The following is a 144,179-nucleotide window of genomic DNA, read 5'->3' as shown; positions in this document are numbered from 1 at the left end:
AGCCGTAGTTCTAAGTTAGGAAAATTGTGAGAGTTTTTGTTGTTGTGCAGAAGCACGTTTGATTGTATTTTGTAATCCTTTTGTGTGAAGCCTATAAATACTTATCCTCCATATTTCATCTTTGTTGAGTGTTCCTACATTTTGTGTGTCAAATATCCAACAAATCTGGTATCTAGAGCCACTCGATCCTACCTATGGCGGCAACGTTGAACATGGTCCAGCCCCAAATTCCCAAATTAGAGAAACACAATTATGGAAATTGGAGTATTCAGATGCGAGTCTTGTTGCAATCACAAGAGTTGTGGGATATTGTTCAAGACGGCTACACCGAACCTGCTTCCCAAGAAGCCGAAGATGCACTTACGAACAACCAGAAGAATGCCCTCAGAGTTGCAAGGAAACGAGACAAGAAGGCATTATTCAATATCTATCAAGGTATTGATGAAACCACGTTTGAGAAAGTAAGTGCAGCCACCACGTCGAAACAAGCCTGGGAGATTCTGAAGAATGCTTTCACGGGCGTTGATAAGGCGATACGAGTTCGACTGCAGATCCTACGTGGCGAGTTCGAAAGTTTGGCCATGTCTGAAACGGAGAGCATTTTAGACTACTTCACAAGAACATTAGTTATTGTGAATCAAATAAAAAGGCAAGGGGAGAACATTGAAGATGTTCGTGTCATTGAGAAAGTTCTTCGATCCTTGACGTTGAAATTTGAGCACGTCGTTGCGGCTATCGAAGAATCAAAAGATCTCAACACCATGTCAATCGACCAACTGCAGAGCAGCTTGGAAGTCCACGAGCAACGCATGAAGAAAAAGATCATTCCGTCACTTGAGCATATGCTACAAGCGAAGATGTCAATTGAAGAAGATAAGAAGTCTGAGCCTGGGACATCGCATGGTGGATACAACCGAGACCGAGGCCGAGGTCGAGCTTATCGTGGTCGAGGAGGACGAGGCCGGAATTATCAAAATGAGGGAGGATGTCAAAACTTTACTTATCGAGGCAGAGGTCGAAATTCTTATGGACAATACAGAGGCGGTTATTCTCAAACCTACAATCAACAAGGGTTTGATAAAGCAAATGCCGAGTGTTATACTTGTCACGAATTCGAGCATTACAGCTATGAGTGTCCAACAGCCGGAAATACCAGGGCCAATCAACAAGTCAATTATGCCGAAGGTGGAGATAATGATGAGCAGGTAATTTCAATCTCCCTTTCTACATATAAAGAAATTGAGGGTGATCAGTATAGCACAATGTACTTGGATACTGGAGCAAGTAATCACATGTGCGGGAATAAACATGAAGATGCACGTGAAATTGAAGAACCAGAATCACCTGAATCATCTCAAGGTCTAGGTGGAAAGCCAAGAAGAATGCGCGACCTGGAATATATGAATGAAGCTACTGAAGAAGTTGATGGAGCTGTGAGAAGAAAATGTGAATCTTATTTGTTTTAATATGGATGCGGATCTTGCCTATGCAGATACTGCGCAAGACAAGAAGAATTGAGTTTAAGGGAGGATGTTGAGTTTATTAAACTCAATTACTTCAATATTAAGAAAAGGCTTGGTGGAAGTGATGAAGTAGGTGCATCACCTACTTATCATATGTGGATGAAATTTTGTTTCCTCATGGATACATGAAAGCCACGTACCATATTGATCACTAGGAGGTGGATTTAGTGGATAACATTTGTTATCTTCTACATTAAGAAAGTGGGTGACGTAGTGCATATGTATATCATAGCTAGCAAATATTTTCCTATAAATAGTCTAGTTGTGTTCATTGTAAGATCAATCATAAGAGAAAAAAAAGAAATGTAGTGAATGAGATTTAGAGAGAATGAGCCGTAGCTCATAGTAGAGAGAAAGGAAGAGTGAGTGTTTGTAAGAGCCGAAGCTGTTACAGAGAAAGGAAGAGTGAGTGTTTGTAAGAGCCGAAGCTCTTAGATAGAAAGAAAGAAAAGTAATTGTGTGAGTTGGAGTGGAAAAGAGCCGTAGTTCTAAGTTAGGAAAATTGTGAGAGTTTTTGTTGTTGTGCAGAAGCACGTTTGATTGTATTTTGTAATCCTTTTGTGTGAAGCCTATAAATACTTATCCTCCATATTTCATCTTTGTTGAGTGTTCCTACATTTTGTGTGTCAAATATCCAACAAATCTGGTATCTAGAGCCACTCGATCCTACCTATGGCGGCAACGTTGAACATGGTCCAGCCCCAAATTCCCAAATTAGAGAAACACAATTATGGAAATTGGAGTATTCAGATGCGAGTCTTGTTGCAATCACAAGAGTTGTGGGATATTGTTCAAGACGGCTACACCGAACCTGCTTCCCAAGAAGCCGAAGATGCACTTACGAACAACCAGAAGAATGCCCTCAGAGTTGCAAGGAAACGAGACAAGAAGGCATTATTCAATATCTATCAAGGTATTGATGAAACCACGTTTGAGAAAGTAAGTGCAGCCACCACGTCGAAACAAGCCTGGGAGATTCTGAAGAATGCTTTCACGGGCGTTGATAAGGCGATACGAGTTCGACTGCAGATCCTACGTGGCGAGTTTGAAAGTTTGGCCATGTCTGAAACGGAGAGCATTTTAGACTACTTCACAAGAACATTTGTATTGTGAATCAAATAAAAAGGCAAGGGGAGAACATTGAAGATGTTCGTGTCATTGAGAAAGTTCTTCGATCCTTGACGTCGAAATTTGAGCACGTCGTTGCGGCTATCGAAGAATCAAAAGATCTCAACACCATGTCAAACGACCAACTGTAGAGCAGCTTGGAAGTCCACGAGCAACGCATGAAGAAAAAGATCATTCCGTCACTTGAGCATATGCTACAAGCGAAGATGTCAATTGAAGAAGATAAGAAGTCTGAGCCTGGGACATCGCATGGTGGATACAACCGAGACCGAGGCCGAGGTCGAGCTTATCGTGGTCGAGGAGGACGAGGCCGGAATTATCAAAATGAGGGAGGATGTCAAAACTTTACTTATCGAGGCAGAGGTCGAAATTCTTATGGACAATACAGAGGCGGTTATTCTCAAACCTACAATCAACAAGGGTTTGATAAAGCAAATGTCGAGTGTTATACTTGTAACGAATTCGGGCATTACAGCTATGAGTGTCCAACAGCCGGAAATACCAGGGCCAATCAACAAGTCAATTATGCCGAAGGTGGAGATAATGATGAGCAGGTAATTTCAATCTCCCTTTTTACATATAAAGAAATTGAGGGTGATCAGTATAGCACAATGTACTTGGATACTGGAGCAAGTAATCACATGTGCGGGAATAAACATGAAGATGCACGTGAAATTGAAGAACCAGAATCACCTGAATCATCTCAAGGTCTAGGTGGAAAGCCAAGAAGAATGCGCGACCTGGATTATATGAATGAAGCTACTGAAGAAGTTGATGGAGCTGTGAGAAGAAAATGTGAATCTTATTTGTTTTAATATGGATGCGAATCTTGCCTATGCAGATACTGCGCAAGACAAGAAGAATTGAGTTTAAGGGAGGATGTTGAGTTTATTAAACTCAATTACTTCAATATTAAGAAAAGGCTTGGTGGAAGTGATGAAGTAGGTGCATCACCTACTTATCATATGTGGATGAAATTTTGTTTCCTCATGGATACATGAAAGCCACGTACCATATTGATCACTAGGAGGTGGATTTAGTGGATAACATTTGTTATCTTCTACATTAATAAAGTGGGTGACGTAGTGCATATGTATATCATAGCTAGCAAATATTTTCCTATAAATAGTCTAGTTGTGTTCATTGTAAGATCAATCATAAGAGAAAAAAAAGAAATGTAGTGAATGAGATTTAGAGAGAATGAGCCGTAGCTCATAGTAGAGAGAAAGGAAGAGTGAGTGTTTGTAAGAGCCGAAGCTCTTAGATAGAAAGAAAGAAAAGTAATTGTGTGAGTTGGAGTGGAAAAGAGCCGTAGTTCTAAGTTAGGAAAATTGTGAGAGTTTTTGTTGTTGTGCAGAAGCACGTTTGATTGTATTTTGTAATCCTTTTGTGTGAAGCCTATAAATACTTATCCTCCATATTTCATCTTTGTTGAGTGTTCCTACATTTTGTGTGTCAAATATCCAACAAATCTGGTATCTAGAGCCACTCGATCCTACCTATGGCGGCAACGTTGAACATGGTCCAGCCCCAAATTCCCAAATTAGAGAAACACAATTATGGAAATTGGAGTATTCAGATGCGAGTCTTGTTGCAATCACAAGAGTTGTGGGATATTGTTCAAGACGGCTACACCGAACCTGCTTCCCAAGAAGCCGAAGATGCACTTACGAACAACCAGAAGAATGCCCTCAGAGATGCAAGGAAACGAGACAAGAAGGCATTATTCAATATCTATCAAGGTATTGATGAAACCACGTTTCAGAAAGTAAGTGCAGCCACCACGTCGAAACAAGCCTGGGAGATTCTGAAGAATGCTTTCACGGGCGTTGATAAGGCGATACGAGTTCGACTGCAGATCCTACGTGGCGAGTTCGAAAGTTTGGCCATGTCTGAAACGGAGAGCATTTTAGACTACTTCACAAGAACATTAGTTATTGTGAATCAAATAAAAAGGCAAGGGGAGAACATTGAAGATGTTCGTGTCATTGAGAAAGTTCTTCGATCCTTGACGTTGAAATTTGAGCACGTCGTTGCGGCTATCGAAGAATCAAAAGATCTCAACACCATGTCAATCGACCAACTGCAGAGCCGCTTGGAAGTCCACGAGGAACGCATGAAGAAAAAGATCATTCCGTCACTTGAGCATATGCTACAAGCGAAGATGTCAATTGAAGAAGATAAGAAGTCTGAGCCTGGGACATCGCATGGTGGATACAACCGAGACCGAGGCCGAGGTCGAGCTTATCGTGGTCGAGGAGGACGAGGCTGGAATCATCCAAACGAGGGAGGATGTCAAAACTTTACTTATCAGAGGTCGAAATTCTTATGGACAATACAGAGGCGGTTATTCTCAAACCTACAATCAACAAGGGTTAGATAAAGCAAATGTCGAGTGTTATACTTGTCACGAATTCGGGCATTACAGCTATGAGTGTCCAACAGCCGGAAATACCAGGGCCAATCAACAAGTCAATTATGCCGAAGGTGGAGATAATGATGAGCAGGTAATTTCAATCTCCCTTTTTACATATAAAGAAATTGAGGGTGATCAGTATAGCACAATGTACTTGGATACTGGAGCAAGTAATCACATGTGCGGGAATAAACATGAAGATGCACGTTAAATTGAAGAACCAGAATCACCTGAATCATCTCAAGGTCTAGGTGGAAAGCCAAGAAGAATGCGCGACCTGGATTATATGAATGAAGCTACTGAAGAAGTTGATGGAGCTGTGAGAAGAAAATGTGAATCTTATTTGTTTTAATATTGATGCGAATCTTGCCTATGCAGATACTGCGCAAGACAAGAAGAATTGAGTTTAAGGGAGGATGTTGAGTTTATTAAACTCAATTACTTCAATATTAAGAAAAGGCTTGGTGGAAGTGATGAAGTAGGTGCATCACCTACTTATCATATGTGGATGAAATTTTGTTTCCTCATGGATACATGAAAGCCACGTACCATATTGATCACTAGGAGGTGGATTTAGTGGATAACATTTGTTATCTTCTACATTAATAAAGTGGGTGACGTAGTGCATATGTATATCATAGCTAGCAAATATTTTCCTATAAATAGTCTAGTTGTGTTCATTGTAAGATCAATCATAAGAGAAAAAAAAGAAATGTAGTGAATGAGATTTAGAGAGAATGAGCCGTAGCTCATAGTAGAGAGAAAGGAAGAGTGAGTGTTTGTAAGAGCCGAAGCTCTTAGATAGAAAGAAAGAAAAGTAATTGTGTGAGTTGGAGTGGAAAAGAGCCGTAGTTCTAAGTTAGGAAAATTGTGAGAGTTTTTGTTGTTGTGCAGAAGCACGTTTGATTGTATTTTGTAATCCTTTTGTGTGAAGCCTATAAATACTTATCCTCCATATTTCATCTTTGTTGAGTGTTCCTACATTTTGTGTGTCAAATATCCAACAAATCTGGTATCTAGAGCCACTCGATCCTACCTATGGCGGCAACGTTGAACATGGTCCAGCCCCAAATTCCCAAATTAGAGAAACACAATTATGGAAATTGGAGTATTCAGATGCGAGTCTTGTTGCAATCACAAGAGTTGTGGGATATTGTTCAAGACGGCTACACCGAACCTGCTTCCCAAGAAGCCGAAGATGCACTTACGAACAACCAGAAGAATGCCCTCAGAGATGCAAGGAAACGAGACAAGAAGGCATTATTCAATATCTATCAAGGTATTGATGAAACCACGTTTCAGAAAGTAAGTGCAGCCACCACGTCGAAACAAGCCTGGGAGATTCTGAAGAATGCTTTCACGGGCGTTGATAAGGCGATACGAGTTCGACTGCAGATCCTACGTGGCGAGTTCGAAAGTTTGGCCATGTCTGAAACGGAGAGCATTTTAGACTACTTCACAAGAACATTAGTTATTGTGAATCAAATAAAAAGGCAAGGGGAGAACATTGAAGATGTTCGTGTCATTGAGAAAGTTCTTCGATCCTTGACGTTGAAATTTGAGCACGTCGTTGCGGCTATCGAAGAATCAAAAGATCTCAACACCATGTCAATCGACCAACTGCAGAGCCGCTTGGAAGTCCACGAGGAACGCATGAAGAAAAAGATCATTCCGTCACTTGAGCATATGCTACAAGCGAAGATGTCAATTGAAGAAGATAAGAAGTCTGAGCCTGGGACATCGCATGGTGGATACAACCGAGACCGAGGCCGAGGTCGAGCTAATCGTGGTCGAGGAGGACGAGGCTGGAATCATCCAAACGAGGGAGGATGTCAAAACTTTACTTATCAGAGGTCGAAATTCTTATGGACAATACAGAGGCGGTTATTCTCAAACCTACAATCAACAAGGGTTAGATAAAGCAAATGTCGAGTGTTATACTTGTCACGAATTCGGGCATTACAGCTATGAGTGTCCAACAGCCGGAAATACCAGGGCCAATCAACAAGTCAATTATGCCGAAGGTGGAGATAATGATGAGCAGGTAATTTCAATCTCCCTTTTTACATATAAAGAAATTGAGGGTGATCAGTATAGCACAATGTACTTGGATACTGGAGCAAGTAATCACATGTGCGGGAATAAACATGAAGATGCACGTTAAATTGAAGAACCAGAATCACCTGAATCATCTCAAGGTCTAGGTGGAAAGCCAAGAAGAATGCGCGACCTGGATTATATGAATGAAGCTACTGAAGAAGTTGATGGAGCTGTGAGAAGAAAATGTGAATCTTATTTGTTTTAATATTGATGCGAATCTTGCCTATGCAGATACTGCGCAAGACAAGAAGAATTGAGTTTAAGGGAGGATGTTGAGTTTATTAAACTCAATTACTTCAATATTAAGAAAAGGCTTGGTGGAAGTGATGAAGTAGGTGCATCACCTACTTATCATATGTGGATGAAATTTTGTTTCCTCATGGATACATGAAAGCCACGTACCATATTGATCACTAGGAGGTGGATTTAGTGGATAACATTTGTTATCTTCTACATTAATAAAGTGGGTGACGTAGTGCATATGTATATCATAGCTAGCAAATATTTTCCTATAAATAGTCTAGTTGTGTTCATTGTAAGATCAATCATAAGAGAAAAAAAAGAAATGTAGTGAATGAGATTTAGAGAGAATGAGCCGTAGCTCATAGTAGAGAGAAAGGAAGAGTGAGTGTTTGTAAGAGCCGAAGCTCTTAGATAGAAAGAAAGAAAAGTAATTGTGTGAGTTGGAGTGGAAAAGAGCCGTAGTTCTAAGTTAGGAAAATTGTGAGAGTTTTTGTTGTTGTGCAGAAGCACGTTTGATTGTATTTTGTAATCCTTTTGTGTGAAGCCTATAAATACTTATCCTCCATATTTCATCTTTGTTGAGTGTTCCTACATTTTGTGTGTCAAATATCCAACAAATCTGGTATCTAGAGCCACTCGATCCTACCTATGGCGGCAACGTTGAACATGGTCCAGCCCCAAATTCCCAAATTAGAGAAACACAATTATGGAAATTGGAGTATTCAGATGCGAGTCTTGTTGCAATCACAAGAGTTGTGGGATATTGTTCAAGACAGCTACACCGAACCTGCTTCCCAAGAAGCCGAAGATGCACTTACGAACAACCAGAAGAATGCCCTCAGAGATGCAAGGAAACGAGACAAGAAGGCATTATTCAATATCTATCAAGGTATTGATGAAACCACGTTTGAGAAAGTAAGTGCAGCCACCACGTCGAAACAAGCCTGGGAGATTCTGAAGAATGCTTTCACGGGCGTTGATAAGGCGATACGAGTTCGACTGCAGATCCTACGTGGCGAGTTCGAAAGTTTGGCCATGTCTGAAACGGAGAGCATTTTAGACTACTTCACAAGAACATTAGTTATTGTGAATCAAATAAAAAGGCAAGGGGAGAACATTGAAGATGTTCGTGTCATTGAGAAAGTTCTTCGATCCTTGACGTTGAAATTTGAGCACGTCGTTGCGGCTATCGAAGAATCAAAAGATCTCAACACCATGTCAATCGACCAACTGCAGAGCCGCTTGGAAGTCCACGAGGAACGCATGAAGAAAAAGATCATTCCGTCACTTGAGCATATGCTACAAGCGAAGATGTCAATTGAAGAAGATAAGAAGTCTGAGCCTGGGACATCGCATGGTGGATACAACCGAGACCGAGGCCGAGGTCGAGCTTATCGTGGTCGAGGAGGACGAGGCTGGAATTATCCAAACGAGGGAGGATGTCAAAACTTTACTTATCAGAGGTCGAAATTCTTATGGACAATACAGAGGCGGTTATTCTCAAACCTACAATCAACAAGGGTTAGATAAAGCAAATGTCGAGTGTTATACTTGTCACGAATTCGGGCATTACAGCTATGAGTGTCCAACAGCCGGAAATACCAGGGCCAATCAACAAGTCAATTATGCCGAAGGTGGAGATAATGATGAGCAGGTAATTTCAATCTCCCTTTTTACATATAAAGAAATTGAGGGTGATCAGTATAGCACAATGTACTTGGATACTGGAGCAAGTAATCACATGTGCGGGAATAAACATGAAGATGCACGTGAAATTGAAGAACCAGAATCACCTGAATCATCTCAAGGTCTAGGTGGAAAGCCAAGAAGAATGCGCGACCTGGATTATATGAATGAAGCTACTGAAGAAGTTGATGGAGCTGTGAGAAGAAAATGTGAATCTTATTTGTTTTAATATGGATGCGAATCTTGCCTATGCAGATACTGCGCAAGACAAGAAGAATTGAGTTTAAGGGAGGATGTTGAGTTTATTAAACTCAATTACTTCAATATTAAGAAAAGGCTTGGTGGAAGTGATGAAGTAGGTGCATCACCTACTTATCATATGTGGATGAAATTTTGTTTCCTCATGGATACATGAAAGCCACGTACCATATTGATCACTAGGAGGTGGATTTAGTGGATAACATTTGTTATCTTCTACATTAATAAAGTGGGTGACGTAGTGCATATGTATATCATAGCTAGCAAATATTTTCCTATAAATAGTCTAGTTGTGTTCATTGTAAGATCAATCATAAGAGAAAAAAAAGAAATGTAGTGAATGAGATTTAGAGAGAATGAGCCGTAGCTCATAGTAGAGAGAAAGGAAGAGTGAGTGTTTGTAAGAGCCGAAGCTCTTAGATAGAAAGAAAGAAAAGTAATTGTGTGAGTTGGAGTGGAAAAGAGCCGTAGTTCTAAGTTAGGAAAATTGTGAGAGTTTTTGTTGTTGTGCAGAAGCACGTTTGATTGTATTTTGTAATCCTTTTGTGTGAAGCCTATAAATACTTATCCTCCATATTTCATCTTTGTTGAGTGTTCCTACATTTTGTGTGTCAAATATCCAACAAATCTGGTATCTAGAGCCACTCGATCCTACCTATGGCGGCAACGTTGAACATGGTCCAGCCCCAAATTCCCAAATTAGAGAAACACAATTATGGAAATTGGAGTATTCAGATGCGAGTCTTGTTGCAATCACAAGAGTTGTGGGATATTGTTCAAGACGGCTACACCGAACCTGCTTCCCAAGAAGCCGAAGATGCACTTACGAACAACCAGAAGAATGCCCTCAGAGATGCAAGGAAACGAGACAAGAAGGCATTATTCAATATCTATCAAGGTATTGATGAAACCACGTTTCAGAAAGTAAGTGCAGCCACCACGTCGAAACAAGCCTGGGAGATTCTGAAGAATGCTTTCACGGGCGTTGATAAGGCGATACGAGTTCGACTGCAGATCCTACGTGGCGAGTTCGAAAGTTTGGCCATGTCTGAAACGGAGAGCATTTTAGACTACTTCACAAGAACATTAGTTATTGTGAATCAAATAAAAAGGCAAGGGGAGAACATTGAAGATGTTCGTGTCATTGAGAAAGTTCTTCGATCCTTGACGTTGAAATTTGAGCACGTCGTTGCGGCTATCGAAGAATCAAAAGATCTCAACACCATGTCAATCGACCAACTGCAGAGCCGCTTGGAAGTCCACGAGGAACGCATGAAGAAAAAGATCATTCCGTCACTTGAGCATATGCTACAAGCGAAGATGTCAATTGAAGAAGATAAGAAGTCTGAGCCTGGGACATCGCATGGTGGATACAACCGAGACCGAGGCCGAGGTCGAGCTTATCGTGGTCGAGGAGGACGAGGCTGGAATTATCCAAACGAGGGAGGATGTCAAAACTTTACTTATCAGAGGTCGAAATTCTTATGGACAATACAGAGGCGGTTATTCTCAAACCTACAATCAACAAGGGTTAGATAAAGCAAATGTCGAGTGTTATACTTGTCACGAATTCGGGCATTACAGCTATGAGTGTCCAACAGCCGGAAATACCAGGGCCAATCAACAAGTCAATTATGCCGAAGGTGGAGATAATGATGAGCAGGTAATTTCAATCTCCCTTTTTACATATAAAGAAATTGAGGGTGATCAGTATAGCACAATGTACTTGGATACTGGAGCAAGTAATCACATGTGCGGGAATAAACATGAAGATGCACGTGAAATTGAAGAACCAGAATCACCTGAATCATCTCAAGGTCTAGGTGGAAAGCCAAGAAGAATGCGCGACCTGGATTATATGAATGAAGCTACTGAAGAAGTTGATGGAGCTGTGAGAAGAAAATGTGAATCTTATTTGTTTTAATATGGATGCGAATCTTGCCTATGCAGATACTGCGCAAGACAAGAAGAATTGAGTTTAAGGGAGGATGTTGAGTTTATTAAACTCAATTACTTCAATATTAAGAAAAGGCTTGGTGGAAGTGATGAAGTAGGTGCATCACCTACTTATCATATGTGGATGAAATTTTGTTTCCTCATGGATACATGAAAGCCACGTACCATATTGATCACTAGGAGGTGGATTTAGTGGATAACATTTGTTATCTTCTACATTAATAAAGTGGGTGACGTAGTGCATATGTATATCATAGCTAGCAAATATTTTCCTATAAATAGTCTAGTTGTGTTCATTGTAAGATCAATCATAAGAGAAAAAAAAGAAATGTAGTGAATGAGATTTAGAGAGAATGAGCCGTAGCTCATAGTAGAGAGAAAGGAAGAGTGAGTGTTTGTAAGAGCCGAAGCTCTTAGATAGAAAGAAAGAAAAGTAATTGTGTGAGTTGGAGTGGAAAAGAGCCGTAGTTCTAAGTTAGGAAAATTGTGAGAGTTTTTGTTGTTGTGCAGAAGCACGTTTGATTGTATTTTGTAATCCTTTTGTGTGAAGCCTATAAATACTTATCCTCCATATTTCATCTTTGTTGAGTGTTCCTACATTTTGTGTGTCAAATATCCAACAAATCTGGTATCTAGAGCCACTCGATCCTACCTATGGCGGCAACGTTGAACATGGTCCAGCCCCAAATTCCCAAATTAGAGAAACACAATTATGGAAATTGGAGTATTCAGATGCGAGTCTTGTTGCAATCACAAGAGTTGTGGGATATTGTTCAAGACGGCTACACCGAACCTGCTTCCCAAGAAGCCGAAGATGCACTTACGAACAACCAGAAGAATGCCCTCAGAGATGCAAGGAAACGAGACAAGAAGGCATTATTCAATATCTATCAAGGTATTGATGAAACCACGTTTCAGAAAGTAAGTGCAGCCACCACGTCGAAACAAGCCTGGGAGATTCTGAAGAATGCTTTCACGGGCGTTGATAAGGCGATACGAGTTCGACTGCAGATCCTACGTGGCGAGTTCGAAAGTTTGGCCATGTCTGAAACGGAGAGCATTTTAGACTACTTCACAAGAACATTAGTTATTGTGAATCAAATAAAAAGGCAAGGGAAGAACATTGAAGATGTTCGTGTCATTGAGAAAGTTCTTCGATCCTTGACGTTGAAATTTGAGCACGTCGTTGCGGCTATCGAAGAATCAAAAGATCTCAACACCATGTCAATCGACCAACTGCAGAGCCGCTTGGAAGTCCACGAGGAACGCATGAAGAAAAAGATCATTCCGTCACTTGAGCATATGCTACAAGCGAAGATGTCAATTGAAGAAGATAAGAAGTCTGAGCCTGGGACATCGCATGGTGGATACAACCGAGACCGAGGCCGAGGTCGAGCTTATCGTGGTCGAGGAGGACGAGGCTGGAATCATCCAAACGAGGGAGGATGTCAAAACTTTACTTATCAGAGGTCGAAATTCTTATGGACAATACAGAGGCGGTTATTCTCAAACCTACAATCAACAAGGGTTAGATAAAGCAAATGTCGAGTGTTATACTTGTCACGAATTCGGGCATTACAGCTATGAGTGTCCAACAGCCGGAAATACCAGGGCCAATCAACAAGTCAATTATGCCGAAGGTGGAGATAATGATGAGCAGGTAATTTCAATCTCCCTTTTTACATATAAAGAAATTGAGGTAATTTCAATCTCCCTTTTTACATATAAAGAAATTGAGGGTGATCAGTATAGCACAATGTACTTGGATACTGGAGCAAGTAATCACATGTGCGGGAATAAACATGAAGATGCACGTGAAATTGAAGAACCAGAATCACCTGAATCATCTCAAGGTCTAGGTGGAAAGCCAAGAAGAATGCGCGACCTGGATTATATGAATGAAGCTACTGAAGAAGTTGATGGAGCTGTGAGAAGAAAATGTGAATCTTATTTGTTTTAATATGGATGCGAATCTTGCCTATGCAGATACTGCGCAAGACAAGAAGAATTGAGTTTAAGGGAGGATGTTGAGTTTATTAAACTCAATTACTTCAATATTAAGAAAAGGCTTGGTGGAAGTGATGAAGTAGGTGCATCACCTACTTATCATATGTGGATGAAATTTTGTTTCCTCATGGATACATGAAAGCCACGTACCATATTGATCACTAGGAGGTGGATTTAGTGGATAACATTTGTTATCTTCTACATTAATAAAGTGGGTGACGTAGTGCATATGTATATCATAGCTAGCAAATATTTTCCTATAAATAGTCTAGTTGTGTTCATTGTAAGATCAATCATAAGAGAAAAAAAAGAAACGTAGTGAATGAGATTTAGAGAGAATGAGCCGTAGCTCATAGTAGAGAGAAAGGAAGAGTGAGTGTTTGTAAGAGCCGAAGCTGTTAGAGAGAAAGTAAGAGTGAGTGTTTGTAAGAGCCGAAGCTCTTAGATAGAAAGAAAGAAAAGGAATTGTGTGAGTTGGAGTGGAAAAGAGCCGTAGTTCTAAGTTAGGAAAATTGTGAGAGTTTTTGTTGTTGTGCAGAAGCACGTTTGATTGTATTTTGTAATCCTTTTGTGTGAAGCCTATAAATACTTATCCTCCATATTTCATCTTTGTTGAGTGTTCCTATATTTTGTGTGTCAAATATCCAACAACTATATATGTCACGCTCACACACTCCATATCTCTTATATCCTTCAACATTTCTTGCTTTGATATCTATTTAAGTGTCAAGCAAGTATCCTTACAACACACCACACACTCTCATTTCTTGAGCCTCTTGGCCAAAATCCACACCCCAATTTGGGTAAAAAATCTCCCAATAACCAATCCAAAATTCCTTTCTACATTTCATTTCTCCTCTGTGCAAGCCCTGAAAGCCATTCACAAATCTTGCTCTCTTTTCCATTTAAAAACCCTACTTTTTTTTTCCTGGTTTGTGCCTTTTAGTGCACATTTTTCATCCGGGCTTTTAAATAAAAGTTTGATACTCGTTATTTTCGAGGGAGAAGGGTGAGATATAGAATTGATACAAAGTACAAGGGGAAATACATAAATTTGAAACTTATGGAAACACTATATATATAACATTACCAATACAACACATACAACATATTGCAAAATCTACACACACACCATTTCTCTTCCATCCTTCAATTTTTCTTGCTCTTTTTTCCATTAAAAAACCCAACTTTTCTTTTCCTGTTTTGTGTGCATTTTTAGTGCATTTAAGTGTTAAAAGGGGTTTCTTGCCACCAATTTCGTGTGTGTTGTTTTTGGGTTTGGTGTAATTTTGTAAAAAAAGCATTCTTGGGGATGGAAACGGGGCAGGACAATGTGGCGGCGGCGATGGGGGCTCCTCCGCCGACTTCTTTGGCGCCCGGGTTCAGGTTTCATCCAACGGACGAGGAGTTGGTGAGGTATTATTTGAGGAGGAAAGTTTGTGGGATGCCTTTCAGGTTTGAAGCTATTAGTGAAATTGATGTCTACAAATCTGAACCATGGGAGCTTGATGGTATGAAGAGATTCAATCTTTTTATATTTTTTTAAATAATTGTTGCAGATTCATGCTTTGTTTGATGTAAAGTTGCAGTCTTTGAAGATTCCTGTTTTTTTTAGTTTTTTTTTTTTTTGTGTTTGCTTTTAGGTTGTTATGTTTTTCAAGTTTAGATGAAGAAATGATGATGTGAATGAATGTTGTTTATATGTATAATAAGTTTGAACTTGTGAATGAGTGTGTGTGTGCGTGTGCGTGCGCGTGCATGGTGTATTACACACATTCGTCGATTTCTAACTAGCGTCTGTATTGTAATGATAATCTTGTTGCCTAAATAGAGTATTCGTTGCTGAAGACGAGAGATCTGGAGTGGTACTTCTTTAGCCCTGTGGATAAGAAGTACGGGAGTGGATCCCGCCTAAATCGCACCACTGGGCAAGGGTACTGGAAGGCGACCGGGAAGGATCGCCCGGTGAAACATAAGAGCGAGTCCATTGGAATGAAGAAAACGCTCGTTTTCCACATCGGGCGCGTCCATGATGGAAAGCAGACTGATTGGGTGATGCACGAGTACCGGTTGTGCGACACAGAACTGGGAAACGCAGGCGTTCTATAGGTGTGCATCGATTCCCAGTGATTTTATGCTAACTTCAGAAAAAATAATGAAATTCTTGTCTTTGTTTTGTCAATTAGGATGCATTTGTGCTCTGTAAAATCTTCCACAAGAGTGGCGCCGGACCACCTAATGGGGACCGATATGCCCCGTTTATCGAAGAGGAATGGGATGAGGACTCCCCGCTTGTGGTCCCCGCGGAAGATGAGGTGCGCGAAGATTGCACAAACACCGAACAGGTCTTATGCATGTTTTGTTCATTTTGGTGCAAGACTTTCTTTTATGGTTTAGATTGTTCATTAATTGCATCGAAATTTATGTTTTCAAGTAACGAAAATAGATAGAAATGAAAATTAGACGCGGTTAAAAGCACGTTTGTCGTGTGAATTCGAGTTTTTTTAGCAGCATGAGATCTTGTAATTACTGTATTACCTACAATCTCTCTCAAAAATGTTTTGCAGGATGTGCAGCCTCTCGTAGCCCTGGCCGATACCCCCAGCGTCCCTCTCCAGCTGTCGAAGAGGGATCCTGCACCCGAACCGGAGCACCTCTCGCTGGACAACGTCAAGAGACCAAAGCGCGATGATCCAAACTTCAGCATCGCCAACGGATCCGAGGACTCACCGAAGCGCGATGATCCAAACTTCAGCATCGCCAACGGATCCGAGGACTCCAACTCGACAATGATGATGATGAAAACCAACTCCCCGCCTGTAGAGATCCCCCTTCTAGAGACCCTAGGCGCGAACGACAACCTCCCAGGAAGCATGACCAGGTTTAACTCGGCGGAACTGGAAAAATCCATCCCTCTCGGCTACCTCACGTTCATCGGCAACTTGGAGAACGAGATCATCGAGATCTCGATGGACAGGGAGAGGATGAAGATTGAATTGATGAGAGCGCAAGCGATGATCGATATTCTTCAATCTTGGGTCGAGGCCTTGACCAAAGAAAACGCGGAGCGTGAAAGACGTGAATAGGAGAAGGCGCCCCGTCATGATTTAGGGCTTGATGTCCCGAAGGGATCACCTTATACATTGCATACTGCATTTCTTAATACACCATTAAATAGTTGACAAATTGATCTTATTTTATGGTAAAAAAAAGTCATTTCTAAAAAATATATTATCGCTTTCCCAGTACTCCTATATATAATCAAAATAGTTTTATTATTTTATGTACTTTCTCTCTATTATATTTGATTGAAATAGTTACGTTAACTTTTATTAAAAAGTATTAGGTCAAATATTATTTGCCTTCAAAATATTTATATAAAAAATGTTAAATTTTTACGTATCCTATTCAGTAATCTCAATTGACGTTCCTATTCACGTCTTTTCAGCTAAAATATTTATATAAAAAATGATCTTTTCAGAAAAAACTTTTACTCCAAAAACTAAAATACCAACATTTCAGTTTTGAATTAAAAATATCTAGTGATATATTTTAGTCTGATGAGTGGGCTGATTTTTGGATCGGGCCGAGCCATGTCTTTGAGGTTTCACAAGATTTTTGGCACATGGTGTCATGGGCTTTTGGATAAGCCTTTATTTTGGATTGGACTTATATCCATATCTCTGAGTTGGGCCATGCCCACATTTGCTAAAAGGATTAATATGAAAGAAAAAATCCATCTTTTCTGCTAAAAGATAACGAACAATCATTTATCCCTTTGTTGATATTCAAATTTCTTTGTGCAAAATTGATCTCTTCTGCTCTAATTTGACAATCCTAATTTTGCTGAGCTAAATGTGTCATTAGAGAAGTAAGCCTTTCTCTTCTTATGCTTTTTTTCAATTTCAGTGATTGGCTGTAGAATAATTTTGAAGCACTAGGGTACTGAAATTTGATTTAAGTTAATTGCTATCATTTGTATGATTCATATATCATTATCTGTTTTGATATGGAGTAAATGCAATTCATCAAAAGAGCACTGTGAAGTCGGTGTGATTGATGATTACAAGAGGCGATCTTGGAATGGAGGATATTGTATTTATTTTATTGGGATAAAAGTAGAATAGACCTATTTATACTTATCTAATCCTTTGTTGTTCGATTCTCTTTATTATTCTGGGAAAGCTTTGTTAACCCAGAATGAAGCTTCTTAGTATTCTCGACTCGATACATGGTAATTATTGAAAATACCAAAATTAAAGGGTAAATAAGAAAAGCAACTACACAGAATCTTGGAGAAGATGTGGTCATTGAACGTGACAACGAGGTCTGGCAACGGCCCTTGAGAGCGATGGTTGGGGTGATGGAGTAGGCGAGCCCACGTTTCAGCCTCTATCTCTCGGCTCGTTAGGGTACTCATATATATCACTGCACTTATTTAGACCAAAACACACAGACACAACATTAACACACAATGTCAATAACTACATATGCATAAATAAACTTACCAAACAGAAACTGCTTGTGAAGAAAACACTATTGCCTTCTGGCTCGATTCCTGGCTTGCATTCTTGCACGCCGTCTACTTATGTCTCTGGCAATGAACATGTCTTCAACAACTTCTTCTATTTTGCCAAAGTATTTCTCTTTGAATCTTCTGCAAAATAGAAGTAGCCACACAATGATCCCTACACCCACAACGTATCCAAGTGCAGCAGATACGTATTCCCACTCAATCTCCTTCTTCTCTATATGTTCTCGTGGCGACAGGCCATTGTCGTTGTCATCGGTACGACTGCAGCTTATGTCAAGAGGGAAACCACACAGGCCAGGATTTCCTTCAAAGGATTCAACAGGAAATGTTTGGATTTGGCGGCGTTTTGGGATCATTCCAACCAGCTTATTGTATGACAGATTCAACACTCCAATGAATGTGAGCTCTCCAAGCTCCATTGGTATATGGCCTGTTAGTTGGTTTGCAGAGAGGTCGAGTGATTCGAGAACCTTCAACTGGCCAAATGACTTTGGGATGCTCCCATTGAGGGCATTGTGGGATAAGTTGAGATGGAAAAGTATGTTAAGATCACCAACTGCATCTGGTATCTTTCCCTGAAAATTATTTTGAGACAAATCAATTATAGCAATGTCTCCCCGCGCGTTGAGCAGCTCTAAATCTATCCCTTTCATGGTTACTGGCACTCGAGCTCAGTACGAATCCGACACATTCTCCATCATCATTCCACTCCAACTAGAGAAGTTCATTGATTCCAGACTTCCACCAAAATTATTTGAAGATATATCTAGAACTCGAAGCCTTGACCAGCTCTTGTGACATGACACATCTCCATAGAATCTGTTGGAGCACAAACCAAGAACACTTAACGTGGACGATAGCATGCATGGGAATGTGTCATCGATGTTGTTGTACCCAACATTCATGAACGCTAATGACTCGCACCTTTCGAGGGACTTTGGGATCTTTCCTTCTAAATTGTTGTTGCTAAGCTCCAAATAACGTAGTGTACACTCCATAGAAATAATATCTGGAATGTTACCAATGATGTTGTTTTGCTTCAAATCAATCACTCCAATGTTTTCAAGTAGGCCAACGGGGATGGCTGATAGACTAGTTTTCGTCACTCGGATTTGAGCACTTTTCGCACTTATTAGTTGAATATTTGCAAAATGACAAAGAATGGAAGAAAGTGAAGGAAGAAGGCAAAGAAGACCCAAACTGGCCAAGCTGTTGGACTGGCTAGTTTGAACCTGACGGGAAAATGACTAAAGCCACTTCCACACACTTGTCAAGGACAATTCTCACTTGCTACACACGACCATATCAGTCCTTGGAGAGTAAAAACGAAGGGAAATATCTTTTATTGGATATATGTATTAAAAAGACTTAGTCACCAACAACTAGTCAATTATCACTCTTTAGTTTAGTTTAGCTATTTCTCTCTCTAGGAAACTTTTCTCTCTTCCTTAAGAAGAGAGATTTCAACTTCAAGGCTGCGAGGATCATTGTTCATCATGGGTTGAAGTAGTAGTAGTTTAGTAATAGTGTTTATTTCTCTAGTTGCTTGTTCTAACTTTGGTGTACTTTTACACCTTTCTCACTCTTAATTATTGTTGGACTTGTTTTAAAAGCTTATTTCAAGTAGTAATTTCTCTAAGTGTTTGTGTATTTAATGTGCTTTAAAGTTTAGCTCTTGTTAATTTCCGGTTTTAGCTTGTTGTTTAGTTCTAGTGTTGCTTATGTTCTTGTTTTGTTAAAAATCCTTTCAAGCTTTTAAAATCAGTTTCTCAAGTTAGTTTGTTTGTAGTTAAAAACATGGAGAGAGAGTTGGAAAAGTTTCAAAAAAATCAGCCATGGTTATTGTGTGTTTTCGGTGCCTCGTCGGGTGTCATTTTCGTATGATTTGGCATGAGTTTGATGAGCTCGGTTCTTGGGTTCTTTTCCACCATGTTTAAGTGTTCTTAAGCTTTCTTTATCTTCTTCAATGAGTCTTTATGTTTCAGCTTTTAATTTGGTGTTTTCAGTGCATGTTTAGGTAGTTTAATTGTTGATCTTGTGTTTCTCTAGCATTTTTAATTATGTAGCAGCCATCTACTCTCTTTCTCCTCCTTAATTTATGTGCCTTATGATGTAGAATTAGGAGATAAATCAGCTTTTAGAAGTTAAGTGAAAGGACCATTAGTTGTAGGCTTTTATCCATTGGTTTTACACCTTGGGTAATAAGGTTTAAGAGACAACAAGTACATGCTTTCTTTTCACTTTTGGCAGCCCTTTTAGCTTAGTTAATTTCTGCACTCAACCTCCATTTACATCTTATTTAGTTTAGCTTTTAGGATTAAATTAGTTTAGCCACTTTTAAGTGTCACAATCCTAGTTTTCTAGCTTTCTTTTAGGAGCCAACACTTAGTTTATTTTCCTTAGTCTTTTAACTTAGTTCCTTTTGCTTTCTGAACTTAGTATGCTCATGCAAGTTGCTGCTAAATGTTCTTATTTTCGCCACTTCTAAGTTGTCCAATTTACCAACTTGCCCAGTCTGCTTTCCAGTTTAAATGCTTTCTTTTACTTGCATGTTATTTTCACTTTTAGTTCCCAATCTTAGTTAAGTGTTATTTATATTTCGTAGTTTAGTTCCCACCCCCAATTTAGAGCGTGACGGCATCGCCAAAATCCTTCTTAAGTGTGGAAATACATAACGGATGCTACCGTTCCTCGTGGGTTCGACACCCTAACTTACCATATACTAATTAATAGTATTTTGGAAAGTGGGAACTTATAAATCTTGTTGAATAGGAAGGGACACGTGCCTACGACACGCGTGCAAAATCCCGACCTTTCAATGGCACCACTTAATTTGTTGTCAGACAAGACAAGATGGTCGATATTTGTGACATTGGAGAGGAAGGTTGGAATTGATCCACTTAAACTGTTATTATTAAGAGACAAGGACAAGAGTGTAGATTCCGGAGGAATAGACAGCTCTAACTCACCCTTCAACTGATTAGAGCCTAAGTCTATGATCCGAATAGAAGCAGGGATATGATAAGGCTTCTGCAGACCCGTTACAAGATTAGATGAGAGGTATAAAGTATCAAGTCGTGTTCCCCAAATCCAACTAGGTATCTCACTTGCAATACGATTTTTTGAGAGAATCAATTCCTCTAGATCCATAAATTTGATTAAATATGGAAATTCAGACAAGTTGCACAAAGCTAGGTATAGCTGTTTTAACGTGAGACGTCCGTATGAACTTGAGTTCCCACTTCCAACATCTACAGACAAGTTGTTGTTAGATAGGTCAAGGTTTGTAAGATTATTGGCAAGGCTTTGCAAGCTATCGAGTTGAAAAGTGCCAGTAAACTGGTTGTCTCCAAGATAAAGTAGCAACAATGAAGGGAGAGCATAGAGAGATTGGGGAATGTCACCAGAGAATGAATTGGACCTCAAATTCAGATGAGTGAGATCGGAAAGACCTTCAAACGATGTAGAGGAAAGTGAGCCGGTCAAAGAGTTGGCAAACAAATCGATATAAATCAGCTTGGTGAGGTTGGCAAAGGTGGATGGAACAGAACCATTCAAATTGCAGCTCATAAGAATCAAGTAGGTCAGATTCGGAAAATTGAACTAGTCCAGAACTGCTACTGCTGAAAGATCGTTGAAGGATAGTTCAAGAAACGAGAGGGAATGGAGTTGCGCGAACGACTTCGCCAGAGGGCCAAGTAGATCACAAGAAGACAATCCTAAAGAGGTGAGGTTGGGTAGATGTGATGATATAATGTGGCTCCATTTTCTCCTTTCGTCAGAGGAAGTGATGTTGACACCGTCAAGATAGAGCTCTCTAAGCCCCGTTAGATTTTGGACAAGCATCTCTAAATTTGGCTTCTCAAGAACTAATGTTTTAGGGAAGCCGGAGGTGTCGAGATAAGCCAATCTCTTTAAGGATAAAATTTCAGAAGGAATCTGCCCACCAAAACTAGCATATGACAAATCCAAGTGTGTCATATAGGTCCGATTGACAATACCTTTTGGAATGCGATTAGTGTAGTAGCTCATGTCAATGTAGGCGAGGTTAAGCTCCCGCATATATTTAAATTTGAAGAGACTCGTCGATTCCCCAATTCCACCAGATATGGCCTCCTCATGGAGCTGCAAACTGATGACGTAGCCAGAAGCATCACATTCCACACCGGGCCACTTGCAGCACTCATCACTTTCATTCCATCACACGAGTTTTGTTGAAATAGAGGAATCGAAGATCAACTCAACCTTGAGTTGTAGCAACAACATCTCCTGATGGCGAAGACATTTGTTATTATAGGAATGAGTAGTGAAGATGAAGGATGAAATCAGTATAGTATACTGAACAACAAGAAGTTTGAAAGCATTGTGAAAGAGGATAATATTGATAATTCTGTTTTTGTGTACAAATGGGATAGGTGAATTAACGTGTGTTTAAATAGACAATCACAGTTTACTTGGATATCTTTTTAAGACCACCGCTTATCATTATTTTTGTATTTTACTTTATATATTTATTTCAATTCTGGTTCTTCAAAAACCATGTATAAAGTCACTACATTTAGCACTCGTGAAAATGGAATTAATTTTTTTTTTCGTCTCTTATTGAATTCGAGCCTTGTTGGGGTTTGGAAAAGTTTACCTAATAGTAATTCCACAAGTAGACGTGTATGATTTGGATGCGAAGAAAATGATAGAAGTGAGATTTGGTTTTCAAACCTCCACTGAGTTGACTTAAGGTCCTCAAAGTGCTAATCAAATAATGTACCTGTCTCACTTTACTTGGAACATTATTTATTCGACATTAGATTTTATATAGTGTTGTTTTGTGAGTAAGTAGATTATTTAAAGTAAGAGAAGAAAAAAGTAGCGATAGTAATGTTTCATTTTTAAGAAATGTATCATTTAAAGTAGGAAATTGCAAAAAGGAAAATGTGTTATTTAGAATGAAAGGAAATGGAGGAAAATGGAAATCATTTTAAAGATAAAAAACACCCGTAAGTTTAGGCTGATATTGTGACAAAATGATCTTTCATTTAATATAATTTCCCAAACACGGTTAGATACATGAAAAAGAGCTTCTCTAATATCACCATTCACCATTGCCAATCTAAAAGTTGATAGAAAATTGTAGGAGTATTTTTTATGAAAAGGGAGCAATTCAAAATTGTTTTTTTTTTTTTAATCATGAGAACTGTAAATATTTTTGCACTAAACCCAAATGAAAATATGATATTATACTTCATGGACGAAGTAAGTACTAACTACTAACTATCCTTTTATCTTAGTGATAATTTCAAAGATTTCGTCATTAATTTGCATTGATTTTAGAACATTGATTGTAGCTGCAAAGTGATGCACTATTTGTTTAAATTTTCATCATAGTGGGCCAATGCTATATATGGTGTCAAGTACTATCAACATAGATTTCAAGAGTGTAAGAGGCTTATTTTAATCAAATAATTTTCTAACTTGTAAAAATAATTTTCTATTAGGATGAGTTAAGGTAAAAAAATTTATCGGGAAAACTAAACATTATGCACATATAATGTATAAAGTCACTACATTTATCATAGCATTCAAAAAAATGAGTTAAACAAAATTTTCATCTCTTACGTTTATCAATCTACTACTACTAAATTGCAGACTTTGAAATTCCACAAGTAGCTAGGTCTACATGATTTGGATTTGAAGAAAATAATAGAAGTGATATGTGGCTATAATATCAAAGCTATATTGCGTCAACTTACCTATAATATTCTTAGCCAAGCAATCCTTTGGTGTAAAATTATGACATTAGAACTTTGAATTGGTCAAAAACAATTTACTCCCTCCGGCCCTCATAATTTGTCACCTTTTGACCCGACACAAGTTTTAAGAAATGTAATAGAAAGTGTGTTAAAAAAGTTAGTGGAATGTGGGTCCTAGATTTATAATAAAATGTGAGTGAGAATGAGTTAGTGGAATGTAGAGTCTACTACAAAAAAAGGTAAAAGTGAAAGGAGACAAATTTTTAGAGACGGACGGAAATGAAAATAAGTGACATATTTTCAGGTATGGAGGGAGTAGTTGCTAACGTGACAAAATGGATATTTCAGTATTGTAATTTCCAAAAGATGGCTTGATAAGTGGAAACGAAATAGGTTCATAAATATAAATTTATATAAAATATATTACTAGTAATATATAGGAGTAACATACTTGCATTTCTGTAATAATTTTAAAAATAACTAACTTTTCAAATTAAATATCCAGAGATTTAAGATATAATTAATTTTTATATTGAATATTATTTTTTTTAAAAATCAAACTAAAAATCATGTCATCTCTTTTTTATTGCTAAATAATAAAATTAATAATATTAATAATTTATTTAATATAATTCACTTTTATTTAAATTTTAGAGGCATTATTTACATATAATTATGCACTAGTATTTTTTTTCTTTATTCTTATTATATAACGACGATATGATACTGTCATTTTCTTTATGGAATCTTTTCTTGTTCTAATTGGGGAAATCTTTCAATGACATGTAAGAGGATTTTTTTGTGGTTTTCCACCAGAGAAACCAAATGAAATTTTAGATGACTAGTGATATAGTGGATTGACTTGACGACGTATTTTATACTTTAATGATATACTTACTTTCAGTTTTTTCTATTAATATCTATTTGCATATTAATTTGTGTAAAAGTTCAAATTATTTAGAAATTTGCCCTAGTCAAAAGAACAATCACATAAAGACGAATTTCACACTTTAGTTATATACAACAATGATTTCAGATATTTTATACATACATGAAAGGGATAAATTTATCCCTTGCAAAGATGACAACATGCATGGGAAAGTGTCGTTGATGTTGTTATTTCCAACATCCATGAACTCCAACCACCTGCAACTTTCTAAGGACCTTGGGATCCTTCCTTCTAAAGTATTATTGTTAAGATTGAAATGTATTAGCTTACAATCTACAGAAAAATTGTCTAGAATAATGCCGCTGAGGTTGTTCTGCCCCATCTGGAATATGGTAATGTTTTGAAGTACGCAAGGGGGTATGCCACCACTAAGTTTGTTTTTAGACAAGTCAAGAACTTCGAGGTGTATGGCATTGCAGAGGGAGGTTGGAATTGATCCACTTAAACTGTTATTAGCAATAGACAAGTACGAGAGTTTAGAAGGAAGTGGAATGGGCAAGTGCAATTCGCCCCTAAGCTGGTTAGAGTGCAAATATAACTCTATAAGAGAAGCAGACATACGGTAAGGCTTTTGCACATCTGTCAGACGATTAAATGAGAGGTTCAAATACTCAAGTTGTGTTCCCCAAATCCAACTAGGGATCTCCCCCGCCAATTGATTTTTTGAGAGATCCAACATTTCCATATTCAAATGTTTGATGAAATCAGGGAAATGGGACAAGTTATTGTGAGATACACCAAAATTTTATTGTGAGATACACCAAAATGTGTAAGATTGGCAAGGTTTCGAATGTTTTCCAATCGAAAAGTGCCATTAAATTGGTTGTAGCCAAGTTCAAGTCCCTGCAGTGAACGGAGACCAAGGAGAGAGTGGGGAATGTTACCAGAGAATGAATTATATTCCAAATCTAAATAAGAGAGATTGGAAAGATCTTCAAAAAGCGTCAGAGAAAGTGAGCCTGTCAAGGAGTTATATGACAAATCGACATGAATCAGTTTGGTTAGGTTAGCAAAGGTGGATGGAATAATCGAACCCTTCAAACTGCAGTTAGAAAGACCCAAGACGGTCAAACTTGGAAAACTGGCGAGCAAGTCCGGAGCTGCTACTGCTGAAAAATCATTATGAACTAGCCAAAGAATAGAAAGAGAATGGAGTTGTAGAAAGGAGCTAGACAAAGGTCCAGATAAAAAACATCCAACCATGCTCAAAGTGGTGAGATTGGGTAAATATGAAGATATAATGTGGCTCCATTTTGTCCTTTCATAAGAGGAACTGATATAGACATTATCAAGATAGAGCTCTCTAAGCCATGTTAGATTCTGGACAAGCATCTCCAAATTTGGGTGCTCAAGGCTGATAATGTAATAAAAGGTAGAGATAACGGGTCAAGGACAAAATTTCAATAGGAACCTGTCCTTCAAAGAATGTACATGTCAAATCCAAGTGTGTCAAATATGTCAGATTCTGAATACCTCTTGGAATATGGATGGGAATATAAGTATTGACATTGACGTAATTGCGGAGAGGCTAAGCTTCTCCAAATATTTAAATTTGAAGAGACTCGACGAATCCCCAATTCCACCAGAAATAGACTCTTTATTGAGCTGCAAACTAACGATATAGCAAGAAGCATCACATTCAATACCGGGCCACTTGCAGCACTCGTCACTTTCATTCCATCGCACTAGTTTTGTTGAAAGTGAAGAATTGAAGATCAACTCATCCTTGAGTTGAAGCAACAAGATTTCCTGATGACGGAGGCATTTGTTATTATATGAATGAGTAGTGAAAATGAAGGACGAAGTTAGTATACAAATGAGCAACAAGAAGTTTGAATGCATTGTCGAAGAAGATATTGATAATTCTTTTTTTTTTTTTTGTACAAATGATGATAGGTGAATGTGAGTTTAAATAGTTTACTTGAATATCTTTTTTTAAGACCACCACTTGAATAAATAAAGATATTTATAAATTCCACAATCATGGAAATGATATGTGGGTTACAATTCTTAGTGGACTTGAGGTCCTTAAGTCCTAACCAGGAATTTCCACAAACACGATTACAAGTTTCAATTGGCCAAGAGGTTAGTTGTTAATGACACAACGATAATTCAATGTTATAATTTCCGCAAACGAGGTTATATACATTGTAAATGACCTCTAACCTTTTATCTTAATGATAGACTAATAGTAACACATTGCATTATAATTTCAAAGTCTCTGTCGTTTCTGAGTCGAAGCATCAAAGTTTAGTTCAATATTCCACATGGTAGGCCACTGCTATTCCATGTTACACTATTCAACACAGACTTAAGAGATGACTAATTAAAGTGAGATTTCAACATCAAACTAATAAAATTAAGCCGTGTGGAACCCGATGGATTCATATCGATTTTTCTCCAACAAGTAATTGACGTGACGAGGGAATGTAGGGTTTGTGGTGGAACCACAAATGAGTAGTGGAAATGAAGGAAGAAATCAGTATACAAATGACAACAACTTTGGTAACATTATGAAAGAGGAAATTGATAATTCTTGTGTGTACATACTAACTTGCACTTGGGATACAATGTTGCTTTAAACACACAATCACAGTTTACTAGAAGTGAGTTAATTTAAACTTTTTTTTTGGGTGAAAACTAAACATACAACCAAACGGATAAAGTAACTGCTTGAAAATTTCACCCCTCATTGGACACGAACCTTGATAAAATTCTGCATATACAGATATACTACTTAATTGTCAATTCAGTTTATATTGTTGTGGTTATGATTTTATACAAACAATCTGTATTCTGTAAATTCCACAATTAAGTAGTCTTATATGATTTGGAATAGAAGAAATGAAAGAATGTATATGAGGGTTTACCAAAGCCACATGGAGTTGACTTGTGGTCCCTTTAAGTCCTACTCAATATTTGGAAATAATTATTCTCCACCTTTTGTTCTGGCTTTAGAACTTTGAATTGGTCGTATTAGATTACTTGTTAATGTGACAAAAACGTTTGTTTTAAAGTTATGTGAAGTTTATGAAAAAATTGTAATTTTTGGTGACATTTGGTACGTTATGGGTTTTCTTGAAGGGGCCGGGCAGGGCCAAGTAATTTTAAAGCAGGCCATTTGACAACTTTTGGCATCTCCGACTAAATTGCTACAAATATATGTTTTCTTTATAGGAGCATTGTGATGAGTTTGATGGTTGAAAGCTGTTGAGGTCTTAATTTATGTTTCCATTTTTTTGTTTATGTATATTGTATTGGAATGAGACATGCAATTGGAAGACTAACTCATAGGTTAGTAACTGTGGAGGAGTAGCCGAATTTTTTTTCATTTCTTAAGAGTTTATATGTGCAAAAATCAACATTTAATATTCCCAAAGGTTGAAGTTTTGCAAGGTTCTGTGAATAGGATAAAATAACATGAAATCCGTTGAATATTGGACTCTTCTATTGGGCCTCTATTAATTCTGCTTGGGCTGGTTTGTTTCTGGGCCCATAAGAATTATTGACAGCCCAATTTGTTGGTGGCCCAATGACTTACTAGACTCCCTGGATCGCAGCCACGTGGCAACTCCACTCGGATCACCTACCTGGACCGTTGATTGTGTTGAGTGTTTGTTAAGTGAGAGGTGCCTTCTCACTTACCACATTCATTCCAGAACTCTCTCTCTCTCTGAAAACTCTCCGTCGATCCTCCCCTTCTCTCTTCGTTTCCGGCGGTTTTAGCCGGCGTTTCCCTTCAGGCCTTTGGTTCCACCGATGATTCTCAGTTTCTAAGAGATATATCAGTTTAGTTTGAGTGTTAGGAAACTTCTTCGGTTTCCTTCTCAAACCCTAGGGTTCGGTCTTCTTCTGTGACCGATCCTCTGTGCCTGAACAGTTGTGCGAAGGTTCCTTTGGTGTTGATCTGTGTTTTCTGAGAAGCGGTGGTGAATCCTTGTGTTCAGATGGCCGTGGTGTGCGATGACCGGTGAGATCTAGGGTTTTACTGATCTGTGGTGTGTAGATCATTCGACAGAGCTCACCTTGTGACTTGTAGTGAGGATTGGGGAGGTCTGAGGCCTAGTGCAGTCACTGCTATGACCTGAGCCAATCGTGGCCTGATTTCTCTGACTTAGTCTTATTTCTTGTTTAGATCCGAAAGGATCAGTTTCTTGTGATACTAACTTCTGTACTTAGTCTTATTTCTTCTGTACTTAGTGTGCAGGGTTCTCAATCGGTGCAAACTTGGATTCCAGATTAGGGTTTAATCTTTGATAGAGCTTAGATTAAGAACAAACACTTGTAATAGTTAGTTAGTTTCTAAGATTACTTGTAATCTTGATTCTTGTCTTTATACTGGCTTGTTCTTGCTGAGATTAGCCATCTCAGTGTTGACCTAATACAAAGAGGTCCCGGTAATTAGTGAATTCCGGGTGATCTGATCCCTACATTGGTATCAGAGCCACGGGGAGATCACTTGGGCACGTCGGATCGCAAATTAAAAGGAAGTGGGCTCTTCAGAGTAAAGCTCAAGCCTCCGGTATAGGCTCTCAGGTATAGTCGGATTCTCCTTAACAAAGGGTTTCCGCTCTGGTAAATTGCCTAGATCCCTAAAACTTTTATAGCCTTTTAGTTTTAGGATTGGGCAGTTGTTGCTGGTAGTTGCCACTGGCCGTGGCTTAGGCTTCTGTGCTCTTGTTTGTTGTGCATGCTTCTTGGTGCTCTTTACAGCTTTTCTTACTTCCGTTGCCGCTTTTTGAGTGCTTCTTTAATCTCAAAGTGTGTATCTCAGAGCTTCACTCTGTGTTCTTGAGTGAATTACCTATCCACCATGTGCCTTAACCGCCTTGAGTGACCCCCTGCGCCCCCATACATTGGGTGATTGTGAACTGGGGAATCCTCTTGTCGGGGTACACGTGACAGATAGGGAGGAACTCCTTCTGGACTTGATTCTTGAGTCTGGGTTCACTTTGAGGTGTCTCCTGTGCGTGTGTGTCTTTGCTGTTTATGTGCATCTGTGTTTCTTGCATGAGAAACCCCCGCATATCTGTTCTAAATGGTCTCTTTGACTGTTGTGTGTTTAAGACCACTCTCTGTGAAAGCAGGGTTGCTTGCTGTGCTCTCTGGGTTACTGGTACTTTTGTGTGTGTTAAAATCTTTCTCAAAATGTCCCAGCTAGTTGGCATTGTCCCTTTCAATGGGAAAAATAATTTTGTGATTTGGAAACAGAAAATGAAGTTTGTTTTAATTCAGCAAAAGGTTTTCAAATCTGTTGAGGGTAAAGTCCCTGATACTGAGTCTGCAGTTAAGGCTATAGAAATGAATGAATTAGCCTGGTCTACTATAATACTCAACCTTTCTAATTCTGTGATTAGAAAGGTTAGTACCATTGAGTCTGCCTCTGAGCTATGGGAAAAGCTAGATACTCTGTACACTGAAACCTCAATGTTATCAAGAATGTATTTGCTGGAAAAACTCTTTAAATTTAAACTTGATCTTTCAAAGGACATTGAGGATAACATTGATGATTTTCAAAAACTTGTTCAAAGGTCTGGTGACAAAACCATTATGAGTATACTAGCATTGCCCTGATGAATGTTATCCCTAATTCTTACAATGATGTTAAAGCTATCATTAAGTATTGCAGGAATTCAACCACTCTTGATTTAATCATAAGTTCTTTAAAATCCTAAGAAATTGAGCTTAAAGAAAATCGGGCTTTTAAATCTGCTCAGTCAAAGGCTTTAAATGTAAGGGGCAGATCTAAAAATAGAGGGGGTAATGAGGACAGTAGCTCTAATGGGAATGGTAAAAAGAAGGGCAGGAGTAGGTCCAGGTGTAAGAGTAGGAATTCTAAGGCTAATAGAAAATGTTTTAACTGTGGTGAGGTTGGTCACTATTAAAAGGAGTGTCCTAATCCTAGAAAACAGAAAAATATAATCAACTGGATTCCATGGCTAACCTGGCTAAGAATGGTGATTCTGAAGGTGTTTGTTTCATGACTCATGATATTCTTTCTGTTAACTCTACTCTTGGCTGTTCTTTTTCCATCAATGACTGGCTAATTGATTCTGGATGCGCCTATCATATCTCTCCTTTCAAAAATGTGTTTTCTGATTTCAAACCTGTGGAAAATACCTTTGTTTCTATGGCAAATGACAAAAAGTGTCAGATTCTTGGGTCTGTGTGTTTGAAATTCAGTAATGGCTATGTGCTTAATTTGTGTTACAACCTGCTTTCTTGTACCTGTTTAGAACAAGATGGTCTTGAGGGTAAGTGGGGGTAGGGTGTTATGAAAATCTGTAAGGGTGCTATGTGTTTGTTTAAAGCTATGAAGAAGTATAATCTCTATGTGTGTTCTGCTCAATCTGTGGCCTGTGTGAGTAATCTTGCTAATGTGGTTAGGGGTGATAAAGCCATGTTGTGGCATAATAGACTTGGTCATATGAGTGAAAAGGGTCTTAATATTTTGAAGAAAAATTAGTTGTTGTTCGAAAATGATTTTCAAAATAGCATTCCCTTTTGTGACACTTGTATTTTGGGCAAACAACACAGAGTTACCTTCCCTACACCCATGACTGATAATGTCAGTCAGAATGTTATTGAGTACCTCCACATGGATATGTGGGGTCCAGCCTCTGTTTCTTCTCATTCAGGGTCTGTGTATTTTCTGTCTATTGATGATTTTTTCAAAAAAGTTTGGTGTTTTTTAATGAAAAATAAGTCTGAAGTCTTTGAAAAGTTTTTGACATGGAAAAATCTTATTGAAAATCAAACTGGAAAAACCATTAAAGTGATTAGAGCAGATAATGGTCTTGAGTTTTGTAATTCCCAGATGGATGTTTTGTGCTCCAAGTTTTGTAAACCATTAAAAGACGCAAGACTACTCCTTGTACCCCTAGGCAAAATGGAGTTGTTGAAAGGATGAACAGAACCCTTTTGGAAAAATTTAGGTGTCTTTTGTCTAAAAGTGTTCTTTCAAAAAAAATTTGGGGTGAAGCCCTTCTGACTTCTGCATACCTGGTGAATAGGTCACCACCAGTCCCTTTAAAGGGTAAATGTCCTGGTCTATATTCACTGGGAGGAAAAAATTTCTTTATCTCATTTAAAAGTTTTTGGGTGCAGTGCTTTTATTCACTCTAAAACTGATAAGCTGGATCCTAGGTCCAAGAAAGGGGTATTTCTTGGATATCTAGATGGTGTTAAGGGTTATAGGATTTGGAATAGAAGTGAACCAGGTTTTAGGGTCATAATAAGTAGGAATGTAGTCTTTAATGAGGATGAGTTCCCCTGTCTTACCCTGATACATCTCCTATAAGTGCTGACAATGAGCCTGAGAATACCAGATGAGCTCACAAAACACGATTTTCTATGATTCTATCATTCTTGAATGTGTCTTACAATCATCTCACTGGACTGATCCCAACCAGTAGCCACTTTCAAACGTTTTCAGCACATTCATTTAAAGGAAATATGGGGTTATATGGATTCCCAATTAACGGAAGTTTCACCAACCGTCGTCCACACGGTCCATCGCCATCAGATGATTCGGAACCAAAAGTGGAGGAGATTGAGTGGGAATATGTGTTTTCTGCTTGTGGTTATGTTGTGGGATTCGGAAGCAGGTGCATTAACATTGTTATGTTGCATAAGGTGGAGGGAAAGATACTTTGAGTGGATAGAAGAGATAGCTGACAAGATATTCTATGAGAGAGGAAGGAGAAAAAGATATGAAAGAAGAGTAAGAAGAAGAAGAGAGGAGAGGAGGAATGGGCTTAGGAGATATCATCAGTAAAGGTTTATTGTGTAATTTGGCTTGTGTTTGATTAGCACAATGTTGGTATGAACTTTTGTTTAAGCAACGTGTGTTTCTTTTTGTTTGATCCAAACTTCTATCATTAATCATATGATAATGTTTTTGTAGTACATCATATCTAATTTTATTTAGATCGAACAATTTGATTTTGTGTGTGCCAATTTTGAGTTTTTATAAGACTAGTATCACACGATGCATGATCTAATTTATATTTTTTCAATACTTATTTGATTTTGTGAATTAATTTTATAAAATTATAAAAAAAATATTCTACATCCACTTACTTAGGGTATATTTTTTCAATTGCATTAACCCACGACATTTTATCATTAGTTTATATATTGGCTGTATAATTTATTCAATAAATTACAAAGTTTGCGTTTTAAATTCATATTAATAATCTCATTAATTATTGATCAATTCCTTTAATTAGGAAACAATCCTATAACTGATTATGATCATAATTTCAGTAATTTCGAAAATTTTAAATAGCTTTTCATAAGTGAATTTGGTTGTTCATTATTTTAGTAATGAAAAATTTATACTCTCTATTTATGTTTAAAATAATTACACATCTCACCAATTCCAATAAATTACCCAAAAGAAAAGGCATTCCTCACTATAGTATGTTGATTGAAAGAAAAAAAAAATACCAATTTCATATAATATAATAATATTTTAATATACATCCAATATTTGATAATCTTGATAGTGGAATAATCTAAATCTTCCAATTGGCATGGTATAATTACCCAAATGATATCAATATTATTGATAGTGAAAATTAAAATATCATAAATGATTGTAAACTTTTCGTGCTAAACTCAATTAGTGTTCTATGATTCCATCACTTAAGAATCAATCAACAATCGACCATTAATCAAATCAAGAAACAATGAAAAATATAAAGGGTTTTTAGCCTATAAATACATGAACTTTGAACTTTTTCTTATTTTTCCCCTGAATTTTAAAATTTAAATATAAATACATAAACTTTTAATGTTTTTGATTTTTACCCAATATCCAAAATCAAAATCCATATGGCAAATTAAAGCTCACGTGGCAATCAAAACTATACCAACATATTTATATTAACTAATAAAATAATAAATTTGAATTCCACATCAGCCATCATTCACCCTCCCTGCTCTTTCTTGTCGAGCTCTTTGTGAAGGCTCTGCACGCCGCCGTCGGGATAACGCCGGAGATTTCCCTGGGTGGAAGAATGCTTGTCACCTACTCTTTTTAGCTTCCACACTCTCTGTACTTGAAATTTCACAGAGCAAAAGCAAAACTATCCCAACTCCATTAACACACACAAACACGCTCACTGCGTGACAGAAGAATTCCGATGGAATTCTTCTGTGATGGATAAGAAGCACAGATGAAAGCTCTGTTACAGAAGCTTCGCGAACGGGAGAGCTCTAGGCGGACACATGAGATCTCACATGATGAAGTTTTACGCAGAGGGGAAGGATTTGGAGCAGGTAGTGGAGAAATCGAGCATGATTTCCAATCTTCGTCGTCTCCGTCGGCTCCGTCTTCGTTTTCCTCATCGGAGGAAGAGGAGAGCGAGAAAGGGCTAATGTCGAGCTACGTGCTGAGAGGTAAGCGTAAAAACGCTGCAATCGCGGCGGATCGTGGCGATTTCGTGGTGCTGGACGGCGAGAGCGAGACGGAGTCGTCGAAAATCTGGAGGAGGTCGAAGCGCGTGAAGGAATCGAGAGCATCTGATTTCGATTTGGAGCAGTCGTTGCCGTTGAGCTCGATCTCCGATACGATGCCGGAGGTGTAAGAATATTTATATTCTTATATGACCTAAGTGTCTATTGGTTTAATTATAAGGATCAAGTTTATATTAAATGATAAGGATTCTAATATTAAAGACGATTCCGTAATGGATCGGTTTCGATTAAAGAATTAGAATCGGGTGTATTGATAACCCTCTTCTCTTACCTCTAAATATAATGAATATATATATATATATATATATATGTGAAAGGATGCATGCTTGTATGTATATATACATGAAAAGATTATTATATATGTATATATGTATGTGCGCATATATATTTGAATGTGCTGAGTGTAAAATACACTAATACATATATTTAGTATAATTGCCGTATGATTATAAGGAAAAGGTAGTTAATAGGTAGTTATATTAACTACCTTAATTAAAAGACACGCCTCTTATAGTTCTATGCTATATGAAAAGGTGCATCTTTTGCGAAGAGCCACGCTAGTTTCTATATAAGTGGGAATATCCTAAAGCATTAACATACAAAAAAATAAAACATGCATGTAATATGTATGTCCTTACGGCAATTATGTTGTAGTATACGCTCACGGTATTTGGGTATATAATTTTATATGAATTAAAGTTTTGATTCTTTATCCATCAAAAGAATCACTAAAGGCTTGAGGTCAAAGAGGGGATAACATCAATTATGGAGGATCCAGTCAAGGGTAGGACGAACATCATGTTAGAGTTTAGTATACTGGAAAAGCATCTTTCGTATGCTTGTATATGTAATAACTCTTCTATCCATTTTTACCATTTAATGAGAAAGAATATTTTGTTACAATGTGTTTTGCTTATGGGTTACTTATGTATTTATGAGATGTTGAAATATGTTTTCCATTTAAATACATAGTTTAAGCAAAATGAGTCTAAGTCTTCTGCACAGTAGACGAGTTGTGAGCGGCGTTCACAGTAGGTAACTTGTCGGTTCTTGAAGTAAGAAAAATGTTTCACAACCTAGATAGACTTTGACTACCTATCGTGAAAGGTTGCGACGTCAGTCCGAAAATTTCCTTACCAAAGGAAATGAACGACGTTGGTGTGGTATAGCACTGAAAGGATCAAACAGTGAGATAAGTCTTTCTTGGCTATTTACTGAAAGACGAGGTCTCGGTGATTGTCATTTCTTAATCATTGTTGACATAACATTGAGCATACGATATTAATTGAAAACGACTTTGACTTATCAAATGGTGAGGGTATTTCGTTGCCCAAGAATCCTGATAGATTGGGTAGTGATCGTTAATGTCTGAGTGGTGCTAGTATTGTTATTGCAATGAATCGTGTGCTGGGAGAGGCCAGTCTGATAATATCCTCAAGAGGTGTTTAGAAAAAGGTTTTATTATTCAGAAAACTGGCCAGTTGGAATTTATTCCATGAATAATAAATAATGTTTCTGAACTAGACCACTCTTGGAAAAAAAAATTAATTAATAAAAGTCAGATAGCAGACTTGATATTAATTAATGGATATTTATATCTTTAACACGGGAAATGATTTAATTAAAGAGGAAGTCCCGGAATACTCGTAATTTCGGTTTGGACGGGCAGTCAATATTATATCTATAGTGGATGATAATAATATTTAAGTTTGGGCTTGAATTAAATTAGTTTTAATTTAATTGGTGAAAGCCTAAACTGTGGCCCAATCCAATCCTCCACAGATCCCTGGTCTGGCCCAAAATAATTAACTTAATATAAAAGGGAGAAGAAGAGAAGACAGATGATAATTCTACCGATATTTTTCGTTCTCTGCAGTCTGTGAGAGAGAGTGAATTTTCAGTATTTAGGATTCTTCAATTCTTCTCCAGCTTTTGAGGATTTGACGAGCTTTGCCCACACAAAGGTCAAATTCGAGTTAAAAGGGAACAGATCAGAAGATCCGTGGTAGAGATCAATTGAAGAAGGAGTGTGAATTCAACTCTTGAATTCCTACGGTATGTTGTTATTAATTGCATATATTCAGTATGATCTGTGATTATATGCTTATGAACATGTTTCTAGTTTACAATCTGAAAAAGCATGTTTAGATGTAAATCTTTCAATCAAACTAAATAGATTTCCGCTGCAAAACCAACAATTGGTATCAGAGCCTGTTTTTAGGCTCTGATTGTTTGATTTACTACGTGCTTTGGTTGTATGAATAACATGTTTATAGTTTTCGATGCATGTTTTAGTGTTCAATTAATTATTCGTTGAATCTAGAACTTTCAAAAAGAAGTCGATTTGATCGTGCCCTATGGCGAGACGATCGGTTATCGCATTGATCAAGGTCGTGACTTGCTTTCCATGACCTAGATGATCAATTAATCACGCACACTTTGAATAAAATGGTGACGCTAGCCTTTAATGGTTGAGAGCAGACACCATGTCATGAAAATTCAGTGGGAGCTGCCGGTTGAAAGCCGAGGGCAGCTCCGGATCACACGCCATTTGTCGACAGGAAGCAGGCACTGATGGTCGATAAATTTTTGATCATGTTACGGGGCTTGCTGGTTGACGAGGAGGTGAGATCAGTGGGAGACGAGGGGCGTTGCTGGCTGTTCTTAACGCCGAGAGCAGCGCCGGCGATTCCCATGATCTGAATCTGACGGAGACAGCTGCTGGTTGAATGTTTTATGACCAAGAGCAGCTTGATGCGGCATACAACGGAGTCGTCAGGTAGATGGAGGCTGCTGACCGAGTCTACTCGGGCGAGAGCAGCATCAGGTCTGCCTGATCGGCGATCAATTTCGAGGTCAGAACCAGGCTCCTGCTGGCGGTGTTAACACGGCTGAGAGCAGCGCCTAACGACTGACCGTCGAGCAGTTGCAGCCAGCGACGAAGTCAGCTGCTTTGTTGCCGCAATTTCCGGCAGATTTTGTGAACAAATCACGTTTTAGTGAACTGATTACGTGTGTTGTGCTAATGCGTGTTTTTCTGAACTGAATTGCTCTTTTTCATAAACTATTATGCGTGAATTTGAAACTGACTATTACTTGATATAATTACGAGAAGTGTGGAATGATTGTTTTGAATAATATGAGTCCATGTTTTTCAATTTGTGAACAAATATATGCTCACGTGGATATCACTAAACTATTGAGAACTCCATGTCTTGGTAGTAGTAGGAAATTAGTTTTGGCAATTTTAATTAGCATTGATTTCAAATATTGTAATCGGTGAAATGCTATGTAACTAAAACTAAAATTAATTATTATATGGAATATCATTAAATAAATTTATTAAGATTTAAATAGGTTTGAAATTTAATCAATATCTTTTGGGATTTTGATAGATTATATCTAGATATATCCTAGTTAGTTTAGATTTAGTTGTTCAAATAAATCCTATTAAATCTAGGATTCCATTTTTATGGAATAAATAAATTGGAATTTAATGTAGATTATTTCCATAATATATACTTATCATGATATAGTTAGGTTTGAATTATAATCCTTATCTATAAGATATTGATAAAGTCTATTTATCTAGAATATATCTTAAGATGATTTGGATAAGTATTTTTCAACTAAATCCTATTATATCTAGATTTCCTAAACCTAATCGAAAAAGATAAGTATTATAATTAATATTATTATTATTTAATAATAATCAATTAATATTAATTAAAGAAAATATTTGATTATTTATTTAATTATTAATTAATCAAATTATTTAATTATCTTAGTTTAATTTCATGGATTTAATAGAACTATCTATTAATTTGAAATTAATATAAGTGAACTTTCTGCCTAATTCACTTAAGTGATAATTAAAAGAAAACCATATCTTAAAATAACTAAGCAATAATTACGATCTCTGTCGTATATGGTCTCCAAAGAATTGCTCTATGTATGAAGCGGTTTCCAATATTAACGCGACTCACCTTAGTGGGAGCCTTAATCTTAAGAAACAGCAAGTTCATTGGTTAGACTTCTCAATTTTAAGTTCAATTTTATCTAGGCGTGATTTCCAATATTATCGCGACCCACCTTAGTGGGAGCTTTAATCCTAAGAAATTGCAAAGTTCAGAAGATTAAATTGACTTGTGAGATAACTGTAGAATTTTGTTTGTGGCGTGCGACCTTCCTTAGAAGGAGTATCAATACGGAAATGAAATTCTTGGTGTGAATATTCAATGGTACAAGCTTAGGCAACGTTTGGCGGCCATGCCACCTTAGTGGTCTCTGGACTATTCGTCGATGTTGTGACCAAAATTTTGTTAAATATGAATTTTTTACCTGACCTCCCTAGAGGCGTACTTAATTCTATTTGACTGTTGTGAGAATCTAAACGGTTTTAATGGTTTTTACTCTTTAGAATCTTACATAGTTTGTAACAATAAGCTATTCTTTTTCTCAGCTAAATCCAAACAAGATGTCGTTCAATCCTCTTTCCGCTATTCTTAAAGAACACAAACTCGAAGGTCATAACTATATTGCATGGAAACAAAACTTGGATATCGTTCTCACTGCCGAAGAGTACAAATATGTGCTCACTACTGAATGTCCACCCGTACCTGCTGCAAATGCTTCTGCAACAGTGAAAGAAACATACAGGAAGTGGTGTAAAGCCAATGAGATGGCGAAGTGCTACATGTTGGCTTCTATGTCAACAGTACTTCAACATCAGCACCAAGGCATGAACACTGCTACTGAGATTATGAACAATCTTAATAACCTTTTTGGTACTCAGAATCGAGCGGCTAAGTCTTTAGCCTTTCGGAGCATCATGACTAAGGTTATGAAGGAGGGCACACCTGTGAGGGACCATGTCCTCGAGATGATGAGCCACCTCAATCAAATTGAGGTTTTGGGAGGGACCATTGACCCCAAGTCCTAAGTAACTATAATCCTTCAGAGTTTGCCAGCTAGCTATCAGCAGTTCAAGCTCAATTTCGAGATGAACAAGAGAGCTTACACCCTAGCTGAACTGTTGACTGAGTTGCAGTCAGCGGAGGATCTTATGGTCCAGACAAAGGCTGCTATGATGAGTTCTAGGCCGTTTTCCTCAGGCTCTAAGCCAGGTAAGGGGAAGAAGAAAGTCCAGAGTGTTGTAGCACCTAAGATAGCTAAGGGCAAAAAGAAACGGGTGAACACGAACAAGAAGCAAAGCGGCAAGTGCTTCAAATGCGGCGAAAAGGGGCATTGGAAGCCGGATTGTCCTAAAAAGGGCAATGGCTCAGGTATGCACCAAGCTTTCGTTGTAGAATCATGTTTAGCAATTGTATCTACTCAGCAATGGGTGGTTGATACTGGAACTACTGATCATGTTTGCTTTGATCCTGATATTATGCAGGTAACAAGGCAGTTGAATGAAGCGGAGATCGAAATCCAGCTGGGCGATGCTACGAGAGTGGCAGCTGTTGCAGTGGGAGACGTTTATTTACGTTTTTCTAGTGATAGAATTTTAGTGTTGAACAATGTTTTGTTGATACCTTCGTTTAGAAGAAATTTAATTTCAGTTTCTAAACTTGTTTCTGATGGATATTCGATTTCATTTGATGATTCATGCATTATCAAGAAATGTGGTTCTTATATCTGTCGTGGTATCATGGAAAACAATCTTTACACTATAATGTCTACACAGTATATGCAACATAAAACTGAATCTAACTCAACATCGAAAGTTTCTCGAAAAAGAAAATCTCCTTCTGTTTCAATGAACGAAACGTACTTATGGCACCTTAGACTTGGTCATGCTAACCCTACTAGGATTCAAGCGTTGATAGACCAAGGTCTACTTAAGGATCTAGAAATAGAACCTTATACAACTTGTGAATCATGTTTGGAAGGCAAGATGACTAAGAGACCATTTAAGGTCAAGGGTAATAGGGCCAAGGAAGTACTTGAGCTCGTTCATTCTGATGTGTGTGGACCAATGAATACTCAAGCTAGAGGCGGCTTTCAGTATTTCATCACCTTCATTGATGACTACTCGAAAGTTGGATATGTCTATTTGATGCGTCACAAGTCAGAATCTTTTGAAAGTTCAAAGAATTCAGGGCACTTGTGGAGACGCGACATGGTAAGACAATCAAGTCTCTACGGTCTGACCGTGGAGGAGAGTACCTCAGTAGTGAGTTCTTGGACTACTTATCAGAGGCGGGAATTGAATCCCAATTGACTGCGCCTGGCACACCCCAGCAGAACGGCGTAGCTGAACGAAGGAATAGAACCCTCTTAGAAATGGTTCGATCGATGATGAGTTATGCTAAGTTACCTATTTCGTTCTGGGGACACGCATTGCTCACAGCAAGCTATACCTTGAACAACTTACCATCCAAATCAGTACCTACAACACCACATGAGTTGTGGACTGGACGAAAATCTAGTCTAAGACATCTCAGAGTGTGGGGTTGTCCAGCACACGTGTTGGAGAAAGATCCAACGAAGTTGGAGTCTCGTACTGAGGTATATTTGTTTGTAGGGTATCCCAGTGGAACGAAAGGCTATGAATTCTATAGTCTACGAGATAAGAAGGTATTTGTTAGCACAAATGCTAAGTTCTTATAAGAAGACTATGTGATGAATCATAAGCCCAGCAGTTAAGTAGCTCTTGAGGAACTAAGAGATACTTCAGTTTCCACAAGCAAAGATCCAATAACACAAGTACAATCTATACCTGTGATATCAACTTCTGTACCACAAATTGTAGAGCCTCGTCGTAGTGGGAGGATTCCTCGTGAACCAGAAAGGTACATTGGTTTGGGTGAGTCATCTGACTTAGACCCGGACGGCAATGTATTAGACCCATGGAACTTCAAAGAGGCGATGGCAGATTCAGATAGTCATTCCTGGAAAGAAGGAATGGATTCTGAACTACAATCAATGATAGACAAAGACGTTTATGATTTGTTAGTCCTACCTAAAGGTTGTACTGCCATTGGGAGCAAATGGATTTACAAACGTAAACGAGGACCTAACGGACGAGTTAAAGTCTTCAAAGCAAGACTAGTAGCTAAGGGTTATACCCAGAGAGAAGGTATCGATTACGATGAGACCTTTTCGCCAGTAGCTATGCTCAAGTCAATCCGAATTCTTTTGTCTATTGCAGCCTACATGGATTGGGAGGTATGGCAGATGGACGTCAAGACAGGTTTCCTAAATGGAAGTCTTGAGGAGACCATCTACATGGAACAACCCGAGGGATATGTAGTCAAGGGCAAAGAACACATGGTGTGGAAGCTTAAGAAGGCCATTTATGGCCTCAAGCAAGCATCTCGATCATGGAACATGTGTTTTGACCAAACTGTTAAGTCTTTTGGCTTTGAGCAGTGCCCAGATGAGAGCTGCGTGTACAAGAAAGTTGAAGGTAAGAATGTAGTGTTTATGGTACTCTACGTAGATGACATACTGTTGATTGGAAACAGTAAGAAAATGTTGTCAGACGTGAGAGATTGGCTATCAACTCAATTTGAGATGAAAGATATGGGAGAAGCTGGACACATCCTAGGCATTAAAGTTCTAAGGAACCGCCAGAAAAGGATGTTGTGCCTATCTCAAGAATCTTACATTGATACGATAGTTAAGCGTTTTAGCATGCAAGATTCCAAGAAAGGTTTTCTACCTTTTAGCCATGGAATCACCCTGGTCAAGGACACTGGATTGCGGTAAAGAAAATACTCAAGTATCTGAGAAGAACTAAGGAGTATTCTCTAGTTTACCAGGCATCCGAGATGTATCCTTTAGGTTACACTGATTCGAGGAAATCAACCTCTGGATATGTGTTTACTTTAGGAGGTGGAGCCGTAATTTGGAAGAGTGTGAAGCAGAAATGCATCGCGGACTCTACCATGGAAGCTGAATATGTGGCAGCATCAGAAGCCGCAAAGGAAGCAGTATGGTTCAGAAACTTTCTTATTGATTTGAATGTGATTCCGAGTATGCCCAAGAGCATCACTGTTTATTGTGACAACTCTGGTGCTATGGCAAACTCAAGGGAACCACGTGCCCACAAGGCAAGCAAACACATAGAGAGGAAATATCACATCATTCGTGATATAGTGCGGAGAGGAGACATTGAAGTGGTCAAGATCGCATCAGAAAACAACATGGCAGATCCATTCACAAAGGCACTTCCAGCCAGGACGTTTGAACGTCACGTGAAAGGATTAGGTGTTCGATTGACCTAGACCCGCTTTCAGTATAAGTGGGAGGATTTTGCAGTTTTGGTATACTCGAAAGCTGTTTTTGAGTATAAGTGGGAGATTGTTAGAGTTTAGTATACTGGAAAAGCATCTTTCGTATGCTTGTATATGTAATAACTCTTCTATCCATTTTTACCATTTAATGAGAAAGAATATTTTGTTACAATGTGTTTTGCTTATGGGTTACTTATGTATTTATGAGATGTTGAAATATGTTTTCCATTTAAATACATAGTTTAAGCAAAATGAGTCTAAGTCTTCTGCACAGTAGACGAGTTGTGAGCGGCGTTCACAGTAGGTAACTTGTCGGTTCTTGAAGTAAGAAAAATGTTTCACAACCTAGATAGACTTTGACTACCTATCGTGAAAGGTTGCGACGTCAGTCCGAAAATTTCCTTACCAAAGGAAATGAACGAAGTTGGTGTGGTATAGCACTGAAAGGATCAAACAGTGAGATAAGTCTTTTTTGGCTATTTACTGAAAGACGAGGTCTCGGTGATTGTCATTTCTTAATCATTGTTGACATAACATTGAGCATGCGATATTAATTGAAAACGACTTTGACTTATCAAATGGTGAGGGTATTTCGTTGCCCAAGAATCCTGATAGATTGGGTAGTGATCGTTAATGTCTGAGTGGTGCTAGTATTGTTATTGCAATGAATCGTGTGCTGGGAGAGGCCAGTCTGATAATATCCTCAAGAGGTGTTTAGAAAAAGGTTTTATTATTCAGAAAACTGGCCAGTTGGAATTTATTCCATGAATAATAAATAATGTTTCTGAACTAGACCACTCTTGGAAAAAAAAATTAATTAATAAAAGTCAGATAGCAGACTTGATATTAATTAATGGATATTTATATCTTTAACACGGGAAATGATTTAATTAAAGAGGAAGTCCCGGAATACTCGTAATTTCGGTTTGGACGGGCAGTCAATATTATATCTATAGTGGATGATAATAATATTTAAGTTTGGGCTTGAATTAAATTAGTTTTAATTTAATTGGTGAAAGCCTAAACTGTGGCCCAATCCAATCCTCCACAGATCCCTGGTCTGGCCCAAAATAATTAACTTAATATAAAAGGGAGAAGAAGAGAAGACAGATGATAATTCTACCGATATTTTTCGTTCTCTGCAGTCTGTGAGAGAGAGTGAATTTTCGGTATTTAGGGTTCTTCAATTCTTCTCCAGCTTTTGAGGATTTGACGAGCTTTGCCCACACAAAGGTCAAATTAGAGTTAAAAGGGAACAGATCAGAAGATCCGTGGTAGAGATCAATTGAAGGAAGGAGTGTGAATTCAACTCTTGAATTCCTACGGTATGTTGTTATTAATTGCATATATTCAGTATGATCTGTGATTATATGCTTATGAACATGTTTCTAGTTTACAATCTGAAAAAGCATGTTTAGATGTAAATCTTTCAATCAAACTAAATAGATTTCCGCTGCAAAACCAACACATCAATTGGTGGATTCAACCTCTATACCAAAAGAAGAAAGCATGGATGGAGGTTGTTGATTTTGTCTCCACTTTATAGTATAAATGTTATGGTTGAATTAATTCAAATCTAGACATAGATTTCATTATCGAAATCATTAAAGTTGAGTTATGGCTTACAGTTGGTATCAGAGTCAATCTAGATTCGGTTAATTCACCATTTTTGTGATTTCAAAATTGAAATTTGAATGGTCTTGGAATTTTCGATTTTGATTAATATGCTTCCGCTTGTGTGTTGGGTAATTGTTTTATGAAATGTTAAAACAATATTAGGATAATCTACCCATTAAAGATTTCAATATTTAAATAATATATAACTCGTTTATCACCAAAGTGGTCTTGTTATATTGCATTTCTTTATTGAAAATGATAAATGTTGATTAATTGATCATGATTATAGAGATGCTATAAATGACATAAGAGTTTGATTGATCAATTATTTTATTATTTATATACTGGGAGATCACCCAAAGGTGGATCATTGTATATAGTTAATAAATACGAAGTGGATTAATCATTTATTCATGTGTCATTTAGTATGTACACCAAAGAGCACATGCTTATGTAAAGGGGATCCGATGACTTAGAAGTTGACGTTTGGCTATTTGTTCCTTTAAGTCGTGGGAGCAATATTATGGAAAAGTGGAAAATAGTTTGTCATTGCTATTTCCACTATGAAAGTTGAATTTTGGCATGCTTTGAGGCCAAATTTGATGAAAAGTGATTGCGAAATTTAATCTCGGAACTTGGAACTTGGAACTGTTAACATTATAGCCAAGCCGCTGAGATTTTATTGTGATAATTTCGCAGAAATCTTCTTCTAAAAAAAAGATAAATACTTGAAAGGTGATATGCATGACGTTGAAGTATTTGTCGGTAAATGAAGAAGTACAGAAGCATAAAGTGTCCATTGAGCATATAAGGACTAATATAATTGAAGCGGATCCGTTAAATATAGGATTATCACCCAAATGTTTATTGGCCATGAAAATCATTTGGGTATTATGGAGGAAGCCTTGCTATACGAATTATATTGTGCTAATAAGGTTTCAGACACTTGGAATTCAATTAAAGTTGTGTTTCTGTTTATTAAATATGTTATCATTATAGTATGTATACATTATGGTTTTTGGATAACATATGATAAATTGATAATTAAGGATCATCTCAATGAAAGGACAATATAAAATTAGAATTGATTTGTGATACATGGAAGGGATCATGTCGCTTAATGATGTGTGACCGCCATGATTCGATTAGTTCAAATTTTATATGGTATTTAAAGGATTTATGAACTTGATATAAAAGTGCGCATTATGGTTATTAAACTATCAAGACGACACAAAGGTCAAGTGGGAGAATGTAAGAATATTTTATATTCTTATATGACCTAAGTGTCTATTGGTTTAATTATAAGGATCAAGTTTATATTAAATGATAAGGATTCTAATATTAAAGACGATTCCGTGATGGATCGGTTTCGATTAAAGAATTAGAATCGGGTGTATTGATAACCCTCTTCTCTTACCTCTAAACATAATGAATATATATATGTGAAAGGATGCATGCTTGTATGTATATATACATGAAAAGATTATTATATATGTATATATGTATGTGCGCATATATATTTGAATGTGCTGAGTGTAAAATACACTTATACATATATTTAGTATAATTGCCGTATGATTATAAGGAAAAGGTAGTTAATAGGTAGTTATATTAACTACCTTAATTAAAAGACACGCCCCTTATAGTTCTATGCTATATGAAAAGGTGCATCTTTTGCGAAGAGCCACGTTAGTTTCTATATAAGTGGGAATATCCTAAAGCATTAACATACAAAAAAATAAAACATGCATGTAATATGTATGTCCTTACGGCAATTATGTTTTAGTATACGCTCACGGTATTTGGGTATATAATTTTATATACATTAAAATTTTGTTTCTTTATCCATCAAAAGAATCACTAAAGGCTTGAGGTCAAAGAGGGGATAACATCAATTATGGAGGATCCAGTCAAGGATAGGACGAACATCAATTGGTGGATTCAACCTCTACACCAAAAGAAGAAAGCATGGATGGAGGTTGGTGATTTTGTCTCCACTTTATAGTATAAATGTTATGGTTGAATTAATTCAAATCTAGACATAGATTTCATTATCGAAATCATTAAAGTTGAGATATGGCTTACAGGAGGAGCACGTCGCGCACTGCCTGATGATGCTTTCTAGAGACACATGGTGGCAGAAGATTGGAAGGGGATACGAAGGAGACGAGGAGTAGGAATCGAAGAAAATCAGAGGGAGACACAGATGCTGTCGGAGTGCGCGTCGGCAGCGATCGCGTTCATGGCGCACTGCAATTGTGGGGGTTTTGGAAGGTGGAGGGGCAGACGTAGAAGGAGCTTGCCGAGGAGCGTGCACTCACGCGGTGCAAGCTTCAATCTGCGCAAGGAGATGGCTGATGGAGATGCAAACATCTCCGGCGTTGTCCCGACGACAGCGGGGTAGAGTCTTCTTGAAGAGCTCGACAAGGAAGAGTAGCAAGGGTGTGGTGTCCATAAGAGATGGCTGATGTGGAATTCTAATTTATTACTCCCTCCGTCCCGGCTAAGATGACGCATTCCTTAGCCGGCACGGGATTTTAGGAGTTATTGATTAATGTGTTTAATTGGAGAGAGAAAGGTGGGTGGAAGTGTTAAAATAGAGAGAGAAAGAAAGATGAATATTTTAATAGGGGTGAGAAAATGTGGTTGAGTGTATTAATTGGAGAGAGAAAGTTTCCAAAAAAGGAAATGTGTCATCTTAGTTGGGACAAACTAAAAAGGAAAACGTGTCATCTTAAGTGGGATGGAGGGAGTAGTATTTTATTAGTTGATATATATATATGTTGGTGTAGTTTTGATTGCCACATGAGCTTTAATTTGCCACATGTATTTTGATTTTGAATATTGGGGAAAAATCAAAAACATCAAAAGTTCATGAATTTATATTCAAATTTTATAGGCTAGAAACCCAAATATAAATTTAATTAGGTTAAAGAATTCCCTTCCACCTTCTCTTATATATTCTCTAATCTCAACTTTTTCTTTCTGCCTCCATATATGAGTAACCTCCATCTTCTTTGGTAATCTTTTCTAGCTCTTCCTTTGTTATACGTCGGCGTCATTTTTTTCCTCTAGTCAGTTTGCTTCCGTTCGTTGGTAAGAACTTATAACAAAATCAATCACATATCTTATAACTTTGTCTTTGACCTCAAGAGTTCATGATATAAAACTATGCAAGAAGTCCATTATTCAAAATCACAATATTACAAAAGTCCATGACTATAAAATTTTACTCCATACGTCCATGAAAATTCGTCCCGGTTTGACCGTGCACGAGTTTTAAGAAATGTAATGGAAAGTGAGTTGAAAAAGTTAGTGGATTGTGGGTCCTACTACTATCGTGGATTAATGGAAATGTAAAAGTGAAATGGGATAAATTTTGGGGGACGGACGAAAATAGAAAAATGGGACAAATTTTAATGGACGGAGGGAGTACAAAATACTCTCCAATTTCAAAACCAAATGCATTTCCTCTGTTAGTTTGGATCACTCGCCAACCATCCTTCTTATTTTTTATCGTTGGAATTGTTGGAAGAAGTTGTTTTGTGAATGGGTATTTATAGAGACTTGTTATATGTTTTATTTCATATACTGCAATAATTGTGGCCAATTAACGTTTAAATTTGCATTATTTTCCATTACAACATTAAATTCAATCAAGTCAATGAATAATTCTAATTATTGTATATACTAATGCGCAAGTATGCGTTATGTTAATTACTTGTGTATACGAAGAGGGGGTTGCGTTAGTGTGCTAACTAATTTGTCGTAAAAACTAATAACTTTCAATTCTATGTATTAAAATTATCAACACAAAGACATAATTATATCAATACAGATTTGTGTTAAAATGACAACCCCTCTTAAAATGACACTGTGACACCACTTATACAACAATATTATAAACGCTACACAGCAATATTACAAACACTACACAACAATCTATAGATTGATGTATAGTGTGTCGGATATTGCTGGACAAGAAATATTGCTGTATAAAGACCAGCAAATTGCTGGCCGTCTTTTTCAGTTTTTTTTTTCCACGTGGCAGCTTATTATTCGTCCACGTATACAAATGATTGGCTAGGAATGGTGGTATGGTGTTATTTTAAGGGATGGTGGCACCCTAACATGCCCCTACCAATACAACATGCAAATTTAAATATCAACACAAAAACATAAGTTCGTCAACACAAGAATATTTATAAATTTATGTCCTTGTGTTGATATTTTTTACATACAAAATTGATACTTAGTTATTACTACCTCTGTTCCCCAAATTTTGACACACTTTGACCGGACACGGGTTTTAAGAAATGTAATGGAAAGTGAGTTGAAAAGTTGGTGGGATGTGGGTCCTACTTTTAAAGTATTAGTTTTATAATAAAATGTGGGTAGGAATGCGTTAGTGGAATATGAGGTCCACTACCAAAAATAGTAAAAAGTGAAGTGTGTCAAATTTTCAGGGACGGACCGAAATAGTAAACTGTGTCAAAATTTAGGGAACGAAGATAGTAGTTATTACTATAAATTAGTGAGTATTTGATCACACACGTATGAAGAAGGGATGAAATTATATAGTAACAACATTAAATTAATTTAAATTTGCATTATTTTCTCTTGCATTATTTTCTCATCCATGACTAAAAAATAATCACTTATGTATAAGTTTTCCTCATTATCGGTTACATACATCAAATTCGACTAAATGGTATAGTGCTCTATTCATTAGGTAACTGCCATATTAATTATTGTTTATTTTATTGCTTAATTAGTCCAAAATTTGTCAATATTCAAATTCGTAATAAAAAATTCATAAATATTCAAAATGTTGGCCAAAATTCACTTTTTATATATGTATAGATTAGACCGGCATCTTTACAATGCAGAATGATAGTTATAATTAAATGAAAAACAAAACATAATCAAAGCAAAAATAATGATCTTTGTCCAATACTCCCACATTTGGCGAGTTGGCTTGATTTTCGGCTGGGTCGGGCCATATCTTTGTGATTTGTGGCCCGATCCCTCCTAACTTGATAAATTATATGGTTATCTCATGGGCTTGGGATAATCTTTATTTTGAATTGGCCGGGTTAAATTATGCTCTTGTTAGTCTAAACACAAATAGATGAAGAATAATTCAAACAATACAACGTTTGGATGATTCGGGTCACCACGATAACATGATAAATATGTATCATTATTGATTATCTTACTAAAACAAATATCCATCATCTGCTATTAAAACAAACACCAAACCCTATTCAAAAGATGCAACAAAATAATATATATATATATATATATATATATACTATACTATATATATATATATAGATAGGGTTGTGCTAAAATGACAACACCATTTAATATAACACCATACCACCATTAGGGGCCCTAGGATCTGGAAATCCGACCGTTGCTAAGCTGCCATGTGGCAGCTCTTTTTATTTTGTTTAATCAAATTAAAAGGCTGAAGGGCAAATTGGGAAATCTCTTTATAATTTGATACAGAAACAGATTCACGCTACCCTTCTTTCCTTCGATTCTCAAAGATTTTCGTTTCTGCATTTGTCGCTAGATTTCTTCAAATTTTCAACCAATTTCGATTTTGATTCACGATTCTGCAATATCTATCGCCAAATTTCACCCAGCATGTTTAATCCAGTTTGAGTTCATCTCAATTTGACCAATTCAATGACACGAGCTGTGCGATTAATCTCAGTTTTTTCAACCAATTTCGATTTTGATTCACGATTCTGCAATATCTATCGCCAAATTTCACCCAACATGTTTAATCCAGTTTGAGTTCATCTCAATTTGACCAATTCAATGACACGAGCTGTGCGATTCATCTCATTTTGATCTCTGCAATCATTCTGTTATTTTTGCAATCCATTCCATAAATTCGTTCAAATATGGGTGAATCAATTATCGATTTTGATCTGGATGTTTTTCCAGCAGGTGGATTTCGTCATTACCTCAATTCTCGATCAATTTTTCATGTGTTTTCTGTCGCACTATGGATTATTGTCATATTTAGTGATGGATTGTTTGCCAATTTTGTCAGATTGAAGAGTATTTTGTGATTTTGATTGTAGGGAAAGTTTTTGTTGAATGTTGCTTTGTTTCTGATTCTGTTTCGTATGATTTGTTGTTTTACGTATTACATCTTGCTGTTTTGTTATATGGTTGCATAGTTTGTTCTATTTGTTGTTTCTGATTGTGTTTTGTTATATTTTAATTGCCTAGTTATGTTTTGTTATATTCTGATTATGTAGTACTAATTGTTCTGTTTGCTCATTCTGATTCTGTTTAATAGTTTTAGTAATTGCTGTCATATTGCTGTCAGATTTTCGTATGCAATAATTGTTGGTTTATGTGTATCACATTGCTGTTCACCTTATCGTTTATTGCAGTCAATTGTATCTGAACTAATTTGCCTCATGTTTTATCTTTTTATCCAGTTGCATGTGTGCCAGCATGCCCCGACGAACTCCGTCCTTATGTTGGTAAGAAATTCCATTCATTAGATGAGGGTATTGCCTTTTATGAAGCTTATGGTCGTGAAACTGGTTTTGATGTGCGTAAACGTGGAATCAAATCTACTAGAGATGTTGTTACGTGGCAATATCTTGTTTGTAACATAGAGGGATTGAAGGTGGGGATTGAAATGGATGAGATGCATGCACAAGAGGGTTTTATAACCAAACGTAGACGCACATCCAAAAGGTGTGAATGTAGGGCGCGAATATCACTCAAGTATGTATTTGAGGCTGGATTTTTGGGGTATGTTGTTCAAGAATTTGTGGAAGTTCACAATCATAGTATGATTAAACTTCCGTTTAGACGTTACATGCATATTAACCGTAGGTTGGGTGAAGTACACAGGCGATTCATATGGGACTGCACGAAAGCCAATATTGGACCCACCATGACATTCAAATTCTTGAATGAGTTCTTGGGCGGCTATGACACTGTTGGAATCACCGTGGCAGAACTTAGGAATTATGTCCAAGGTCTGAAAACTTATGTCGAAGGTTCTGATGCACAAATGTTGTTAGATGAAATGGCGAGGAAAAAGAAGGCATATCCTGATTTCACATATCACTATCAGCTTGGGAGTTCAAAAGAGTTGATAGCGCTTTTCTGGTGCGATGCAATATCTAAGCGGAATTATCAACTGTATGGTGATGTTGTCTCCTTCGACTCCACATACAATACCAATAGGTAATGCCTTGTTCTTTTATATATAAATTTTGCATTCCATGTGTTAGGTTTCTGTTTGGATAACATTGTAGATTATGACTCTAATATTTGCAGACTATTGTGTATTATATTGCAGTTTTTGGACTCTAATATTGCAGTCTACCATTTACATGTATGAAACAGGTATTGCATGATATTTTCACCCTTCACGGGCAAGGACAACCATGGAAAGCCAGTCACATTTGGAGCTGCACTCTTATCCAATGAGACCACAGAATCTTATTCTTGGCTCTTCAAGCACTTTTTGGAATCCATGGGTCAAGCTCCTAAGATGATTGTTACCGACCAAGATAGAGGTATGAGAGCAGCTATTCGTGATGTTTTGGTGGATACAAAGCATAGATGGTGCATGTGGCACATTATGCTTAAACTTACCGACAAAATTCCAAGGAGATGTCTAGAAAATGAAGAGTTGAAAAAAGAGATTAGTGCTTGTGTGTGGTCTGAGGTACTAGAGCCGGAAGAGTTTGAAGATTCATGGATGGGGATAATAGAGCGTTATGAGCTTCTTCATGTCGAGTGGTTTGTAACAATGTTTGACGATAGAGAGATGTGGGTCCCTGCCTATTTTAGAGACTTTCTCATGGGGTCTCTTATTAGGACGACGTCTGTTTCCGAGTCTGAGAATAGCTTTTATAAAACATTCACCAGACCTCGCTCCAATCTAGTTCAGTTCATCATGAATTTTGATCATGCCTTGGCTGCACAGAGAAATTCTAGCTCGAAGTTAGATTATATGGATTCAACTAATATACCACCGTTCTCCAGTCAGTTGGTATTAGAAAAGCATGCTGCAACAAAGTACACTGATCACATGTTCAAGAGAGTGCAACGTGAGATAGTGGACGCATTGCACCATTGTAGCACTGATGGTTTGTTGAAAGATGATGTGTTAGAGATCTCCACAATAAAGGACAAGTATAGTAAATCTTGGGTTGTAACCTACACGTCCAGTGAGGATTCGTATTCCTGTTCTTGCAAATTGTTTGGGAGAGAGGGAATTCTTTGTAGTCATATATTTTTGGTTTTCAAGAACAGGTTTTTGAAGGTTATACCTGATAAGTACTTCCATGTGAGGTGGTTGAAGACTACCTTAGCTGATGCTACTCGTGGACCAGCTCGATGTTTGACAGATCCTGAACTTTTATCAGATCCAAACCAACAGTCAACGAATAAAGTTGCTGACATATTTTTCAGTTGCATGAAAAAATTTGATGCTGATAGTGCCATCATTGATTTGTTTTCAGCTGCAATTGATGAGCTTGGGAAGAGTCTTATGACAAGAATCCATGAACCATCTTCAGGAGACAAGGATAAGCCAGTTAAAGATTTCTATTTTGCTGAAAAACCAGCTGTGGTTAGAGTACAGCCACCATCAGTTGTGTCCACCAAAGGTTCGAAAAGTGATTCCAAAAGTCGTTTGGTGTCCGCGAAGGAAAAGGCTATAAAGTTGAACAACAAACCATTGCGTCAAAAAAATGTGGCGAATTTGGTCACCATGACTCTAGGAACTGTGGTCGACAAACGGGAAAATAAATTGTTAGTTCACTTTTACATAATCAGGTTGCAGTCTTATACAGAAGATATTGCAGTATTAGGGTAGATATATTGCAGTCTAATGAAACGATTGCAGACACACTATTTTCTTCTTTCTATTCCTTCATTACTATTAATTTTATACTATTGTTTCCAAGTTGCCTTTTATTCCATTAAATAGTCTAACTTCAATCTTTTTCAATTACAAAATTTTACAGTACTATATTGCAGTCTTATTCAATGAATATTGCTGTGTTACCACAGCAATGTTGCAGTTTACATATTATTGTTACAATTGTTCTTTCTGATGTAGTTTAATAGAACGAGAGTATAGCTAGGTGATACACAACGTTAAAGTCAGTATTCTCTACAACCAAAGCATAATTAGCTTTCAAGTGCTAGGAAAACATCACATGACTTTAAAGAAATGTTCACTCAAATTCCATTAATTTCATTCACTAGATGATTCTTTTAAGTTTCTTTTATGCAAAGTCATGACATTTACACTGCAATAATTTCCCAATAGAACTCCATGCTCTAACTGAATCTCAGATTTCAAATCAAAATAGGTCCTAAACACTTTGTTACACCCAGAAACTAATATGATCTGTATTTAATCTGAAGCATGCAAGCATATTATGAGTAACTGCCATCAAAACAATTATGGATAAAAAGTCAAACCAAATTAAGTCAGTTACATTGTCTACCCCAAAATAAAACTATAAAACTAAATGTTTCAGCACAAGTTCATTCAAACATCCAAGACTTCATGGCAAACATCCAAGACTTCATTGTTGCAGCAGCCTTAGGCCCTATTTTCATTGTGAGGCATGCCAAGATGGTTTGTTCTTGTACTCCGCTACCATATTCTCCACATCAATCGGTCTTGTCTTTTTTGCCTCTGTATACTGATGTGAGGCAAGTCTTGACACACACCTAAAGGCCCTATTGTTGTTGTTATACAGCATTGCTGTACAATATTTGGCTCGAAGAAGCTGCAGAGGCCTTGATTGTTTGTTTGTCAGATCACATTTCCAGTCAGTGACCTTCATGCCCATATAAGTCTCCATATGGCGCATTGCATACAAGCCACAATCTGTAGTGTCTTCTTTAGCACTCCATTTTATTTCTAGAACCTTCACAGTTGCCTTTTGGAGCATGCGACCGTAGCTAGCACAACCATACTTTTCCAGAGTGTAGACAAAGAAATCTATCTGCAATTTATTAAATAAGCATTGTCAAGCTGATGATATTTGCATATTTATATACTGTATATTGCAGAATAACATATATAACATTGCTTGCTTACCAGCCTATAGACTTGGTCGCCATATCTAACCCCAATATCAGCTTCTTCTGATCTAACATTATCTATCACGCAGATTGTTGCTTTCAAGAAATCAAAACAAATCACATAGTAGTGGTCGTTTGCATATATAGGGAAAAAAACCTGGTGCATAATAATGAGCATATTTAATTGCATTCCACTAAGAAACATATTGTAGTTCAATGTATTGATAGTTTATTATCAGACTGTAATTTTCCCATTTGAAGTTTTGGATATACTTCAGCTCATCAATGATTCTTTCATGAAAGACCTCCTTTGTCTGATCATTGCTCCAATCAGTCTTTGGGTCCACAACTGTACCACTCTGCAGCCAAAGAAAATAAGAATTAGGACAACCATACGAGAAGTCTAATATGCATTAAGTGTTTGAGACATACGGAGGTGAAAGTAGACAGAAACAATATGCTGGGTGATGTACGGGACTTGAAATTCTCATTCAAATTTAAGTAACAACTCCACCCATCTATGACTGCAACATGGATCCTTGCATATGGCAGCATTGACATTAGTTGAGCATGATTAATTTTGAAGTTGTTGATGTTGAATACAATCAGCTCCCTGTTACAAAATGTAGGATGTTATCATTCTGTACAATTATTGAATAAATACTTGGTATTAAAAACAATTTTATACGAAAACGTACGTGACATTGATTTCAGTACTCATCATCCAAAAATACAGTTCCCTCTCATCCCCCGTCAGTTTGTTTGACATTGTAACTGCACGCACAGCATAAGGAGATTTGATCGCATCACTTACTTTATGTTTTGTCTTGTTACGGGTGTAGATTGTTTTTTGTCCCTGTTGGAAATTACAGCAAACAATATTACAATTATTAAACTTAAGAATGCATAGTATAATTTGGCAAGATGCATTATATACATGTTCCTCCTTTTCTTTGGAAGGATCATTCACATTTGATGCAGCATCAGTGATACGCCCGGATTTTGCACTGTTTTAAGGCCATTATTTGGTCCGTTTTTGTTATCAAAATCACTCTACATGTCCATTATTTGCATATTCTATACATTTTGGTATTTTGACGTGTTTTGTGAGAAATGTGCATATTTGAGCCGAAAAGGGGAGTAAAAACGCATAGTCTGGAAATCTGGAGTCATACGGCGACCAGCGACCGCCGCGAAGTTGTACGGCGACCGCCGGCGCCCGACGGTCAGAGCTATGTGGCGGCCCGCCTCGGAAATTTACTTTAGGAGAAGAGTCTCGCCCGGCGACCGCCGGAGGACATGTGGCGGTCCGCCACCGAAGGGTCAGAGTCTCTGGACTCCAACGCGGCGACCGCCGGCCAAGGTGCGGCGGCCCGCCGGAGAAAGGCGGCGAATCCGACCACCCTAGATTTGCTCCAAGATTTACCAAACTTTGAAGATCTTTTCCTTCTATGATGAGGAATAATCTTCCCCTATAAATAGGACCTCAAGCTTCATCAAAAGGAGTTTTTTCACACAACAAGAACACATTCATAGAGAAAGAGAGTGACTACTTGCAACATTCATAGAGATCAAAAGCTAGAGTACTTCAATTGTGCAAGGAGTTGGAGAAGGATTTCAAGAACATCAAGAACGACAAGGATTCAACCTACGGGTTTTATTTGCTTTAGTTTTATGTTCAAATTGTTTTCCCTTCAATCTATGTTTTTAGTTTATTCAGTCATGTGTAACTAAACTCATAGGATTCTAGGGATGTGTTAGTAGCAACTTTGGTTATACAATTCCGTTTTCTATTTAATATCCGTTTTGTTTTTACTTTGTTTCTTCCCTAAGTTAATCATGATGCTTCATAATTGAGTGACACAATTATGTATGATTCAATACAACTTGCTTCATAACTGTGACAGAGTTCTAGCGAGTTAGATCCACTTAGTAGACACTACAGTTAGCTTCCTTTAAAACGGCACTGTTAATTGAGAGTGAGGACTTTTCAAGGGTCTTAGGAGCTTTTTGGAGTTACGTGTTAGGATTGACAACCCTAATGTTAGTAATCAACGTTTGTATCGCATGAGCATAAGCTAGGTGACTCGTCCTTTCAAAGTATTAACTGTGCTAGGGTATTGTAGTTTGGAATTTGTATAACCATAAAAGTGAAAGCACATCCCTGGAATTCCCCTTATCTCTATACTTTTCTCTCCGTGATTTGCTTGCATTTAGTTGTTTACTGTTTTTAATATTTACTGTTTTCAAAAGTTTCCAAAAATTCTTGTTTCTCCAGATAGTAATTGAGTTCTAGTAGAAGATAGACACTTTGTGTACATCTTCCCCGTGTTCGATACCCGGTACTAACCTTTTGCTATACTATACCTACTCTGTATACTTGCAGGTATTTATAGTGCAAATAAAAAGTGCATCAAGTTTTTGGCGCCGCTGCCGGGGAAGACAATTCACTTTGGAGTGATATCTTCAAACGATAATTTTACTACTTTGGATTTTTATTGCTTTTTGTTTTATTTTTTTTTTGTTTTCGAGTCTTGCAGGTTTTGTATGCGAACGCGTTCTGGGAAGTACATCTTAGAGCCGCTTGATTTAGAACTTGAAAGAACTCGTAGAGTAATAAGAAGTGAAAAAGGATCAGGAACAATGGGTGACCGAACAGATATTGAGAAGCTGCAGGAGATGGTGAAGTTGCTGATGGATGAGAGAGATGCGGAGAGAGCAGCCCGAGAAGCCATGGAAAAGAAGAACAGAGAAACATTACCTGTGATGAACATGTTCAATCATGGGAATATGATCACTTTTCCTAACGGCCCTCGTATTGATGCTAACAATTTTGAGTTACGCATGCCCCTTATCCAAAGGGTCGAGCAAACTCCTTTTGCAGGTAGGGCGACTGAAGATGCTAACCGCCATCTCTCCAAATTCGTGGAAATCGCAAACACTTTGAAATTAAATGGTGTCGACGACGATGCCATATGGGTAAGACTTTTTCCATTCTCATTGATTGATTCTGCTAAGGAGTGGTTTGAGTGTATGCCACCAGAAAAGGTCTCCACATGGAAGGACATCGTAGCTACCTTCCTCGACAAATACTACCCGCCAGGCACTATTTTGAAGGTCAAAAGTGAGATCTTTCAGTTCACACAAGGCCATGACGAGCCCCTCTATGAGGCATTTGCTCGTTTCAAAGCTCTTCTTCGAAAGTGCCCAAACCATGGTTTTTCCATAGACCATCAGGTAGGAATCCTCTATAATGGATTTAATGAAAAAATATGTGCTATGCTTGATTCAGGGGCAAATGGAGGATTTCTAAGAAAGACAGGAGAGGATGCCATGGCGGTGATCGAGGAGTTCGCCACCAACAGTCGGGGGTGGTCGAAGGAAAGGCATGCCACGAGAAGAGTAGCAGCCATAGAAGAGGCCGAAGAAAGTTCTTTTGCTAAGGAGTTAGCAGAACTTAGAGTCAGGATTGATCAAATGGACATCTCGAGGAAGGAAGATCCAATTCCGGCAACTTCCATAGTGGCGGTCAAGGCACCCGAAACTGCCATATCAACTGTGGAAGAAATCAACTACGTGCAAGGAGGCGGTCCCAGAAACTACAATAACAATAATCGCCCTAATCAGGGGGGCGGTAATTTCAATAATTATAATGGGAACCGTCCGCACCCAAATCTTTCTTATTCTAACAATAATTACTTGCAACCCCCTGCAGGATTTAATGTTAGCAAAGGAGGAGTGGTTGAGCCGATGAAGAAGGAAGACAAGTATGAACAAGGAATCACGAAGATTTTGGAGGTAATTACGCAAGATAGGAAGATTAATGACACCAAGATCGGAGTGGTCGAAGCAAGGATAAACAACCTCGAGCAAGGAATGAACACAATCTCGGCAGCTGTAACCAATATTACCAATCAAATGGAGCAAATTCAGAAGAAGTTAGATGAGGATAGAGCAAAGGCAGCAGCAAGAGTGGATGATATTAACAAGAAGTGGGTGGCAAAGCAGAAATCTGGGGACTGCCCAGACGCCGGCGGACCGCCGAACACCCCGCAGCGGCCCGCCACTGAGACGGCAGAGTCAACCACGCAGGACTGCCCAGTCGCCGGCGGACCGCCGCACACCCCGCAGCGGCCCGCCACCAAGAAGGCAGAATCGTCCACTAAGCAGGAGCTTGTGCGGCACAACGGGATTGTACTCCCTTTTCAGCCAAAGAGGAAGTTCAAGCTTGAAGAGCAGTTCAAGCAATTCCTTAACATGTTTTGCAAAGTCCATACTAACATTCCACTTGTTGAATCGTTGCAGGAGATACCAAAGTATGCGAAGCTACTAAGGGAGGCGGTAATGAGGAAAAAAAAGCCGACTAAAGCCGACCTTAAGCTACCGCATCATTGCAGCGAGATCATCCAAAAGGAAAGGGCAGTGAAGCAAAGAGATCCGGGCCAGTTCATCATTAGGTGCTGAATTGGAGAAGGGAAGGTTGACAAAGCACTGTGCGACTTAGGATCGTCCATCAATCTCATGCCACTGAAGTACTACGAAAAGCTCAACATCGGGCCACTCAAATCTTCAGATGTAACACTCAGGTTGGCCGATAACTCGTCCATCAAGACTGTAGGTATGATTGAGGATGTCTTAGTTAAAGTTGATGATTTTATTTTTCCTGCCGACTTTATTGTGCTTGACATGAAAGTAGACAAGAACGTCCCTCTAATCTTAGGGAGAGATTTTCTTGCCACTTGCAAAGCTTTGATTGATGTAGGTCGTGGCGAGATCACAATCAGTGATAATCATGGTCAATCCACCTATAAGATCGAGAGCGAGATGCTAAAGTTTGAGGAGGCAAAGCGGGCAAAAATGGAACAACAGTGCAGAGCAGTCATGGCTACCGACTTGACCAAGTCCAAAGATCCCTTTGAAGCGGAGGATCCTTCTACCTCCACTATCTACATTGTCAAAGAGGTAAGACACTCTTCTAAAAAGGGTGATGCTAATTCTTCTACATCTGCTCCACAGAAGAAGAAACAGAAGAGAAAGAAAACACCCAAAGAGGACCCCGAGATATACGTCATCAAAACGAAAGAGGGGAAGTACAAGTGGTGGAAGAAGCTAGGGACCAAATTGCTCCCTATGCCAATTTTCAACACTCGAGTTATTGATCCGCCCAACTAGTGGGCCACTTCAAGTCGAGCTAACGACTTTAACAAAAGCGCTTATTGGGAGGCAACCCAATTTTCTTTTACTTTTTTTATTTTCTCGTTTTTTTTATGTTCTGTTAAAAAAAAAAAATATTTGGTGGCGGTCGCCGCACTTAAAGCACGGCGGTCGCCACACGTGTGTTAACATGTGCAGGAAGGATCGGGCCTAGGGCAGGCTTAGGGCGGGCCAGAGTAACCGCTGCACGGGCCGCGGCGGCCCGCCAGGATTGCTGTTTACGAAGGCCCGTGTGGCGGCCCGCCACAAGAGACGCGGCGGTCGCCACACGCAGTCCAGAGGCGGGATTTCCACCATAAAAGGTATGTTTTCCATTCCTTTTCACATTCCTTCTCAAATTCCTTCCCTGCACACAACCCCCACCTATATAAATCACCAAATTCACACACCCACACTATCATTCTCTCAATTCTCTCAAAGTCTAGAGCTCTTCTTCTACAAATTCTCTCCACAAAAAGGTATGAATCCTAACTCAATTTCTGGGTTTTTCTTTACTTCTTCCATGGATTGTGCTTTATTTTGGGTGAATTGTTCGGTAGAATCTCTTAATTCATGATGGGGGATGATTATGTGTATGAATTTTTGAATTCTATGGTTTAAAATTTGCTTGGTTGGTGATTATTAAGTTGTGAATGATGATTCTCTCTTGGTTTTTAGAGTTTAAAAGTAGCAATCATGTTCATAGCATTGTGAGGCTATTATTACTTCCATGAATTGCAATATTTGTGATTTTGTAGAGATTGTTGGTTTTTATGGATATTTGGTTGATACGTCTCTGCATGGGGGATGAATTCACGTTGGGGGATGATTTTTTGTGTCCTAATTTGGTTGTTTTTGCTTAAAATGTTATTATGCTAAAAATTAGGATGCTATTTTACCCAAGCTTGCATATAAGTTCTTATCTCTTGATTTTTACTTGGTTGAATGCAAGTTTGGGGGAACTTTTGATCTCCTACTTGTTGATGCTCTTTTAAGAGTGTAATTTCTTTTGTAGGATAATGGGATCAAAAGGGAAACCGGAGAATGCAAAGAACTTTGGCATTAGCCTTGCCACGGAAGAGCAAAAGGCTATGTGGAAGAAAGTGTCGGCCCGAGAAACGGCACCTTCTAGATATCCCCACGATTTCCCTCTCCAAACTTTGGGGATCATGGAGGATTTTTGGAAGTTGTGCGACGTGGGTGATGGGAATGGCCTCGTCTACATGTTCCAAAGGAAGTGGCCATCGTTTCGAAAGTATACTCTCGAGTTCCTCAGCTCGCTAAAGGTTACTAAGGATCGCCGCCAAAATTTTCCACTTAGCATCGATTTCCGCCTAGGGAACCGTTGGCACTCGCTCACCATGGAAGAGCTTAGTGGGATCTTCCATTGCTTCGACCCCAACCCCGAAGAGGACAATGAATATGAATTTTCCGAGGTTTGGGGGGCGATGACAAATGAGCAAGAGCATGCAGCGGGCTATGCCAAGTCTTCATCAATTCGCAACCCCGTCTTGAGGTACCTCCATCGTGCTATGACTCAGCTTATGTTTGCTCGTATCGATGGGGGAAGTGTCTCCCAAACGGAGCTCAACGTGATGTGGTGCCTACTCAACAAGAAGGGAATCGATTATGGGACCCTCTTTACTTACTATGTGGATAGGATCACGAAGAAAGACGGGGGCGTCATTTGTTGTGGGGGATTGATTACAGCAATTGGCGAACATTTGGGGGTCTCTTTTGCCGGTATGACGGAGGATGGTGGAGAAAAGTTTATCACTTATGAGGTGCTATTTTCAGTGGGGCTTTTGAAGACCGATCATTGGGGTCAAGGGTATTTTATGCAAGTAGCGGGGGATCACTTTCCCGTTCCACTCCCGCAATTGACCAAGGTCGATGTTTGGGCAAACCAAGCCAATTGGAAGCTCGACACACCCGCCCACCGGAGAGCTATCGAGGCTAACCCCGTCAATGAGGAATTTAGAAAGAGGAACATTCCCTCTCGTATTCCTCAATTTGAGCCCGATGAGGATTTCGCATTTGATGCCATTGATAACTATGAAGAAGGCGCGGAGCATTCACAAGCTCAAAGGAGTGCAGCACCGCCACCACCGCAATCCCAACCACGACGAGAAGAGGAAGAAGAAGAGGAAGTGGAAGGACATCGCCGCCGGACAAGAGCGAACCGCCGCCGCGAGAGGCCAAATCCGGAAGAGGAGTTTCAAGTCATCACCTCCGCCCAATTAGGAGAAATTTTGTCCTATATGCAAAACATGTCCAACGCTTGGGACAATCGATGGGCGGAGCAACAAGCGGAGAATGCCTACAACCGCCAAGGGTGGACGGCTCAAGGCGATTGGCGCACGGCGGAGCAAGAATTTTGGGAGCAACAACGTTTGGAAGACGTTCATCGGCGTCAACAATATGAAGAGCTCCGAAGGATGGCCGCCGAAGCTAGAGAGGAACGAGAGACAATGAGGAGTGATATTACGTACCTCGTTGGAGCTTTCGAGGATCTTAGCGCCCGTTTCCCTCCACCTCCTCAAGATTGAAGAAGTCAAGCTCGATGACTTTAAATGAGCATTTGTACCATGTTTTTGGATATTTTTGAGACGATTTATTTCCTTGTTTTAACAATTTTTGCTTTAATTTTATGTATTTTTGGTTTTGGTTTAATTTTGTGCTTTGCAAAAATTTTCGCAGGTTCTGACCTCTCCGTGGCGACCGCCGCAAGCTCTGCGGCGGTCCGCCACCTGAATGCTGGAAAGCATCTTTGACGTGCGGCGACCCCCGAACAGCTGCGGCGGACCGCCACCTGGGCACAAATTTCCAGCGCGATTTTTCGAAATTCTTCGAATTTTCGCCCCGCTCAACCTCTACGCGAAATTTTTCAGGGTACGTTTTTTTTTCAATAGTATACTCACGTCCCTACCGACTCTACAAACTTATTTTACACTTTGTTGTAAATAAGTTTGGGGGGATGAAGTGGTGGACCGTGAGTTTAGGGTTTTCTTTTTGTTGTTAGTTTGTTTTTGCTTTAATTTTCCAAAAACCCGTAGGAGATTTTTGTGTTCTAAAAATGTTTTCTTGAATCCATGTCATGAACATAACATGAAGAACTTAGAAACACGCATGCTTAGGGACACATTAGACCGAGTTGCCAATGATATTATATTCCATCTATGTTTAAGTGTGGCTTAACGTTTTGATATGACGGTTGGGTGAAATGATGCATAATTAGTGAATTGCTTGTTCGCCTTGAATCGTGCTTTTACCTTGTGAGATTTGAGCCTTAAATTCTTTCCTGTGTGATTTATCTGTATGCATGTATATGTTTCTAGAACTTGCTCCTAGTCTGCCTAAGTTTACATAGTGTTTAAGTTGATTTAGGAGGATGTTAGGCCGTCTTTTCTTAGCTACTTTTATATCCAAAATTTTCGACCCTCTCAAATTTTTCCTTTGGAGCCAATTTTGAGGCTTTGAGCCTTTTCTTTGGAAGCCAAAATAAATGGGGGGACAATTCCTTGGGTTAGTATAGTTTTTGTTATCTTCTTTTATAAAAGAATTAGAGAGATAAGGAGGAAAGTATAAAAAGTAGTGTGCTTAATATTAAGAAAGTACAAGTTGTGAAATTGAGAAAAATTCCAAATATGTGCTTGATCTTAGAAAAAAAAAAGAAAGGATGTGTAAAAAAAAAAAAAAAAAAAGAGAAAAAAAAAAAGAAAAAAAATTGTGTGAAAGGTTGTGAAAAGAAAATAAAATCAAAGGATTGAGAGTAAATTGAAGGAGAAAAATAAAGTGTTAGAAGTGCCTTAAGTTTTAGAAAAGTGGAGTCATCTTAACTCTACTTGGGATATTTTTATATTTGAGTCACTTTTTAGCCAAATATTCCTCACCTACCAAAGAGCCTACGTTACAACCGAAAAGAAAGACCTTTCGGACTTTTGATGCTTAATCACATTGAGTAGAGGAGGGATTAGACTTTGAGCAAGCCTATGGTAAACTTTGCATGATGCATGATTTGAGTGATTTACACTTTACCTTTATACACTTTGAGAGTGAGAGAAAGAACACTTCCCATCTTTGGAAGTTTGCCACATGTGAGTGCTTGAATTCAAGGTGTTCCACGAGTTAGTAATGAAAGTGCACTATTAAGCCTTGCTTGATTTGATTGTGTTAATCCATGCTTAATCTATTCTTTCATCTTTTGAGGCAATTATGACGTCTAGTCCTTGTGCATTCCGTGCATCTATTCTTGTGTCTTTAGTGTTTTGTTCGAGGACAAACAAAAATGTAAGTTTGGGGGAGTTGATACGCCCGGATTTTGCACTGTTTTTTTCAAGGCCATTATTTGGTCCGTTTTTGTTATCAAAATCACTCTACATGTCCATTATTTGCATATTCTATACATTTTGGTATTTTGACGTGTTTTGTGAGAAATGTGCATATTTGAGCCGAAAAGGGGAGTAAAAACGCATAGTCTGGAAATCTGGAGTCAGACGGCGACCAGCGACCGCCGCGAAGTTGTACGGCGCCCGCCGGCGCCCGGCGGTCAGAGCTATGTGGCGGACCGCCTCGGAAATTTACGCTAGGAGAAGAGTCTCGCCCGGCGACCGCCGGAGGACATGTGGCGGTCCGCCACCGAAGGGTCAGAGTCTCTGGACTCCAACGCGGCGACCGCCGGCCAAGGTGCGGCGGCCCGCCGGAGAAAGGCGGCGAATCCGACCAGCCATAGATTTGCTCCAAGATTTACCAAACTTTGAAGATCTTTTCCTTCTATGATGAGGAATAATCTTCCCCTATAAATAGGACCTCAAGCTTCATCAAAAAGAGTTTTTTCACACAACAAGAACACATTCATAGAGAAAGAGAGTGACTACTTGCAACATTCATAGAGATCAAAAGCTAGAGTACTTCAATTGTGCAAGGAGTTGGAGAAGGATTTCAAGAACATCAAGAACGACAAGGATTCAACCTACGGGTTTTATTTGCTTTAGTTTTATGTTCAAATTGTTTTCCCTTCAATCTATGTTTTTAGTTTATTCAGTCATGTGTAACTAAACTCATAGGATTCTAGGGATGTGTTAGTAGCAACTTTGGTTATACAATTCCGTTTTCTATTTAATATCCGTTTTGTTTTTACTTTGTTTCTTCCCTAAGTTAATCATGATGCTTCATAATTGAGTGACACAATTATGTATGATTCAATACAACTTGCTTCATAACTGTGACAGAGTTCTAGCGAGTTAGATCCACTTAGTAGACACTACAGTTAGCTTCCTTTAAAACGGCACTGTTAATTGAGAGTGAGGACTTTTCAAGGGTCTTAGGAGCTTTTTGGAGTTACGTGTTAGGATTGACAACCCTAATGTTAGTAATCAACGTTTGTATCGCATGAGCATAAGCTAGGTGACTCGTCCTTTCAAAGTATTAACTGTGCTAGGGTATTGTAGTTTGGAATTTGTATAACCATAAAAGTGAAAGCACATCCCTGGAATTCCCCTTATCTCTATACTTTTCTCTCCGTGATTTGCTTGCATTTAGTTGTTTACTGTTTTTAATATTTACTGTTTTCAAAAGTTTCCAAAAATTCTTGTTTCTCCAGATAGTAATTGAGTTCTAGTAGAAGATAGACACTTTGTACATCTTCCCCGTGTTCGATACCCGGTACTAACCTTTTGCTATACTATACCTACTCTGTATACTTGCAGGTATTTATAGTGCAAATAAAAAGTGCATCAAGTTTTTGGCGCCGCTGCCGGGGAAGACAATTCACTTTGGAGTGATATCTTCAAACGATAATTTTACTACTTTGGATTTTTATTGCTTTTTGTTTTATTTTTTTTTTGTTTTCGAGTCTTGCAGGTTTTGTATGCGAACGCGTTCTGGGAAGTACATCTTAGAGCCGCTTGATTTAGAACTTGAAAGAACTCGTAGAGTAATAAGAAGTGAAAAAGGATCAGGAACAATGGGTGACCGAACAGATATTGAGAAGCTGCAGGAGATGGTGAAGTTGCTGATGGATGAGAGAGATGCGGAGAGAGCAGCCCGAGAAGCCATGGAAAAGAAGAACAGAGAAACATTACCTGTGATGAACATGTTCAATCATGGGAATATGATCACTTTTCCTAACGGCCCTCGTATTGATGCTAACAATTTTGAGTTACGCATGCCCCTTATCCAAAGGGTCGAGCAAACTCCTTTTGCAGGTAGGGCGACTGAAGATGCTAACCGCCATCTCTCCAAATTCGTGGAAATCGCAAACACTTTGAAATTAAATGGTGTCGACGACGATGCCATACGGGTAAGACTTTTTCCATTCTCATTGATTGATTCTGCTAAGGAGTGGTTTGAGTGTATGCCACCAGAAAAGGTCTCCACATGGAAGGACATCGTAGCTACCTTCCTCGACAAATACTACCCGCCAGGCACTATTTTGAAGGTCAAAAGTGAGATCTTTCAGTTCACACAAGGCCATGACGAGCCCCTCTATGAGGCATTTGCTCGTTTCAAAGCTCTTCTTCGAAAGTGCCCAAACCATGGTTTTTCCATAGACCATCAGGTAGGAATCCTCTATAATGGATTTAATGAAAAAATATGTGCTATGCTTGATTCAGGGGCAAATGGAGGATTTCTAAGAAAGACAGGAGAGGATGCCATGGCGGTGATCGAGGAGTTCGCCACCAACAGTCGGGGGTGGTCGAAGGAAAGGCATGCCACGAGAAGAGTAGCAGCCATAGAAGAGGCCGAAGAAAGTTCTTTTGCTAAGGAGTTAGCAGAACTTAGAGTCAGGATTGATCAAATGGACATCTCGAGGAAGGAAGATCCAATTCCGGCAACTTCCATAGTGGCGGTCAAGGCACCCGAAACTGCCATATCAACTGTGGAAGAAATCAACTACGTGCAAGGAGGCGGTCCCAGAAACTACAATAACAATAATCGCCCTAATCAGGGGGGCGGTAATTTCAATAATTATAATGGGAACCGTCCGCACCCAAATCTTTCTTATTCTAACAATAATTACTTGCAACCCCCTGCAGGATTTAATGTTAGCAAAGGAGGAGTGGTTGAGCCGATGAAGAAGGAAGACAAGTATGAACAAGGAATCACGAAGATTTTGGAGGTAATTACGCAAGATAGGAAGATTAATGACACCAAGATCGGAGTGGTCGAAGCAAGGATAAACAACCTCGAGCAAGGAATGAACACAATCTCGGCAGCTGTAACCAATATTACCAATCAAATGGAGCAAATTCAGAAGAAGTTAGATGAGGATAGAGCAAAGGCAGCAGCAAGAGTGGATGATATTAACAAGAAGTGGGTGGCAAAGCAGAAATCTGGGGACTGCCCAGACGCCGGCGGACCGCCGAACACCCCGCAGCGGCCCGCCACTGAGACGGCAGAGTCAACCACGCAGGACTGCCCAGTCGCCGGCGGACCGCCGCACACCCCGCAGCGGCCCGCCACCAAGAAGGCAGAATCGTCCACTAAGCAGGAGCTTGTGCGGCACAACGGGATTGTACTCCCTTTTCAGCCAAAGAGGAAGTTCAAGCTTGAAGAGCAGTTCAAGCAATTCCTTAACATGTTTTGCAAAGTCCATACTAACATTCCACTTGTTGAATCGTTGCAGGAGATACCAAAGTATGCGAAGCTACTAAGGGAGGCGGTAATGAGGAAAAAAATGCCGACTAAAGCCGACCTTAAGCTACCGCATCATTGCAGCGAGATCATCCAAAAGGAAAGGGCAGTGAAGCAAAGAGATCCGGGCCAGTTCATCATTAGGTGCTGAATTGGAGAAGGGAAGGTTGACAAAGCACTGTGCGACTTAGGATCGTCCATCAATCTCATGCCACTGAAGTACTACGAAAAGCTCAACATCGGGCCACTCAAATCTTCAGATGTAACACTCAGGTTGGCCGATAACTCGTCCATCAAGACTGTAGGTATGATTGAGGATGTCTTAGTTAAAGTTGATGATTTTATTTTTCCTGCCGACTTTATTGTGCTTGACATGAAAGTAGACAAGAACGTCCCTCTAATCTTAGGGAGAGATTTTCTTGCCACTTGCAAAGCTTTGATTGATGTAGGTCGTGGCGAGATCACAATCAGTGATAATCATGGTCAATCCACCTATAAGATCGAGAGCGAGATGCTAAAGTTTGAGGAGGCAAAGCGGGCAAAAATGGAACAACAGTGCAGAGCAGTCATGGCTACCGACTTGACCAAGTCCAAAGATCCCTTTGAAGCGGAGGATCCTTCTACCTCCACTATCTACATTGTCAAAGAGGTAAGACACTCTTCTAAAAAGGGTGATGCTAATTCTTCTACATCTGCTCCACAGAAGAAGAAACAGAAGAGAAAGAAAACACCCAAAGAGGACCCCGAGATATACGTCATCAAAACGAAAGAGGGGAAGTACAAGTGGTGGAAGAAGCTAGGGACCAAATTGCTCCCTATGCCAATTTTCAACACTCGAGTTATTGATCCGCCCAACTAGTGGGCCATTTCAAGTCGAGCTAACGACTTTAACAAAAGCGCTTATTGGGAGGCAACCCAATTTTCTTTTACTTTTTTTATTTTCTCGTTTTTTTTATGTTCTGTTAAAAAAAAAAAAAAAAAATTGGTGGCGGTCGCCGCACTTAAAGCACGGCGGTCGCCACACGTGTGTTAACATGTGCAGGAAGGATCAGGCCTAGGGCAGGCTTAGGGCGGGCCAGAGTAACCGCTGCACGGGCCGCGGCGGCCCGCCAGGATTGCTGTTTACGAAGGCCCGTGTGGCGGCCCGCCACGAGAGACGGGGCGGTCGCCACACGCAGTCCAGAGGCGGGATTTCCACCATAAAAGGTATGTTTTCCATTCCTTTTCACATTCCTTCTCAAATTCCTTCCCTGCACACAACCCCCACCTATATAAATCACCAAATTCACACACCCACACTATCATTCTCTCAATTCTCTCAAAGTCTAGAGTTCTTCTTTTACAAATTCTCTCCACAAAAAGGTATGAATCCTAACTCAATTTCTGGGTTTTTCTTTACTTCTTCCATGGATTGTGCTTTATTTTGGGTGAATTGTTCAGTAGAATCTCTTAATTCATTATGGGGGATGATTATGTGTATGAATTTTTGAATTCTATGGTTTAAAATTTGCTTGGTTGGTGATTATTAAGTTGTGAATGATGATTCTCTCTTGGTTTTTAGAGTTTAAAAGTAGCAATCATGTTCATAGCATTGTGAGGCTATTATTACTTCCATGAATTGCAATATTTGTGATTTTGTAGAGATTGTTGGTTTTTATGGATATTTGGTTGATACGTCTCTGCATGGGGGATGAATTCACGTTGGGGGATGATTTTTTGTGTCCTAATTTGGTTGTTTTTGCTTAAAATGTTATTATGCTAAAAATTAGGATGCTATTTTACCCAAGCTTGCATATAAGTTCTTATCTCTTGATTTTTACTTGGTTGAATGCAAGTTTGGGGGAACTTTTGATCTCCTACTTGTTGATGCTCTTTTAAGAGTGTAATTTCTTTTGTAGGATAATGGGATCAACAGGGAAACCGGAGAATGCAAAGAACTTTGGCATTAGCCTTGCCACGGAAGAGCAAAAGGCTATGTGGAAGAAAGTGTCGGCCCGAGAAACGGCACCTTCTAGATATCCCCACGATTTCCCTCTCCAAACTTTGGGGATCATGGAGGATTTTTGGAAGTTGTGCGACGTGGGTGATGGGAATGGCCTCGTCTACATGTTCCAAAGGAAGTGGCCATCGTTTCGAAAGTATACTCTCGAGTTCCTCAGCTCGCTAAAGGTTACTAAGGATCGCCGCCAAAATTTTCCACTTAGCATCGATTTCCGCCTAGGGAACCGTTGGCACTCGCTCACCATGGAAGAGCTTAGTGGGATCTTCCATTGCTTCGACCCCAACCCCGAAGAGGACAATGAATATGAATTTTCCGAGGTTTGGGGGGCGATGACAAATGAGCAAGAGCATGCAGCGGGCTATGCCAAGTCTTCATCAATTCGCAACCCCGTCTTGAGGTACCTCCATCGTGCTATGACTCAGCTTATGTTTGCTCGTATCGATGGGGGAAGTGTCTCCCAAACGGAGCTCAACGTGATGTGGTGCCTACTCAACAAGAAGGGAATCGATTATGGGACCCTCTTTACTTACTATGTGGATAGGATCACGAAGAAAGAAGGGGGCGTCATTTGTTGTGGGGGATTGATTACAGCAATTGGCGAACATTTGGGGGTCTCTTTTGCCGGTATGACGGAGGATGGTGGAGAAAAGTTTATCACTTATGAGGTGCTATTTTCAGTGGGGCTTTTGAAGACCGATCATTGGGGTCAAGGGTATTTTATGCAAGTAGCGGGGGATCACTTTCCCGTTCCACTCCCGCAATTGACCAAGGTCGATGTTTGGGCAAACCAAGCCAATTGGAAGCTCGACACACCCGCCCACCGGAGAGCTATCGAGGCTAACCCCGTCAATGAGGAATTTAGAAAGAGGAACATTCCCTCTCGTATTCCTCAATTTGAGCCCGATGAGGATTTCGCATTTGATGCCATTGATAACTATGAAGAAGGCGCGGAGCATTCACAAGCTCAAAGGAGTGCAGCACCGCCACCACCGCAATCCCAACCACGACGAGAAGAGGAAGAAGAAGAGGAAGTGGAAGGACATCGCCGCCGGACAAGAGCGAACCGCCGCCGCGAGAGGCCAAATCCAGAAGAGGAGTTTCAAGTCATCACCTCCGCCCAATTAGGAGAAATTTTGTCCTATATGCAAAACATGTCCAACGCTTGGGACAATCGATGGGCGGAGCAACAAGCGGAGAATGCCTACAACCGCCAAGGGTGGACGGCTCAAGGCGATTGGCGCACGGCGGAGCAAGAATTTTGGGAGCAACAACGTTTGGAAGACGTTCATCGGCGTCAACAATATAAAGAGCTCCGAAGGATGGCCGCCGAAGCTAGAGAGGAACGAGAGACAATGAGGAGTGATATCACGTACCTCGTTGGAGCTTTCGAGGATCTTAGCGCCCGTTTCCCTCCACCTCCTCAAGATTGAAGAAGTCAAGCTCGATGACTTTAAATGAGCATTTGTACCATGTCTTTGGATATTTTTGAGACGATTTATTTCCTTGTTTTAACAATTTTTGCTTTAATTTTAAGTATTTTTGGTTTTGGTTTAATTTTGTGCTTTGCAAAAATTTTCGCAGGTTCTGACCTCTCCGTGGCGACCGCCGCAAGCTCTGCGGCGGTCCGCCACCTGAACGCTGGAAAGCATCTTTGACGTGCGGCGACCCCCGAACAGCTGCGGCGGACCGCCACCTGGGCACAATTTTCCAGCGCGATTTTTCGAAATTCTTCGAATTTTCGCCCCGCTCAACCTCTACGCGAAATTTTTCAGGGTACGTTTTTTTTCAGTAGTATACTTACGTCCCTACCGACTCTACAAACTTATTTTACACTTTGTTGTAAATAAGTTTGGGGGGATGAAGTGGTGGATCGTGAGTTTAGGGTTTTCTTTTTGTTGTTAGTTTGTTTTTGCTTTAATTTTCCAAAAACCCGTAGGAGATTTTTGTGTTCTAAAAATGTTTTCTTGAATCCATGTCATGAACATAACATGAAGAACTTAGAAACACGCATGCTTAGGGACACATTAGACCGAGTTGCCAATGATATTATATTCCATCTATGTTTAAGTGTGGCTTAACGTTTTGATATGACGGTTGGGTGAAATGATGCATAATTAGTGAATTGCTTGTTCGCCTTGAATCGTGCTTTTACCTTGTGAGATTTGAGCCTTAAATTCTTTCCTGTGTGATTTATCTGTATGCATGTATATGTTTCTAGAACTTGCTCCTAGTCTGCCTAAGTTTACATAGTGTTTAAGTTGATTTAGGAGGATGTTAGGCCGTCTTTTCTTAGCTACTTTTATATCCAAAATTTTCGACCCTCTCAAATTTTTCCTTTGGAGCCAATTTTGAGGCTTTGAGCCTTTTCTTTGGAAGCCAAAATAAATGGGGGGACAATTCCTTGGGTTAGTATAGTTTTTGTTATCTTCTTTTATAAAAGAATTAGAGAGATAAGGAGGAAAGTATAAAAAGTAGTGTGCTTAATATTAAGAAAGTACAAGTTGTGAAATTGAGAAAAATTCCAAATATGTGCTTGATCTTAGAAAAAAAAAAGAAAGGATGTGTAAAAAAAAAAAAAAAAAAAGAGAAAAAAAAAAAGAAAAAAAATTGTGTGAAAGGTTGTGAAAAGAAAATAAAATCAAAGGATTGAGAGTAAATTGAAGGAGAAAAATAAAGTGTTAGAAGTGCCTTAAGTTTTAGAAAAGTGGAGTCATCTTAACTCTACTTGGGATATTTTTATATTTGAGTCACTTTTTAGCCAAATATTCCTCACCTACCAAAGAGCCTACGTTACAACCGAAAAGAAAGACCTTTCGGACTTTTGATGCTTAATCACATTGAGTAGAGGAGGGATTAGACTTTGAGCAAGCCTATGGTAAACTTTGCATGATGCATGATTTGAGTGATTTACACTTTACCTTTATACACTTTGAGAGTGAGAGAAAGAACACTTCCCATCTTTGGAAGTTTGCCACATGTGAGTGCTTGAATTCAAGGTGTTCCACGAGTTAGTAATGAAAGTGCACTATTAAGCCTTGCTTGATTTGATTGTGTTAATCCATGCTTAATCTATTCTTTCATCTTTTGAGGCAATTATGACGTCTAGTCCTTGTGCATTCCGTGCATCTATTCTTGTGTCTTTAGTGTTTTGTTCGAGGACAAACAAAAATGTAAGTTTGGGGGAGTTGATACGCCCGGATTTTGCACTGTTTTTTTCAAGGCCATTATTTGGTCCGTTTTTGTTATCAAAATCACTCTACATGTCCATTATTTGCATATTCTATACATTTTGGTATTTTGACGTGTTTTGTGAGAAATGTGCATATTTGAGCCGAAACGGGGAGTAAAAACGCATAGTCTGGAAATCTGGAGTCAGACGGCGACCAGCGACCGCCGCGAAGTTGTACGGCGACCGCCGGCGCCCGGCGGTCAGAGCTATGTGGCGGCCCGCCTCGGAAATTTACGCTAGGAGAAGAGTCTCGCCCGGCGACCACCGGAGGACATGTGGCGGTCCGCCACCGAAGGGTCAGAGCCTCTGGACTCCAACGCGGCGACCGCCGGCCAAGGTGCGGCGGCCCGCCGGAGAAAGGCGGCGAATCCGACCAGCCCTAGATTTGCTCCAAGATTTACCAAACTTTGAAGATCTTTTCCTTCTATGATGAGGAATAATCTTCCCCTATAAATAGGACCTCAAGCTTCATCAAAAGGAGTTTTTTCACACAACAAGAACACATTCATAGAGAAAGAGAGTGACTACTTGCAACATTCATAGAGATCAAAAGCTAGAGTACTTCAATTGTGCAAGGAGTTGGAGAAGGATTTCAAGAACATCAAGAACGACAAGGATTCAACCTACGGGTTTTATTTGCTTTAGTTTTATGTTCAAATTGTTTTCCCTTCAATCTATGTTTTTAGTTTATTCAGTCATGTGTAACTAAACTCATAGGATTCTAGGGATGTGTTAGTAGCAACTTTGGTTATACAATTCCGTTTTCTATTTAATATCCGTTTTGTTTATACTTTGTTTCTTCCCTAAGTTAATCATGATGCTTCATAATTGAGTGACACAATTATGTATGATTCAATACAACTTGCTTCATAACTGTGACAGAGTTCTAGCGAGTTAGATCCACTTAGTAGACACTACAGTTAGCTTCCTTTAAAACGGCACTGTTAATTGAGAGTGAGGACTTTTCAAGGGTCTTAGGAGCTTTTTGGAGTTACGTGTTAGGATTGACAACCCTAATGTTAGTAATCAACGTTTGTATCGCATGAGCATAAGCTAGGTGACTCGTCCTTTCAAAGTATTAACTGTGCTAGGGTATTGTAGTTTGGAATTTGTATAACCATAAAAGTGAAAGCACATCCCTGGAATTCCCCTTATCTCTATACTTTTCTCTCCGTGATTTGCTTGCATTTAGTTGTTTACTGTTTTTAATATTTACTGTTTTCAAAAGTTTCCAAAAATTCTTGTTTCTCCAGATAGTAATTGAGTTCTAGTAGAAGATAGACACTTTGTGTACATCTTCCCCGTGTTCGATACCCGGTACTAACCTTTTGCTATACTATACCTACTCTGTATACTTGCAGGTATTTATAGTGCAAATAAAAAGTGCATCAAGTTTTTGGCGCCGCTGCCGGGGAAGACAATTCACTTTGGAGTGATATCTTCAAACGATAATTTTACTACTTTGGATTTTTATTGCTTTTTGTTTTATTTTTTTTTTGTTTTCGAGTCTTGCAGGTTTTGTATGCGAACGCGTTCTGGGAAGTACATCTTAGAGCCGCTTGATTTAGAACTTGAAAGAACTCGTAGAATAATAAGAAGTGAAAAAGGATCAGGAACAATGGGTGACCGAACAGATATTGAGAAGCTGCAGGAGATGGTGAAGTTGCTGATGGATGAGAGAGATGCGGAGAGAGCAGCCCGAGAAGCCATGGAAAAGAAGAACAGAGAAACATTACCTGTGATGAACATGTTCAATCATGGGAATATGATCACTTTTCCTAACGGCCCTCGTATTGATGCTAACAATTTTGAGTTACGCATGCCCCTTATCCAAAGGGTCGAGCAAACTCCTTTTGCAGGTAGGGCGACTGAAGATGCTAACCGCCATCTCTCCAAATTCGTGGAAATCGCAAACACTCTGAAATTAAATGGTGTCGACGACGATGCCATACGGGTAAGACTTTTTCCATTCTCATTGATTGATTCTGCTAAGGAGTGGTTTGAGTGTATGCCACCAGAAAAGGTCTCCACATGGAAGGACATCGTAGCTACCTTCCTCGACAAATACTACCCGCCAGACACTATTTTGAAGCTCAAAAGTGAGATCTTTCAGTTCACACAAGGCCATGACGAGCCCCTCTATGAGGCATTTGCTCGTTTCAAAGCTCTTCTTCGAAAGTGCCCAAACCATGGTTTTTCCATAGACCATCAGGTAGGAATCCTCTATAATGGATTTAATGAAAAAATATGTGCTATGCTTGATTCAGGGGCAAATGGAGGATTTCTAAGAAAGACAGGAGAGGATGCCATGGCGGTGATCGAGGAGTTCACCACCAACAGTCGGGGGTGGTCGAAGGAAAGGCATGCCACGAGAAGAGTAGCAGCCATAGAAGAGGCCGAAGAAAGTTCTTTTGCTAAGGAGTTAGCAGAACTTAGAGTCAGGATTGATCAAATGGACATCTCGAGGAAGGAAGATCCAATTCCGGCAACTTCCATAGTGGCGGTCAAGGCACCCGAAACTGCCATATCAACTGTGGAAGAAATCAACTACGTGCAAGGAGGCGGTCCCAGAAACTACAATAACAATAATCGCCCTAATCAGGGGGGCGGTAATTTCAATAATTATAATGGGAACCGTCCGCACCCAAATCTTTCTTATTCTAACAATAATTACTTGCAACCCCCTGCAGGATTTAATGTTAGCAAAGGAGGAGTGGTTGAGCCGATGAAGAAGGAAGACAAGTATGAACAAGGAATCACGAAGATTTTGGAGGTAATTACGCAAGATAGGAAGATTAATGACACCAAGATTGGAGTGGTCGAAGCAAGGATAAACAACCTCGAGCAAGGAATGAACACAATCTCGGCAGCTGTAACCAATATTACCACTCAAATGGAGCAAATTCAGAAGAAGTTAGATGAGGATAGAGCAAAGGCAGCAGCAAGAGTGGATGATATTAACAAGAAGTGGGTGGCAAAGCAGAAATCTGGGGACTGCCCAGTTGCCGGCGGACCGCCGCACACCCCGCAGCGGCCCGCCACTGAGACGGCAGAGTCAACCACGCAGGACTGCCCAGTCGCCGGCGGACCGCCGCACACCCCGCAGCGGCCCGCCACTGAGACGGCAGAATCGTCCACTAAGCAGGAGCTTGTGCGGCACAACGGGATTGTACTCCCTTTTCAGCCAAAGAGGAAGTTCAAGCTTGAAGAGCAGTTCAAGCAATTCCTTAACATGTTTTGCAAAGTCCATACTAACATTCCACTTGTTGAATCGTTGCAGGAAATACCAAAGTATGCGAAGCTACTAAGGGAGGCGGTAATGAGGAAAAAAAAAGCCGACCTTAAGCTACCGCATCATTGCAGCGAGATCATCCAAAAGGAACGGGCAGTAAAGCAAAGAGATCCGGGCCAGTTCATCATTAGGTGCCGAATTGGAGAAGGGAAGGTTGACAAAGCACTGTGCGACTTAGGATCGTCAATCAATCTCATGCCACTGAAGTACTACGAAAAGCTCAACATCGGGCCACTCAAATCTTCAGATGTAACACTCAGATTGGCCGATAACTCATCCATCAAGACTGTAGGTATGATTGAGGATGTCTTAGTTAAAGTCGATGATTTTATTTTTTCTGCCGACTTTATTGTGCTCGACATGAAAGTAGACAAGAACGTCCCTCTAATCTTAGGGAGAGATTTTCTTGCCACTTGCAAAGCTTTGATTGATGTAGGTCGTGGCGAGATCACAATCAGTGATAATCATGGTCAATCCACCTATAAGATCGAGAGCGAGATGCTAAAGTTTGAGGAGGCAAAGCGGGCAAAAATGGAACAACAGTGCAGAGCAGTCATGGCTACCGACTTGACCAAGTCCAAAGATCCCTTTGAAGCGGAGGATCCTTCTACCTCCACTATCTACATTATCAAAGAGGTAAGACACTCTTCTAAAAAGGGTGATGCTAATTCTTCTACATCTGCTCCACAGAAGAAGAAACAGAAGAGAAAGAAAACACCCAAAGAGGACCCCGAGATATACGTCATCAAAACGAAAGAGGGGAAGTACAAGTGGTGGAAGAAGCTAGGGACCAAATTGCTCCCTATGCCAATTTTCAACACTCGAGTTATTGATCCGCCCAACTAGTGGGCCACTTCAAGTCGAGCTAACGACTTTAACAAAAGCGCTTATTAGGAGGCAACCCAATTTTCTTTTATTTTTTTTTTTATTTATTTTCTCGTTTTTTTTTATGTTCTGTAAAAAAAAAAAAAAAAAATTTTGGCGGTCGCCGCACTTAAAGCACGGCGGTCGCCACACGTGTGTTAACATGTGCAGGAAGGATCGGGCTTAGGGCGGGCCAGAGTAACCGCTGCACGGGCCGCGGCAGCCCGCCAGGATTGCTGTTTACGAAGGCCCGTGTGGCGGCCCGCCACGAGAGACGCGGCGGTCGCCACACGCAGTCCAGAGACGGGATTTCCACCATAAAAGGATAATGGGATCAAAAGGGAAACCGGAGAATGCAAAGAACTTTGGCATTAGCCTTGCCACGGAAGAGCAAAAGGCTATGTGGAAGAAAGTGTCGGCCCGAGAAACGGCACCTTCTAGATATCCCCACGATTTCCCTCTCCAAACTTTGGGGATCATGGAGGATTTTTGGAAGTTGTGCGACGTGGGTGATGGGAATGGCCTCGTCTACATGTTCCAAAGGAAGTGGCCATCGTTTCGAAAGTATACTCTCGAGTTCCTAAGCTCGCTAAAGGTTACTAAGGATCGCCGCCAAAATTTTCCACTTAGCATCGATTTCTGCCTAGGGAACCGTTGGCACTCGCTCACCATGGAAGAACTTAGTGGGATCTTCCATTGCTTCGACCCCAACCCCGAAGAGGACAATGAATATGAATTTTCAGAGGTTTGGGGGGCGATGACAAATGAGCAAGAGCATGCAGCGGGCTATGCCAAGTCTTCATCAATTCGCAACCCCGTCTTGAGGTACCTCCATCGTGCTATGACTCAGCTTATGTTTGCTCGTATCGATGGGGGAAGTGTCTCCCAAACGGAGCTCAACGTGATGTGGTGCCTACTCAACAAGAAGGGAATCGATTATGGGACCCTCTTTACTTACTATGCGGATAGGATCACGAAGAAAGACGGGGGCGTCATCTGTTGTGGGGGATTGATTACGGCAATTGGCGAACATTTGGGGGTCTCTTTTGCCGGTATGACGGAGGATGGTGGAGAAAAGTTTATCACTTATGAGGTGTTATTTTCGGTGGGGCTTTTGAAGACCGATCATTGGGGTCAAGGGTATTTTATGCAAGTAGCGGGGGATCACTTTCCCGTTCCACTCCCGCAATTGACCAAGGTCGATGTTTGGGCAAACCAAGCCAATTGGAAGCTCGACACACCCGCCCACCGGAGAGCTATCGAGGCTAACCCCGTCAATGGGGAATTTAGAAAGAGGAACATTCCCTCTCGCATTCCTCAATTTGAGCCCGATGAGGATTCCGCATTTGATGCCATTGATAACTATGAAGAAGGCGCGGAGCATTCACAAGCTCAAAGGAGTGCAGCACCGCCACCACCGCAATCCCAACCACGACGAGAAGAGGAAGAAGAAGAAGAGGAAGTGGAAGGACATCGCCGCCGGACAAGAGCGAACCGCCGCCGCGGGAGGCCAAATCCGGAAGAGGAGTTTCAAGTCAACACCTCCGCCCAATTAGGAGAAATTTTGTCCTATATGCAAAACATGTCCAACACTTGGGACAATCGATGGGCGGAGCAACAAGCGGAGAATGCCTACAACCGCCAAGGGTGGACGGCTCAAGGCGATTGGCGCACGGCGGAGCAAAGATTTTGGGAGCAACAACGTTTGGAAGACGTTCATCGGCGTCAACAATATGAAGAGCTCCGAAGGATGGCCGCCGAAGCTAGAGAGGAACGAGAGACAATGAGGAGTGATATCACGTACCTCGTTGGAGCTTTCGAGGATCTTAGCGCCCGTTTCCCTCCACCTCCTCAAGATTGAAGAAGTCAAGCTTGATGACTTTAAATGAGCATTTGTACCATGTTTTTGGATGTTTTTGAGACGATTTATTTCCTTGATTTAACAATTTTTGCTTTAATTTTAAGTATTTTTGGTTTTGGTTTAATTTTGTGCTTTGCAAAAATTTTCGCAGGTTCTGACCTCTCCGTGGCGACCGCCGCAAGCTCTGCGGCGGTCCGCCACCTGAACGCTGGAAAGCATCTTTGACGTGCGGCGACCCCCGAACAGCTGCGGCGGACCGCCACCTGGGCACAATTTTCCAGCGCGATTTTTCGAAATTCTTCGAATTTTCGCCCCGCTCAACCTCTACGCGAAATTTTTCAGGGTACCTTTTTTTTCAGTAGTATACTTACGTCCCTACCGACTCTACAAACTTATTTTACACTTTGTTGTAAATAAGTTTGGGGGGATGAAGTGGTGGACCGTGAGTTTAGGGTTTTCTTTTTGTTGTTAGTTTGTTTTTGCTTTAATTTTCCAAAAACCCGTAGGAGATTTTTGTGTTCTAAAAATGTTTTCATGAATCCATGTCATGAACATAACATGAAGAACTTAGAAACACGCATGCTTAGGGACACATTAGACCGAGTTGCCAATGATATTATATTTCATCTATGTTTAAGTGTGGCTTAACGTTTTGATATGATGGTTGGGTGAAAAGGTGCATAATTAGCGAATTGCTTGTTCGCCTTGAATCGTGCTTTTACCTTGTGAGATTTGAGCCTTAAATTCTTTCCTGTGTGATTTATCTGTATGCATGTATATGTTTCTAGAACTTGCTCCTAGTCTGCCTAAGTTTACATAGTGTTTAAGTTGATTTAGGAGGATGTTAGGCCATCTTTTCTTAGCTACTTTTATATCCAAAATTTTCGACCCTCTCAAATTTTTCCTTTGGAGCCAATTTTGAGGCTTTGAGCCTTTTCTTTGGAAGCCAAAATAAATGGGAGGACAATTCTTTGGGTTAGTATAGTTTTTGTTATCTTCTTTTGTAAAGGAATTGGAGAGATAAGGAGGAAAGTATAAAAAGTAGTGTGCTTAATATTAAGAAAGTACAAGTTGTGAGCAAGCCTATGGTAAACTTTGCATGATGCATGATTTGAGTGATTTACACTTTACCTTTATACACTTTGAGAGTGAGAGAAAGAACACTTCCCATCTTTGGAAGTTTGCCACATGTGAGTGCTTGAATTCAAGGTGTTCCACGAGTTAGTAATGAAAGTGCACTATTAAGCCTTGCTTGATTTGATTGTGTTAATCCATGCTTAATCTATTCTTTCATCTTTTGAGGCAATTATGACGTCTAGTCCTTGTGCATTCCGTGCGTCTATTCTTGTTTCTTTAGTGTTTTGTTCGAGGACAAACAAAAATGTAAGTTTGGGGGAGTTGATACGCCCGGATTTTGCACTGTTTTAAGGCCATTATTTGGTCCGTTTTTGTTATCAAAATCACTCTACATGTCCATTATTTGCATATTCTATACATTTTGGTATTTTGACATGTTTTGTGAGAAATGTGCATATTTGAGCCGAAAAGGGGAGTAAAAACGCATAGTCTGGAAATCTGGAGTCAGACGGCGACCAGCGACCGCCGCGAAGTTGTATGGCGACCGCCGGCGCCCAGCGGTCAGAGCTATGTGGCGGCCCGCCTCGGAAATTTATGCTAGGAGAAGAGTCTCGCCCGGCGACCGCCGGAGGACATGTGGCGGTCCGCCACCGAAGGGTCAGAATCTCTGGACTCCAACGCGGCGACCGCCGGCCAAGGTGCGGCGGCCTGCCGGAGAAAGGCGGCGAATCCGACCAGCCCTAGATTTGCTCCAAGATTTACCAAATTTTGCAGATCTTTTCCTTCTATGATGAGGAATAATCTTCCCCTATAAATAGGACCTCAAGCTTCATCAAAAAAGGAGTTTTTTTTTTGGACACACAACAAGAACACATTCATAGAGATCAAAAGCTAGAGTACTTCAATTGTGCAAGGAGTTGAAGAAGGATTTCAAGAACATCAAGAACGACAAGGATTCAACCTACGGGTTTTATTTGCTTTAGTTTTATGTTCAAATTGTTTTCCCTTCAATCTATGTTTTTAGTTTATTCAGTCATGTGTAACTAAACTCATAGGATTCTAGGGATGTGTTAGTAGCAACTTTGTTTATACAATTCCGTTTTCTATTTAATATCCGTTTTGTTTTTACTTTGTTTCTTCCCTAAGTTAATCATGATGCTTCATAATTGAGTGACACCATTATGTATGATTCAATACAACTTGCTTCATAACTGTGACAGAGTTCTAGCGAGTTAGATCCACTTAGTAGACACTACAGTTAGCTTCCTTTAAAACGGCACTGTTAATTGAGAGTGAGGACTTTTCAAGGATCTTAGGAGCTTTTTGGAGTTACGTGTTAGGATTGACAACCCTAATGTTAGTAATCAACGTTTGTATCGCATGAGCATAAGCTAGGTGACTCGTCCTTTCAAAGTATTAACTGTGCTAGGGTATTGTAGTTTGGAATTTGTATAACCACAAAAGTGAAAGCACATCCCTGGAATTCCCCTTATATCTATACTTTTCTCTCCGTGATTTGCTTGCATTTAGTTGTTTACTGTTTTTAATATTTACTGTTTTCAAAAGTTTCCAAAAATTCTTGTTTCTCCAGATAGTAATTGAGTTCTAGTAGAAGATAGACACTTTGTGTACATCTTCCCCGTGTTCGATACCCGGTACTAACCTTTTGCTATACTATACCTACTCTGTATACTTGCAGGTATTTATAGTGCAAATAAAAAGTGCATCAAGCTGCAGCTGGACTCGATGGGAACGTAGCCTGTGAAGGCTCCTTCCTTGCTTCAGTTGCATCACCCATCTTTTTCTTTCCACGACTTTGATCTGCAACAGGTGATTTCTCACCTCTCGAACTGGCCACCTTGTGCTTGCACATTCTGCATATCCATAAAACCATTGCAAAAGTGTAGTGAAATTTCAAATACAATATATATAAACCACATATTGTTATCAATAAGAAAAACTTACTTGACTGTCATCACCATCAAAGAGATTCCAATTAGGCATATAATTTTCCAATTCAATTTTTTTATCTAGAGCACTCATCATTTTTTCGATTGCTGCCAGCCAGTCAGGATTCTGCAGATCCTCGTCATCCAAATTTTGAGCAAGTGTTTCAACTTGATCTTTTGTTTTCATCCGTCTCTTCTCTCTCTTTCCATTAGTCAGCATTATCAACCCCGCTGCAGATGCTACCTTAAAACTATTCATTTCAAGTATGTGCTCTGGTGGTGCATGTAACGTAGCAGCAAACTTGAATATTCCATCAGCCAAAAGATTTCCAGCACGATAGACATCAGCAGTAAATTTCCTTGCTTCTATTTCCTCGTTGTGTTGCTGCTTTGTTTCTGCTGAAGTTGAAGGACCGGCCATATCATTCACCTCATCCAAGATTTGTTGCTCTTGCGCTCAGATTAATGCTTTGTCATCATCAACAAGTTGTTGTGGCATTCTGTCATCATAGTAACCCAACCCAAATCCACCAGCATTGATCTCTAGGGCTTCTCTTGCTTTTAACGCCTCCAACTCCCACATGTTAATTGATGGGAAACGTCGTTCAACTGTTCTTCTTCCTACTATCATCCTGTCCACATAACATCCCTGACATACAGAAGCATAAAAAACTTTAGTATATGCATTTTTTTAAATTTTTTTTTAAGAAAGTTACGCTTACAATAAGGAAAACTATTGGACCAGTGTAGTATCTGCTAGAGGAGTTCAGCCATCTGTTATGCACATCTAACAGAACATTGATGACGTATTCACACCAATTGTATTCATGGATGATTGACAAATCATCCAAGATATGTAGGATCTTTGGGATAACAGGTCCATCTGCTGGGGTCTCTATAAAACAGTATTCCATGAGCACCAAGAACAGTCTCTTGAATTGGTCACCACCATCTACCTCATTCAACATCAGTATGGCAATGTCATCAACATATATATTTTTCCTTCGTTTTTTAAGAGACTTTGCAACGGCTTCCATCCACGACAAATCATGCTTCCGGAGTTTCCGTTCAATACGATTTTTCCTTTAGGAAGGCCAAGCGTCAGATGCACATCAACTTCGTCGATGTGCCTGCATTCTGTCCCTGGCCCTCCTATAGGTAACCCACAAGCAATGGGATTGAAATATGATGCAACCCAGAATCCCAGTTTTGGAGGTATGAAATTTAACTTGAAATTCAGAAGTGCCCCAAACCCCAGGTCAATTATATCCCTTTTTTGCTTTCCATTTAGATACTCCATGGTATTTCCAAATATTTCTGGCTTTAATCTGAATAGCAAGGCATTCACACCCTTGTTTAATCTTATCAAAACTACCAAAAAAAAAATATTTCAATACTACATTATTATAAATGATGGACTGCAATATAGAACAACAAATACTGCAAGATGATGATGCATTATTCTAAATGATGCACTGCAATGTATAACAAGCAATACATCAATATATACCATTAAATAAAGCAATATAGCATGCAAAACAGCAAGATGATGCATTATCCTAAATGGTGCACTGCAATCTATAACAAACAAGACTGCATTATTTTAAATGTTGCACTGCAATGTATAAGAAGTAACACAACAATATGACATAAATTATCTTATTTGTTGGTCCCTCATTTTAACTAGTAGAATGATAAGTATCTAATCATGTCATGATTTAGGTATGCATTATCAATAATTGCTATAACTAATATCACTTTAAACATAATTTAAAATTAGCAAAAGTTCATCTAATCTATACAGTAAAGACTGTTATCTATTTTGTTACTTGCACTAACTCATATAGATTAATTTTGTCAGACAAAGATCTGTCATATAATCCAAATCAATTGTGTAAATATGGAAAACTGCAAGATCATGATGCAGTATTCTAAATGGACTACTGCAATATATATCAAATAAGACTGCATTATTATTATAAATGACCCACTGCAATATATAACAAGTAATACTGCAAGATTTTTCACAATACCTTCACCTCCAGGTCCTCTTATTTCTTCATTCGTGTTTATTCTCGTGCTTGTTTCAGTTTCCACTTCTTCCTCATTCATATTTTCATTATTAGGTCTAGTTTCAGCTTCACTTGTATCCCCTCTAGATTCTTCCTCTTCTATCTGTGATTTTGTTCTTTTTCTTGCCATTCATTAAACCAATAACATACAAATCATCCACAAAATGAATCATGCAGTAACATAACCCCTTCTATACATTAATACAAGCAAATCACTAACTAAGCAAATCACCAAATCAGCAATTCACTTCGAGTACAACAATACTTAATCCAATAGATAAAAAATCACAATAGTCCGTCACAATGTGTTAAAAAACCCTTATACATGAAGCAAATAGCTATAAAATTTCGAAAATCACCAAAAACAGACTAAAACCTCAGATCGAAACATTAAACAAGGCATCAATTGAATGAATAATATACATACATAAATCTGCATTCACAACAAAGTAACATTCTGGAAACCTATTTCGTTCAACCCTAAATGGAATCCAATTAACATACCTTGTGAACTGTTTTCACCGTTTACTTATTGTAGGCGTTCGGAATTCCAGAAATTAGCCCTAAATCGCGCGATTCACGGTGTAGTCGTGGCTGGAAATTGAAGTTACACGGTGTAGAGGCGGAGGCGGTGGGATTTATAGGTGGAGGCGGCGGGATGAGATTTTGATCGGAGATTTGGAGATTCGGCGATCTAGAGGTGCAGTCGGGGAGAGAGAGAAGAGTTGGGGAGAGAGAGAGGCGAATTGGGAGAATGAAGGCGAATTTGGGGGTAACCCTAATTTGAATCTAATTGAAATGACTAAAATGACCCGGACTGCAATTCGGTATACACTAGACAGCAATCTCAATTCTGTTCACGAAATTAAATCTTGAGCGTTGGATTTCCGGATCTAAGGGTGGATATTGGTGGTATGATGTTATTTTAACTATGGTGGCACCCTATATATATATATATATATATATATATATATATATATAGGGATGTATTCAAATCCTTTTCATATCTTTTGTCCTTTTTCCTTCTTAATCCTAGCCCCACGATTTTGTCATCTGACGGTTAGATTAATGTCACGTGTCATTTAATAATGCACATTTTCATTCTAATAATGCACAGCGGCTAATAATGCAACATTATAGACTAATAATGCACATTTTCATTCTAATAATGCACAACGGCTAATAATGCATTGATCACAACCATCCAATGTAAAGATCCAAGGGCTGAGATTAAGAAGAAAATAGGACACTTAGGGTCCAAAGGAGCCTAACGCACCCCTATATATATATATATATGAATCATTATTTTTCTTCTGTTCAGAAAAATATTTTGCTTAAAAAAAATATAAATACCAATATTTCAATTTTGAATGAAAAAATATCTAGTGATATATTTTAGTCTGATGAGTAGGCTTGACTTTTGGATTGGGCCGAGCCATGTCTTTGAGGTTTCACAAGATTTAGGCACATGGATCCGGGCACAATTTTTGTGTAAGTGCAACAGTAAAATTTGTGAAGTTGAAGTAAATATCGAAATTTAGGTAAACAATTAAAACTTAAATGTACTAACTTTTTATTATCCATCTGAGTGGAGTTTGGATTTGTTTACTTGAATTAGAAATATTTGTTACCAGTAACCTTTTAATTTAGTGATAATTTCAAAGTCTTCGTCTTTGTCTTTCAAATTGATTTTAGACACAATGTGATTTACTATTTGTTCAATTTTCCACATGGTAGGCCAATGCAACATATGGTGTAAACTATCAACATAGACTTCAAGAGTTGACTTGAAAGACTAATAGCCTTATTTTTAATAGTTTTCTAATTTTGCTTTTGAAAAGCAAGTGCACAATTTTGACTTATTAATTTTGCTTTTGTTTACTTATGAATTAGTGTAAAGCAAGTGTCTATGGGAGCAATTCCACCATAATATTAACATACATCCTCTTCTTATCAATGGCAATGGCAGTTTCTTCGCTTCTCCGCCTCTTTTTCTTCTTCGTCTTCTTCATAATATTTGTCGATGGCCAATGCCTCGATGATCAAAAAAAGTTTTTACTTGAGCTCAGAAGTGAATTCAAATTCAATTCTTCCATTTCACAGATTTTGGTGAATTGGAATGAGACAGGTGGTTGTTGTGAATTCAAATTCAATAATTCCATTCCAACTATGAATTGGAATGAGACAGGTGATTGTTGCAAATGGTCCGGCATTGAATGTGATGGCTCGGGGCACGTTATCAGTTTGATCTTCCCCTCCCACGGCATGTCAGGCAGAATCGGTGAGTCATCAGCCCTTTTCCGGTTGACATACTTGTCGAGCCTTGACCTCTCGGACAATGACTTCACCACAACTGAGATTCCTAACCAATTCCATCGCCTCCCGAATTTGGCATCCCTTGATTTGTCAAGTTCTGGTTTCATGGGAGCAATTCCATCCACGTTGGGCAACCTAACAGAGCTAGTCGAACTCCACTTATCAAGTAACTTCCTAACTGGTCCAATTCCTTCATTTCATTACTGCAAGAATCTTGAATGGATTGACCTTAGTCATAATAATCTAATGGGCTCACTTTCTCACTTGCATTTTCAAGGTCTTACAAACCTCTCCCTTATAGATTTAAGCCACAATTCATTGAATGGAACCATTCCTCACCATCTTTTTGTCCTCCCTTCAATTAACTATCTTCATCTATCCAAGAACCAATTCATTGGACAAATCAAAGATATTTCCATTGTAGACTCTAACCTTTTTCGGCTGGATTTGAGTGGTAATAGGATTGGAGGTCCTATTCCTAACTTCTTCTTCCAGCTTCATCAACGTTCTCATGCTTTCGGACAACTTGTTCAATGGCACTTTTAGACTCAATAAGATTCAAAGCTTACAAGACTTGGGCAACTTACTCTTTCTGACAACAACTTGTCGGTTGACACAACCAACATGAGTTCAAGTTCGCATGGATATCCCAATTTAATGGTGTTATTCATGTCATCTTGCAATTTGTACGATTTCCCAAATCTTAGAAATGCATCCAATTTGCTTAGTTTGGACCTCTCAAACAATCGTTTGCGAGGGGAGGTACCTGGTTGGATTTGGGAAATTGAATTGTACTATTTGGACCTTTCTTTTAATCTTCTTACAGGTTTGAAAATGCCTCTCATCACTCCAAATTTCAGTGATTCTATTTTCTTGCTCACCAACAATCGATTAACTGGAGTGATTCCATCCTCTATATGCATAGCATCTTCACTCAGTGTTCTCGACTTGTCATTTAATAACTTGAGTGGTAGCATACCTCCTTGCCTAGTCAACACTAGGCAAGTGCTTAATCTTAGGGGAAACAAAGTCAGTGGTGTTATCCCTGATCAATTTTCGAGTGAGTGTAGCCTACAAACCTTTGATGTTAGTAACAATAGCTTAGTCGGGGAGGTTCCTATGTCTCTGGGAAATTGTAAGAATTTATTGGTGATGAATGTTGGAAACAACAATTTCAAGGATACATTCCCTTGCATGTTGTCGTTGGGCTTGCGCATCCTTGTCTTGCGCTCCAACAGATTCTATGGAGACTTGAGATGTCGTAAGGGTTGGCCAAATCTTCAAATTCTGGATATATCTTCAAACAATTTCAGTGGTCGTCTAAATTTGCTAAACATCTCAAGTTTGAGAGGAATGGTGCTACAAAGTCCTACACAGGGTAGGCTCAACCGCTCAACTCTAACTTTTTAGTTGCCAGTAGTTTCTACCGCAATGAGGTGACATTAACTGTCAAAGGACTTGAGGTGAAGCTTGTGAAGATTTGGCCTGACTTTACATCCATCGATTTGACTTCCAATCATTTTGAAGGAGAACTACCAGATGCAATTGGTAATCTTAGCTCACTCTATCTTCTCAACTTATCACACAACTCTCTCACTGATGCAATCCCAAGATCATTGGGTGCCATGAAAGAGCTTGGGTCGCTCGACCTCTCTTCAAACAAGCTCACCGGAAGAATACCAGAGGAACTTGCCACACTCACTTTCCTTTCAGTTTTGAACTTGTCATACAATCATCTCAGTGGAATGATCCCAACTAGCACTCAGTTTCAAACGTTTCCGGCAAGTTCATTTGAAGGAAATCCGGGGTTATCTGGTTACCCACTCAATGGAAGTTTCAACGACCCTCATCCACCTGGTCAATCAGAGGATTCGGAACCAAAAGATGAGGAGATTGAGTGGGAATACGTGTTTGCTGCACTTGGTTATGTTGTGGGATTAGGAAGCGGCGCATGGACACTGTTATGTTGCAGAAGCTTGAGAGAAAGATACTTTGAGAAGATAGAAGAGGTTGCTGACAAGATATTTTATGAGAGAGGGAGGAGAAAAAGACATGAAAGAAGAATAGAAGAGAAGAAGAGAAGAAGAGAAGAGAAGAAAGGAGGAATGGGCTTAGGAGATATCATCAGTAAAGGTTTACTGTGTAATTTGGCTTGTGTTTGATTAGCATAATGTGTGGTGTGAACTTTTGTGTGCTCCAAACTTCTATCATTAATCATATGATAATGTTTTTGTAGTACTCCATATCTTATTTTATTTAGATCGAACAAATTGATTTTGTTTTTGTGTGTGCCAATTTTGAGTTTTTATAAGATTAGACCTAACTTGATAAATTATTTGGTTGTCTTATGGGCTTGGGATAAGTCTTATTTTGATTTGGGTTGAATTATGCTTTTGTTAGTCTACGATAGTCAATAGGAAATAAACTCAAAAAGATGATGCATAATTCAAACAATAAAACGTTTGGAGGATTCGGGTCATCGCAATAACATGACAAATATTGCCAAAACAAATATCTCATCTGCTATTAAAACAAACCCCAAACCCTATTCAAAAGATGCCACAAAATGAATCTTCTTTTGAATTAAAAATATCTATTAATATATTTTAGTCTGATGAGTGGGCTTGATTTTTGAATCGGGCTGAGCCATGTCTTTAAGGTTTCACAAGATTTAGGCAGGCCTGATTTAATAAATTGATAGATGATGTGGTGGTCCCATGGGTTTTCGGATAAGTATTTTGGATTGAGTTTGATGGTTGAAAGGTGTTGACCAACTTATTTAAATGTAGTGTATCTTGTTTTTATGTTTATGTAATGGAAAATGACAGACTAATTCAGTGGTTATAGACAAAATTTTATTGATTACTTAGGCGTTTATATGTGCAAAAATCAACATTTAATATTGTCGAAGGTTGAAATTTTGCAAGGTCTTGTGAATAGGATAAAATGGTAGTACCTTATAAGTGGACGAATGATTATTAAATTAAAGCTGTATCATCAAATTAATCATGACTTTATATACACTCAAAATATATTATCCTTAAGTTGAAGCATGCCATTTCTCTTTCTTCATCATACATATGAATGTAAAATTAAAATTATAAGATTAATGAAAAAAATCTTAAGATAAATAAGACAATTGGCCCATCAAACATACATAAAGCCCACCAAACACGGCCTAGTTCGATCCACTTCCATGGGCCAAGAAAGGGCCCACTTTACGGGAGAGTATATTACTGGGCTGGGCCCAAATAATTTAATTAAAGACAATTGGCCCATTTTTTAACACAATCAATTTGTGAAATTTTTTGCGTATCTGCAAATTAGATTGCTACAATTTACAAATAGGAAGAGCGGATCAAATTAAAACTTAATTATTCTTATATCAAAATTAATGACAACTAGAATTATTAGATTAGGGTGATCAACTGCTTAGATTATACCACGTAGCAGATTTAAAAGATTTATTTTATGTGAGAAGGGAAATTAAATATACTTTATAATTGACATTCCTTAAAATATTTCATAATTTATTTAGTAATTTGCCAACGTCAGAAATTATAACGGCCATGTCACCAATGCTTTCACCCAAAATTCAACCATGTGATATGATTGGCCAAAATTAAAACATCCTAATATTTCATTTTTAAATCTTATAAAAGTTATCCAAATTAAATTAAAGTATGTGATTTATATTGATTTATCCCTAATATATGAGAAAAGCAAAGCGTGTAAGATGGGTAGAAAAAAGGTTATCGGCGCGTTGGCCTACCATTGTAATTTTTTTATTTTTAAAGAATCAATCAAACCAGTAGTCTCTCAATCAAATTGTGATATGCTTTTAACATTTTCTTCATATATATACTTCTTGTTTTTTGAATAATTTCTTGAGGAAAGTCTTTTCCTAATTCCTAGAATACAAAATTCGATATTCGACTCACAAATAATTTCATTTTTTAAATTATACACGAAATATGTGATTTACAAGTTGGTAAAATTTAATATGAAATGCTACTCATAAAAAGTTTATAAGCTTTGTAAAAAAATATATTCAGATCCTTCCAATACGCCCGACTTTCGTTATTTCCATTTTTTTTTATTTTAATGCTTTTGGAGCAACCCCTACCAATGTGTTATGAATTACTATATACTTTCCTCTCCATGAATGTTTTTCTATGTCATAAAAAAATCATACCAAGTGAATGGACAAATTTATTTCTATTATTCTTAATTAATATAAAGAATATGAAAAATTTAATGAGTAGTAATATGGAATATGTATAAAGAATAAATTTGATAAGACATTATAATAGGCATATCATTTCCATCTCATCTAATTTTCTCCATAAATCTATAATATAGTTTGTATTATTCTTATTATTTATTTTCATAAGTGGTTAGAATTTGAAAAGATTTAGTAATTTGTTTATGTTTGATTTATTTCTAGAAGGTATTTTTTAATAATTTCTTTAACACGCACTTAAACATAATTTTTACAGAGAAAGCATAGATTGGCTTTTGAAAAGCAAGAGAGCAACGAAGAAGACTGTCACGTCCATAAACCAATAATTGTAGTATTTTTTTGAAATATTTATATCCTCTTAATGCTTGCATGTGGTAGTATAAATCAAGTGTATAAACTCAATTGTCTCAACCATAATACATATCCTCTTCTTTAATTTGCGATGCCAGTTTCTTTGCTTCTCCGCCTCCTTTTCTTCTTCTTCTTCTTCTTCTTCTTTGTAATATTTGTCGACGGCCAGTGCCTCAATGATCAAAAAAAGCTGTTACTTGAGCTCAGGAGCGAATTCAAATTCAATTCCTCCATTTCACAGAGTTTGGTGAACTGGAATGAGACAGGTGATTGTTGCCAATGGAAGCTCGTGGAATGCGATGACTCGGGTCACGTTATCAGTTTGGACCTCAGCAGCGAGGGCGTCTCTGGCAGAATAGGTGAGTCATCAGCCCTTTTCCGGTTGACATACTTGTCGAGGCTTGACCTCTCAGACAATGACTTCACCACAAGTGAGATTCCTAACCAATTCCATCGTCTCACGAATTTGGCACACCTTTCTATGACAAATTCTGGTGTCATGGGACCATTTCCATCCACGCTTGCTAACTTGGCAAACCTAGTTGAACTATACTTAACAAGTAACTTCCTAACTGGTTCAATTCCTACATTTCATAACTGCAAGAATATTGAATGGATATACCTTGGTGATAATAATCTTTCGGGCTCACTTTCTCACTTGCATTTTCAAGGTCTTACAAACCTTTTTGGTTTAGATTTAAGCCAGAATTTATTGAATGGCACCATTCCTCACCATCTTTTCGCCCTACCTTTTATTGGTGTTCTTTATCTATCCAACAACCAATTCAGTGGACAAATCAGAGAAATTTCCATTTTAGACCACTCTAACCTTTCTAAGCTAGATTTGAGTGGTAATAGGATTGGAGGCCCTATTCCTAACTTCTTCTTCCAGCTTCCAAACATGTTCATTCTCTGGCTTTCTGACAATTTGTTTAATGGCACTTTTAAACTCAATAAGATTCAAAGTCTGACAAGTCTTTCACAACTTAGTCTTTCTAATAACAACCTGTCAGTTGACACAACCAACATGAGTTCAAGTTCCCATGGATATCCCAATTTAATTCAGGTTCATCTATCATCTTGCAATTTGGACGATTTCCCAGATTTTAGAAATGCGTCCAATTTGTTAAGATTGGACCTCAAAAACAATCATTTGCAAGGGGATATTCCTACTTGGATTTGGGAAACCGAAAAGAGCTATTTGGACCTTTCTTCAAATCTTCTAACAGGTTTGAATAAGGCTCCCATCCCTCCAAATTTTACTTATACAGTTGTCTTGCTCGCAAACAATCGACTAACTGGAATGATTCCATCCTCCTTCTGCAATGCATCTTTACTTCATGTTCTCGACTTGTCATTCAATAACTTGAGTGGTAGCATACCTCCTTGCATAATTAAAGAAAATCTTGCGAGTACAGTGCTCAATCTTAGGGGAAACAAAATCAGTGGTGTTATCCCTGATCAATTTCCTAGTGAGTGTGGCCTACAAACCTTTGATGTTAGTTACAACAACGTAGGCGGGAGGGTTCCTAAGTCTCTGTCAAATTGTAAGTATCTAGAGGTGATGAATGTAGGAAACAATAACCTCAAGGATAATTTCCCTTGTATGTTGTCGTTGAGCTTGCGCATCCTTGTCTTGCGCTCCAACAGATTCCATGGAGATTTGGGATGTCGAAAGAGTTGGCCAAATCTTCAAATTCTGGATATATCTTCAAATGATTTCAGTGGTTATGTGAATTTGCTAAACATCTCAAGTTTGAGAGGAATGGTGCTTGAGAGTCCTACACATGGCAGGCTCAACCGCTCGAACTCTAACTTTTTAGTTGCCGATAATTTCTACCGCAATGAGGTGACAATAACCGTCAAAGGAATTGAAGTGAAGCTTGTGAAGATTTGACCTGACTTTACATCCATTGATTTCTCTTCCAATCATTTTGAAGGAGAAATACCAGATGCAATTGGTAATCTCAGGTCACTCTATCTTCTCAACTTATCACACAACTCTCTCCCTGATACAATCCCAAGATCATTGGGTGCCTTGAAAGAGCTTGGATCGCTCGACCTCTCTTCAAACAAGCTCACCGGGAGAATACCTGATGAGCTCACAAAACTCGATTTCCTTTCATTCTTGAATCTGTCTTACAATTATCTCACCGGACCCATCCCAACTGGCCGCCAGTTTCAAATGTTTACGGCAGATTCATATGTAGGAAACTCGGGGTTATCTGGTTTCCCACTCAACGGGAGTTTCAACAACCCTCATCCACCAGCTGATCCATCGCCATCAGACGATTCAGAATCAAAAGATGAGGAGATTGAGTGGGAATATGTGTTTGCTGCGTCTGGTTATGTTGTGGGAATAGGAAGCGTTGCGTGGACACTGTTTTGCTGCAGAAGCTTGAGAGAAAGATACTTTGAGAAGATAGAGGAGATTGCTGACAAGATATTCTTTGAGAGAGGAAGGAGAACAAGACATGAAAGAAGAGTGAGAAGAAGAAGAGAAGAGAAGAAGAGAAGAACAAGATACTTTGAGAAGATAGAGGAGATTGCTGACAAGATATTCTTTGAGAGAGGAAGGAGAACAAGACATGAAAGAAGAGTGAGAAGAAGAAGAGAAGAGAAGAGAGGAGGAATGGGCTTAGGAGACATCAACTGTGAGGTTGATTGTGTAATTTTGCTTGTGCTTAGTTAGCATAATGTGTGTGAACTTTGGTTTTAGCAATGTGTGTTTCTATTTGTGTGCTCAAAATTCCATCGTTTGATTGTGTTTTGAAATATATTTTATTTAAAATATAGATCAATCAAATTGTTGGTGTATGTGTGAATTTGGAGATTTTATAAGACTAGATATGCTTCTTTGCAATGCACAATAATAGTTATAATTAAATAAAAATATAAAGCATAATCAATGCTAAGAATTCAGATAAATCACAAAAAATGGATGGCTATTATTATGTTTCACGAATATAAGTATAATTGCACGTGCATATGCGTATAGGGTAAAAATTACTTTATTCTTCAATTTTTTTTTCATTATATAGTATTATTATTATATTATTTTCATTTTTTTGTTTTTGACATAATGACTCACATCACATGCGATAGTCACTTTCATATATATATATATATATATATATAGGGGTGCGTTAGGCTCCTTTGCACCCTAAGTGTCCTATTTCCTTCTTAATCTCAGCCCTTGGATCCTTGAATTGGATGGTTGTGATCAATGCATTATTAGTCTATAATGTTGTATTATTAGCCGCTGTGCATTATTAGAATGAAAATGTGTATTATTAGTCTATAATGTTGCATTATTAGCCGCTGTGCATTATTAGAATGAAAATGTGCATTATTAAATGACACGTGGCATTAATCTAACCATCAGATGACAAAATTGTGGGGCTAGGATTAAGAAGGAAAAAGGACAAAAGATATGAAAAGGATTTGAATACATCCCTATATATATATATATAGGGGCATGTTAGGGTGCCACCACCCCTTAAAATAACACCATACCACCATTTCTAGCCAATCATTTGTACACGTGGACGAAAGACGGGCAGCAATATGCTGGTCTTTGTCCAGCAATTTCTTGAACAGCAATATCCGACCACTATATAGCAATCTATAAATTGTCGTGTAGTGTTTGTAATATTGTTGTGTAGCGTTTATAATATTGTTGTATAAGTGTTGTCACGTTATCATTTTAAGAGGGGTTGTCATTTTAATATATATATATATATATATATATATATATATATAGGGATGTATTCAAATACTTTTCATATCTTTTGTCCTTTTTCCTTCTTAATCCTAGCCCCACGATTTTGTCATCTGACGAATAGATTAATGCCACGTTTCATTTAATAATGCACATTTTCATTCTAATAATGCACAGCGGCTAATAATGCAACATTATAGACTAATAATGCACATTTTCATTCTAATAATGCACATCGGCTAATAATGCAACATTATAGACTAATAATGCATTGATCACAACCATCCAATTCAAGGATCCAAGGGCTGAGATTAAGAAGGAAATAGGACACTTAGGGTGCAAAGGAGCCTAACGCACTCATATATATATATATATATATATATGGGCATGTTAGGGTGCCACCACCCCTTAAAATAACACCATACCATCATTCCTAGCCAATCATTTGTACACGTGGACGAATAATAAGCTGTCACGTGGCAAAAAAAAAAAACCCCAAAAAAGACGGGCAGCAATGTACTGGTCTTGCAATTTTTCTTGAACAGCAATATCCAACACGTTAGACAGCAATCTATAAATTGCTGTCTAACGTGTTGGATATTGCTGTGTAGCGTTTATAATATTGCTGTATAAGTGGAGTCACGGTGTCATTTTAAGAGGAGTTGTCATTTATATATATATATATATAGGGATATAGGGAGATGATCAAAATAAGTATGTGTTTAAATCCAAAAATGCAGCCCAAATCTTGGCCCTAGGATTAGATGATCTAATGGTCAATAATTAACCCAAAACACGGAAGGTCATAATTAATTAGTTTTAGGTCATATGATAAGATTTGGATTTATGTCATGTTAAGATCATTTTGTTAGCATGACCTAAAAATGTCTTACGTATGACCGTGTTCTGCATTTCTATATTTAAATCTGGTCTTCATAGATCAAAACCCGATATATATATATATATATATATATATATATATATATATATATATATATATATATAGGGATGTATTCAGGTCAGAACGCTAAGTATAAGTAAAACTCAAAACACTTGCAGTCCATTGGATCATATGATCTAATGGTTAGATTAATGCCACGTGTCATCTAATAATGTAGAATTTTAGACTAATAATGTAGCTCGGATAATAATGTAGCATTTTAGTTTAATAATGTAGCATTTTAGTTTAGAAATGTACAGTTTTAGTCTTACAATGTACATTTCTAGTCTAATAATGTACCTCGCCTAACAATGTAGATTTTTAGTATCATAATGTAACAAATCACAGCCATCCAATCTAATGATCCAAGGGCTGTGATTTGTGCTGTGTTTTACGCTAAGATGCTGTAAGGACCCTAACACACCCCTATATATATATATATATATATATATATATATATATATATAGGGATGTATTCAGGTCAGAACGCTAAGTATAAGTAAAACTCAAAACACTTGCAGTCCATTGGATCATATGATCTAATGGTTAGATTAATGCCACGTGTCATCTAAATTTGTAGAATTTTAGACTAATAATGTAGCTCGGATAATAATGTAGCATTTTAGTTTAATAATGTAGCATTTTAGTTTAGAAATGTACAGTTTAAGTCTTACAATGTACATTTCTAGTCTAATAATGTACCTCGCCTAATAATGTAGATTTTTAATATCATAATGTAACAAATCACAGCCATCCAATCTAATGATCCAAGGGCTGTGATTTGTGCTGTGTTTTACGCTAAGATTCTGTAAGGACCCTAACACACCCCTATATATATATATATATATATAGAGTCCTATTATCCACAAATCCACTCTTAAAGACCGAACCACCGAACCCTACCAAATTAGGGCTTTTAGATCTAGTTTTTTATGGGTAAGATACAGAAATTTATAAATTATTTTCGCCTTCATCACGAGCCTATTTTAATTCATCTGAAGGTAAATAAGTCATACTAACATGTTACGAAGATTTAACTTCGTTCCAGAATATATTACTTCATTCTAGTAGGTTTTTACTTCATTCCAGTAGGTTTTTACTTCATTCCAGTATGTAAATGTGGTTTCGCCGTCGCGTGCCGTTCTTTCTCTCTACAATATCTATCACCAACGCCATGGTGCTAATATGGTTTAATAAACACATGGAATAATGTAATAAATTGTTGGAATGAAGTATGTGTAGAAGCATTTGAAGTACAGAATGAAGTAATAAACCTATATAATGAAGTAAAATGGGCTTGTAATGAAGCCGAAAAATTTTTCACAGCAGCACATCTCATCAAAAAAACTAGATCTAATGGCCCAGATTTGGTCTCTAGTTCGGTCTTTAAAATTGGTTCGACATTGATCACAACTCTATATATATATATATATATATATATATAGGGTCTTGTTAGGATGAGATTTTTGGGCATAATTGAGAAATGAGATGCAATCTCAGCCACTAATTCACAAGATTAATTTAATGTCAACAACTATTAAATTATATCAACAAGGGGGTATAATTGTCTTTTCATTAATAATGTAGAGGACAAAAATAAAATACATTTGAAATCATTTTCTAAAGTCTTCAAATCTTCAACATTCAAATCTTCAAATCTTCAAATCTTCAATTCTTCAATTCTTCAAAATTCAAATCTTCAACATTCAAATCTTCAAATCTTCAAATCTTTAAATCTTCAATTCATCAACATTCAAATCTTCACATCTTCTTCAACATTCAAATCTACAAATCTTCAACCTTCAAACCTTCAAATCTTCAAATCTTCGAATCTTCAATTCTTCAACATTCAAATCTTCAAATCTTCAATTCTTCAACATTCAAATCTTCAAATCTTTAAATCTTCAATTCTTCAACATTCAAATCTTCAAATCTTCTTCCACATTCAAATCTTCAAATCTTCAACATTCAAATCTTCAATATCAATATCGAATGTCAACAACTCATATTAAAATGTCAACAACTAACAAATAACACTTACAATTCACATATCAATACCGTGAATATTGAATGTCAACAACTCCTATTAAAATGTCAACAACTAACAAAATAACACTTATAATTCACATATCAATAGCGAGAATATCGAATGTCAACAACTCGTATTAAAATGTCAACAACTAACAAATAACACTTATAATTCACATATCAATACCGAGAATATCGAATGTCAACAACTCGTATTAAAATGTCAACAACTAACAAATAACACTTATAATTCACATATCAACTACGATGTCAACAACAAACATTATTCATGTCAACTACGATGTCAATAGCAAACATTATTCATGTCAACAACAAACGTTATTTATGTCAACTACTATGTCAACAGCAACATTTTACGAATAATTAATGTCAATAGCAAATATTTTCATGTCAACGACCTATATTATTTATGTCAACAACAACGTTTTACATATAATTCATGTCAACAACAATGTTTTACATATAATTTATGTCAACAACATTTTTCATGAAATTTATGCCAACGACCTATATAATTTATGTCAACAACAAACGTTATTATGTCAACGAGCTATATAATTCATGTAAAAAATAAACATCTTCATGTCAACAACTTATATAATTTATGTCAACAATAATATTTTAGGCAATATCACAAACACATTATCTACACAACTAAAAAGTTCAAGCAACACAATCGAATTCAAAGCTGCATCCATATATTTCACAAATTAATTGTAATTTGCTTTCGATTTTAGAAAAATCGAATCCACATAATTAACAAATGAATTCACAAATTTCAAATTAAAAAGGCAATCAGTAATTCGAATAGTAACCACTTCAAATCCTACCCTATCATACGCTTCTCTTACCTCACCTACGTAAATCAGTTACATTCATCAATAATATACTCTATTATCTAACTCATTTGCCAAAGCGAGATTCAATAATTTCCTCATCAATTAACTAGTGATCAATTGCAGTTATTTTAACTCATTTTACTTCATATCACTTCAAAGCAATTCCAGTAACACACCAAACAACAGCACAGAATAGCAACAAAGATATCAAAGATATCAAAGATAAACACGATATTCAATAATTTACTTACATGCCTTGTGAATCTGGACAGACTGAAGCCGAAGAAGGCCCAGTTGCAGAGGGAGGCTGCAAGCGAAATGGTCAAAGCTCCGGGTGCTCTTCTACGCGATCCGTCACTCACCTTACCTATCAATAGCCAGAATATCAAATGTCAACAACTCGTATTAAAATGTCAACAACTAAATGTAAGACTTATAATTCACATATCAATAGTTAGAATACCAAATACCTAGACTGCAAGCTTGATTCCCTAATCCAGCTCACATCCAACACAATTGATAATCCAATTCCTCCCGACTACCATCACCAAATCACAGATCAAAAGCAACCGATCAGAAAGAGAATTAAAAATTAAAAAAGTAAAAAAATTAAAAAAAATTAAAAAATAAAATTTTAAAAAAATTAAAAAGTCTAAAAAAAAAAACATTTTTATTCAAAAATATATTAAATTAATTGTAAATTAATCATAACCATAAGATTGAGAAAAATGAGTGGCCCTAATTTGGTCTCTAGTTCGGTCTTTAAGGATGGATTTGTGGATAATAGGACTCTATATATATATATATATATATATATATAGGGGCATGTTAGGGTGCCACCACCCCTTAAAATAACACCATACCACCATTTCTAGCCAATCTTTTGTACACGTGGACGAAAGACGGGCAGCAATATGCTGGTCTTTGTCCAGCAATTTCTTGAACAGCAATATCCGACCACTATACAGCAATCTATAAATTGTTGTGTAGTGTTTGTAATATTGTTGTGTAGCGTTTATAATATTGCTGTATAAGTGTTGTCACGTTGTCATTTTAAGAGGGGTTGTCATTTTAACACAAACCTATATATATATATATATATATATATATATATATATATATAGGGGAGTGATCAGGTCCATAACTCATTTTGTGTTAAATATCCAAGTCAATATCATCCCTTCAATTTATGGATCAGACGGTTTATATGGCTCCATTTTATCTTTTCTTTTAATAATTATAATAATGATAAAAGGGTAAGGTTGGCATATGATATATTATGCAGTTAGTAAGTTTCCATGATTCACGCTTATTTTTTTAGCAAGATTAAGTCTCCCTTCCGTAAATGAAACAAAATCAAACAACCACAGTAAGAACTCTGCGCCGTCTTTCAATATCTCAAGCAGTGGAGGAGGGGGCGGTCGCGCCCTCAGCCGGCCAATTTCCCTTTGCCTCCGACAAAAATCCACCATGGTTGCCCCCTCCAGCTTGCCTGCCCACCCCAAAGAAGAAGAAGTCGGTCGCGCCCTCCGCCGGCCGATTTCCCTTTGCCTCCGACAGAAATCCACCATGGTTGCCCCCTCCGTCGCACCGGCCCGCCCCAAAGAAGAAGAAGTCGACGGCAAAATTGTTTCTTTCGAGTGAAATTCGGCTAATAGAAATGAGCTTATACGTGTAGAAATTATTATTGATGAGGTCGATGCAAGCTAAATGTTTATCATTTTTATAGGAGGAAAAATAAGTAAAATTGTGGGAGAAAGAGAAGGAGCATGAGATAATTTTAATGGAAGAGAGAGAGTGTGCATAATGTTTCTTCAGGGTAATAATATATTTCACAATTGTATTAAATATAATTATGCTGAAAGCGCATAATGTTGCAGCACCAACTGAATAATGTATATAACAACAACATGAAGACGCATCATGTTTACATTATTGCTTTTAGCAGCATATATTAGTGTATTTAAGTTGTTGTAATGTTGTGATTGAGTTTAATAATGTAACGTATATCACAAACACTTTGCATTCCAAAGCTCATACGCATGACAACAATGTTAACAAACATGCTATACATTATTCTGAGTTGCCTATTGGAAAATATATCACTAAGTAGTAAATAATGAAACAAAGGGCATGCAAATAACGCCAACAAACAACTTAACATGTTACATTATTCATAAATCAAGAATAAATCTTAATCTAATCTTTCTACAATAAAATTGTTATAGCATATTATAATTAAATAACACGTAAACCGCTGAAATTGAAAGCATAGAAAATTTTAATTTTTGAGATATACTATTTACTTTATTTAATTTAGCAATCCATACATCAAAGCTGTAACGACTACATTATTGATAACGTAGGTTTACATTATTTTAAGATAACAAACTTTAATACATGATGAATATGTTATAATGTAACATAATCTATTAAATAATGTAACATGTTCCACGAATAATGTCAACATAGAAAATAATATATATACATTTGCAATACTAAACGTAGTACAAAATCTTGCTACAGTACTGTTCATGTCCTCCTAAAAGAGAGCACATCATCTCTCTTTCGACGACCTCCATCCCCTACATCCTCTACATCCATCTCCTCAAAGTAATCATCAAAGTCATCTTCATAATCTACTCTTGTCCTCTTCGACCCTATTCAAAAGTTCATAATAAAAGTGAGATTATAATCACATACTAAACAATGTACGTCATATATGCGTTAAAATAAAGACCTACTGAAAATGAATAATGTTACATCACCAGATGAATAATATATCTACACACCAACATGAAGACTTGTGTCGTTTACATTATTGTCGTAGAGAGCATACATTACTACATAATGGATTTGTTTTAATTTATCACACTGGGGTAAATAATGTAAATTATAGCACAAATAATGTACACGACAATTCACAATAATGTAGTACAAACATGACGACTAATGTATGCTGACTAAGCAATAATGTATACACCAACCTTGAATAATGTAACGACAACTACTAATAGACAACTACAAACAATGAACATCAATAATGTACATAACCTTGCTCAGTAATTAAATACGAACAAGAGAAATGAAGTATGCTTATCGGCAACAAACGAATCTTTACCTTAAAAATCGATTCTTTTCACAAAAATTCTAGGGATTGTCTCGGTAATGTAAACATAAAATTGGACAATTCTAATCGGGCATTTGAGTAACTAACATATATAGGAGATGATTGAGAGAATCACATGTCTAAATTTTGAAAAATGGAGGCCCGAACTGAAAGTTTCTAGCCTACGACACTCGGCGTAATTTTGAACAAATACACGTCTACACCACAATTCCGGTCGCCGATTGTTGATATAAGCTTCATCTTCCACTTTTTCGCGATGGATTGACGTCTTCGTCTTCATTTGATAAGGAATCACCACAAACTAGGATTGAATATAGAGAGCAAAAGTGGGAAACTAGGTTTTCGTCGATTTGGGGTAAATGAGAGAGAGAAATCGAGAGAAATAGCGGATAGTTTGCTCCTTCCGTTTAAAAACCGAATCTTGAATAAGATGTACCAATTTTACCCCCATAATGTAACCACAACTCCTAAATAATGTAACTCGGGTATGATATATACTTTACATCTAATCCGTCCATCAAGTTAATCCTAAGGCTGGAAATACATTTGAACTTAACACTAAAGGATCACTTGGACCCTAATGCTCCCCTATATATATATAGGGATGTATTCAAATACTTTTCATATCTTTTTTCCTTTTTCCTTCTTAATCCTAGCCCCACGATTTTGTCATCTGACGAATAGATTAATGCCACGTTTCATTTAATAATGCACATTTTCATTCTAATAATGCACAGCGGCTAATAATGCAACATTATAGACTAATAATGCACATTTTCATTCTAATAATGCACATCGGCTAATAATGCAACATTATAGACTAATAATGCATTGATCACAACCATCCAATTCAAGGATCCAAGGGCTGAGATTAAGAAGGAAATAGGACACTTAGGGTGCAAAGGAGCCTAACGCACTCATATATATATATATATATATATATATATGGGCATGTTAGGGTGCCACCACCCCTTAAAATAACACCATACCATCATTCCTAGCCAATCATTTGTACACGTGGACGAATAATAAGTTGTCACGTGGCAAAAAAAAAAAAAACCCCAAAAAGGACGGGCAGCAATGTACTGGTCTTGCAATTTTTCTTGAACAGCAATATCCAACACGTTAGACATCAATCTATAAATTGCTGTCTAACGTGTTGGATATTGCTGTGTAGCGTTTATAATATTGCTGTATAAGTGGAGTCACGGTGTCATTTTAAGAGGAGTTGTCATTTATATATATATATATAGGGATGTATTCAGGTCAGAACGCTAAGTATAAGTAAAACTCAAAACACTTGCAGTCCATTGGATCATATGATCTAATGGTTAGATTAATGCCACGTGTCATCTAATATTGTAGAATTTTAGACTAATAATGTAGCTCGGATAATAATGTAGCATTTTAGTTTAATAATGTAGCATTTTAGTTTAGAAATGTACAGTTTTAGTCTTACAATGTACATTTCTAGTCTAATAATGTACCTCGCCTAATAATGTAGATTTTTAGTATCATAATGTAACAAATCACAGCCATCCAATCTAATGATCCAAGGGCTGTGATTTGTGCTGTGTTTTACGCTAAGATTCTGTAAGGACCCTAACACACCCCTATATATATATATATATATATATAGAGTCCTATTATCCACAAATCCACTCTTAAAGACCGAACCACCGAACCCTACCAAATTAGGGCTTTTAGATCTAGTTTTTTATGGGTAAGATACAGAAATTTATAAATTATTTTCGCCTTCATCACGAGCCTATTTTAATTCATCTGAAGGTAAATAAGTCATACTAACATGTTACGAAGATTTAACTTCGTTCCAGAATATATTACTTCATTCTAGTAGGTTTTTACTTCATTCCAGTAGGTTTTTACTTCATTCCAGTATGTAAATGTGGTTTCGCCGTCGCGTGCCGTTCTTTCTCTCTACAATATCTATCACCAACGCCATGGTGCTAATATGGTTTAATAAACACATGGAATAATGTAATAAATTGTTGGAATGAAGTATGTGTAGAAGCATTTGAAGTACAGAATGAAGTAATAAACCTATATAATGAAGTAAAATGGGCTTGTAATGAAGCCGAAAAATTTTTCACAGCAGCACATCTCATCAAAAAAACTAGATCTAATGGCCCAGATTTGGTCTCTAGTTCGGTCTTTAAAATTGGTTCGACATTGATCACAACTCTATATATATATATATATATATATATATATAGGGTCTTGTTAGGATGAGATTTTTGGGCATAATTGAGAAATGAGATGCAATCTCAGCCACTAATTCACAAGATTAATTTAATGTCAACAACTATTAAATTATGTCAACAAGGGGGTATAATTGTCTTTTCATTAATAATGTAGAGGACAAAAATAAAATACATTTGAAATCATTTTCTAAAGTCTTCAAATCTTCAACATTCAAATCTTCAAATCTTCAAATCTTCAATTCATCTATTCTTCAACATTCAAATCTTCAAATCTTCAACATTCAAATCTTCAAATCTTCAAATCTTTAAATCTTCAATTCTTCAACATTCAAATCTTCACATCTTCTTCAACATTCAAATCTACAAATCTTCAACCTTCAAACCTTCAAATCTTCAAATCTTCAAATCTTCAATTCTTCAACATTCAAATCTTCAAATCTTCAATTATTCAACATTCAAATCTTCAAATCTTTAAATCTTCAATTCTTCAACATTCAAATCTTCAAATCTTCTTCCACATTCAAATCTTCAAATCTTCAACATTCAAATCTTCAATATCAATATCGAATGTCAACAACTCATATTAAAATGTCAACAACTAACAAATAACACTTACAATTCACATATCAATACCGTGAATATTGAATGTCAACAACTCCTATTAAAATGTCAACAACTAACAAAATAACACTTATAATTCACATATCAATAGCGAGAATATCGAATGTCAACAACTCGTATTAAAATGTCAACAACTAACAAATAACACTTATAATTCACATATCAATACCGAGAATATCGAATGTCAACAACTCGTATTAAAATGTCAACAACTAACAAATAACACTTATAATTCACATATCAACTACGATGTCAACAACAAACATTATTCATGTCAACTACGATGTCAATAGCAAACATTATTCATGTCAACAACAAACGTTATTTATGTCAACTACTATATCAACAGCAACATTTTACGAATAATTAATGTCAATAGCAAATATTTTCATGTCAACGACCTATATTATTTATGTCAACAACAACGTTTTACATATAATTCATGTCAACAACAATGTTTTACATATAATTTATGTCAACAACATTTTTCATGAAATTTATGCCAACGACCTATATAATTTATGTCAACAACAAACGTTATTATGTCAACGAGCTATATAATTCATGTAAAAAATAAACATCTTCATGTCAACAACTTATATAATTTATGTCAACAATAATATTTTAGGCAATATCACAAACACATTATCTACACAACTAAAAAGTTCAAGCAACACAATCGAATTCAAAGTTGCATCCATATATTTCACAAATTAATTGTAATTTGCTTTCGATTTTAGAAAAATCGAATCCACATAATTAACAAATGAATTCACAAATTTCAAATTAAAAAGGCAATCAGTAATTCGAATAGTAACCACTTCAAATCCTACCCTATCATACGCTTCTCTTACCTCACCTACGTAAATCAGTTACATTCATCAATAATATACTCTATTATCTAACTCATTTGCCAAAGCGAGATTCAATAATTTCCTCATCAATTAACTAGTGATCAATTGCAGTTATTTTAACTCATTTTACTTCATATCACTTCAAAGCAATTCCAGTAACACACCAAACAACAGCACAGAATAGCAACAAAGATATCAAAGATAAACACGATGTTACTAGCTACTTACATGCCTTGTGAATCTGGACAGACTGAAGCCGAAGAAGGCCCAGTTGCAGAGGGAGGCTGCAAGCGAAATGGTCAAAGCTCCGGGTGCTCTTCTACGCGATCCGTCACTCACCTTACCTATCAATAGCCAGAATATCAAATGTCAACAACTCGTATTAAAATGTCAACAACTAAATGTAAGACTTATAATTCACATATCAATAGTTAGAATACTAAATACCTAGACTGCAAGCTTGATTCCCTAATCCAGCTCACATCCAACACAATTGATAATCCAATTCCTCCCGACTACCATCACCAAATCACAGATCAAAAGCAACCAATCAGAAAGAGAATTAAAAATTACTAAAACGATTGAATTGTGGGGAAATTTACAGAAACCAAACTCATTGGATAGAAGAACACCAAAACCCCCAAATTGAAATGGGGGAAAGACAACTGCTTCAATAATAGAGATTAAAGAGTTTATAATATTAGTAGAGCATCAAATCGATAGGAATTGAGTGAAAACATTACTGCCACAATCCAAAAAGAGTAATCAAAAATCACTGAAACAGTCGAATTTGGGGAAAAATAACATACACCAAACCCACTGGAGAGAAGAACAACAAAACCCCCAAATTCAAAGGGGGAATGAAAACTGCCTCGTGAATTAAGCGAATTTAATACCTAATTCTACATAAGAAGAGAAAGAGATTATCTCACCAGGCTTGAAAAACACAGACAATACAAAATCAATAGCCTTGAGAGCCGAATTCTCCTTCTTATTTGCGAAAAGGAAGTTCTCCGGCTTCAAATCGCAATGCATAACCCCATGCTCGTGCAACATCCTGACCACCTCCGCGATCGTCCTGGCCACGCCGGCGGCTGCCCGCTCGTTGTAGTGACCGCGCGCCACGATTCAGTCGAACAATTCCCCGCCCTCGCAGAGCTCCATGACGAGGTGCACGGCCTAGGCGAGCCACTTGTCGATTTCGCCGCCGCGCCGTGCAGAGCTCGATTAGGATCTTCTCCTCCGCCGCCGGATTGAGCGTGAGCAGCCAGAAGAACCAGCTGAGCGCCACCGACGATGTGTCGCGGTCGGCGAAGATGAAATTGAGGAGATTTGGCAAATTACCATGAAATTACCGTTATGCACTTTCATAATTAATTAATCTAAAAATATTTCTGATGTGGTAAAATCTGGACCACTCATTTAATAAAAATGAGTGGCTGATATTGCATCTCATTTCTCAATTAGCTTAAATAATCTCAATTGATCACAATCTTATATAATATGGATGCATTACCCTCCTTATCACCCCCTAGTATAAAACATAGGACTAATATAATCCCTTTGATCTATTAATCTAAAGGCTTTGATTAAATGTCAGTAGGTACATTATTACATAGTTTTCGTACATTAAAGGGCAAAATTGTACAAAACTATGATTTACAGCAGTTTTTAAACTGCAATTCCACGATTTCAGCCATTTTAATTGAAACTGTATTCCCTTTCTCTCTCACCACCAATCTTTCGTCTCCCTCACATTTTCTCACTTTCAAACCCTAGTATCCCCAATTTCTTTCTTTGTTCATTACTAATCATCACAAATTTTCTCTATTTTGATGTCGTCGACCACTCTCTGAAGAAGATACTGCAAATCTCATCAATTCACGATCTATTGCTCTTTATTTCGAGGTATGTTGATTGCGATTCAACCATCCTCGATTCAGTCGCCGGTTGACGTTTTGAAGACGACGGAGAGCGTCGACGGATATTTTTATTTCATGAACCTTTTTCGAGTGTTATGTAAAAGAGCCGCATTTCTGGTAAATTTTGACCCTAAAATATTTGGGTTTTAAATAGACGTCTATTCTTCAGTGATTGTAGGTGTTTTTTGCTCTAATTGCTTCGGATGTTGTCGATTTCTGTTAATTGGGAAATTGTTCATTTTTTTTGAATTAAAGAATTAATGTTTTGATGAAAAATCTACATTACAAACTGCTCAACTGCGTTTCATATTAAATCAAGTGTTCTTGTTGTTTCTTGTTGTCAATCGTGTACATTATTCACACAAATTGGTACATTAATTCTGTAATGTAAGATTATGGTTATTTAATGTACGATTACCAAACAATCACTGTGAATACATCTTTGAATATAATGTACGATTATGATTGTTTAATGTATATGTCACACACATATTAATATATATTATAATGATTTTAATATGTTGGCGGAAGTTAAATCCATCCCCGAAGGGTTTAGCGATCCATGGGGCTAGGGTATAGTACCGACTCACTTATAAAACCTCGTTGTTCATTATTTTGATATAGACTGCTACATTATACAATCTCAGATGTACATTATTTACTTTGAACTTGTACATTATTATGTGGATAGATTTCAGAATTACATTGATGGAAAATATTAGATCAGTCCTTGATATCTGCTACATTATTATGTGTTGTGGTAGTTTGAGTTACATTAGTGGACATGTTCTGTACGTTACGTACAGTTGATTATCTACATTATCATTTGATGTTTCTTAAAATGTAATCTCCTCGTACTTTGGTTTGATATTGCTTGTAGTTTAATATCCTCAATGTCAATAATTTTTTAATAGGTACAAAGCGCCCAAAAAATCTTGGTGATGAGGACTTTGAGGAGGACATCCAACCTTTCCCAACCCATGATACATTATACGTGCATAATTGTACATGAATTCAAAATATCATTCAATGCGATATGATGTAGCTATATATGTACATACATTATTCAGTAATTTAATTACATTAATGTCTGAGATTCATACATTCAAATACCATTTTCATACATTAATACCAACATTAAACTAATTCTTACATACATTAAACTAAGTCTTTCGTACATCACAAAACCACATTTATACATCAAGTTATGTATGAAACCAAAATCAATGGATAAAAATAGATATTATAGGAAAGTATTGGTATTATGCCATATCTCCCTGCTCTTGGTGAAGTTTTCGTTAGTCGGCCGGTACTACAACCTAGCCGGATGGATTGCTAAACCCAAAGGGTATGGATGCAACGTGCTACAAGACATTAAACTAAACCTTTTGTACATTAAACTAAGTCGTTCGTACATTACGAAGCCATATTCGTACATGATAATCCGTGTGAAACCAAAAACCCAAAGGATACAAACAGAAATTATAGGAAAGTGTTGGTAATGTGCCCTAGCCAATGGATTGCTAAACCCTAAGGGAAAATAGTTATCTCTCTGTTCTTGGAGAAGTTTTCGTTAATCGGCCGGTACTACAACCTAGCCCGATGGATTGCTAAACCCAAAGGGTATGGATGCAACGTGCTACAAGACATCAAAATAATTCTTTCGTACATTAAACTAAGTTTTTTCGTACATTTCAAAATCATATTCGTACATCAAGTTCCGTATGAAACCAAAACCAAATAATACAAACAGAAATTATATAAGATAATGTACGAAAACAGTATAATAATGCACGTCGTCATTTTTAAACATAGCCATCATAAGGAATTAATGTATTGGTTGATAAAAAGATGCTGCAAAAAAAATTAAATTAATCAACTAATATATTCTACATTAAGAAAGGAAAATAAATCAATGAAATATAACCACCAAATCATGGGAGGCGTGAATCATGGGCTAAGCACAACTGACGTTTTTTGTTTCTACCATCCATGCCCTTTTTGAATTTTTAATCAATTTAATTAATTCCAAGTGGATCTTATATTAACCATTAGATCACACCTAATCAAGGGATGTAATTAGTTTTCCTTTTTAACGATTTTATACACATTAATCTGAATACATCCCTATATATATATATATATATATATATATATATATGTATATATGGGGTGCATTAGGCTCCTTTGCACCCTAAGTGTCCTATTTCCTTCTTAATCTCAGCCCTTGGATCCTTGAATTGGATGGTTGTGATCAATGCATTATTAGTCTATAATGTTGCATTATTAGCCGCTGTGCATTATTAGAATGAAAATGTGCATTATTAGTTTATAATGTTGCATTATTAGTCGCTGTGCATTATTAGAATGAAAATGTGCATTATTAAATGACACGTGGCATTAATATAACCGTCAGATGACAAAATCGTGGGGCTAGGATTAAGAAGGAAAAAGGACAAAAGATATGAAAAGGATTTGAATACATCCCTATATATATAGTAATAACTAACATCACATGTGATCAAATACTAACTAATTTATAGTAATAACTAATAACTAATATCAATTTTGTACGTTAAAAATATCAACACAAAGACATAAATTTATCAATCTTCTTGTATTGATAAACTTATGTCTTTGTGTTGATATTTAAATTTACATATTGTATTGATATAATTATGCCTTTGTATTGATAATTTTAATACATTGAATTGAAAGTTATTAGTTATTACTATAAATTAGTTAGTACACTAACACGACCGAACTATATATATATATATATAGTGTATATGCCTTTGATTTGTTTTGTTGTCTATGAAAGTCCAAATTTCAGAATAAATTGTTGTGTAAATAATATATTATTGAATCAATTATCGTCTATATGCATTTGTATATTAGTGGTCACGCAATCTAATTAATTCGAGATGTATGGTTTTTTAATTTGGTCCCACCAACCTCGTTTTTCTTCATTGTATATGACTCGTGATTTAAATACATAAAAATCTGCTAATTATACAATTATTATTTTACACATTAAATTGATTGGTTATGCGTATGACAAATTATTAGTATCTGAACTTAATTATACTGACATAATTTACATAATGAAAAATTTGAATCCATTTTTCAATATATAGACTTATTTATCTATCTATTTAAAATATCATTTTCTTAAGTAGCATGAGATTTTAAATAAAGTTATTAAATTAAAATAAAATAAATATAATTTAATATTTTAATTAAAAGAGAGAAGAAATAATTTTTTGCAGAAATGAATTTTTTTTTGAACAAACTAAAAAAATATAGACATCAACATTACTTAAATAAGTACTCCCTCCGTCCACGATTAAGAGTCTCATTTTTAAATGGCGCGGGTTTTAAGAAATGTTAAGAAAAGTGGGTGGAAGAAAGTTAGTGGAATAGGAGTCCCACTTATATATATTAGTTTTAAATGATATGTGAGTAGAATGAGTTAGTGTAATTTGGGGTCTCTTTACCATTTATAGTAATTATTGAACCGGGACTCTTATTCGTGGATGGACCAAAATAGAAAAACGGGACTCGTATTCGTAGACGGAGGAAGTATAATATACCTAGTATATCTATTATCGTAGTAAAAGAGGTCAGCCTATCCAACAACTTTGACAAATTAGAAATTTTATTATTTATTAACAAATTTAATAATTTGTTGTATGATCGTGATTTCACCTTTAGCAAATTAGAGTCGGTTCAAATCATTAAGTTTATGCTTTCCCCCTTATACTACATTTACCAATCTCCATCGGCTCTTGCTTCCCTATATCATACTTTATTATCTCTTCATATGTATCTATCTCGTAATTACTTCCAATTCTTTTTTTCGTAACCATTACCGACTCATTCGACGTTAATGCCGATTTTTTTGACATTGTCGATACTCCCTTATTCATCCTCTAACTTTTTACCTTGTGGTTGTTAAATTTGTGAAGCCTTGTTTCATCTTTAATTCCCATCGTTGAAATCCTAACTCGCCATTGTATATAATCAAATTTGTTTTTTTTTTTAAATTCTTATAATATCCATATACTTTATTATATATAGCCATTGTATATGATCAAATTTGTTTCTTTTTTAATTCTTACTATAATTTCTATATCTTATCGTCAATATAATCAAACAAATTATAGAAATAAATCCTCGATTCAAAAGGTATGAAAATGTTATTTATGACATTTTCTCTCCCTCATGGAAACTGTCGATTAAATGAAAAACAATGTCAACTATTATAAATGACAAAAAATAACCGAAAATGATTATAAGCTGGCAAAACTATTGAAGTTTAGTCCAACTAATAAATTATAATGGATAACTAAGAACAATAAATTGAAAATTGCAAGAAATGTTTCACAAAAGAGGATGATTCCTTCTCATCCCCAAATAATTAACTACTCATAAAAAAGACAAGAATGGAAGACTTTTCACGAATAATTTATCATTTATTGAATTGTAATCCAAGTAGGACTATGGCAACGGTACAATCACAATATATACTACTAACTTTCAAAATATTTATTCCTAGTTTTTCAACAATTAAATTATTCTCTTTTAATTATAATAAAAACTGGTACATTAACACATCAACAAAAGTAATCAATAAAAAAAAAAATTATTTTAAAAATTAAAGAATACTATAGTCACAAAATATTTTGTTTTATTCATATGAATTTACAACCGTTATCTAAGTCGCGTGCTTAATAAACTATGTCCGTAATAGCTTAAATTTAAAGAATACAATAAATCGTGTTATACGACAAAGGCCGTGCTTTTCCTCACAAAAATCTGCAGCGGTTATCTTCAGTGTCCTTTAGTAAATTATGCCTCCACGCAATAACTTGCGAGCTACGCAAAATGGATATACCATATCTTGGATACCAGATGTGAGATGTAATCAACCCAATAGTCAAACACGTCTAATATATAAAAGGAATTATATAGGGTTTCATAACATATCATGAGATCGGAATTTGCTAGTTGAATAAGGTCGTTGTCGACTTGCTGTCATCGTCTGCCGCCGTTTAGGTTAAATAATGAAATCGCACATCAGAAAATGGTCGAAATGGAGACAAAGAGATAAAATAGGGTTAGAGGCTTATTTATATAGTTTCCAATACCATAGACCGATAATGGATTCAGTGGACAATGCATGTTCGACCCGACCTAAGTCTATCCCAGATTCTTAAAAAAACTCATTTGATACCCGTGAAAATGTCACATTTTCATTTTAATTTTCCATAAATAAGATTGTATATTTATAAACATGAAAACATTACTACGTACATTAAAATAATGTTGCATAAAATCTTGTGTTCGTTTTAAGAAATCAGTCATATTCGATGGGAATGTGGGAGTAATAGATGATAAAGATGTAAATAAATAATAGTAATGCTTTTAAATAATGTGTGAGATACAGAATTGTTACATACAGAATTGTTACAAAAGTATAAGGGGAAATGCATACATTTGAAACTTAATGACTCACTATGTATATCACACTCACACACTCCATTTCTCTTCTATCCTTCAACATTTCTTGCTTTGATATCGATTTCAGTGTCAAGCAAGTATCCTTACCACACACCACACTCTCTCATTTCTTGAGTTTCTTGCCCAATTTGGGTAAAAAAATCTCCCAAAAAACCAATCCAAAATCCCTTTCTACATTTCATTTCTCCTCTGTGTAATCCCTGAAAGCCATTCTCAAATCTTGCTCTCTTTTCCATTAAAAAACCCAACTTTTTTTTTTCTTGATATTCGTTATTCTCGAGGGAGAAGGGTGAGATTTAGAATAGTTACAAAGTACAAGGGGAATACATAAATTTGAAACTTATGGAAACACTATATATATAACATTACCAATACAACATATACAACATTTTGCAAAATCTTTACACACTCGCACACTCCATTTCTCTTCCATCCTTCAATTTTTCTTGCTCTCTTTTCCATTAAAAAACCAAACTTTTCTTTTCCTGTTTTGAGTGCATTTTTAGTGCATTTAAGTGTTAAAAGGGGTTTCTTGCCACCAATTTCGTGTGTGTTGTTTGTGGGTGTGGTGTAATTTTGTAAAAAAAGCATTCTTGGGGATGGAAACGGGGCAGGACATTGTGGCGGTGGCACCGGTGTCGGCGATGGGGGCTCCTCCGCCGACTTCTTTGGCGCCCGGGTTTGAAGCTATTAGTGAAATTGATGTCTACAAATTTGAGCCATGGGAGCTTGATTGTATGAAAAGATTCAATCTTTTTATATATTTTTAAATAATTGTTGCATATTCATGCTTTGTTTGATGTAAAGTTGCAGTCTTTGAAGATTCCTATTTTTTTTAGGTTTTTTTTGTGTTTTTTTAGGTTGTTATGTTTTTCAAGTTTAGATGAAGAAATGATGTTGTGAATGAGTGTTGTTTATATGTATAAGTTTGAACTTGTGAATGAGTGTGTGTGTGCGTGTGCGTGCGCGTGCATGGTGCGTTACACACATTCGTCGATTTCTAACTAGCTTCCGTATCTTAATGATAATCTTGTGGCCTAAATAGAGCATTCGGTGCTGAAGACGAGAGATCTGGAGTGGTACTTCTTTAGCCCTGTGGATAAGAAGTACGGGAGTGGATCCCGCCTCAATCGCGCCACTGGGCAAGGGTACTGGAAGGCGACCGGGAAGGACCGCCAGGTGAAACACAAGAACGAGTCCATTGGAATGAAGAAAACACTCATTTTCCACAGCGGACGTACTCATGATGGAAAGCGGACTGATTGGGTGATGCATGAGTACCGGTTGTGCGACACACAACTGGGAAACGCCGGCGTTCTACAGGTGTGTATCGATTCCCAGGGATTTCATGCTAACTTTAGAAAAAATAATAAAATTCTTGTCTTTGTTTTGTCAATTAGGATGCATTTGTGCTATGTAAAATCTTCCACAAGAGTGGCACCGGATCACCTAACGGTGACCGATATGCCCCATTTATAGAAGAGGAATGGGATGAGGACGCCCCGCTTGTGGTCCCCGCGGAAGATGATGTGGAAAATGGTGATAAAGTGCGTGGAGATTGCACAAACACCGAACAGGTCTTGTGCATGTTTTGTTCATTTTGGTGCAAGACTTTCTTTTATGGTTTAGATTGTTGATTAGTTGCATCGAAATTTATATTTTCGAGTAGCGAAAGTTTATCGTGTGAAATAGAGTTTTTTTTAGCATCACGAGATCTTGTAATTACTATTTTCCTAACAATCTATCTCAAAATGTTTTGCAAGATGTGCAGCCAATCGTAGCCCCGGCCGATACCCCCAGCGTCCCTCTCCAGCTGTCGAAGAGGGATCCTGCACCCGAACTGGAGCACCTCTCGCTGGACAACGTCAAGAGACCGAAGCGCGATGATCCAAACTTCAGAATCGCCAACGGATCCGAGGACTCCACCTCGACAATGATGATGACGAAAACCAACTCCCCGCTTGTAGAGATCCCCCTTCTGGAGACCCTAGGCGCGAGTGACAACCTCCCGGGCAGCACGCCCACGTTTAACTCGGCGGAACTGGAAAAATCGGTCCCTCCCGGCTACCTCAATTTCATCGGCAACTTAGAGAAAGAGATCATCGACATCTCGATGGACAGGGAGAGGCTGAAGATTGAATTGATGAGAGCGCAAGCTTCCAAGTGCAGCTGATACGTATCCAAGTGCAGCTGATACGTATTCCCACTCAACCTCCTTCTTCTCTTCATGTCCTCGTGGCAACAGGCCATTGTCGTTGTCATCTGTACGACTGCAGCTTATGTTGAGAGGGAAACCACACAGGCCTGGATTTCCTTCAAAGGATTCAACGGGAAATGTTTGGATTTGACGGCCATTTGGGATCATTCCGACCAACTTATTGTTTGACAGATTCAACACTCCAATGAATGTGAGCTCTCCAAGCTCCATTGGAATTTGGCCTGTTAGTTGGTTTGCAGAGAGGTCGAGTGATTCGAGAACCTTCAACTGGCCAAATGACTTTGGAATGCTTCCATTGAGGGCATTGTGAGAGAGGTTGAAATGATGAAGTGAAGTTAGATTACCAAATAGGTATCTCTCCTTGGAAATTATTGGAAGAGAAATCAATGCTACCGAAGTCTTTCCATATACAATAAAGCTCTAAATTTATCCCTTTCATGTTTAATGTCATAATGTATCCTGTCCACATGTAGTAAAAGTCTGACAAAATGTACCTGCTTGTATCACCATGTAGTGTCATTGCACTCCAACTAGAGAAGTTTAAGGATTCCAGACTTCCATTGAAATGATTTGAGGATATATCTAGAATTTGGAGAGAATCCCAATTGTTGTGACATCTCACTTCCCCATGGAATCTGTTGGAGTTCAAGACTAGAACTAGCAACGTCGATGACAACATGCATGGCAAAGTGTCGTTGATTTGTTGTTTCCGACGTCCATGAACTCCAACAACCTGCAACTTTCTAAGGACCTTGGGATCCTCTCTTCTAATGTTTATTGTAAAGATTGAAATATCTTTGCAATCTATAGAAAAATTGTCTGGAATAATGCCGCTGAGGTTGTTCTGCCCCAACTGGAGCACGCTAATATTTTCAAGTAGGCAAGGGGCTATGCCGCCACTTAATTTATTTCCAGACATGTCAAGAGTGTTAAGATGTGTGGCATTGCAGAGGGTGGTGGGAATTGATCCACTTAAACGGTTATTAGCAATACACAAGTACGAGAGATTAGAAATTAGTGGAACGGGCAAGTGTAACTCACCGCTGAGCTGGTTAGACTGCAAGTTTAACTCTCTAAGAGAAGCAGACATATGGTAAGGCTTTTGCACATCTGTCAGACGATTAAATGAGGTCCAAATAGTCATGTTGTGTTTCCCAAAACCAACTAGGAATCTCCCTCGCCAATTGATTGTTTGAGAGATCCAACATTTCCATATTAAGTTACATGAAGCTAGTTCTAACCATTTTAGTTGGACACATCTGTAAGAACTTGAACTGGAATTGCCAACATCTACTGACAATATATTGTGAGATACACCAAAATGTGTAAGATTGGCAAGGTTTCGAATGTTGTCCAGTCGAAAAGTGCCATTATATTGGTTGTAGCCAAGGTAAAGTTCCAGCAATAAAGGAGAGAATGGGGGATGCTACCAGAGAATTAATTATGTTCCAAATCTAAATAAGAAAGATTGGAAAAGCCTTCAAACAATGTCGGAGAAAGTGAGCCTGTCCTTGACAAATCGACATGAATGAGTTTGGTTAGGTTAGCAAAGGTGGATGGAATCGAACCCTTCAAACTGCAGTTAGAAAGACCCAAGACGGTCAAACTTGGAAAACTGGCGAGCAAGTCCGGAGCTGATTCTGCTGAAAGATCATTATAACTAAGCTGAAGAAAAGAAAGAGAATGGAGTTGTAGAAAGGAGCTAGACAAAGGGCCAGATAAAAAACAATCAATCAAGCTCAAAGCAGTGAGATTGGGTAAATATGAAGATATAATGTGGCTCCATTTTGTCCTTTCATAAGAGGAACTGATATTGACATAATCAAGATGGAGCTCTCTAAGCCCTGTTAGATTTTGGACAAGCATCTCAAAATTTGGGTGCTCAAGACTTAGAGTAGTATAAATGCCGGAGATATCGAGACTAACCAAACTGGGCAAGGACAAAATTTCAAAAGGAACCTGTCCTTCAAAAAAAGCATTTGACAAATTCAAGTGTGTCAAATATTTCAGATTCTGGATACCTCTTGGAATAGGGATGGGAGTATCTCCATAGTTGTAATTGTCGGTGAGGCTAAGCTTCTCCAAATACTTAAATTTAAAGAGACTCGATGAATCCCCAATTCCACCATAAATGCCCTCATCATCGAGCTGCAAACTAACGACGTAGCCAGCAGCATCACATTCCACACCGAGCCACTTGCCGCACTCGCCACTTTCATTCCATCGCACGAGTTTTGTTGAAAGAGAAGAATTGAAGATCAACTCATCTCTGAGTTGAAGCAACAAGGTTTCCTGATGGCGAAGGCATTTGTTATTGCAAGAATGAGCAACAACAAGTTTGAATGCATTGTCAAAGAAGATATTGATAATTATTTTTTTTGTGTGTGTGTACAAATGATGATAGGTGAATATGGGTTTAAATAGTTTTCTTGAATATCTTTTTTTTAAGACCACCACTTGAATAAATAAAGACATTCATTTGTAAATTCCACAATCATGGAAGTGATTTGTGGGTTACAATTCTAAGTGGACTTGAGGTCCTTAAGTCCTAATCCAGGAATTTCCACGAACACGATTACAAGTTTTAATTGGCCATAAACAATTTGATTAAAATTTAAATTTAACTAACTCGTTTATTATCAATCTGAGTGGAGTTTGGAGACTTTGAAACATTTTGTGCCCACTAACCTTTTAGCTTAGTGATAATTTCAAAGTCTCTGTCTTTGCAAATTGATTGTAGAGACAAAGTGATGTTACTATTTGTTCAATTTTCCACATGTTAGGCCAAGTACCAAAAATCCAATATACACTTAATGACAGCATTTTTTGACAATATTAGATATGGTTTTGTTTTTCACAGGTAGATATGGTATGCATCGTTTTATTTTTGAAAATAAAATGTCTGCATTAACATAAGCTTAAATTTAATTGGTTTTTAGCTAAATAACACAAACACATAGTACATATGAACTACACACCTAATAGTAAACACCAACACCATTGTCTCTTATAGCTTGATTCATCAACTCTCTTCTTATTATTTCCATCGGAACAATATCTCGTCGACAACTTCATCTATTTTGTCAAAATATTTCTTTCTAAATCTTAGACTACACAAAAGTACCCATACAAATCCTCCAAATCCCACAACATATCCAAGTGAAGCAGATACATATCCCCACTCAATCTCCCTCTTCTCCCCCGCATTCTCATGCTCTGGTACTAATGAACCATCACCATCGGTACTCCCGCAGCTTATGTTGAGAATGAAGCCACACAGTCCAACATTTCCCGCGAAGGAATCAGCTGAAAATGTTTGCAACTGACGCCCATTTGGAATCTCTCCAACTAACTTATTGTAGGACAGATTCACGACTGAAAGGAATGTGAGCTCCGCAAGTTCCACTGGGATCGCCCCTGTTAGTTGGTTTCCAGAGAGGTCGAGTGATTCAAGCTTCCTCAACTTCCCAAATGACTTCGGGATGCTTCCACCGAAAGCATTGTGGGAGAAGTTGAGATGACGAAGCGAGATAAGATCACCAATTGCACTTGGAATCTCTCCTTGGAAGTTATTTCCAGAGAAATCTATGGTAGTGAAGTCCTTCCAAATCTTAACAAACTCCACATTTATCCCTTTCATGGTTAAGGTCACGCTAAAGCTCCCGAACGAGTAATAGCCCGAATTCTCGTACTTGGGTTGTGGCTCACTCCCGACCACCATCGCCCTCCAACTAGAAAAGTTCACCGATTCCAGACTTCCATCGAAGCTATTCCAAGATATGTCCACAACTTGTAGGACAGGCCAGCTTGCGTGGCATGTCACTTCGCCATGGAATCTGTTGGAATGCAACACAAGAACACGCAAACTCAACGACTGCATGCAAGGGAAGCTACCATTCATGATGTTGTTTCCGATGTTTAAGAACTGCAACGACTCACAACTTTCGAGGGACCTCGGGATTTCCCCATGCAGAGTGTTGTTGCTAACATCAAAATATTGAAGGTTGCAACCGCGAGAAAAGTTATCAGGGATGCGACCGGTGATGTTGTTTCGCCCCAAATCCAACAATCTAATGTTTACAAGTAGGCATGAGGGTATACTGCCACTCAATTCATTAACAGACAAGTCAAGAATTTGGAGGCTTGTAGCATTGCAGAGGGAAGATGGAATTGATCCGATCAAACTGTTGTTGGAAAGAGACATGGATGAGAGTTCGGATCCGTGTGGGATTGGAAAATGCAGCTCGCCTCGAAGCTTGTTAGAGTGCAAGTCTAGGAACTGAAGAGAAGCAGACATATGGTACGGCTTTTGCAAATCTTTCAGAAGATTAACTGAAAGGTTCAAGAACCGGAGTTGTGGTCTCCAAATCCAACCACCCTCCAACAATCCGATTGTTTGATAGGTCCAGATATTCCAGTACGTCCGAATACTTTATAAAATCGGGGAAATTATGCAATTCACATGAGGCAAGGTGAACCTCTTTAACCTTGGAAATTCCATAACTGCTTGAATTAAGGCTTCTAACATCAGAGAATGAGTTTTTCGATAGATCCAGATACTCAAGGCTATGAAGTTGGAAGAAAGAGCCCGGAACAAGTCCCTCCAACCGATTACTACTCAAATCTATGGTAACAATGTTAGACAAGTTCACAACGGAAAATTCTTCAAGTACTCCAGTGAACCGGTTGTTGCTAAGACGAAGTTCCAACAATGAAGCAAGGCGAAACACAGAGGGAGGAATGCCACCAGAGAATGAATTGAAACCCAAGTTCAAATAAACAAGATTGGGAAAACCTCGAAAAAGGGTTGAAGAAAGTGAGCCTGTGAAAGAGTTATTAGACAAGTCCACATAAGTTAGCTTAGTCAGTGAAGAAAATGTGGAAGGAACAGAACCGGTAAAGTGGCAATCGGACAGGTCTATCTCCGACAACGACCTGAGATTGCTAATCGAACTTGGTATCAAACCCGAAAAATTAGTGAAACTCAGCCTCATAGACTTAATAGACCCTGACTTAGTAAACGGTGGTACGCTTCCGCTAAGCAGTTTATTATGAGACAAATCAAGATTTTCCAAACTTGGAATACCAAATATCACTTCAGGAAAGAAGCCTTCCAAACCACACCCAACAAGGCTCAAAGTGGTTAAACTCGAAAAACTGGCGAACATGTCCGGAACTGCTCTTGACAGATCATTAAGATCTAGTCGAAGAACAGAAAGGGAACGGAGTTGCCAAAAGGACTTAGACAGAGGGCCAAACAGAGAGCACCGGCACAAACTCAGCCCGGTGATGTTAGGCAAATACGATGATATCACACGACTCCATTCTTTCCTCTCGTGAGAGGAAGTAACATTGACGCCATCAAGATAGAGCTCTGTAAGCCCTGTTAGATTCCCAACAAGCATCTCCAAATTCGGGTGATCTAGTTTTAAAGGGTTCATGTTGAGTAAAAAAGTATGATATCGAGCGTTTCCCCTGTAATCGTTTGATATATCGAGACTAACCAATCTTTTCAAGGATAGAATCTCTGCAGCAACCTGGCCGCCGAAGTCGGCATATGACAGATTCAAGTGTGTCAAATTGGTTAGAATGCGAATACCTTTTGGGATGGGAGCGCGGTTGAAGTCATTGTAAGCGAGGTTGAGCTTGTGGAGATGCTCGAGTTTGAAGAGGCTCGATGAATCATTGACTCCACCGGAAATGGACTCATTGTTGAGCTGGAGGGTTACGACGTTGCCTGCGTCATCGCACCCCACGCCTTGCCACTTGCAGCAGTTATCGGTTTGATTCCATTGTGATAGTTTGGATGAGAGGGAAGAGTTGAAGATCAACTCGTTCTTGAGTTGAAGCAACAAGATTTTTTGATAGTCAATGCATTGGCTATGGGAATGAGTCAAAATGAAGGAGGAGAGTATGGTAAGGAAGAGAAAGTTGGGAAGCATGGTGATGAGTATGATGGTTGAAAGGTGTTGAGGTCTTAATTTAAGTGTTTTCATTTGTTTTGTTTATGTATGTTGTATTGGAGAGTGACATGCAATTGGAAGACTAATTCATAGGTTAGTAATTGTGGAGGAGTAGTCAAAATTTTCTTCATTTCTTAAAGAGTTTATGTGTGCAAAAATCAACATTTAATATTCCCAAAGGTTGAAATTTCAAGGTTCTGTGAATAGGATAAAATAACATGAGATCATTACATTGGACCAATGACTATTAAAGTTGTATCATCAAAATCTTGACTTTATATATAGTCAAAATAAATTGTCCTTAAAGTTAATCTGAAAGACGAAATTAGTTACTCTTACCGTTCATAAAAAATATACAAAATTCTAAATAGCACTAGTTTTAATGCATATTTGGTAAAAAAAGATAGCAGGGAAAATGTAGTAGAAGTTATTATTGATTTAAAATGATGTGTAGAGTTATTATTGGTTTAAAACATTTTATTTTAAGAACTAGTCTAATTTTGATTGACGGTCTAAAGTGATAAAATTAAGTTATTTTTGAAGACGGAGATATGTCATGTTAAAAATCTTAAGATATCTACATGAAGCCCACCAAATTCAGCCTAGTCCGATCCACTTCTATGGGCCAAGAAGCCCAATACAGGGTAACAGAAACTGGGCTGGGCCCAAATAATTTACAGAAGGCCATTTGTGAACTTTTTGCATATCTTCTAATTAGATTGCTACGAATATGGAAAATGGATCAAATCAAAATTTATTAGTATAGCCAAACTAGAGCTATTAAATTGCTTAGAATACGCCTCATGCCTGATTTATAAAATGTATTTTATGTAAAATCCTTCAAATTTTTCGTGATTTCACGTCAAAATTGAGCGTGTAAGATGGGCAGAGAGAAAAACAAATCAAATTTTGTAACTCTATTGTAAAGTAAAAATAAGAAGGGATATTTGCATCCAATGTCACGAAACTTTCAAAAAGTTGGACTTTTTCCACGAACTTTAAAATTGGCAAATAATATCACGAACTTTACCCCGTGTTTATTTTTTCCCACGAATGAAAAAATTCCCACAAATAATATTATGATACGGATTTTTTTCGTAATTTCTCGATAACAATTTTGAAAGTTTCAATTTTTTCAATCTTTGAAGATAGATTTTCTTGAAGCACACCCTCCAAAAAATTGTTCTTCAATCTATTAAAATAACATGAATTTTTTCATTCGTGGGAAAAAACAAACTCAGGGTAAAGTTCGTGATATTATTTGTCAATTTTAAAGTTCGTGGGGAAAAACCCAACTTTTTGAATGTTTCGTGATATTAGATGTCAATATCCCAACTAAGAACTTAGAAATAGGTTATCGGCGCGTGGGCCTACTTGTGGAATTGAATAAAACAAACCGACAGTCTCTAAATCAACAGTGAAAAAAGTGGGACTCTTTAGTCTGTCAACCATTAAAAACAGTATTATACGCTTGTAAAATTTTATATGTTCCAATACTATTACAACTCTTGAACATCATTTTTACTTAAAATTTTGAAATAAGTTATACTACTACAAACAAGCATATACTATTTGCTTTTGAAAAGCAAGTGCTCAGCTTTGACTAATTAAAACGTGTAAAATGGGTTAAGAAAAGCAAGTGAGCAACGAAGAAGCTGTCTTCCCATAATGCATATTTAAAGCAAGTGTATTTCCAACCATAACACATATCCTCTTCTTTGCAATGGCAGTTTCTTTGCTTATGCTCTTCCTTTTCTTCTTCGTCTTCTTCACAACATTTGTCGATGGCCAATGCCTCGATGATCAATAAAAGTTGTTACTTGATCTCAAGAGCGAATTCAAATACAATTCTTCCATTCCACCTAGTCTTTTGGACTGGAATGAGACAGGTGATTGTTGTAAATGGTACGGTGTGGAATGTGATGACTCGGGTCACTTTATCACTTTGGACCTCTACTACGGGGGTGATTGTTGTAAATGGTACGGTGTGGAATGTAATGACTCGGGTCATGTTATCACTTTGGACCTCTACTACGGGGACCTCTCTGGCAGAATTGGTGAGTCATCAGCCCTTTTCCAGTTGACATACTTGTCGAGGCTTGACCTTTCCTCAAATGACTTCACGGGTGAGATTCCTAACCAATTCCATTGACTCCCAAATTTGAGAGACCTTCGTTTGCCATATTGTCGTTTCACTGGAGCGATTCCATCCACGTTGGTCAACCTAACTGAGCTAGTTCTTCTCTTCTTAACAAGTAACTTACTCACTGGTTCAATTCCTTCATTTCATAACTGCAAGAATCTTGAAATAGTAGATCTTAGCAATAATAAACTAATGGGCTCCCTTTCTCACTTGCATTTTCAAGGTCTTACAATCCTCTCCTATTTAGAATTAAGCCGAAATTCATTAAACGGCACCATTCCTCACCATCTTTTTACCCTTCCTTCAATTTCTCACCTTCTTCTATACAACAACCAATTTAGTGGACAAATCAATGAAGTTCCCATTACGACCCACTCCAACCTTTATAGTCTAGATTTGAGTGGTAATAGGATGAAGGTCGTATTCCTAACTTCTTCCATTTTCGGGGCATAACATCTCTCAGGCTTTCTAACAACTTGTTCAATGGCATTTTCAAACTGAATAACATTCAAAGTTATACAAGCCTTTCAGAACTTACTCTTTCTTACAACAACCTGTCAATTGACACAACCAACATTAGTTCAAGTTCCCATGGATATCCCAGTTTAAGGGTGTTACACATGTCATCTTGCAATTTGTACGATTTCCCTGATCTTAGAAATGCATCCAGTTTGGATGATTTGGACCTCTCAAACAATCATTTGCGAGGGGATATTCCAAGTTGGATTTGGGAAACTGAAAAGGACTCTTTGGACCTTTCTTTCAATCTACTGACAGGTTTGAAAGAGTTTCCCATCTCTCCAAATTCCAGTAATTCTATTATCATGCTCGCAAACAATAGACTAACTGGGATGATTCCATCCTCCATCTGCAATGCATATTTACTTCGTGTTCTCGACTTGTCATTCAATAACTTGAGTGGTAGCATACCTTCTTGTGAAATAAAAAAAAATCTTGTGAAGTAGGCTCTCAATCTCAGGGGAAACAAAATCAGTGGTGTTATCCCTGATCAATTTTCTAGTGAGTGTAGCCTACAAACCTTTGATGTTAGTAACAACAACTTAGGCGGGAAGGTTCCTAAGTCTCTGGGAAATTGTAAGAAGTTAGAGGTGATGAATGTTAGAAATAACAACTTCAAAGATATTTTTCCTTGCATGTTGTCGTTGAGCTTGCGCATACTTCTGTTGGAGCTGTTGCGCTCCAACAGATTCCAAGGAGACTTGAGATGTAGTAAAAGTTGGCCGAATGTTCAAATTCTGGATATATCTTCAAATAATTTCAGTGGTCGTTTGAACTTGCTAAACGTCTCAAGTTTGAGAGGAATGATGCTTGAGAGTTCTACACATGTCAGGCTCAACCACTCTAACTCTAACTATTTACCTACCAATAGTTACTACCACAATGAGGTGAATATAACCGTCAAAGGGATTGAGGTGAAGATTGTGAAAATTTGGCCTGACTTTACATGCATTGATTTGTCTTCCAATTATTTTGAAGGAGATATACCAGATGAAATTGGTAATCTTAGCTCACTCTATCTTCTCAACTTATCTCACAACTCTCTCACTGATACAATCCCAAGATCATTGGGCGCCTTGACTGAGCTTGGGTCGCTCGACCTCTCTTCAAACAAGCTCACCGGAAGAATACCAGACGATCTCACGAAACTCGATTTCCTATCATTCTTAAATCTGTCTTACAATCATCTCACTGGACCGATCCCAACCAGTAGCCACTTTCAAACGTTTTCAGCAAATTCATTTGAAGGAAACGCGGGGTTATCTGGTTTCCACTCAACGGAAGTTTCAACAACCATCATCCACCTAGTCCATTGCCATCAGACGATTCGGGACCAAAAGATGAGGAAATTGAGTGGGAATATATGTTTGTTGCTTCTGGTTATGTTGTGGGAATAGGAAGCGTCGTATGGACACTGTTATGTTGCAGAAGCTTGAGAGAAACATACTTTGAGAAGATAGAGGAGGTTGCTGACTAGATATTTTATGAGAGAGGAAGGAGAACACTTTTGTCATTTTCGTCTGTCTCTCATTAATTGTCTTCTTTCACTTTTATTGTAAATGGTAAGTAGCTCCACATTCTCCTAACTCATCTAACTCACATTTTATTATTAAACTAATATATAAAATCGAGACTTACATTTTAATAACTATTTCAACTCACTTTCCTTCCAATTTCTTAAAACCCATACCGCAGCCAAAGTAATTGGGGGACGAAGAGAGTATTTTATAAATATTAAACAATATGATTGTGCAGGTGTCAGTTTGGAGTTTTGTACGAGACTAAAGCAATGCACAATAATAGTTAGAATTACATGAAAAAAACAAATGCTAAAATAATGCCCCTTTCGTTTTCTTTATAAGTGAGTCACATTCCCTTTTTTACCATTATGCTATAAATTAAAAAATATTAAATGGATATTAGAATTATATTAAATGGATAAATGAAAAACAAATGCAATAGCAACATGGACTAGACGAGAACAATGTTTATGATTAGTATTTACACAAGGTATTTATCATGTATATTCTCTTTTTTTCATTAAACATTTGAAAGTAAAACTAAAATATTACTCCCTCCGTTTCACCATAGTTGAGTCATTTTACCATTTTGGGAAGTTTCTTCATAGTTGAGTCGTTTCCAAATATAGTAATTATTTTCTCTTTCTTACTTTACTCTCTCTTACTTTTTTCTCTCTACTTTATTCACTTTCTACTTTATTCTCTCCACCTTTTTCTCTCTCTTACTTATTTTATCTATTTATTCAACACACTCAACATCCCTTTCTTAAACTCCGTACCGAAAAGTTCCGCCTCAACTATGGTGAAACGGAGGGAGTATTAATATTAATGAGAAAAACCTCAAGATAAATAAGACTATACAAAATCTACATGAAGCCCATCAAACACAGCCTAGTTCGTTCCACTACCATGGGCCCATAAAAGGCCCAAACTATGGCCTAACCTGAACTGGGCTAAGCCCAAATAATTTACGGGCTTAGACCATTTTAATTGCGACGCATATTTTCTCTTTCGGGTTTTACATTAATTCCTTGAACAAAGTGCAGCCTTTAGTTTGCCACCGCATGTGTAATCTTGTTAAGTAAATCGATAATAAAATTTAAAATTTCTAATTATAAGTATATGCAATATCCAAATAAATAATTATACATCTTAGAAATAGTTATTCTCTTTCATAATAAGTTATACTATCAGACGAAATTCGCTCCAGACTCGCCAATAAATATATTTTAAATAAGTTGCTTCATCATCGCATATTTCTTCGATATTTTGTCGAAAAATGACATGGATGATATAATTGCAAATATTGCAACCTTTGTAATATACATAATCCAGTTTTTGAAAAGTGTAGAGGAATCGGAATTTAACAATCTTTCGTAATTTATTTAGCTTTTTAACAATCCGGTGAGATAAGACTGATAATTTATTTTAGTATTTTTCCCCCCAAAATTTGAACTTCTATATGATTGACCAAAACTAAAACTATTCAAATTAAAGCAAATTATGTTATTTAAATAACTACTATACCCTATATATAAGAAAAACAAAAGTCTGGATTTTGGTCATAAAAATTGAGCGGGTAAAAAATACTCCATAAACATAGAAAAAAGTAAAAACTTTTTTTGTTCATCGAGGCATTGTCCATCGACAAATATTATGAAGAAGACGAAGAAAAGGAAGCTGATAAGATATTGCGAAATTGCAAACTTTATGATTTATAATTTCAGTTTTTGAAAAAGATGGGAGGATGATAAGGGTATTTCCCTTATCACGATGCCGGAGACGATAAACAAGAAGTCTCGAGAGACGGAATCCCATCGACAACTCAAACTTTAAACAAAGTACTAAAATAAAACAGAAAGAAACGTAAATTCATATATTCATATATTCATTCCATGATTGAGAATATATGAATTTACGTCTCTTTCTATTTTATTTTAGTACTTTGTTTAAAGCTTGAGTTGTCGACGGGATTCCGCCTCCCGAGACTTCTTGTTTATCGTCTCCGGCATCGTGATAAGGGAAATACCCTTATCAATTGGTGCTTTCATCGTGAAGTGACCATGACTTCCAACAATGAAATCTATCTATCTTACCTATGTGACCAGATAATGGCTGCCTGCAACAGAATACACAAGAAGTTGGACGAGATTGAGCAGCACGCATACTACAAACAGTCCTCCGATTGGCCGGTTGCATCTGCTGTCCCACAACCACCGTAAGGCCACCCGCCATTAGTCGACGCGGGGTTTCACCCACCGCACACTCAACCGCAAAAGCAGGCCCAGATTCAGCCCGCTACCGGCTGTTTTCCACTAACGAGTCACCACTGCTCAGCAGCGCCACTACCGGCAGTGGTTGTCCAGTCGTACCGAGGATGCCCAATGAACGCTGCCGTCGTACCCGATGATGCCATTGTAAAGGAAGTCCAAGATTAGTGTTGCAACGAAGTCATGCTCTTCAATCGCAAGTCCTATGACAGAGATGAGATGCTAATGGTTGCCCCACCCCCTCTAGCTATGATCTATCTAGCTATGATCCCACCGCCGTGCAGCTCAAATCAGGTGTGTGTTGATGACGATGAAGTTCTTCCTCACCATTTGGAGTTTTTTCAGGATTACGGTGATCACACTTCGGTTCCAATTGAATCTGTCGATTCAGTGGAGTTTGAGCACCTTGGCGAGGGGAACGATAGGATTGAAATTAATGGTGCAATCAAGGATCGAGACCGAGTTGATGAGAAAGAGTCTTTGGTTTTGGGGGAAGAGGGGAGAAGGACCGATGCATTTCTTGGTGTTGATATCATTGGGGAATCTATGAAGCCAAATGAAGTATTTATGGAGCCGAATGAAGTGTATAATGGGACTGGGCAGTCTTGTATATTTGATCCAGGAGGCCATATATACCAAAGTTTTGATCGCAATTGGAAGAGGTCTGAAGCAATTATTGGAACATGCATAATAGTTCACATACGTTGTCACGCGATAGTTGGTTATACGCGGGAAAAACTACGATCTCATGTTTTTGATCCAGGGGGAGATATCTTTGTCACACGATAGTCGGTTATAGGCGGAAAAAACTACGATCTCATGTTTTTGATCCAGGGGAGATATCTCGCCAAAACTGTTGTTGTCCACTCTCTTCATTGTGTCGTGGTTTCCACCATGTATTTTAACCATGGGGGAGTTGATACAGTCATAATATTATTATTATTCCATATTTCTTTCGTATCTTGCATTATTATTTAGTTGCATTATTTAGTTAGATATTTAGGGATCGCATATCTTTTTCATATCTTTTGTCTTGCTCATTAGGTTAGAATCCTATTATAAATAGGGCTATTGTTATTCTCTTTAATCAATCAATGAAAGAACAAGTATTTATCTTTTAATTTACCGTCATGAAAGCACCAATTTGTTAAGGATAATCTCCTTAACGCGATGCCGGAAGATAGATTAGAAGTCCCGGGAGGCGATATCCCGTCGACAACTAGAATTTGCAGAAAAACGATAAACAAAACAAGAAAGGCGATAAACGATTATTTCATTGATTGCCTAATGAGAATAACAATAGGTCTTATTTATAATACTAAAGAGTAAAAACTCTAACTTAAGGAACAAGAAAATATAAAGATACGGTAAATCAATAATAACCTAAATAGAAGATATGATAAATCATTAGTAAACTAAATAATAGAGATATAATAATAATACTAATATGACGGTATCAGAGGAACTAAAATTTAATAATCTTTAGTGATTTATTTAACAATTTGTCCACATCTTAAATTGTGATTGTCATGTATGTCACTAACAGTTTCACATAAATTTCGACGTGCAATATGACTGACCAAAATTTAACTTCGTAATTCAATATTTTATTTTTAAACCTTATAAATTTACCTAATTAAAACAATTTGTTTAGTTTAAATGACTATTATTAAAAAAGCAAAGTGTGAATTTTGGACTTAAAAATTGCGTGTAAGATGGGTCGATAGAAAAGCAAATCAAATTTTGTTAATTCATTAAAAGTGAACAGTGAAAAAGGATGGCGGCGCGTTGGCCTAGATTAGAATTACCAAAGGTAGAATGAAACAAACCGACATTCTCTCAATTAAATTGTGGAAAAAATTGAGACTCATCATTACACTCTCAATCAACACAACAGTAATGCTTATATATGTTTCAAAATTAAAAGTAATTTTGTACAGACTTCTTCTATTGTTAAACCGTAAAAAGAATTCCAAAGTTTTTTCCTTTAAATACAAATTCGAGATTCAAAATTTATTTTCGAAATGATTCAAGAAAATAAATATGTGATCTACAAGTTGGCAAAGTTTTATTAAAATTCCACTTAATTTTTTTAATGAAAAGTCTTTGGAAAAACCATACCTGTATTATGAATTAAAATTTCAAACTTGTTAGCACTTAGGACTAATAAGACTTTAATTTAACATGTTTTAAATAAAATTATGAAATAAGGTATAGAGACAAGCATATACTATTTGCTTTTGAAAAGCATGCGCTGAGTTTTGACTTATTATAACGTGTAAAATGGGTTAAGAAAAGCAAGTGAGCAACGAAGAAGCTGTCTCGTTCATAAACCAATAATTGTAAATTATTGAAATACATATATATATCCTCTTAGTACTTGCATATTTAAAGCAAGTGTCTAAGCTCAAGTTTTTAGACACCTATTCATTGTAATGGCTCTTTCTTCGCTTCTCCTTTTCCTTTTTTCGGCCTTCTTTGTAGTATTTGTCGATGGCCAATGCCTCGATGATCAAAAAAAATTGTTACTTGAGCTCAAGAGCTAACTAAAATTCAATTCTTCCACTTCACTGCGTTTGGCGATGTGGAATGAGACGGGTGATTGTTGCGAATGGGGAGGTGTGGGATGTGATGACTCGGGGCACGTTATCAGTTTGGACCTTAGCATCGAGCGCATCTCTGGCAGAATTGGTGAGTCATCAGCCCTTTTTCGGTTGACATACTTGTCGAACCTTAATCTCCTTTCTAATGACTTCACCACAAGTGAGATTCCTAACCAATTCCATCGTCTCCCTAATTTGAGATACCTTAATATGAAAATTTCTGGTTTCAAGGGACCATTTCCATCCACGCTGGCCAACCTAACAGAGCTAGTTGACTTGGATATGTCAAGTAACTTTCTCACTGGTTCAATTCCTTCATTTCATAACTGCAAGAATCTTGAATTGATAGATCTTAATCATAATAATCTAACAGGCTCACTTTCTCACTTGCATTTTAAAGGTCTTAAAAACCTTAATCGTTTAGATCTAAGCCACAATTCGTTGAACGGCACCATTCCTCGCCATCTTTTTGCCCTACCTTCACTTTATATTCTCTATCTATCCAACAACCAATTCAGTGGACAAATCAAAGAGATTTCCATTGTAGACCACTCTAACCTTGGTTGGCTAGATTTGAGTGACAATAGGATTGAAGGTCTTATTCCTAACTTCTTCTTCCAGCTTCAAAACATGTCAAGTCTCAAGCTTTCTGACAACTTGTTCAATGGCACTTTTGAGCTGAATAAGTTCCAAACTCTCACAAGTCTTTCGGAACTTACTCTTTCAAACAATAACTTGTCAGTTGACACAACCAACATGAGTTCAAGTTCGCATGAATTCCCTCCCAACTTAAATATATTGCACGTGTCATCCTGCAATCTGCATGATTTCCCAAATCTTAGAAATCTATCCTATTTGGCAGATTTGGACCTCTCAAACAATCATTTGCAAGGGGATATTCCTAGTTGGATTTGGGGAACTGAAATGATCTCTTTAAACCTTTCGCTTAATCTTCTAACAGATTTGCAAAAGCCTTACCATATACCGGGTTCTCTTCAAACACTAGACTTGCACTCTAACCTTTTGAGTTGTGAGTTTCCCTTACTACGTCCAGATGCAAACGAATCTGATTATTATTTTGCCAATTTCTTGTTTCTCGCAAACAATAGCCTAGCCGGAGTAATCCCAACCTCCATCTGCAGTATATCTCGGCTCATGGTTCTCGACTTGTCTTTCAATAACTTCGATGGTAGCATACCTCCATGCCTACTTGGAGAAAGTTATTACCTTAAGGTGCTCAATATCAGGGGAAACAACATTAGTGGTGTTATCCCTGATGCAATAATTGGGGAGTGTGCCCTAAAAACCTTTGATGTTAGTGATAACAACTTAGGTGGGAAGATTCCAAAGTCTTTGGCAAATTGTAATGAATTAGCAGTGATGAATGTTGGAAACAACAACTTTGATGATAGTTTCCCTTGTAAGGCGTTGCCAGAGAGCTTGAAGGTTCTTGTGTTGCGCTCCAATCGATTCCATGGAGAGTTGAGATGTGGTAAGAGTTGGCCGGATCTTCAAATTTTGGATATATCTTCAAATGGTTTAAGTGGCACTCTTGATTCCCTAAACTTCTCAAGTTGGAGAGGAATGATGCTACCAAGTCAGGCACATTTAAAGCGAAACCGTTCAGCCTCCGATATTTTGAGTGCAAACGATTTATATCGGGATGAGGTGACTATAACTGTGAAAAGTGTAGAGGTGAAGATTGTGAAGATTTGGCCTGACTTTACATCCATTGATTTGTCTTCCAATCGTTTTCAAGGAGAAATACCATATGCAATTGGCAATCTTAGCTCACTTTATCTTCTCAACTTATCCCACAACTCTCTCAGTTATGCAATCCCGAGATCATTGGGTGCCTTGAGAGTGCTTGGGTCGCTCGACCTCTCTTCAAACAAGCTCATCGGGAGAATACCAGAGGATCTTGCCAAACTCAATTTCCTTTCAGTTTTGAACTTGTCATACAATCATCTCACTGGACTGATTCCAACTGGCACTCAGTTTCAAACGTTTTCGGCAGATTCATTTGAAGGAAACGCAGGGTTATCTGGTTACCCACTCAACGGAAGTTTCAACCATTATCCACCTGGTCCATCGCCATCAGACGATTCAGAATCAAAAGATGAGGAGATTGAGTGGGAATATGTGTTCGCTGCACTTGGTTATGTTGTGGGATTCGGAAGCATTGCATGGACACTGTTATTTTGCAGGAGGTTGAGAGAAAGATACTTTGAGAAGATAGAAGAAGGTTGTTGACAAGATATTCTACGAGAGAGGAAGGAGAAGAAGACATGAAAGAAGAGTAAGAAGAAGAAGAGAAGAGAAGGAGAGAAGAGAAGAGAGGAGGAATGGGCTTAGGAGACGCCATCAGTAAAGGTTTACTGTGTGATTTGGCTTGTGTTTAATGATCATATGTTTGTGGTGTGTACTTTTGTTTCAGCAATGTGTGTTTCTTTTCGTGTACTGCTCCAAACTTTTGTCGTGATTGTGTTTTTGTAATATATCTTATTTTAAGCAATGCCTTTATACATTTAGTCTTTCTTATTTTATTCTGTCTTTAATTCTCTAGTTTAGTATAACTGATTTTATTTCTTTTTTTAATAAGGCAATACATTTATTCTTTCTTATTGTATTCTCTTTTTAATTCTCTATTTTAGTATAAGTAATTCCTATTCCTCTTTTAATAAGGCAACATTTTTAGCCTTTCTTCTTTTATTCTCTATTCAATTCCCTATTTTATTTTCTCAAAATAAATTGCCTCACTTAAAGCGGGACACTGGGTCGCACTAGCGCAAACCCATCCCCTAGTAACACGTTCATGTTAGTATATGGTTAAAACAAAAATAAAATATGTTAAAGCTAATCACTTTCTTCTCCAAAAAAGTATATCATACTATATAATCGATATTCAATAACATAGAAGCAAATTATTATATTTATGAGTAATTAAAAAGAAAACAAGGAAAACCAATGTACTAAAAATGAGGTATAGCCGTATAAATGTGTATTTACAAATGATCAAGGCATGTTGAGTAACATTATCTTCTTTAAAAAAAAGAGTAACATGGCAAATTGGCAATGAATCAAATGAATATTAATTTGGGGAATAATAAATTTTTAATGTAATAATTAGGTTGTTCAATGCTCATGGATCAATTTGTAGGCTTCTTAAGGTTTGGGCTCTTCTCAACTTATTAGGCGTACACATTGTTTATATGTTGGGCTTCGATTATAATAAGTGAGCCTGTAGAACTGGCCCAATAATAAGGGTTGTAGAGGGAAATTCTAATACAGTAATCATTCGTTTCTCAAATAATACATGCTTCCTTTTTAAAAATAGTTAATTTGATATATTTGCAAAATTATTTGTTTTAATTTATAGATACTCTTAAAATATACTCTACCACAATATATTAATTTCTCTACACAATAATAATAATAATAATAATAATAATAGAGAAATTCTAATACAATAATTATTCGTTTCTCATGAAATAATACTTGCTCCCTTATTAAAAATAGTAATTTTGATATATTCACAAAAATTATTTATTTTAATTTGTAGATACTCACAAATGAAAATGTGCATTGAATGGACGCATGTTATGCCCCCATACGTAATCTCTGATTTGTTTTCTTTTCTATGAAAGTCCAAATTTCAGAATAATTGTTGTGTAAATAATATTATGTAACTTATATTATTGAATAAATTATCGTCTGTATGCATTTGTATATTAGTTGTCACGCAATCTAATTAGTTCGAGATATATGATGTTTTAATTCGGTCCCACCAACCTCGTTTTTCTTCATTGTATATGATTCGTGATTTAAATACATAATCTGCTAAAATGTTTTACAATTATTATTTTACATATTAAATTACTGATATAATTTACATAGTGAAAAATTTTATTTTTAAATATATAGACTTACTTATCTGTCTATTTAAAATAAATGACCATTTTCTTATGTAGCACTAGATTCTAAATAAAGTTTAAATTAAAATCAAAAGTATAATATAATTCAATATTTTAATTAGAAGAGAGAAGAAATATTTTTTGGCTGAAAATATACATTTTTTTAGAATAAACTAAAAAGAAAATATGATCATCAATTAACAGGACTTAAACAAGTATAATAAACCTAGTATATCTATCTATTATCGTAGTAAAAGAGGTCAGCCTATCCAACAACTTTATAAATTAGAAATGTTACTGTATATAAACAAATTTAATAATTTGTTATATCAATCATGATTTCACTATTAGCAAATTAAAGTCGTTTCAAATCATTAAGTTTATGCTTCCTCCCTTACAATATACATTTGTCAATCTTCGTCGGCTCTTGCTTCCCCATATCATACTTTATCTTTTCATCTGTATCTATCTCGTGCTTATTTCCAATTCTTTTTCTCGTAACCTTTACCGACTCTTTCGACGTTGACGCCGATTGTTTTGACGTTGTCAATACTCCCTTATTCATCCTCTAATTTTTTACCTCGCGGCTATTAAATTTGTGAAGCCTTGATTTATCTTTCCCATCGTTAAAATCCTAACTCGCCATTGTATATAATCAAATTTGTTTCTTTTAAATTTTTATAATTTCCATATACTTTATTCTATGTAGTCATTGTATATGATCAAATTTGTTTTTTTTTTTAATTCTTATAATTTCTATATATTATCGTCAATCTAATCAAACAAATTATAGAAAATAATCCTCGGTTCAAAAGTTATGTAAATGTTATTTATCACATTTTCTCTCCCTCGTCCTCATGGAAACTGTCGATTAAATGAAAAACAATGTCAACTATTATAAAATGACAATCGTATTTAAAAAATAACTGAAAATGATTATAAGCTGCCAAATTATTTAATTTTAGTCCAACTAATAAAGTATAATGGACAACTAAGAATAATAAATGGAAAATTGCAATAAATGTTTCTTGCTTAAGTATAAAAGATGATGATGATTCTTTCTCATCCCAAATAACTACTCATAAAAGACAAGAATGGAAGACTTTTCACTAATAATTTAACATTTATTGAATTGTAATCCAGGTAGGACTATGGCAACGGTACAATCACAATATAACTTTCAAAATATTTATTCCTAATTTTTGAACAATTAAATTATTCTCTTTTAATTATAATAAAAAACTAGTACATTAACATATCAACAAAACTAAGCAATAAAAAATATAAGTTTTATTTTAAAAATTAAAGAATACTATAATCACAAAATATTTTGTATATTCATATGAATTCACAACCATTATCTAAGTCGCGCGCTTAATAAACTATATGTCCGTAATAGCTTAAAATTCAAAGAATAATCGTGCTATACGACAAAGACCATTCTTTTCCTCACAAAAATCTGACGCGGTTATCTTTAGTGTCCTTTAGTAAATTATGCCTCCACGCAATAACTTGCAAACTACGTAAAACGGATAGACCATATATTAGATACCAGACGTGAGATGTAATCAACCCAATAGTCAAACACGTATAATAAAGGAATTATATAGGGTTTCATAACATATCTCATGAGATCGGAATTCGTAGGTTGAAGAAGGTCGCTGCCGACTTGCTTACATCGTCTTCCGCCATTTAGGTTAAATAATGAAATCGCACAACAGAAAATGGTTGAAATGGAGGCAGAGATAAAATAGGGTTAGAGGCTTATTTATATAGTTTCCATTAATACCATAGACCGATAATAGATTCAGTCGACAATGTATGTTCGACCCGACCTAGGTCAATCCCAGATTCTTAAAAAAAAACCTCATTTGACAACCGTGCAAATGTCACAATTTAATTTTAATTTGACATAAACAAGATTATATATTTATAAACATGAAAACATTACTACGTACTTTAAAATAATGCTATATAAAATCTTTTGTTCGTTTTAAGAAATTGGTCATATTCTATTAGAATGAGGGAGTAATAGAGTATAAAGATGTAAATAAATAATAGTAATGCTTTTAAATTCAAGTTTGATACTCGTTATTCTCGAAGGAGGAGGGTGAAATACAAAATTGTTACAAAAGTATAAGGGGAAATGCATAAATTTGAAACTTAATGACACACTATGATACAGGTATAGAGGAGAGGGCTCAGCCAGAGGATATGAATGGAGGAACAGGGTCAGAGATAGCTCAGCGGGAACAAGAGGAGGCGGAAGGAAGTGGAAGGCGTGGGAGAACGGAAGCGAGGACACAACGGAAGAGTGGAAGGCAGCGGCGGACGCCCGCGCGCTTCAGAGACTTCGTCTCTTATTAGTCAGTTAATTAGACTTGGATTATTTAATTATTGTTGCTTTCTTTTTAGTATTATTATTATTATTTTGAATTAGTTATTGGGTCGAGCGGATTATAAGCTCCATTACGGGTTTTCTTTGTTGGTTCTTTCCCGGAATGCATAAGAGAGTCGAACCAACCCTAGGGTCCTTAGCACTATAAAAGGGGTTCGTTATTCATTAATAAGATTACGAAAATTATCCCCAAGTTTATTTCCCTTTTATTTTTATCGTTCTTGTTTCTCAAACCCTAGCTAGGGTTGGCCTGGGTTGCTTGACGGAAACATCTTCCGCGAACGGACCGATCCATACTGATACGAGTAATTTTGTATCACACTATATATATCACACTCACGCACTCCATTTCTTGAGCCTCTTGGCCAAAATCCGCACCCCAATTTGGGTAAAAAATCTCCCAAATAACCAATCCAAAATCCCTTTCAACATTTCATTTCGCCTCTGTGCAATCCCTGAAAGCCATTCTCAAATCTTGCTCTCTTTTCCATTAAAAAACCCTACTTTTTTTTCTTGGTTTGTGCCTTTTAGTGCACTTTTTTCATCCGGGCTTTTAAATAAAGTTTGATACTCGTTATGCTCGAGGGAGAAGGGTGAGATATAGAATTGTTACAAAGTACAAGGGGAAATACATAAATTTGAAACTTATGGTAACATTATATATATCACATTACCAATACTCCATTTCTCATCTACAATTAGTAACAGCTCATCTACACACACTCACACACTCCATTTCTCTTCCATCCTTCAATATTTCTTGCTCTCTTTTCCATTAAAACCAACTTTTATTTTCCTGTTCCGTGTGCATTTTTAGTGCATTTAAGTGTTAAAAGGGGTTTCTTGCCACCAATTTCGTGTGTGTTGTTTGTGGGTTTGGTGTAGTTTTGTTAAAAATATAATCTTGGGGATGGAAATGGGGCAGGACATTGTGGTGGCGGTAGCGGCGGCGCCAGTGGCGGTGATGGGGGCTCCTCCGCCGACATCTTTGGCGCCCGGGTTCAGGTTTCATCCAACGGACGAGGAGTTGGTGAAGTATTATTTGAGGAGGAAAGTTTGTGGGATGCCTTTCAGGTTTGAAGCGGTTAGTGAAATTGATGTCTACAAATCTGAGCCATGGGAGCTTGATGGTATGAAAAGATTCAATCTTTTTATATTTTTTAAAGTAATTGTTGCAGATTCATGCTTTGTTTGATGTAAAGCTGTAGTCTTTGTAGATTTCTGTTTTTTCAAGTTTAGATGAAGAAATGAACTTGTGAATGAGTGTTCGTGTGCGTGTGTGCGTGTGCGTGCGTGCGCGTGCATGGTTCGTTACACACATTCGTCGATTTCTAACTAGCTTCTGTATTGTAATGATAATCTTGTTGCCTAAATAGAGTATTCGTTGCTGAAGACGAGAGATCTGGAGTGGTACTTCTTTAGCCCTGTGGATAAGAAGTACGGGAGTGGATCCCGCCTAAATCGCACCACTGGGCAAGGGTACTGGAAGGCGACCGGGAAGGATCGCCCGGTGAAACATAAGAACGAGTCCATTGGAATGAAGAAAACGCTCGTTTTCCACATCGGGCGCGTCCATGATGGAAAGCGGACTGATTGGGTGATGCACGAGTACCGGTTGTGCGACACAGAACTGGGAAACGCAGGCGTTCTACAGGTGTGTATCGATTCCCAGTGATTTTATGCTAACTTTAGAAAAAATAATGAAATTCTTGTCTTTGTTTTGTCAACTAGAATGCATTTGTGCTCTGTAAAATCTTCCACAAGAGTGGCGCCGGACCACCTAATGGGGACCGATATGCCCCGTTTATCGAAGAGGAATGGGATGAGGACGCCCCGCTTTTGGTCCCCGCGGAAGATGAGGTGCGCGGAGATTGCACAAACACCGAACAGGTCTTGTGCATGTTTTGTTCATTTTGGTGCAAGACTCTCTTATGGTTTAGATTGTTGATTAATTGCATCGAAATTTATGTTTTCAAGTAACGAAAATAGATAAAAATGTAAATTAGACGCGGTTAAAAGCACGTTTGTCGTGTGAATTCGAGTTTTTTTAGCAGCATGAGATCTTGTAATTACTGTATTCCTAACAATCTCTCTCAAAATGTTTTGCAGGATGTGCAGCCTCTCGTAGCCCCGGCCGATACCCCCAGCGTCCCTCTCCAGCTGTCGAAGAGGGATCCTGCACCCGAACTGGAGCACCTCTCCCTGGACAACGTCAAGAGACCGAAGCGCGATGATCCAAACTTCAGCATCGCCAACGGATCCGAGGACTCCACCTCGACAATGATGATGACGAAAACCAACTCCCTGCCTGTAGAGATCCCCCTTCTAGAGACCCTAGGCGCGAGCGACAAACTCCCGGGAAGCACGCCCATGTTTAACTCGGCGGAACTGGAAAAATCCGTCCCTCCCGGCTACCTCAAGTTCATCGGCAACTTAGAGAAAGAGATCATCGACATCTCGATGGACAGGGAGAGGCTGAAGATTGAAGTGATGAGAGCGCAAGCTATGATCGACATTCTTCAATCTCGGGTCGATGCCTTAACCAAGGAAAGACGTGAATAGGAACGTCATTTGGGAATACTGAATTTGAGGTTGTTGTAGGTGATCGTATCTCTCTTAAAAATTTCGTAAAACACTTCTGCTCCTCCAAACATCCCAGCTTTCAATTAGGCAATCTAACAAACAGTTGGCGGATACAATCAAGACATTTAGCTAGAAAAAGATGATATTTTAACAAATTATTGCATATAAAAAATCAATATGATTTGCGTATTATTGCATCTGTCCATGGGATAAACGAACCTTTTCAAGAATGTATAATATAACCAAGGTACTAAAAATGAGGTATAAATGCGTATTTAGAAATGATTAGCAAATAAATTGTCAATAAATCAAATGTATATTAATTTTGAGCATATTTAATTTATATTTAATTATTAGACTGATCGTAGCTATTTATTTATTGGGCTTTGATTACAGAAATGGGCCTATGGCTACCAGTTCAATAACTAGGGCCATTATGTGGAATCCAAGAGTCAAAGTCCAATACGATAATTATTTAGTACTCAAATAATACTTCATTCATTGTCAAAAATAATTATTTAATTTTGATATAATCATAAAAATTGTTTATCTCACTGTATATATACTATCTCAATATATTATCACAATATATATTAATTTAATAATCATTTATACTACTTGGCCAACAAATTCTCTACCCTACTCTCGTACTAAATCAATCATTTTTTGTTAAAACTCGTATAGCATCAAATTCGATCTATTTATTTGGGTGGAGATAATAATAATAATAATAATAATAATAATAATAATAATAATAATAATAATAATAATAATAATAATAATAATAATAATAATAATAATAATAATAATTACAAATTTAGTCAAGTTCTAGTCAGTTTTATATAGCTTGAAAATGATTTATTAAATTATGAAGTTTTATTTTTTCAATTCTGTCACTTGCATACAATTCGATGCTTTTTTGGTGATGTTCGAAATCACCACAAATCGATTTCTTTTCATACTTTCATTGTTTTAATTGAGAATGAATATTTTAAACATAGTCAAAGATATCATTTTATACTCGAATGAGACAATTAAAACAAATGAAAATTCAAAAAATTATTGTATTTTACTGATCATAATTTGATGAAATGAATATTACTTGTTGTAGTAGTAGTAGTAGAAGATCCAATGGATTACAACGATATTGCTATTTTGACGAACATGCTTGAGTAATTCTAACATCTAATAATTATATTTTGCTCATTTTTAAAACAGAAAACAAAAGTAACTCATATATTAAGGAGAAAATTACAAATAAACTCCTAAAAAATGAGGAAATTACAATTAATGTCAAGAGGACTCGAACTCGGCACCTCATATATTGATGTCTAGGCTATTTTCCTCCCTTTGTCAACAAATTATTGTCCAATTTCTATTTTCGATCATTTATAAAATATTATCGACATTTATTTTTTCTATTTTGGGCGAGTAGACTCTCATACTCAACTAAATCATTATATTTATGCATATTACTACTATAAAATCTATACAAATATAAACTTCCAGTTTTTTAGCATGCCACGTGGCACTGATTTGGGCGGGAAAATGAAGTCTGTTTCTGTTTTCTTTTTTCTTTTCTTATTTCATCCATTTTTTTTTCTTTTGTTGCACTACATATAAAAGCAATTTATGTTTGCAATGTTTGTCTCCTGTTTTGTATTTTATTTTTTATTTAATGGTTTCATTGGTTTGCGTAGTTAAACCTATTCTATTACAAGTTTACGACTAGATACTCCCTCTCCCTCTGTCCCATTAAAAATGCAACATTTTCCTTTTTTGGTTGTCCCATTAAAAATAAAACATTTCCTTAAATGGAAACAACTTTATCTCTACTTTTTCATCTCTCTTACTTTACTCTCTCTTCATTAACTCACAAAACAACACTATATAAAATCCCGTGCCGATTCTCGAATGTTGCATTTTAAGTAGGACGGAGGGAGTATATTTTATAGAACATTACATATATACAAATTTTTTAATACGATTTGAGAGACAAAATTACACCATGATGCAGTGCAATTCCAATCCTGAACACAAATGAAAAATATGTTACCATGCATTCATATATAACATGAACCATATCAAAAAATAATATAGCTTCATTTTCCAACTAAAATATGAATCGGATTGCAATTCCAATCCTTAACACAAATGAAAAATATATTAGCTTTCATACGGATAATAACATGAACCATATCCAAAAATTATATAGCTTCATTTTTACAACTAAAATATCAATTGTAATTTAGGGAGCAGCATTTGTATACGTATTATATGAACAGCCTAATATGAACATTATTTTAATAAAGAAGTATGTTAATGTAAAAATGATTTATATGTTAAAGTATAATCTATTGAGTGAAGTTACCTTTTTTGAAGTAGTGCTTTTTTCATCTTCTGTTATCTACTCCCTCCGTCCCAATAAATATGAAACATTTGGTTTCCGACACGGGATTTTATGCATTGTTATTTTGTGAGTAAATGAAGAGAGAGTAAAGTAAGAGAGAGGGAAAAGTAGAGAGAGAGTTGTTTCTATTTAAGGAAACGTTTCATTTATAGTGGGACAACCCAAAAAGGAAAACGTTGCATTTCTAATGGGACAGAGGGAGTACTTTGTAGAGTATACCAAGAAGGTTAGGCGTGCATCAGCTATTGTGCCTTCTTGCTGTAATGATTGCACCCTTTATTCTCTTTCATTCTCCTTCAATATAAGATGTATTTGGTATCCTTTCTTCTTCCTCTTATTTCTGTCATATTCTGGTGTTATCTTGCAGATATGAAGAGGTTTATAGGCGTGCAACCTTTAGTTTTCTCCTTTTCTATTGGTTGCAGCTACTGTTCTCACTCCTCTATCTTGATAATATTTCATTAGGTTTTCTTCTTTTTATTGTGTATACTCCTGCAAAATAGGGTTAATATTAATAGGGGAACACATTGTATTACTCATTTATTATGGCTGTCAGATGCCCAATTAATAGGCTCTATTTAATATAGATTGCATAAATATTCACAATATTTATATACCTGTTTAGCAGTCCCAATAAATAACCTATATATGAATATTAGCATGTAATTATGATTTGTGTAGTATTTTTTTTAGTTAATTCTTTCTTTTATCTATTTTTTTCTGTTATTTGTTATATGAAAGGTCTTACTAATCATTACTTTTGTTTTCCAAAGCTGATTTATTTATATTCTGTGGTGTTTTTGCAAACATACTTCTATAAATACCATCTTCTTCTTCTTTGCTCACCTTGCAACACATTTCAGACCAACATAAAGTTTATATTCTTCCTTTGGTATATGACTCTTCCTACTTCTGACTATCCTCTGTGATTCGAAGCTCACATACTTCTTATTCCTTATGATTCTTTCTTATTGTTTCTCTGTTGCAAATCCCTTTTATAGTTGATATAATTCTGTTTATACTATTTGGATACTCTCTGATGTATCAGGATCTTAGTTTCTATTAGTGTAATCTTTGCTATATTTCTCTAATTCTATAATTCTCTAATTTGACTATTTTTTATGGATCTTCTATGCTATAAGCAAGCATCTTTATTCTTTAGAGTTTTAATTTACATTCTATCATTAACAGCCTGCAAGCATCTGCTATTTAGATCAGTTGTAATACTATTTTATAGTTGTTATATTTCACTTTTTACTCTGTGGATGTGGATGCTCTCTAATTTTTCTATGGAGTCCTCTAATTTCATCTGTAGATAGATCCTCTATGCTATATGCAGTTATCTTCATTAAGTGGAGTTTTATTGTACCTTACATGCTTATGCTCAATGTTTATACACCAGAGATTCAGCTGTGTTATTTACTTGATAAGGTTACCTGTTTAGGAGCTTTCTTCTTTCCAGCACTTCTTGAATGTCCTTCTTCATTATTAGTTATCAAGCTCCTATTTTGGAATAATCAGTTATCAGTATTGAAGGGGTTGGCAGCGGAAGCGCTAACATAAATCAATTACATAATCATTCTGATCTATTTAGCAGATTATTTTGACAAATTCTATTCGGGTAATTATCACATGTATCATGCTCATAACTCAAATAAAACTTGCTTTAAATTAATTGAAACCTAAAACATGTTTTTCTACGGTTTAGCCATTATACCTTGATGATTCTCCAAAGAATTGAAGATAGCTAGCGCCTTCTCCACGGTAAAATCTTTAGTACAAAACCACGGATCTTCTGTCTGGTTCCTGTACTGTAAACTGATATCAGGGTGGGCTGATCTCACTAGTGTACTATGACTTAAATAAAGAAGACGGAAATCCTTTCCCTCGGAGGAGAGAAAATCGTCCCTATTCAAAGTAGAGGGGGGTACGAAATTTTTTATAGAAAATAAGTGTATTTTCTGTCTCCTTTATTCTCCTATTTATAATAAGTCAGATATTGGGTCCAGACAGGGATCTTTGGAAGACTTTGGATATGGGCTCCTCCAATTAGCTTTTTACTAATTAAATTAAACATAATTTAATATAAGCTTATAATTGGAATATTACGAGCAACCACTACAGAAGTAATATTGTACTCCCCATCCAAATTCAAAATTATAAGTACTTCGGGTTTCCGTTACTTGATATTTATTTCCTGCGCTTATGATAGAAACATCCATTAATTAATTATTGTCTGCTATGGACTTAATTAATTAATATCTTATTTATTCCAAGAGTGGACTCAACAAGAAATTCTTATTTATTATTCATAGAGTAATTAAACTCCAACTAGCTAGGTTCCGAATAATAAAACCTTATTTCAAGCTTCTCTCGAGGATGTTATCAAACGAGACTCACCTCGCGCACGATTCAACATAATAGCAATCCTAGCACCACTAGATATTAATCACCACTACCCAATATACCAGGCTTATTGGGTTGCGAAAAACCCGCAACATTTTGGTAAGTCAAAGTAGTGCATAATCAATACTGTATGCTCAATGCTAACGTACATTGATTAAGAAATAATAATTTACAAGACCCCGTCTTTTAGTAGATAGCGTAAAGATTGTCTCGCTGTTAGATCTATTCAGTGCTATACCACACCAACGTCATCTTATTTCAGTAAGGCTTAGAAACAATCAGACTGACATTGCAACCTTTCACGATAGGTAGTCTAAGCCTATCTAGGTTGTGAAATTCTTCTTTTTCTTTGTTCAGAACTGACCGTGTTACCTTAAAGTGTACGACGCCCACAACCGGTCTACTAAAACAAAGACTTAGATTTTGTTAAGTTACTTATACATTTAAACATGTAATAAACATCCATTCAATGTAAAACATAACAACATTATGACAAAAATAATCTGTTTATTCCTTTGAAAAATAAAACAAGAGTTTTAATAGAATTCAATCACTCGAAAGGTGATTTCTAGTATACAGACTCTAACACGTTTAGGTTCTGCACCGACTATAGGGCCTTGAATACAGCCATGGTGCCCGATCAATTCCCTATACCCACTTCTGATGAATTGTTTGATGAATTGGGTTCGGCGCGTTTTTTCACGAAGCTCGATTTGAGCATGGCCACTGGGGAGAAGGTTTCGTCGTAATCGACACCTTTCTTTTGGGTGTACCCCTTAGCCACTAGTCTTGCTTTAAAGACTTTAACTCGTCCATCGGGTCCACGTTTACGTTTGTATATCCACTTGCTCCCAATGGCAGTACAGCCTTCGGGTAGGATAGATAAATCGTAGACGTCTTTATCTATCATAGATTGTAGTTCCGAATCCGTTGCACTTACCCATTGGAAATGATCGACATCCGCCTGCGCCTCTGCATAATTCCAGGGATCTAGTACATTGCTGTCCGAGGAGTGATCCATAGATTCTCCCAAACCAATGTACCTTTCAGGCTCATGAGAGACCCTCCCACTGCGGCGCGGCACTACAATATTAGGTGTAGAAGTTGAAGGTTCGGGAATTGGTTGTACAATCGGTACTTGTTCTTGGTTAATGGAACTTATGACTGAAGTGAGCTCTTCAAGAGCCACCTCACTGTTGGGTTTATGATTTTCTAACAAAGTCTTCCTCTAAGAATGTCGCGTGAGTACTCACAATGACTTTCTTGTCTCGGAGACTATAGAATTCATAAGCTTTTGATCCTTTGGGGTATCCTATAAATAAACATACATCTGTCCTTG

General features: G+C 37.4%; 10 protein-coding genes, 3 non-coding genes and 8 pseudogenes across 13 annotated transcripts; 16 read left to right on the top strand and 5 right to left on the bottom strand.

The window, feature by feature from the left end:
* Positions 1-194: 194 nt before the first annotated feature.
* On the top strand, positions 195-1,466 carry LOC125190382 (uncharacterized). Its single transcript, XM_048087679.2, has one exon. The coding sequence runs from the start codon at positions 195-197 to the stop codon at positions 1,464-1,466; it is 1,272 nt and encodes a 423-aa protein (XP_047943636.2).
* A 2,686-nt stretch (positions 1,467-4,152) lies between these two features.
* Positions 4,153-5,605, top strand: LOC148931923 (uncharacterized). The gene is made up of 3 exons (XM_089064949.1): positions 4,153-4,861; positions 5,080-5,158; positions 5,446-5,605. Exons 1-3 carry the CDS (start codon positions 4,153-4,155, stop codon positions 5,603-5,605), a joined length of 948 nt encoding a protein of 315 aa, XP_088921075.1.
* A 500-nt stretch (positions 5,606-6,105) lies between these two features.
* LOC148931922 (uncharacterized) lies at positions 6,106-7,558 on the top strand. The gene is made up of 3 exons (XM_089064948.1): positions 6,106-6,814; positions 7,033-7,111; positions 7,399-7,558. The coding sequence occupies exons 1-3, from the start codon at positions 6,106-6,108 to the stop codon at positions 7,556-7,558; spliced, it is 948 nt and encodes a 315-aa protein (XP_088921074.1).
* Positions 7,559-8,058: 500 nt separating this feature from the next.
* On the top strand, positions 8,059-9,396 carry LOC148931921 (uncharacterized). Its single transcript, XM_089064947.1, has 3 exons — positions 8,059-8,873; positions 8,986-9,292; positions 9,352-9,396. Exons 1-3 carry the CDS (start codon positions 8,059-8,061, stop codon positions 9,394-9,396), a joined length of 1,167 nt encoding a protein of 388 aa, XP_088921073.1.
* Positions 9,397-10,011: 615 nt separating this feature from the next.
* Positions 10,012-11,349, top strand: LOC148931920 (uncharacterized). The gene is made up of 3 exons (XM_089064946.1): positions 10,012-10,826; positions 10,939-11,245; positions 11,305-11,349. Exons 1-3 carry the CDS (start codon positions 10,012-10,014, stop codon positions 11,347-11,349), a joined length of 1,167 nt encoding a protein of 388 aa, XP_088921072.1.
* A 615-nt stretch (positions 11,350-11,964) lies between these two features.
* LOC148931919 (uncharacterized) lies at positions 11,965-13,341 on the top strand. The gene is made up of 4 exons (XM_089064945.1): positions 11,965-12,779; positions 12,892-12,970; positions 13,058-13,237; positions 13,297-13,341. The coding sequence occupies exons 1-4, from the start codon at positions 11,965-11,967 to the stop codon at positions 13,339-13,341; spliced, it is 1,119 nt and encodes a 372-aa protein (XP_088921071.1).
* A 1,288-nt stretch (positions 13,342-14,629) lies between these two features.
* Positions 14,630-16,403, top strand: LOC125190375 (NAC domain-containing protein 53-like; annotated as a pseudogene).
* Positions 16,404-17,745: 1,342 nt separating this feature from the next.
* On the bottom strand, positions 17,746-22,273 carry LOC125190368 (receptor like protein 27-like; annotated as a pseudogene).
* An 11,439-nt stretch (positions 22,274-33,712) lies between these two features.
* Positions 33,713-46,067, top strand: LOC148931917 (zinc finger protein ZAT4-like; annotated as a pseudogene).
* LOC148931918 (uncharacterized) lies at positions 39,033-39,448 on the top strand. Its single transcript, XM_089063996.1, has 2 exons — positions 39,033-39,315; positions 39,429-39,448. Exons 1-2 carry the CDS (start codon positions 39,033-39,035, stop codon positions 39,446-39,448), a joined length of 303 nt encoding a protein of 100 aa, XP_088920122.1.
* Positions 46,068-49,808: 3,741 nt separating the features above from the next.
* On the top strand, positions 49,809-52,762 carry LOC148931916 (protein FAR1-RELATED SEQUENCE 5-like). Its single transcript, XM_089064944.1, has 3 exons — positions 49,809-49,854; positions 50,358-51,120; positions 51,283-52,762. Exons 1-3 carry the CDS (start codon positions 49,809-49,811, stop codon positions 52,760-52,762), a joined length of 2,289 nt encoding a protein of 762 aa, XP_088921070.1.
* Positions 52,763-57,102: 4,340 nt separating this feature from the next.
* Positions 57,103-57,209, bottom strand: LOC148931915 (small nucleolar RNA R71). Its single transcript, XR_016136095.1, has one exon. It is a non-coding gene; the product is annotated as a small nucleolar RNA R71 (small nucleolar RNA).
* Positions 57,210-65,617: 8,408 nt separating this feature from the next.
* LOC148931914 (small nucleolar RNA R71) lies at positions 65,618-65,724 on the bottom strand. Its single transcript, XR_016136094.1, has one exon. It is a non-coding gene; the product is annotated as a small nucleolar RNA R71 (small nucleolar RNA).
* An 8,412-nt stretch (positions 65,725-74,136) lies between these two features.
* Positions 74,137-74,243, bottom strand: LOC148931913 (small nucleolar RNA R71). Its single transcript, XR_016136078.1, has one exon. It is a non-coding gene; the product is annotated as a small nucleolar RNA R71 (small nucleolar RNA).
* A 10,829-nt stretch (positions 74,244-85,072) lies between these two features.
* On the top strand, positions 85,073-87,716 carry LOC125194273 (receptor like protein 27-like; annotated as a pseudogene).
* Positions 87,717-90,126: 2,410 nt separating this feature from the next.
* Positions 90,127-92,841, top strand: LOC125190340 (receptor-like protein 49). Its single transcript, XM_089064554.1, has one exon. It carries the CDS (start codon positions 90,164-90,166, stop codon positions 91,967-91,969), a length of 1,806 nt encoding a protein of 601 aa, XP_088920680.1. The 5' UTR covers positions 90,127-90,163; the 3' UTR covers positions 91,970-92,841.
* A 19,633-nt stretch (positions 92,842-112,474) lies between these two features.
* LOC125190324 (NAC domain-containing protein 53-like) lies at positions 112,475-114,066 on the top strand (annotated as a pseudogene).
* Positions 114,067-117,008: 2,942 nt separating this feature from the next.
* LOC125202396 (uncharacterized) lies at positions 117,009-120,055 on the bottom strand (annotated as a pseudogene).
* A 1,742-nt stretch (positions 120,056-121,797) lies between these two features.
* On the top strand, positions 121,798-124,323 carry LOC148931912 (receptor like protein 27-like; annotated as a pseudogene).
* Positions 124,324-128,940: 4,617 nt separating this feature from the next.
* Positions 128,941-131,635, top strand: LOC125190304 (receptor like protein 24-like; annotated as a pseudogene).
* Positions 131,636-136,351: 4,716 nt separating this feature from the next.
* On the top strand, positions 136,352-138,003 carry LOC148931911 (NAC domain containing protein 50-like). The gene is made up of 4 exons (XM_089064943.1): positions 136,352-136,571; positions 136,818-137,095; positions 137,173-137,331; positions 137,551-138,003. Exons 1-4 carry the CDS (start codon positions 136,352-136,354, stop codon positions 138,001-138,003), a joined length of 1,110 nt encoding a protein of 369 aa, XP_088921069.1.
* Positions 138,004-144,179: the final 6,176 nt, after the last annotated feature.

Source organism: Salvia hispanica, chromosome 2, assembly GCF_029641045.1.
Source record: "Salvia hispanica isolate PSC_SH4W2 chromosome 2, Shi_PSC_v1, whole genome shotgun sequence".
Lineage (NCBI taxonomy): Eukaryota > Viridiplantae > Streptophyta > Magnoliopsida > Lamiales > Lamiaceae > Salvia > Salvia hispanica.
The sequence above is the reverse complement of the archived record's forward strand: the minus strand, read 5'-3'. Positions and strand labels throughout refer to the sequence as shown.

Coding starts and splice junctions, on each gene's coding strand:
- LOC125190382 (XM_048087679.2), top strand. CDS start 195: ATGGCGGCAACGTTGAACATGGTCCAGCCCCAAATTCCCAAATTAGAG.
- LOC148931923 (XM_089064949.1), top strand. CDS start 4,153: ATGGCGGCAACGTTGAACATGGTCCAGCCCCAAATTCCCAAATTAGAG. Junction 4,862..5,079: donor TGAGCCTGGGACATCGCATG/GTGGATACAACC, acceptor CGGGCATTACAG/CTATGAGTGTCCAACAGCCG. Junction 5,159..5,445: donor GTGGAGATAATGATGAGCAG/GTAATTTCAATC, acceptor TTGCCTATGCAG/ATACTGCGCAAGACAAGAAG.
- LOC148931922 (XM_089064948.1), top strand. CDS start 6,106: ATGGCGGCAACGTTGAACATGGTCCAGCCCCAAATTCCCAAATTAGAG. Junction 6,815..7,032: donor TGAGCCTGGGACATCGCATG/GTGGATACAACC, acceptor CGGGCATTACAG/CTATGAGTGTCCAACAGCCG. Junction 7,112..7,398: donor GTGGAGATAATGATGAGCAG/GTAATTTCAATC, acceptor TTGCCTATGCAG/ATACTGCGCAAGACAAGAAG.
- LOC148931921 (XM_089064947.1), top strand. CDS start 8,059: ATGGCGGCAACGTTGAACATGGTCCAGCCCCAAATTCCCAAATTAGAG. Junction 8,874..8,985: donor CAAAACTTTACTTATCAGAG/GTCGAAATTCTT, acceptor CGGGCATTACAG/CTATGAGTGTCCAACAGCCG. Junction 9,293..9,351: donor CTGAAGAAGTTGATGGAGCT/GTGAGAAGAAAA, acceptor TTGCCTATGCAG/ATACTGCGCAAGACAAGAAG.
- LOC148931920 (XM_089064946.1), top strand. CDS start 10,012: ATGGCGGCAACGTTGAACATGGTCCAGCCCCAAATTCCCAAATTAGAG. Junction 10,827..10,938: donor CAAAACTTTACTTATCAGAG/GTCGAAATTCTT, acceptor CGGGCATTACAG/CTATGAGTGTCCAACAGCCG. Junction 11,246..11,304: donor CTGAAGAAGTTGATGGAGCT/GTGAGAAGAAAA, acceptor TTGCCTATGCAG/ATACTGCGCAAGACAAGAAG.
- LOC148931919 (XM_089064945.1), top strand. CDS start 11,965: ATGGCGGCAACGTTGAACATGGTCCAGCCCCAAATTCCCAAATTAGAG. Junction 12,780..12,891: donor CAAAACTTTACTTATCAGAG/GTCGAAATTCTT, acceptor CGGGCATTACAG/CTATGAGTGTCCAACAGCCG. Junction 13,238..13,296: donor CTGAAGAAGTTGATGGAGCT/GTGAGAAGAAAA, acceptor TTGCCTATGCAG/ATACTGCGCAAGACAAGAAG.
- LOC148931918 (XM_089063996.1), top strand. CDS start 39,033: ATGAACAAGAGAGCTTACACCCTAGCTGAACTGTTGACTGAGTTGCAG. Junction 39,316..39,428: donor TAAAAAGGGCAATGGCTCAG/GTATGCACCAAG, acceptor GATATTATGCAG/GTAACAAGGCAGTTGAATGA.
- LOC148931916 (XM_089064944.1), top strand. CDS start 49,809: ATGGGTGAATCAATTATCGATTTTGATCTGGATGTTTTTCCAGCAG. Junction 49,855..50,357: donor TCTGGATGTTTTTCCAGCAG/GTGGATTTCGTC, acceptor CTTTTTATCCAG/TTGCATGTGTGCCAGCATGC. Junction 51,121..51,282: donor TCCACATACAATACCAATAG/GTAATGCCTTGT, acceptor TGTATGAAACAG/GTATTGCATGATATTTTCAC.
- LOC125190340 (XM_089064554.1), top strand. CDS start 90,164: ATGCCAGTTTCTTTGCTTCTCCGCCTCCTTTTCTTCTTCTTCTTCTTC.
- LOC148931911 (XM_089064943.1), top strand. CDS start 136,352: ATGGAAATGGGGCAGGACATTGTGGTGGCGGTAGCGGCGGCGCCAGTG. Junction 137,096..137,172: donor GAAACGCAGGCGTTCTACAG/GTGTGTATCGAT, acceptor TTTGTCAACTAG/AATGCATTTGTGCTCTGTAA. Junction 137,332..137,550: donor ATTGCACAAACACCGAACAG/GTCTTGTGCATG, acceptor AATGTTTTGCAG/GATGTGCAGCCTCTCGTAGC.